Here is a 111896-nt window from a genome sequence, read left to right as displayed (position 1 = left end):
TTTCTGACAGTTACATTTGGTTGTATGAATATTTTGTGTGTTGTACTCAAATAGGCTCAGGCTATGTAGAGCACCTGAAACATTAAAATGACTGTCTTAGCTTTCTCTGTGTTTTTTTTTTATTAATTCACCCTTGAAACTTTCACGTACAGGCATATGGTATGTGACAGGATTCCACTTGCAAGAGTACTGGAGTGTATGCTGCTATTACCTCTCCTCACACAGGCAAGAAGAGCGTAGAAACTTTTGAAATGTGGTGCTACAGAAGAAGGCTGAAGATTATATGGATATGTTGAAAACTAATGAAAAGCTACCAAATCAGATTTCAGAGAAAAGCAGCATGTTACAAGAGACTAGAATCAAGGATTGATTGATAGGATATATTTTGGGCAACTAAGGGCTAGACAATTTGGTAATAAATAGAGGGACGTTTGCAAGTGGAATCCTGGCACAAACCATATGTCTGTATGTGCCACTGAATAAAGTCCCCATTTAGAAGAGGAATAGAAACAGGACGTACCCCATCAGACTAAAAAGTTTCAAGGGTGAATTAATAAAAAAAAAACATACACAATTCAAGGCAGGGCCACATGTGCAACAACACACCATTTACCAGCTGACATGCCTGCACTGCACAGCCTTTTACATCGGTATGATGACAACTAAACTGGCTGAGCGCATGAGCGGGCACAGACGAACTGTCCGCCTAGGAGATGTCCAATACCCAGTAGCAGAGCATGCCGTCCAGCATAATTCTTGGGACCTAGGAACCTGCTACAACGTACGTGCCATTTGGCTTCTCCCACCCAACACCAGTCCCTCGGAACTGCGGAGATGGGAACTTGCACTCCTACACATACTTTCATCCCGCCATCCCCCTGGACTGAACCTACATCAACCAACCTCACTCCCATTTACTCTTCAGGCTTCTCCTTTTTCCCTCTCCTCTTTAGCCATTCACGCATCTTTTCATCCTACATAGTTGTGTTTATCTTTATACTATATGCCTCTTTACTTCTGTATGCATCCTTTGTGGTTTGAAGTGGCACAGTACTTAACAGTAGAATATCTTTGACTTCCCTCTGACAACCATGCCTCCATCCTTGCTACCATCCCTGTTTACCTTTCCCTGTTGCTTCATAACCTGGGTTGTGAGTAACTGAATCCACTTTCCCTTTTTTCCCCTCTCTCCTCCCTGATGAAGGAACGAAGTTCCGAAAGTTAGGAATGTAAATTTTCTGTTCTGTTTTGTGAATCCATCGGCTGTACTGAGCTGAGGTAAGTACTGGCCAGCCCCTCTATTGTTTCGTTAGTATTTGTTTCACATCTTAATATGAGATTTCCCATTAATCATCTTTAATATGTTTATGTAAGCAAAAGTGATTAAGTTACACAGAGAATTTACAAAGTAAATATGTCTACACATAAAGTGGTGAAAGCCTTTTATTACATACGTTACTGAGGAAATAGGGGCTGGCCAGAATAGACTGGACCACATTACAAAGAAACGGATGTAGCAAATATTCAAGTCAAACACCAAGGTTGAAGCAAAAGGCCACAATGGCTTCTCAGACTAAAAATTTTAGATTCACAGCTATGTTGACATACACTCCCTGAGAGCCACTGTGGAGTGGATGGCAGAGGGTACTTAGCATGGTAGTATATGACAGGATTTCTTTCTGTTCCAGTTGTGTGTGGAAAATGGGAAGAATGATTGGTGAAATGCTTCTGTGCATGCTGTAATTTATCTAGTTTTGTTTTCACTGCTACTAAAAAAGTTAAAGAAGTGACACACGGTGGGCTGAATAATATCTCCAGATTCTTCACTTAATACTGGTTCTCAAAACATAAGTAGGCTTCTGTAGGATAATTTGTCATAGAAATGGCACATTCTGTGATATTTAAACATCGCAGCCTTTATAATAAAATCAAATATAGACACATTTGTTCATTTATAGACAACAAGAATACAGAAAACTTTCCGCATTTAAGTCTTATAGGAAAGATCCCAACTTTATTTCAGCTAAATTCCATTCCCTAACACTTGTCATCCCATACAAAGGAGCAAGCATGTTTTTATTTTCTGAGTATGCCTACTCATGTCTATGATGGCACACTACATTCTTGTTCTTTAAAAATCCCTTGTAGTTAATAAAAAGTTATCTATGTAACATACATAGATATCTAAGTAGCTGTCTCAAAAATAATCATCCTAAAATGTTGCTGTGTCAAAAATGTATTCCATCCAAGTGCACAACCATAGTTTGGAGATCCTGGAGATGCTTCATTATCCAAAATTTTGAAAATTAAGCACAAGATTCTCATGTTAACATTCCTTAATATTTATGTCACATTGTATAATATATTTTATTGGTACATGTATGTCACATTTTGAAATACTGTTAGTCATTATTCATGATGCCAGTGGGGATGTATGCCATTTCTCCGCAGCCTCAGGACATTTATTTATTTATTTATTTATTTATTTCATGTTCTGTAGATCCAGTTAGTGAGTCAATCACAAGGATATGGAACGTGTCAAATTGTACAGGTTTCAATTTAAACTTACAATAAATACAAGGGCGATTCAGTGCCAAATTGTACATAGTTTAAGTAAGACATACTATAAATACAGTAATAGATACAAAGTCAGCTAGATAACATAACAACCATTTAACAGAAAAAGGAGTTTCAAATAAAGGTTAAAGATAAGAGCACAAAGTGAAATCAGATATTAGGCCTACAGGTACAGCCAATTTGTTTACAAGAAGTGTGCTAATGCTCAAATGCACAATAAAATCAATTGAACTACTTCTAGACATAATAAGTTTTTTCTTTCAGATATTCATTCACAGTATAAAAAGATTTCTCTGTCAGGTAATATTTGAGAACTTGTTTAAATTTTGGCAGTTCTGTATGAACACATTTGGTATGTAGTGGTAGAGCATTGAACAGCTAAATGTTGGAGTAATAAACTCCTTTTTGTACCAGAGCGAGACGTTTCACTTCGAAATGTAGATTGTTTTTGTTTCTGGTGTTATAGCCATGGAATTTACTGTTGTCTTGGTAGATAGAATAATTTTTGCACACAAAGGTCAGCAAGGAAAAAATATACTGTGAGGCAGTTGTTAGGATACCTATCTTCCGGAAAAAGTGCATGCAAGAGTGTCTTTGATGGACCCCACACATTATTCTGATTGCTTTTTTTTGGATGGTGAAAACTTTTTTTGCAAGTGGTTGGTTCCCCCAGAATATGATAGCATATGACATCAATGAGTGGAAGTAGCCAAAGTAGGCAATCTTAATGGTGTCAACTTCAGCCACTGAAGAAATTACCCGTAATACAAATGTTGCCGAGCTAAGTTTCTTACATAGATGAAGAATGTGAACTGACCAATTACATTTGCTGTCTATGTAAGCACCCAGGAATTTTGTATCTTCAACTTTCTGTATTGGTTGATCTCTACATTTTATGTTAATTTCATTGAGATTACTTTGTGATGTATGGAACCTCATATAATGAGTTTTATCTGCATTGAGTGAGAGACCATTTGAGGAGAACCAATTTAAGATGTCATTAAAAACAGTATTTGTAGTTTGTTCAAGATCGTGATCTATCAAATTGTCAATTAGAATTGTGGTATCATCAGCAAACAGGGTAAATTTGCTGTTTGTCTCAGAACAAAGAGGAAGATCATTAATAAGGATGAGGAAAAGCAGTGGGCCCAAAACGGAGCCTTGAGACACACCACACGTCATCGTGCCCCATTCAGACGAAGCAGGTTCTCCAGAAGAGCCATTCAGCATTACAGTCTGCTTGCAATCCTGTAGATATGATTGTAGCCACAAGCCAACAGTACCACCTAAACCATAGTATTTTGCCTTTTTCAAAAGAATTTGGTGGTTTACACAGTCAAAGGCTTGCGTAAGATAAAAAAAAAATAGCCACTGGAGACATTTTTTTGTTAATGGCTTCCAAAACTTGGTTGTTGAAAGAGAATATTGCCTGTTCAGTACAAAGACTGGCACGAAAACCAAACTGATTTTTGCTTAAGATATTGTGGAAGTTGAGATGGTCTACAATCCTCCTGTGCACGAGTTTTTCAAGTATTTTCGAGAAGGTAGTTAATAGGGATATTGGGCGATAGTTTGTAACAATGCTTTTATCACCTTTTTTAAAGAGAGGAATCACTACAGCCAATTTTAGTCTGTCAGGGACAATCCATTCTTGTAGGGATGTATTGTATATGTTGCATAAGACGGGACTAACAAATTTATAACAGTGTTTCAGTATTTTACTAGAAATATTGTCCACACCAGCAGAATTGTTTTTTTTTTTTTTTTTTTAATGATCTAATTACTCTTATGACTTCGCTTACAGCTACTGGAGGTAAAGGTAACTGTGGGTTTCTGTTGTTAATAGCTTTCTGTAGGAGGAACAATGATTCTTCCATAGAACTATTACAGCCCGTCTTCTCTGCTGCTCTCAAAAAGTGGTTATTAAATATTTCTGGAACCATCTCAGGTTTCTTTATGATACTGTCCCATATTTTAATCTCTAACTGAGACATGTTCCCTGTTGTCCTGCCAATTTCCATCTTTATTATATTCCATATAGTTTTAATTTTATTTTCTGAACTTTCAATTTCTGATTTCATGCACATACTTTTAGATTTATTTATAACCTTCTTGAGAATGCTACAGTAAAGTTTGTAGTGTTGTCATTTCTTTTGATCATTACAAGTCCTGAGAGGACTGAATAACATCCTCTTCGTTCTACAAGATGTTATTATCCCTGTGGACAAATGTGATCCATAGCCATAAAACTGTAAAGAGCTTCTGGTTTTATTAAATACAATGTAACTACTCTGACTTTGTGTCCTGATCCTTAGGTTCTCAGTATTTTACTTACTATAGGAAACATAATCTTAAAACAGTGATGTTCTTCCATTGTGACAAAAATATTGATCATCTAATTGTATGCTTATCTCTTGTCTGACAAATTCAAAGCTCAGGTAAGATTTAATATATGAGCAGTGTGTAAAAGCACTCTTATTCCCATCCTTATTCAATAAGGTTCCAACCTCAGCTTGTACATCAGTCACAGAAAATGGAAAGTTCTCTATAGTAACGAAAGTGGTAAATTCTCAGCAGTAACAGAAGATACCCCTCCATGAACCATGGACCTTGCCGTTGGTGGGGAGGCTTGCGTGCCTCAGTGATACAGATAGCTGTACCATAGGTGCAACCAAAACAGAGGGGTATCTGTTGAGAGGCCAGACAAACGTGTGGTTCCTGAAGAGGGGCAGCAGCCTTTTCAGTAGTTGCAGGAGCAACAGTCTGTATGATTGACTGATCTGGCCATGTAACACTAACCAAAACGACCTTGCTGTGCTGGTACTGTGAACGGGTGAAAGCAAGGGGAAACTACAGCCGTAATTTTTCCCGAGGGCATGCAGCTTTACTGTATGGTTAAATGATGATGGTGTCGTCTTGGTTAAAATATTCTGGAGGTAAAATAGTCACCCATTCAGATCTCCGGGCGAGGACTACTCAAGAGGACGTTGTTATCAGGAGAAAGAAAACTGGTGTTCTACGGATCGGAGCGTGGAATGTCAGATCCCTTAATCGGGCAAGTAGGTTAGAAAATTTAAAAAGGGAAATTGATAGGTTAAAGTTAGATATAGTGGGAATTAGTGAAGTTCGGTGGCAGGAGGAACAACACTTTTGGTCAGGTGAATACAGGGTTATAAATACAAAATCAAATAGGGGTAATGCAGGAGTAGGTTTAATAATGAATAAAAAAATAGGAGTGCGGGTAAGCTACTACAAACAGCAAAGTGAATGCATTATTGTGTCCAAGATAGAGACGAAGCCCACGCCTACTACAGTAGTACAAGTTTATATGCCAACTAGCTCTGCAGAGGAAGAAGAAATTGATGAAATGTATGATGAGATAAAAGAAATTATTCAGGTAGTGAAGGGAGACGAAAATTTAATAGTGATGGGTGACTGGAATTCGAGAGTAGGAAAAGGGAGAGAAGAAAACATAGTAGGTGAATATGGACTGGGGGAGAGAAATGAAAGAGGAAGCCGTCTGGTAGAATTTTGTGCAGAGCATAACTTAATCATCGCTAACACTTGGTTCAAGAATCATGAAAAAGGGTTGTATACATGGAAGAAGCCTAGAGATACTGACAGGTTTCAGATAAATTATACAATGGTAAAACAGAGATTTTGGAACCAGGTTTTAAATTGTAAGACATTTCCAGGTGCAGATGTGGACTCTGACCACAATCTATTGCTTATGAACTGTAGATTAAAACTGAAGAAACTGCAAAAAGGTGGGAATTTAAGGAGATGGGACCTGGTTAAACTGACTACACCAGAGGTTGTACAGAGTTTCAGGGAGAGCATAAGGGAACAACTGACAGGAATGGGGGAAAGAAGTACAGTAGAAGAAGAATGGGTAGCTCTGAGGGATGAATTAGTGAAGGCAGCAGAGGATGAAGTAGGTAAAAAGACGAGGGCTAGTAGAAATCCTTGGGTAACAGAGGAAATATTGAATTTAATTGATGAAAGGAGAAAATATAAAAATGCAGTAAATGAAGCAGGCAAAAAGGAATACAAACGTCTCAAAAATGAGATCGACAGGAAGTGCAAAATGGCTAAGCTGGGATGGTTAGATGACAAATGTAAGGATGTAGAGGCTTATCTCACTAGGGGTAAGATAGATACTGCCTACAGGAAAATTAACGAGACCTTTGGAGAAAAGAGAACCACTTGTATGAATATCAAGAGCTCAGATGGAAACCCAGTTCTAAGCAAAGAAGGAAAAGCAGAAAGGTGGAAGGAGTATATAGAGGGTCTATACAAAGGCGATATACTTGAGGACAACATTATGGAAATGGAAGAGGATGTAGATGAAGATGAAATGGGAAATACGATACTGCGTGAAGAGTTTAACAGAGCACTAAAACACCTGAGTCGAAACAAGGCCCTGGGAGTAGATAACATTCCATTAGAACTACTGACAGCCTTGGGAGAGCCAACCCCGACAAAACTCCACCATCTGGTGAGCAAGATGTATGAGACAGGCGAAACACACTCAAACTTCAAGAAGAATATAAAAATTCCAACCATAAAGAAAGCAGGTGTTGACAGGTGTGAAAATTACTGAACTATCAGTTTAATAAGTCACAGCTGCAAGATACTAACACGAATTCTTTCCAGACGAATGGAAAAACTGGTAGAAGCTGAACTCGGGGAAGATCAGTTTGGATTACGTAGAAATATTGGAACACGTGAGGCAATACTGACCTTACGACTTATCTTAGAAAATAGATTAAGTAAAGGCAAACCTAGGTTTCTGGCATTTGTAGACTTAGAGAAAGCTTTTGACAATGTTGACTGGAATACTATCTTTCAAATTCTAAAGGTGGCAGGGGTAAAATACAGAGAGCGAAAGGCTATTTACAATTTGTACAGAAACCAGATGGCAGTAATAAGAGTCGAGGGGCATGAAACGGAAGCAGTGGTTGGGAAGGGAGTGAGACAGGGTTGTAGCCTCTCCCTGATGTTATTCAATCTGTATATTGAGCAAGCGGTAAAGGAAACAAAAGAAAAATTTGGAGTAGGTGTTAAAATCCATGGAGAAGAAATAAAAACTTTGAGGTTCGCCGATGACATTGTAATTCTATCAGAGACAGCAAAGGACTTGGAAGAGCAATTGAATGGAATGGACAATGTCCTGAAAGGAGGATATAAGATGAACATCAGCAAAAGCAGAATGAGGATAATGGAATGTAGTCGAATTAAGTTGGGTGATGCTGAGGGAATTAGATTAGGAAATGAGACACTTAAAGTAGTAAAGGAGTTTTGCTATTTGGGGAGCAAAATAACTGATGTAGAGAGGATATAAAATGTAGACTGGCAATGGCAAGGAAAGCGTTTCTGAAGAAGAGAAATTTGTTAACATCGAGTACAGATTTACGTGTCAGGAAGTCGTTTCTGAAAGTATTTGCATGGAGTGTAGCCATGTATGAAAGTGAAATGTGGACGATAAATAGTTTGGACAAGAAGAGAATAGAAGCTTTCAAAATGTGGTGCTACAGAAGAATGTTGAAGATTAGATAAGTAGATCACATAACTAATGATGAAGTATTGAATAGAATTGGGGAGAAGAGGAGTTTGTGGCACAACTTGACAAAATGAAGGGACCGGTTAGTAGGACATGTTCTGAGGCATCAAGGAATCACAGATTTAGCATTGGAAGGCAGCGTGGAGGGTAAAAATCGTAGAGGGAGACCAAGAGATGAATACACTAAGCAGATTCAGAAGGATGTAGGTTGCAGTAAGTACTGGGAGATGAAGAAGCTTGCACAGGATAGGGTAGAATGGAGAGCTGCATCAAACCAGTCTCAGGACTGAAAACCACCACAACAACAACAACAACAACAACAACAACAACAGAAGATAAGCAACTTATCATCTACCAAATCTACACTACCATAGGATTCCACACAAGATTTCCATTTGTGGTTCCAATGTGTGTACCGTAAAGTGTAAGTGATCATCTAAATTGTATTCTTGTTGAAGTCCTAATTCCAGTTCTTTCTAGTTTATCCATCCTTCCATTTAATTGAGAACCAAAATCTGGCAGTTTATCACTTAGGCTAGGAAATATTTTGTGAAATCACTTGCATAATTGTTTCTTAAGGCACATTTTCCTCTATGGGAGCTGCAGTTGTAAATCTACTCACAAATATAAATTTAGGAAGTTACAGAACTGGCACTGAAATAAATTAAGATGGTACTAACAGTAAATGATATGTTTTCTTTTTTCTAACCAGTTCACTCTGCCAGTTGACAGTGTGCTAATTGAAATTAAGAATTCTCTACCCTTTAAATTGTATATTAAATAAACAGAACCCACTGGGTTTTGCTAAAGTGAATCCTGTTGGAGTCCAGTCAATGAAGAAAAATTAGGGGAAAATATTTTTAGTCACAAGATTTTGTATAGAGGTAGGAAGGAGTGTCATGAACAAAATACTAAGAATCCCCACCAGAGGGTGTGAACGTAGGGGGGGGGGGGGGGGGGGGGTTGTTTCAAGGGTCACTTTTTGTGTTTTTCTTGAATAACTTGAAAATATTTTGCAGTACAAAATTAAACTACATTAATTACATTTATTACAAAAAAGGTTCCTATTCATTTTTCCTCTAGGACTAATAGTTTCCACAATTCAGGGCATGCAAAACTCGCGTATTATGAAAATAATGCTATAAAATTACTGTTTACTGTTAAATAAAGTGGATTAAAAATAAATATTAAATGTGTGTACCACGACCAAGTGTAGTAGAACTGTATTAAGGAATAAATTGTGTTATGGCATTGTAAAAAGGTGAAGGTGATGGGAGTGGTGGGTAGACGTGTGAGTGATGGTATTGCGCTGGATTGTGTTCATGTGCTTCCCTCCTACATAGGTCTGCAAACTGAAGAGCAGCAGGTGCTTTCCACTGCATCACAAGGAGCAACTACAGGGTGTTTGACAAAGTTTCACTGACCCTCCACAGTGCATCTTACAAATCACTGACTATGCTGTGCACTGACATGCCCAGGGGGTGTTAGCTTTTCACAAAGTGCAGTAATACTACAGGGAATACAGATATGAGTTACTACTAAGGCTAACACAAGAAATGCATATGGACAGAAACTACATAAATCTGTGGACATTGTTCTAATCTGCAAGAGGGAAACTGTGTAGGCTGCACTGAGTGGAGCCACTTACCATCCATCCACATTATATACTCCACGTTTGGTGTGACTATGTGTGATGGAACGAGACTGACCATGTTCAGTGCTACAACAGTAATCTTCTGTAACTCACTGTTCGATATGTGATGAAATATCTGAAGTTCCATAATACCCAGAAGACCTACTTAGGATGCAGAGGGAGACAATTTAAGACACTGGGCTTGCATCGTCAGGTGTTGGGCAATACGTAACTCGAATTTGTATTGCACTGTGTAGCAAATAAACACCTCTCCCCCCGCTCTCTCGGACATATTTGCACACTTTGTAGCCAGTGATTCATGAGGTGAGCTGTGGGTGGAAGGGTTGGTATAACTTTGTGAAATACCTTGTAGTTGCTTTTTGTGGCACAGTGTGGTAGATAGAGTGGGAAATCACCTGCTCACTGTTCAGTTTGCAGAACTATGGAGAGGGCAGTGCGTGATTACAATCTGGCGATCTGTCTTCCCTCAAGCTTCTACCCTCCATCCCTGCCCCCTCCACCCTTTTACACCCCCAGAACACAATGTATCCCATAATATGGCTGTACTGCACCTAGACATTTAAGAATGTTTAGGTAGACGAAGATTATTAATTAATAATGGTATGATTAATTTGATGCCTAGAATGGCTTTGTGGTGATTTCTTTTGAGATCATCAAATATAGCTGCTCCTCCATTATTAAATTTGGTATGTGAACTTAGATTATTAAATAGAATTATGTCTTGGTCTTCTTTTAGATTTTTTGTTCTAGTTTTTTTTATCTTCTTTTTAGATCTGTTTATATATATCACAATAAAAAACACACACACAAATTTCAAGCTTTCGCAACCCACAGTTGCTTCATCAGGAAAGAGGGAAGGAGAAGGAGAGACGAAAGGATGTGGGTTTTAAGTCTCTCCCATCTACTCAATCTCCCAACTACCAGCTCCACTCCCCCCCAAAACCTCAAAATTCTAGTCAACACAATCTGGAGCCACAACACCCCAATTCAGTAGTTAACCTTTCCTCCAAACCTCTCTCCCAATCCAAAACCTCTGTCCTATTCAAAGGCCTCACCTTCAGCCTCACTCCCAGATTCAACCAAACAGCCCTCGTCAAAGATTTACTGTCCTACACTCGTAGTCTCTGCTAGAAATATCACTTTGCCATGAAGAAAAATAATCGTAATCCTACTCCTAATGATCCAACTTACCAAGACACTATCCAAATTGAACACTGCCTGGAACAGTTCCATCCTCCATCACAGCGGGACCCACCTCCTCTTCCTCAAAATCACCCTCTCCAAACCTTCCAGGAATTTCTCACTTCCAGCCTTGCCTCTCAATCTTTCTCGAAAAACCTTAACCCTACTCCCAACATCACCACAGCTGAAGCCCAGGCTATCCGTGATCTGAAAGCTGACCGATCCATCGTCATTCTTCCGGCTGACAAGGGTTCCACGACCGTGGTACTTGATCATCGGGAGTATGTGGCTGAGGGACTGTGTCAGCTTTCAGACAACACTACATACAAAGTTTGCCACGGTAGTCCCATTCCTGATGTCCAGGCAGAGCTTCAAGGAATCCTCAGAACTTTAGGTACCCTAAGAAACCTTTCACCTGACTCCATCAACCTCCTAACCCCACCGAAACCCCGCACCCCTACCTTCTACCTTCTACCAAACATACCGGCCGCCCCATTGTAGCTGGCTACCAAGCCCCCACAGAACGTATCTCTGCCTACGTAGATCAACGTCTTCAACCCATTACATGCAGTCTCCCATCCTTCATCAAAGACACCAACCACTTTCTCGAACGTCTGGAATCCTTACCCAGTCTGTTACCCCCGGAAACCAGCCTTGTAACCATTGATGCCACTTCCCTATACACAAATATCCCGCACATCCAGGGCCTCGCTGCGATGGAGCAGTTCCTTTCACGCCGATCACCTACCACCCTACCTAAAACCTCTTTCCTCATTACCTTAGCCAGCTTCATCCTAACTCACAACTTCTTCACTTTTGAAGGCCAGACATGCCAACAATTAAAGGGAATAGCCATGGGTACCAGGATGGCCCCCTCGTACGCCAAACTATTTATGGGTCGCTTAGAGGAAGCCTTCTTGGTTACCCAGGCTTGCCAACCCAAAGTTTGGTACAGATTTATTGATGACGTCTTCATGATCTGGACTCACAGTGAAGAAGAACTCCAGAATTTCCTCTCCAACCTCAACTCCTTTGGTTCCATCAGATTCACCTGGTCCGACTCCAAATCCCATGCCACTTTCCTCGACGTTGACCTTCATCTGTCCAATGGCCAGCTTCACACATCCGTCCACATCAAAGCCACCAAGAAGCAACAGTACCTCCATTATGACAGCTGCCATCCATTCCATGTCAAACGGACCCTTCCGTACAGCTTAGGTCTTCGTGGCAAACGAATCTGCTCCAGTCCTGAATCGCTGAACCATTACACCAGCAACCTGAAAACAGCTTTTGCATCCCGCAACTACCCTCCCGACCTGGTACAGAAGCAAATAACCAGAGCCGCTTCCTCATCCCCTCAAACTCAGAACCTCTCACACAAGAACCCCAAAAGTGCCCCACTTGTGACAGGATACTTTCCGGGACTGGATCAGACTCTGAATGTGGCTCTCCAGCAGCGATACGACTTCCTCAAATCCTGCCCTGAAATGAGATCCAACCTTCATGAAATCCTCCCCACTCCACCAAGAGTGTCTTTCCGCCGTCCACCTAACCTTCGTAACCTCTTAGTTCATCCCTATGAAATCCCCAAACCACCTTCCCTACCCTCTGGCTCCTACCCTTGTAACCGACCCCGGTGTAAAACCTGTCCCATGCACCCTCCCACCACCACCTACTCCAGTCCTGTAACCCGGAAGGTGTACACGATCAGAAGCAGAGCCACGTGTGAAAGCACTCACATGATTTACCAATTGACCTGCCTACACTGTAAAGCCTTCTATGTGAGAATGACCAGCAACAAACTGAGGCAGACAGTGTTTGTTGGTAATGAGGATCACCCTGTGGCTAAACATGCCTTGGTGCACAGCCAGCACATCTTGGCACAGGTTCAATTGTTAATTTTATGCCTTTAACTTCTGTTTGTTTTAATGTTTCCAGTTTATCTTTATGTGGTATACCTTTTTAGCTGGTTTTTATTCAAAGGATTTAATTCTTGAAACGGTTTGCTTGAGATGAATTAATTGTTTAAATTTTTTCTTTATTTTTTTTTCTACTGGTTTAATTGCTTCTTATTCTTTTTGTTTATTTTATTATTCCATATCTGGAGATAATAATTTTTACTCAAGATTTTCTTTTGATGATAGGGGTTATTATATTTCATTTTGTATAATTGGTTTATTGTTTGTTGCTGTTTCTGGTGGTAGTTTTTTATCTTGATTGATTTTCACTATTCCTCATGTGATTGCTTTGCCTTATTATTTAAAGTTTTTGACAATTACAGCTGTTATTTTGGGTGCTTATTTGGGTTATCTTATTTCTAAGTTAGATTTTTCTCATAATCTGTTTTCTTTAAGTATACTTTCTTTTGCAAGATTTGCTGATTCTATGTGATTTATATCTTTCCTTTCAACTAAGTTTGTTAGATATATTTCTTTGAAGTTGGGTTATTATTCGTCAAAATCATTTGATTATGGTTGGGGTGAGTTATTTGGGGTCAGGGTTTGGTTATATTCAAGGTTGATATGATTCGAATTTTAAGATTTATCTTTTAAATTTTTTCTATCTTCTGGATATTTATATTAGTAATGTTATTTTTCTTATACCTACATAGCTTATAATTAGAGCATGACACCGAAGATGTTAAGGAGGTATTTTTACTTTTAGGTATTTATAAATATAATTATACTATTTTTACAGTGAAAATGTAATGTTTTATTTAAACTATATAAGTTTTAGAAATGTTAACGGAGTTTAACCGCTACTATAAAAAGTTAGCAGCTTTCATATTGGTTTTACATTTCCTTAATTGGAACTTTATAGTTCAATTATATTATTAACAGTAATACGCCTCTTTTTTGGCTTCAATTAATTAATAAGAATAAGAGTATATTATTTACCAATCTTTTAGGTTGAAACTGACTGCAATATTTCCCTTCTATCTTATTATATTCAAGGTTGATTGATTATATCAATACTTTTTTAATGCAACCCAAAAGTTATAGTTAACTACAACCCTCTATTCTGCTCATTGTAAGGCTCCTTGATTTCATTCATGATATAGTCCTCCTAATAGGACTAGAATGAAGAATATTGTTGATGCTGTTCAGATTATAATGTCTGATGTTTTAAAAATAATTACGATTGGTAGAATTAGTGCGACCTCTATGTCAAAGATTAGAAAGATTATGGCAATTACGAAGAATCAAAGGGAGAATGGTATTTGTGCTGATCTTTTTGGATTGAACCCGCATTCAAATGGTCATCTTTTTTCCCGGTCATTAATTAATTTTTTTGATAGTGCTGCTGCAAGGATTATAACGATTATTGGGATAATAAACCTAATGAAAACTTGCAGATAGAACTAGGATTATTTTCCTTGATTTATATCAGTCTTTCTGATTGGAAATCAAATGTACTAGTTATACTAGAATAACAATTATCTACCTCATCAATAAATTGTCATATATAGGAATAATCATACTACATCTACTAAGTGTCAATATCATGCTGGTGCTTCAAATCCAAAGTGATGTCTTGGTGAGGATTGATTTATTGAGTGTCAAAGTAAGCATGTTAGATTAGAGATTACATTTTTTTTTAAAGTTGAAATAACAATATGAATAGTATGAATATATACAATACATCATTTGTTTCTATTAAAAAATTTGTCTATGAAGGAGAAGGAGTTGGCCACTAGTAAGTCTTTCAGGCTCCTTTTAAACTGATCTTTATTTGTAACTAAATTTTTTATGTTTGCTGGCAAATTATTGAAGATGAGTGTTACTGATTAGTGGATCCCTTTTTGAACTAAAGTAAGTGCTTTTAAGTCCTTGTGCAGATCATTTTTGTTCCTGGTATTGTATGTATGAACTGAGCTGTTTGTTGGAAAAAAGAGATATATTATTTAGGACAAATTTCATTAAGGAGTACATATACTGAGAGGCAGTAGTTAGTATACCCAGTTCTTTGAAGAGGTTTCTACAGGACGTCTGTGAATTTACTCCACAAATAACACGTATTACACACTTTTGGACTCTGAAAACTTTTGTTTGACTTGAAGAGTTACCATATGACATTATGGAATGAAAGTATGCAAGCTTTTTCATTGTTATGTCGCCTGTCTGCTAACACTCGAATTGCAAATACAGATTTGTTAAGGCGTTTCTGCAGTTCTGTGGTGTGCTCCTCCCAACTGAATTTATTATCAAATTGTAATCCCAGGAATTTAAGACTGTCAGCCTCTTCTATCTGCTCTTCTTCATACTTTATGCATATGCTGGGTGGAAACCTCTTACAGGTTCTGAATTGCTTATAGTGAGTCTTTTCCAAGTTTAATGTCAGTGAGTTGGCTTTAAACCATTTATTAATATCCATGAAAATATCATTAGCAGATCTTTCTAGAACTACACTTGACATACTATTTATTGCAATACTTGTGTCATCTGCAAACAAAACAAACTCTGCTTCTGGCAGTGTAACTGATGAGAGATCATTAATGTACACAAGAAAAAGCAATGATCCTAAGATGGATCCTTGTGGGACACCACATGTAATTTCTTCCCACTCTGATGACTTAATTCACTAGTCCCTTGCACTGACACCCTTTATTTCCTGTTGGCGAGGTATGACTTGAACCATTTTGCTGCACTGCCCGTAACACCATAGAATTCCAATTTATTTAAAAGGATGTTGTGGTTCACACAATCAAATGCCTTTGACAAATCACAGAAAATACCTGCTGCTTGTAATTTGTTATTTAATGAATGAAGTACATTTTCACTGTAGGTGTAAATAGCCTTCTCAATATCAGAACCATGTTATTTGTGGTCAGATGGTTGAGAATCTGCCTGTTCATTACTTTTTCTAAAATTTTTGAGAGTGCTGGCAAAAGTGAAATCGGTCAGTAGTTTGATGGTATCTCTGTATCCCCTTTCTTGAATAGAGTGTAGTGCCCCCAGAATTTTATGAAAGTCTGGAGATACTTGTGTTCCAGCCGTTTCGAACACCCGTTAGTTTAAAGCAAGGCATAAGGATGAGCATGGGATACTGCACCCATTTATTGTTTGTGCAGGTGAAACTGGAAGGGAGATAATTTGTCGGCACTGGCAAGTGTTCAGCACAACCTGCCAAGAATAATCAAATACGGCCTGGAAGCTCCGTTGCCGGCTGCAAAGAGTAATGTAGTTTTGTATTGTTGAAAAACAAATGGAGAGACTTGAGATAGTGACTGTTCATTAGACGTTGAACTGCTGTTGAGAGTATGTGGATTGGACATGGATAGTCAGCCACAATAAAAGCTTATGTATTAATTGTGTTCAAAATTGTGTAATTAACTGGTTCTGGGTGCCCAGTAATGTGTGGGCTTATGTCATAAAGTTTAGTTGTTTTTTTGTAGAAAGTGGAAATAAATATGTTCTGTTGCATTGAATGATATTCCAAGAGTAGCGTATTTTTTAAATAAGAAGAGAGCGAGAGAGTGAAAATTTCCCCTTCCTAGCAGTGAAATCTTTGGAGAAGCGTCTGGTGCTAGCAGAAGACATCGGTGCTGCAAGAAAGCAGAACCAGCATTCTTCAACAAGTAAGTCCACGAAAACGCTTAACATTACACCGGGCCACTGCAAGAGGCTTAACATCTGCATATTTTAGCCAGTCAGGAAATGTCCCAGTTATAATTGACTGGTTACACAAGTAACTTAGAATTGTACTAAACTCACAAGAACATGTCTTAATTAACTTTGTTGATATTTCATCGTAACCACTAGAATGCTTTGTTTTTAAAGCTTTTATTATGGAAGTTATTTCTTTTGGTGAAGGGAGTGACATATTCATGTACATGAAGCTACTTGTAAAGGCTAGTTTCAGATATTCTAGGGCATTATTTACTGATCCTGACAATCCCATTCTATCAGTAATGGATATAACGCACTAATTAAATAGTTTTGCCACACTATGCCCATCGGTTGCTAATGTGTCATCTACCCTTAATGCTATTTGCTCCTGTTCCTTTCTGGTTCTACCAGTCTCCTCTTTCACTATACCCCATATCATTTTTATTTTGTTCCCTGACATTGCTATCTTCTTCTCGTAGTGCATTTGTTTGGATGTCTGAATTACTTTTTTAAATATTTTACAGTATTCCTTGTATTTAGCTAAGTCATCAGCATTGGAGCTATTCTTGGTCGACAGATACATTTTCCTTTATGTCTTACAGGAAATCTTTATTCCTTGTGTAATCCATGGTTTTATTATAGACTTCTGTTTAATTTGAGTAACTTTTAGAGGAAAACAGTTTTCAAACACGGTACTGACATTGTCCATGAATGTGTCATATTTTTCATTCATGTCATGAACACTATAAACATCTTTCCAGTTCATATCTTTGAACAGTTTTCTAAAACACTCAATTTTTGGTTGATTGACTACTCTGCTGTACTCAGATTTAGCAGTCTTGATAATCTGCTTAGAATTTACATCTAAAACAAGGTGCTGCATGTCATGATTTTGTTCCTTTGATTTGTCTATAAAAATGTTATCAATGGCTGTCCTTGAGGATTTAGTGATCCTAGTTGGAAAGTTTACAGTGTGAGTTAGATTGAAAGACAACAGTACTAACTGCAGTAAATGTTTACTGGAAGATTGCATTAGAAAATGTGTATTAAAGTCACCAGCAATCATAAATTCTTTGTTTCTTCCTGTTAAATAACCCAAAAGAGCTTCTAGATGATTTGCGAATAGATTATAATTTCCTGCAGGTGCTTGGTAAATAGTTACTATTATATAGGATCTGTTATGGAACTCTACTTCTGTTGCACATGCTTCTAGATGCTGCTCTAAACAGAATTTATTAATGTCAATGTTCTTGAATTTATGGCAGTTTTTAATAAATGTGGCAACTCCTCCTCCATCCATATCTACTCTGCAGAAGTAGGAAGCTAGCTTAAATCCTGAAATGTCTAACATATTTATACTAGTGGCCACTTGATGTTCAGAGAGGCATATTATGTCAATTTGGTTAGATGAATTCATTTCATCAATACAAATGAGTAGTTCATCAACTTTCTTTCTGAGTCCCAGAAGAAGATTATTGGAATAATTACATGAAGTCCATGGAAACCTGTTGCAACAAAGAATGTTGATCCATATACTGCGTCTGCGATAGTGAAAGGTGTTTCCCAATATTCGTATGCTTGAAGTATTGTGAAATATAATCCTAATCGTACTGTGAAGAATAGGACTTGTAGTGCTTGAGTGTGATTAGATTGTATAAGACTGTGGTGTGCTCATGTTATGATTACTCCTGAGGCTAAAAGAATAGCTGTATTAAGTAATGGAATTTGTATAGGATTGAAAGGTTGAATTCCTATTGGAGGTCATAATATTCCTAGTTTAACTGTTGGTGCTAGTCTTCTGCTAAAGAAGGCTCGAAAGAATGATACAAAGAGCAAGACATCTGATGCAATAAATAAAATTATTCATCATAATCCAATTGATACAAATCCTGTATGTAATCCTTGATATGTTCCTTCCCGTACTACATCTCGTCATCATTGAATTATGGTTAATAAGGTAATTCCAAATCCAATTATGAATAAATTAATGTTAAATAGGTGAAATCATTTTGCTAATCCTGGTACTACGACTATTGCTCCTGTTAATGGTCAAGGTCTATAGTCTACTAAGTGGAATGGGTGGTTATAGGTGTCTAGCGATTATGTTTGTTGCTAGTCGTACTGCTAATGTACCTGGTTGGATAATGTTACTAATTGTTTCAATTAATACTATAAATGATATTAATGCAGGTGGTGTTCCTTGGGGTAAAAGGTGTGTAAATATGTGACTGATTCATCCAAATAATATAAATCTTAATCATATAGGTAGAGCAATTGCAAATGTTAATGCTAAGTGGCTTGTTCTAGTAAAAATGTAAGGGAATAGTCCTACGAAATTATTGAATAATATTACAATGAAAATTGAGATAAAGATGAATGTTGTCCCATTAAATGATTTTGGTCCTAATAATGTTTTAAATTCATTATGCAGGGTTAAGTTTAGTTTATTCCACATAATATTAATTCGTGATAGTGTAAGTCAAAATATTGATGGGATTAATAGTAATCCTAGAAATGTTCTAGTTCAGTTTTATGATAAGTTGATGGATCAAATGTTGAGAATAAGTTTGTTATCATTTTCAGGTTAGATTTTTTTATCTCAATTGTTCTTTTTTCTGCTCTTGTAACAAGATTAGGTTTAAATGAGAAAAAGTTTATTTGATTAAATAGAATTAAAGTGGCTGAAAATATAATGAATAGAGAGAATCATATGAGAGGAGATATTTGAGGGATTTGGATTTAAACTTCCACATCAGAAGTAGTCATTAATTTACTATTTGGTTTAAGAGACCATTACTTACTTGCAGTCATCTGATGTTTCAAGGTGTACTAATTATTTAGTTATTTTAGACTGACACTCTAATGTTATATATTTTAACTAACTCCTTAAAATATCTTAGATAATCACTTGATGAATAAATTTACTGAAGTTCTTTCAATTACAATTGGTATGAATGTGTGGTTTGCTCCACAACTTTCTGAGCATTGGCCGAAGAATAGTCCATGTCAGTTTATTGCGAATGTTCCTCGATTTAGTCAACCTGGTATGGCATCAATTTTAACTCCTTGAGCAGGATGTGAGGTCCGTCAGTTATTGCTCATGAGTGAAGGCTCTTGTTAATACTTGTACTTCTGTATTTATTGGAAGAATTGTCCGGTTATCTATGTCTAGAAGTTGAAAACCATTGTTTTCTAAATCCTGCTCGTGTTATGTACATATCAAATTCTACGTCTATAAAGTCTGAATATTCATATTTTCAGTATCATTGTCGTCCAATTGTTTTGATTGTAATTATTGCGTCTACTGAATCATCAAGTAAATATAATAGTCGTCGTGATGGGAGTGCAATAAAAATTAAGGTAATTGCTGGTATTGCTATTCAAATAGTTTCAATTAAATGTCCACGAAGTATATTCTGGTTTGTGTAGGCAATAAATAGTACATATCTTAGGGTGTAGCATACAATTACTGTAATTAATAATAATACGACCATAGTATGGTCATGGAAGAATGATAGTTGCTCCATTAATGGTGAAGCTCCATCTTGAAGTGGTAAATTTGATCATGTTGCCATTATTGGGTTTCTAATAAAAGGTCAAACCTTTATTTTTAGGGCTTAAATCTACTGCACTAATCTGCCATATCAGAATCTAGAAATTAATGGTAATTCTGAGTAACTATGTTCTGCAGGTGGGTTATTTTGTAATCATTCTGTTGATCATCTTATATTCGCTCTAAATATGATTGCTCGGTTTGTAATTATCCTTTCTCATATGATTACAATAAATATAATGATTCCTACAATAGAAATTGTAGATCCAATTGTTAAAACTACATTTCATGATGTATATGCATCTGGGTAGTCTGAACATCATCGTGGTATTGCTGCTAATCCTAAGAAGTGTTGAGGGAAGAATGTCAAGTTTACTCCAATGAATATAATCGTAACTGAAGTTTTAATCATGTGTTACTTATGTTTAACCCTGTGAATAGTGGGTATCATTGAATAACACCTCCTATCATTTCAAATACTGCTCCTATAGATAATATATAATGGAAGTGGGCTACCAGTCACACCCATAACATGGGTAGTCATGCACCAGTTCCCCGTAAGCAGTATATGTTACCAAAACATCTCCAGCCATTCAGAGAATAGTCTGTGGACAATTTAAAGGAGGCATAACAGAGCACAGTGGTAGTTCTTGGTCAACAAGTACACTAATTGTGCTGAAAAAGTCACCTGATGGAACAAAAAAATATAAATTCTGTTGTGATAAAAGGTACAGTAATCAATGCACATCCGATTCTAAGTATAGCTGAAACTTCGGATAACCTGAGGCAATGTAACGTCTTTTCTGCAATATATATAACAATAGGTATTGCCAGATTGAAGTTTGTCCAGCAGACAAGCTGAAAACAGTTTTTAGAAGACAGGCTGAAAACAGTTTTTACAGCATCATACAGTCACTACCAGTATTACAGAATGCCTTTTGGGTTGAAAACCGCACCTGCAACATTTAAGTGGTTGTTGGATGTAGTCCTTCAAGGGTTAAAACCAAAAAGATGCATGGTCTATTTGGATGACATCACTGTTTTATATAAGATCTAAATGAAAGTGCAGAGTGTGTAAGTGAAGTATTTGGTAGACTGCAAACAGCTCGTCTCATATTCAGCATTGATAAATGCCTTTTTGCCCAGCCACAAATTATAGCCAAGATGGAATGAGGACATATCCTTGTTTCACTGCAGATTTTCAGTTCCACAAACAGTTAAGCAATTGCATTAATTTTTGGATTGGCAAATTATTACCAAAAATTCATGAAAAGCTCTGCAGAAATTGCACAATCATTCACTAGATTACTGAAAAACAGAGGTTATATTTCAGTCAACACCAAAATGTCAGTAAGTGTTTCAAAAATTTGAAAGAGATAATTATTTCTGATTTTACAAAATAATTTATATTATCATGTGGTGGAAGCAGTACAGCTTTGGGCATCATTTTAATTCAAACTGTAGATGGACAAAAGCATCCAGTAGCTTATGCATGTCACCATCTGAATATGGCTGATTGCAATTATTATTACAGAAAAGATGTAAGTTTTGACACAAGATATTTAGTATTTCTGTTGTTATTTCTATGTTAATAAATTTAGTTACAGATCATGCATCCTTGAAATGGTTATTAGGACTAAAAGACCCTTCAAAACTGGTTAACAAGATGGGCATTTCAGTATGAAATAGTTTGTAAGCCTGGTGTCAGCCACACAAACACGGATACACTCACAAGGGAACCTCCCCATCGCACCCCCCTCAGATTTAGTTATAAGTTGGCACAGTGGATAGGCCTTGAAAAACTGAACACAGATCAATCAAGAAAACGGGAAGAAGTTGTGTGGAACTATGAAAAAATAAGCAAAATATACAAACTGAGTAGTCCATGCGAACATAGGCAACATCATGGATGATCTGAGGTCGGGAGCGCCGTGGTCCCATGGTTAGCTGCGGAACGAGAGGTCCTTGGTTCAAGTCTTCCTTCGAGTGTAAAATTTTATTTTTCAGACAATTATCAAAGTTCAGGCACTCACACATAATCAACTTCTCTCTCCAAAATTCCAGGACATGTTCAGATTTGCTTGGACATATGCAGGATTTGATGGTCTACACACGGAAAAATTTGAAAACGTTAAAAACATATTTTTTGACAGAGCACAGGGAAAAGTGTGCGACTGTGAAACTGTTGGATTCATTTGTTGCAGTTTATGTGACAAACTCTTATGTTTTCATCACTTTTTTGGGAGTAATTCTCACATCCACAAGAAAACCTAAATCGGGCAATGTTGAAGAATCTTTTTACCCATTCGCCAAGTGTACAAGTTAGGTGGGTCGACAACATATTCCTGTCATGTGACGCACATGCCCTCACCAGTCTCGTATAGAATATATCAGACGTGTTTTCCTGTGGAGGAATCGGTTGACCTATGACCTTGCGATCAAATGTTTTCACGATGGGGAGGTTCCCTTGTCAGTAGGAAAACTGCAGTATTGCAAATATCACAACTGAATCTAGTAGATTTGAATAAGGACAAGCAATGGATACAGAATGCCAAGTTTACAGTAAATGATCACAACTTCTGATGTAAGAAGGTTTACTCTGTAGTCTAACGCGGACCATGAATCATTATTCCTATAGCATTACACACCAAAATGTTATGACAAGCACATGACCCTGTACCATCAGGAAGTGTGGGGTAAGAGGGCTACTAACAGATGAGTTGCAGAGAGATTTTGGAGGAGAAACAACACAATGATGTGGAGCACTATGTAAAAAATTGCATTCTATGTCCTCAATTGACGTGATAGGCTCGTTTTATATGCGTTTAGTAGGTAATAAGTATGCACTGATGATGAGCGACCATTTTTCAAGATATCTTCTAATGATAGCAATACCAGATCAGAAAGCAAGCACTTTAGCTCAAGCCATGTTGTAACAATACCAGAAACTATAGCCACATATCAAAGAACTAATTTTGTGAGTGATCTGATGTCGTCTATTGACAGTGCAGAAAATGCGGACTAGTCCATTCACCCACAAGGTAACGATCATAGGGAACGATTCCACCATACCGTAGTGAAGATGTTAAGTCACTATGTGAATAGTCAACATTTAGAATGGGCTTTCTAGACTATGTAGTGAGGGCGTACAACTCAAAAATCCACAATGGGACAGTTCTTTTACTGCACAAAGTGGTATATGGGCAAAAGATGCCATCACCTTTTGATTTAGAGCAGCCAAAGATAAGAACACACTGGGCAAACATGTGAAGCAATTTGTGAAAGTGTTGAAAGAAGTTTGGCAATGAGTGAAATGTGCAACACAAATGCACTGGAGCATCAGGAATGGATTGTGAGTGGATTACCTCAGCATAGAGTAGTGTTCTACTAAACCGCAGACCCCAAAGCGTTTTGACAAATTACCACTGAAAAGGAATTGCCACATGGAGTGGGAGAACCACAGAGTGTGCCTTACGAGTTTAGGTCTAGAGATAAGTGATAAAATAGCAGTGTATTGTTTTTAATTTTGTGCCTGTTTATGTACATAAATATTTTTTTAGTTGGCTGTAGTAGTAAATGTTCTTGCACATATGTGAAACAGAGGTGAATAAAATCCAGCTATTGGAAAATGGAATCTTGCTCTTACGACAACCAAATGTACTTCTCATGGACCAAAAGTGGCTGCTGAAACTCACATTTGACATATGGGAGTTAAGAAATAAAATTCTACATTTACAGAATATGTTTATTATCTTCAGAAGTGGAAAAGGGGCAGATCGTAACAGATGTACAGAACAAATACCAGGAATTGAAATTTTCTTATGAGACACTTCAGCCTCAGTTACAGCATATGACAGAGGTAATTCCAGAAATGCTAGTACAAAAGAAAAGAGGTTGGTTAGATGCAGATGAGAAGTTATTAAAAATGGTATTGGGGACAGCAGATAAAAATGACATTGCAAATTTAAGTAGTATGATAGGGGAAATACAAGAAATGGCAAAGAACACAGAACCAGCAGTTGTTTGGCATATACAAACCACATTTTTTTTAATTTAATTGTATCAGAAGCACAAACTATACAAAATGTTCCAAAACATGGTACTATAAGCATTACAATTACAATTAAATGCGGCATGACCAGTATGCAGCAACTTCGCATGCTTCCTTGGTGGCATTGATGACATTCTGTAGCATGCATGACATTGGGCATAGGCTGCAGCCAAGATGACTCATTGTCTGTTCTTCACCACATTCACATGCTGTGGAGTCGCATGCAAATCCCCACTTTTTCAAGTTGGTCTTCGTTCTTCCAACTACAGAACGCAGCCTGTTGAGTGTCTTCCATATTGACCAGCTGTGTGTCACCAATGGAACGTCGAATAATTCACAACGAGGTAGAGAAAATGATGAAGAATGCCATCATTCAGTCTTCACAAAGCCCATGGTCATCACCAGTGGTTCTCGTCAGGAAGAAGGATGGCAGCTGGCACTTTTGTGTTAATTACAGGAAGCTTAATAAGATAACTAAAAAGGACGTTCATCCCCTTCCATGAATTGACGATACACTGGACTGTCTGAAGGGAGCTAAGTTTTTCTCAAACATGGACATGTACTCGGGATACTGGCATAACGAAGTAGAGAGGCCGATTGTGAGAAAACTGCATTCATCATGCCTGAGGGCCTGTATGAGTTTACGGTAATGCCGTTTGGTTTGTGTAATGCACGGATGATGGATAATCTTCTAAGTCACCTGAAGTGGATGGTGCGTCTTTGGTATTTAGATGACATTATAGTGTTCTCAGAGACATTTGATGAACACATAAAAAGACTGAGAGCCGTTCACAAGTGTCCTCAAAAAGGTGGACTGAAGCTTAATCCAAGAAAGTGTCTCTCTGGAGCAAAAGAAATCAAAATACTTGGACACATTGTGTCAAATGAAGGTGTGCGGCCAGACCCAGAAAAAGTAATATCCATAAAAGAATTTCCTATTCCTGAAAAAATTAGACACATGAGAAGCTTCCTCGGATTATGTTCTTATTACCGTCATTTTATCAAAGACTTTTGTATCAAAGCCAGGCCACTCCAAGAGTTGTTAAAAGCTGATGTTAAATTTATCTTGGGTGGTGCTCAACAAGATTCTTTCAGTGTCCTGCGAAAAGCTCTGACGACTGACCCTGTACTTGGTCTGTATGATGAGAGAGCACCTACAGAACTACCCGCAGATGCCAGTGGGTATGGGATCAGTGCTGCTCTGGTGCAATTTCGGATGGAAAAGAGAAGGTTATAGCCTATGCCTCTAGGACACTTACAAAAGCCAAGAGAAACTACAGAAAGAGAATGTCTTGCTGTGATCTGGCCCATGTGCAAATTTTGACAGTGTATCTCTGGAAGGCCATTTACAGTTGTTACAGACCATCATTTACTTTGTTAGTTGACAGGTCTTAAGGATCCAACAGGATGACTCGCCAGGTGGGTACTACGTCTTCAAGAGTATGACATTACCATAGTGTACAAAAGTAGAAGAAAACACCAAGATGCTCACTGTCTCTGTGCAAGACCATCAAGACTTTGATGAAGATAGTGACTGTCTCATTGCACTCCAGGATCTCTCTGCTGAGCAGAAGGACTCCAAGATATCTCAAATTATGCTTGCCTTAAATTGGGCAGAGGATGAGAAAGGACAATTTAAGGCAGTTAATGGATTACTTTGCAAGAAAAATTTCGATCCATTTGGAAAGAGGTGGCTACCAGCGATTCCTAAACACGTGCACTTAGATGTTCTACAGAAATGACACACCTAAGGCCGGACATTTAGGATTTATTAAGACATACAATATGATCCGCAAGAGATTTTTCTAGCCAGGCTTATTTAGGAGTGTCCGTCGCTATGTGTCGCACTGTCAAGAGAGTCACAGGAGAAAGGCAGTTCCTCAGAAACCACCTAGCCGACTCATACCAATTACACCAGCTGAAACGCCTTTCCAGCGTGTTGGGATTGACCTTCTTGGATGATTCCCAATGTCTGCTAGTGGCAGTAGATGGATTATTGTTCACTGAATATCTGACACGCTATGCCATTACGATTGACCTTCTTGGATGATTCCCAATGTCTGCTAGTGGCAGTAGATGGATTATTGTTCACTGAATATCTGACACGCTATGCCATTACAAAAGCCATGAAAACAGCCGAAGCATTCGAGGTAGCCAAATTCATCGTGGAAGACATTGTATTAAAACACGGTGCCCCAAGGTCGTTAATTACAGATTGAGGGAAAGTTTTTCAATTAAATCTTGTGACAGAGATAAAACCGTTGGTGCAACATTACTCATCACATGACAACTGCCTACCATCTGCAAACTAATGGGCTTACTGAACGCCTTAATAAGACCTTGGCTGACATTCTATCAATGTTCGTCAATGTTGAGCAGAGCAACTGGGATGAGGTGCTACCTTTGCCTTCAACACCGCCAAACAAGACACCACAGGATTTACGCCACTTTTCCTGGTGCATGGGCGTGAGGCGACTACGACTACTGTTTCTGTTACATCCTGATGGTGTGGACGACGACCACATCAGCCAGGTGTTAACCAGAGCTGAGGAAGCTCGGCAGTTAGCTCGACTCGGCATGCTGCAGGCTCAAGAAAACGATTATGGTGTGAGTCACCACCGTGTTGTCTACCAGCCTGGTGACCTCGTCTGGATCTTCACTCCTGTTCGGAAGGTTGGTCACTCTGAGAAGCTCCTCGGGCACTACTTTGGACCTTACAAGGTTGTAAAACAGTTGTTTGATGTTACTTATGAAGTTGAAGATTTCGATCCCAACACAAGACGATGAAAGATCAGAGATATGGTCCGTGTCCTTCGAATGAAGCCCTATAAGGATCCTGCAACCCAGGGTAAATTCGAAGCTCCAGCGACGGGCAACGAGCGGAAAGGTGATGAAGAGGATAGCAGCAAAGGAAGTTCTAAGAAGATCACCGCCAGGGCAAACATCAGTCATCGGGAGTCAGAGTATGCAGGACCGATGACTCATTCCCGGACTAGGAGGACATAACACCGAGACACTGTTCTCTTAAGGAGGGAGCAGTATCGCAGAAGAAGCTGAGTAGCACAGTCACCGTGGCGTAGTGGTTATGATACTAGACTGTTGCATAGAGGGTTGTGAGTTCAGACCTCAACTGAACTGTAAAATTTTAATTTCTATATTCAGTTCGAGTACATTCTAGAAGTATCCACAAATGTCAAGAATCATTGTACTGGAATGTTCTGTAACTGTATATATACCATGTGTTCTGGCCGGAGGCAGTTCGCTCCGTGCTCTTGTATGTCCAAGTGCTGAATAAACCTTCATTAAGTGAAATTAGTGTTTGTCATTCATTTAATTACACTTTCTTCTGTGTGAGAGGATGGTATACAGTGAGAAAATGGATAAAGTTAATTCAAACTGCCAAAAGGAGTGAAGTCCTGCACATGTGGGTTTCTGAGCTGTATTGATCTTTTTGTCTGGTTTTATGAAGGTTCCATTGTTGACATTGTTATGCAGTGTCACTGTTGATTTTTCTTTTCGTGCTGTCAAAGTGCGTGATTATTGTTTTCGTGTGATATCCAGTAGCATTCTGTTTTCACTGATAGTGGAATATCCAGAATCATGCAACAGTGGTAAGTCTAGAAAAAACTAAGAACAATGTCACATGAAATAGGAGAGCACTGCAACTGTATGAAGATTTGTACTGATACGCTAAATGATGCAGCAAAGTCTTTAATTTGTACCTAATTTCAGTCTACTGAAGGACTGGAATGAGCAAAGTTGTCACGTGTCAAGACTGATTTCTACTGATATTATTTAATGCTGAAGGCCTTGCAGAGATGAGACAGTAGCAACTTTACATTATTATACGTTTCATTATAAGAACAATGAGAGAGAAAGCTATGAAGGAACTGACTGTTAGTCAACAGGCCTTTATATCACTGCATGGGATTTTTTTTATAAAAAAAAGATTAAAAACTAGTAGGATTTCTTTAAAAAATGATGTTTCAGTTGACAAATGAGGCAAACACAGAATCAAGCTCATAAACTTTCAGCAGAAACAGAGTAAAGCACCTGCATTCACATCATGTAGTTTAAAGGGGGGTTCAGTCATTACAGCATACATAAAGCATGAAAACTGTATTTGCCTGAAGAACTAATGATCAACAAGACATTTAAAGAGCTTTCAAGAGGCACATCCTAACTGTTCAGCGTGATATGAAACCTGTCATAAAATATTTAATATTAAATTTTATATCTCGTTCGGTTTACCTTGAAGTGATATATGCAGTACTTGCAATAAGTTTTCTGCAACTTTCAAAGCTCCAGAGGCCCAGATTACATGTGTAACACATGGAAAGAAAAGATTAGACATTCAAAATAATATTAAGAGAGATATGACTGAATGTGAACTACACCGCAACTGACACTTTTTATCAGCGTAAAAGATAATCTCAACAGAGAAGCATAGTAAATTTATAAGCACTGAATCGATAAGTATAGATTTACCATGGAATTTTCTGTCTCCAACATCAGCACCAATGTTGTCTATTATTTAAGTGCCAGCTTTATAGCTATTTATATACATCAACTCTCCGACAAACAGGCAGTATTTTATATTTACCCTGAAACACTACAGAAGAAAGGTTCAAATGAAAAAATAAATAAAAATAAGACTACAATTCTAGATTCAGAGGTTAAAACTTTGGAAATCTTCTGTGACATGTGTGGGGGTTTAAAACAAAAACTATCCTCTTTTCAGGTTCATTCACTATCTCGTCCATTATGCAAAGTGTTTTGAAACTATTTGTGTGATATACCCAGTTAGAGGAAATTCATATTTGGAAAGTGACAAAGACATGGGCCTTATCAGGCATAAAACAAAAGCAGAGTTTCTGAAGCACAGAATGGACATAATTAATGATGCACATGTCAAACCCACTCCTTTTAACATTGTTGAAGTTGATGACCTTAATGATACATGAGAGATCTGATTTCTTGCAACCAAGACACTTACCAAATTGCTCAATTCCATCTTAAATTATTAAGGAGATGGAGGTAGAACGTCATCATCTAAGGCTTGGCAAATAGGCGACACTAACAGTGGACCTTGAATCACATCAGTTATGACTGTTCCTGCTGCACAAATGGTAGAGGAAACAGAATTTGCAGGAGGAGATTTTTGTTCCCTTTGTCCTGTTATGAAGGTAAGCTATTAACCCTAGAAACACCAAGCACGGAAAAAATTGCCCGTACATTTTTATTTTTTCAAAATGTCATGGCAAATATCCTTCTATGTTTTTGGGTTTTTTTCTATTTGTCTGTTGCCTTGTAATACACTATGCTGTATGTTTCTATGGTTAAATTTTTATAATTGCAAGTACAAAAAAGGAATTTTATGCCCAAGGGCACATTTTGCCCGGGGCTGGTACTCCACGCGACCGTAATTCTTATTATCTTCCCCACAACGACCAAGTATGGGCAAAATTTGCCAGTACGTTTTTCTTTCTTTTATTCAATTGGCAATCTTGAACATGAGTTTTACTGTGGTTTGTTGAGTGTCTAATAGTTGAGTTTCACTTTCATTGTTGATTTTAGACTTGCCATTATTACTATTAGCAGTTTGTCTCAGTAGAGCGACGCCTTTATTGTAAAGTAGATTTTGTAAGATGAGTTATAGAGGCTTGAACAACGCAGAAGTTCTTGCAGAACTTTTACTCGACAACGAATTATCAGATTTAAGTGATTTTGAGTCAGATCATACAGAAGTAGAAAAGGATTCCAGTGAAGAAGCGGAGGACAATGAAGAAGAAACAAACCATGCAGGTAACGCTCCAAATAAATATGTTACACGTTCTGGCAGAGTGTATCTTGCAGAAGCTCCGAGACATAGTAAAAGGGATTTTGGTAATATAGTCCATGAATGTCAAGGAATAACCAGTACTGGGAAAGTAACAAGCATATGTGAATCATTTAAAAAACTGTTCACTCCTGAATTACTATGGAAAATACTCGACCATACAAATGAAGCTGAAAGAGAAAACGTATCTCCCGTTAGCGATTCTGAAATATATGCATTGATGGGAATTTTAATTCTAATGGGAGTTTACCAGGACTCCAATATTTCTTTATCTGATTTATGGTCAAATTTATTGGGAAGAGCGATTTATAGAGGAGCTATGGGTAAGACAAGAGCATATCAGCTATTGAAAATTCTTCACTTTGCTGATAAAGGCACCAGGTCAGAAAGAAGTGTACGCGACAAATTTGCACTGCTGCGTGAAGTATTGAATGAAATATTCCCACGGTACTTCAGAAGTGGACCTGACAATACAATTGACGAAATGTTGTGTCTTTTCAGAGGTTGTTGTCCTTTCAAAGTTTTCCTCAGTGACAAAACTGGAAAATATGGAATATTGGTCAGAATGCTTTGTAGTGCAACTGAACGATTCATAATAAAAATTAAGTGTATGCTGGAAAAGACAGTAGACCTGCCAGTGAATGAGGTCCTCTTGAGATTGTGAAGAGACTGGTGGGGCCAATAAAGAATACAGGCTACAATGTCACAACTGACCGCTTCTACACTTCTGTGGAGTTGGCCGACATTCTCTATACAGACTACAAACTTACATTGGTTGGGACACTCAAATCAAACAGAAAACATGTACCGCAGGAACTTAAGACGACAGCAGGCAGCACAGCATTCACAGACCCATCTTCTAAGAAGCCGCCAGTAACAATTGTCTCTTACATCACAAAGGAAAAACCAAAGAAAAATCTGTTGATGTTGTCTACACAACATCGGAATGTAGGAGCAGAAGTTGATACACCAAAAACACACACATAAACCTGTACTATAATCCCACTAAGGGAGGAGTGGATGCCATAGATCAAATGGTTAGGACATACTCTACAAACAGGGGTACGAGAAGATGGCCACTGTCAACATTCTACAGCCTACTTGATATAGCTGCAGTTAACTCATACATACTATTAAAGATGAATGCGCCTAAATGGAATGAAGGGAAACCAAACGACAGAAAACTGTATCTCCATGAATTAGGCCACGAACTTTTGAAACTATACGTACAGGAGTGAGCCATGGATTTGAAAGGACTCCAGTTGCCTATTATTTGTGCGATGGGAGAGATCCTAGGAAAGAAACTAGAGGGAAACAAAATTGCTGCAAATGAAGAACCAACTAGGAAACCAAGGTGCTACATATGCTTCAAGAATGCAAGTAACCAGAGAGCAAGAGACAACATCACAAAAACCAAGTGAACATGTGGAAGCTGTGGGCGCCATCTGTGTGACTCATTCAGAATCAACAATTTTGTGTGCAGGAGGTAAATGTCATCTATGAGTGAAAAAATTTTTTTCTCCAAGTGAAAAGTGTTTTCCGAGAGTTTTCAGTGTACAATACCATGTATTTTAGCAAGTGTTTTCATTTCTGTTTTTAAAACTTTCTCTCAATGACAAAGCTGTATTATTCAGTTAATAGATCAAAGAGTGCATAGAAACTTCAGACAGCCTTTGCATTCGATTACGAACCTTCTTATCTTGTCTACAAAAACTTTCATAGACCAAGATTTGACCATTCTTGGTTTTTATATTCACCCTATGAGTGTTAAAAAATTAAGCTTTCAATTGTGTTGTCACTATTTCCTGTTAAACTAATATCTCAATGGAAACAGAATTACATAAAATAAATACATATTACAACAAATTACAAGATTTACAACTTGTTGTAATATGGGCAAAATTTGTCCTTGGTTGGTGCTCCGTGTAACCAAAAATACCTTGGTGTTTCTAGGGTTTAAGAATTATCCATATAATATACTAAAACTAGATTATATCATTATCTGAAATAGTAATTCTTATTTTATAACATAAGTCTATTGAGGTATCCTGCTAACAGGAGATCACATGGACAATGTTTCAGGACTGTTACACATTACCTAAGAAACATATTGTGATCTACTAGAACTGGTGGTGTTCTGTGACCTTCTTTACAGACTCTCTCTTCTGGCAGCGAATTTATTGTTTTGTCAATCCCATTTGTGTTTTGTACAAGTAAAAAGAAAAACATGATCACTATGAGATATAAAAAAAAAAAAAAAAAAAAAAAAAAACCCAGGATTTATTTTTAATAACTGCACTTACGTGTATGTTCCATTAACTATATTTTTGTTGACTGAATGATTGTTGGAAGTAATACACAAGGCGATTTAATAAGGATACAAAAGTTGAAACAATAAAGTATTTGAGTGGTAAAAAATATCTCAGGGTGTTCTACCAGGCTCCATATTAGGCCCAGTCCTGAAGATCAGGATTCGGAAAAAATTCCCAAATCTGTGATCAGTACCCTCAGTAACTTAGAAACTTGGTTTCAGCTAAATCAGTTGAATCTACACATGTCTAAGACTCACGTGATGCAGTTCAAAACCAAACAGCCAAAATGTGAGCAAATTGTACATAACAACCAAGATATAGAAGAAGCTGACTCAATCCAATTCTTAGGTTTAAATGTATATAAAAATTGTACTGGCAGGCACACACTGAATACCTGGCAAACAAACTGAACAGCTTTGCATTTGCAATGCAAATATTATCAACACAACTGACATGGACACACGAAAAGTAGCATATAAAATCTACTTCAAATCCATTATTAGGTATGGTATTGTTTTTTGGGGTAACTTGACAAACATAGTGCGGATACTAAAAATACAGAAAAAAATCATTCGAAATATGTGCACTGCAAATCACAAAGAACCATGTCGACCATTATTTAGAAAACTTAAAATACTAACTCTGCCATCTTATTATATTTTTGTACACCAGACATGAATTATTTGAGGAAACAATTTTGTCCATTCACATGATACTAGAAACAAAGAAAATTTTAGCTCCCCACCCACTGCCTCAAACTATATGCGTAGGGACCTCAAGACATGGGAATGAAAATTTGTAATAAATTAAAAGGGAATAAGTTGATGCAGATGAATTTAGGTTTACTTAACAGAAAGCTATATGAGGTACTGACATTGAAGTGTTATTACTCAGTGGATGAGTTCATGCAAGACAAACTGGAAATTTGAGCTGGATACAATATGTTACATATTCCAAGAAATATCGTTGTAATGTTATTATTTATTGTAGTGCTATTATTTATTAATGTAAAAATCACTGTAACTGTATTATAAATTTTTGACATATCTCCTGTACACAAACCAAATGTACGTCATGAGATGAATAAAACACAATTCACACTGACTTATTAATCTTTATAATTTACTCAAGTTCAATCAAAATAAAAACAGAAAATCTATAAACAATATTATTCCTAAAACCCTGTGTGACAGATGACTAGAATCATAGATGAATAGAATTTTGTCGTGGGAGTTACATAGAGGTTATATAGTGAAAAATGATCTTAATATCCCATTAGTTTCTAAATTTCATAATCTGATTTGACAACTATACTAAGAAACTGAAAAATAGCATTCAAACAAATAAGACACATACGGTCAAATTTTTAAAAATATTTTTTAATTCTTTTATGGAAAACTAAAGAACGGTCATTCAATGCACCTTATAAATTACAAAAGCATATTTCAATAAACACCGAAACTGTGAAGTTTCAAACTTTAAAACTGCTCCCCTGAAAAAAATCTAGAAAATGGAGTTAATCCCTCCTTTCCCAGTAGTCTTCAAATGAAATACCAAAAACTTTGTGCTCAGTAATATGAAAGCTGCAATGCCTGTAAGGCATATTTATAAGCCCAAGTTCAAGATTCTGCTCATCTGTAAATATAAAATTCAACTCTGATGATTGTACCACACAGTAAACATGCCAAGGTCTCTCAGGATACTGGCAAGAATGTTGGTCCCTTATTATCTGTAAGGTACGTGTCAACTGAAAGTAAATCAATATTTATGGAATAAAAAGTGAGAATTACAATGAAAGGTTACAAGAACAAGCTAATACTTGTCTGTCTTTCTTGGTTCTACTACATAAAAAATTTTCACGTTACACTAGAAGCATGTACAGGTGTATCTCACACATGTCCTTAAAAGTAAGTATCCCTCACAGACTCCAGAAATGACATATCCCTTGCCACCGAACTTATATTTTCATGAGACACAGCACTTCTTTCCGTTGGAGTTGAAGTGATGATGTTGTCCTCATGGTTGGACCTTTGTATTTCTTCTGTCATCCAAGCACCAGATGTTGACTGTTGCTGATGTGTCTTAAGGTGCTGCTTGAGACTTTCTCTCCATCGAAAACTTCGACCACAGGTAGTGCATGACAAGTTCCTCTCATCTAAGTGAATCTTCATGTGCTTCTTTACACTGTCTGGGTATGCATAGGATTTACCACACAGCTGACACAAATACGGCCGTTCTCCAGTGTGCTGGCGCATGTGAACTCTCAAGTGACCTGCGTGATAGAAACATTTTCCACAAGTGGGACATTTCAGCATCCGTTCACCACTATGTAAAGTTTTCTGATGCTTGTTGAATGTAGAAGCATCACTGAATGACTTTCCACAGGTAGCACATAAGAATGGTTTCTCACCTGCAATAAAAAAAATGTTTAAAGTAGCAGACACTAATTGGAAGAAGAAACTAAAAAACATAACTTCACATTATTTGATACTGTAGTCTACAAATGAACTGGCAAAAGGAAAGCAATAAACAGTGTTAAGCGATACTCTTTTCTCTGCAGCTTCCCCCATGCATGTATTTGACACGTGTATTGCACACATCTCCTCCTCCCCAGTTCTCAGGTCAACTCCCCTCCTCTCCCTCTCTCTGTCCATCTCTTCCTACCACCTCCTACTCCCCATCTCTGTCCATCTGCTCATCCTTCTTCCCCTCTGTACCCAACTCCTCTCCCCCTCATGTCTCTGCCAATCTCCTCCTTCCCCCCACTCCCTGTTCATCACCTCCTCTGTCCCTCTCAACCCCCCCCTCCCCCCCACCAACGTGTAGCCCCTGCAACACAGGCTGATAAAGCTGGTGATAAAAGCTGGCCTATACTACTCCAACAAATCAAATCTGCCATGCAGGGCAGCCTACGCAAGAGGGGGTTGAAAACTGTGCCCCTGATACGTAGGATGTCCTACAAAGCAGGTTGAAAAGGAAGACCAATACTATTCCCAAATAACATGCTTGTCGTGCAGGATGCTTAAACAACAAGGGCTGAAAAAACACTTATTTGCCTGTATTTCTGCTTCTATTGAAACCAAAAAATGCTGATAATAACGAAGTTTGCTGTCTGGGTGTAGAATTTGGCTGAAACCGATAAGCTCAGTTAAAAGAGAGATAAAAACAATAACTTCACATTTTCAAAAATGGCAGCAGAAGCTTGGGAGACCAGAGATTTTTCCAATGGACACAAAAATAGAAATGAGAACATACTGAAAATTTCTGCAAAACATGAAAACCCACTGGTCAAGATAGTTACGTTGACATCACTTCAACACATCCTATTTCAATATGTGCCAGACGTTCCTCAGACTGATAAATTAAGTTTCTACCTGTTTGTCCACTGTAAAATTTAATACTATCATCACATGAGATTTTATATATTCCTGAAGTCGAGGAAACAAGAGTACAAGAAGAAGAAACTAGAAACCCAATTTTCTCAAATTCAAGAATACACAAAATCTCATGCAATGGACAAACAGATAGGGACTTCCCAATTATGTTCAAAGAACACACTCTAAATTGTGAAAGTAACCAATCTATCTTTTACCTGCACTTATGCAACCATAAACACAAACCAGAATGAATACAAAATGCAATGAAAATGCTACAGTTTACCCAAAGGGACTATAATGAAACTCCTGAAATAACTTGAGATTCATACCCACACAGACACTTATCCAGACGAAATTATTGGTGAAAAATGGAACTAAAACACAAACAATATTTAGAAAACTTTACTGACTTCCTAAAGGAGAAAGGGTGATTTTCAGTGGTTCATGACACCAGGAAATAAATAAAAAACAGCAGAACTCTCAACACAAATTATATACGTATATGATACATGAAAACATATAGTGATACAATCTATGTAATTTAAACTTATTGTAAACACATACACATCAGTGGAGTGGATCGTGAGTGAAGTTAGCTTTCCTATCAAACAAATGTAGGTACAAATAAAAAGTGAGGACCATACATAAAGTTCTGACAAATTTCAACACTCAGGACACTAAATGATGACATCTCAAATGTAAAGCTAATTGTTGCTAACATACATGTAAGCCATACTTAATAATTTTAAACAAAAAACTGTACCATTATTAATATTGGTAGGATTACTTGAAAATGGCATAATAGCCGAAACCACTTGTCTTATGTACATAATGAGCTAATAAAATCAGTGTGCAGCACAAAATGGAAAATTCATACTAAATCATTCATCTTTGGTTACCTGGACAACTACAGTTTTACAAACTTCCAATGTGCTGGAATAGCTGTGGGTCAGCAACCTCTGTTAATCATTACAACAACAAAAAACAGTTTAAAGTTGCAAATTTTACTTTTTTTTATTCACTTGATGACTAATTTTGGGCTGAGACCCAATTTCACATCATCGTAACATAGTCAAAAACGGTATTTCCGAAGATGTGAAAACCATGTCAAAAATGTGCAACAAACAGTTATCTGTACGGGCTGTAACTGTTCATTGCACATTTCGGACATGGTTTTCACGTCTTTGGAAATACCATTTTTGACTATGTTACAATGATTTGACTATCGGTCTCAGCCTGAAACTAGTCATGGAGTGAATAAAAAAGTAAAAATTGCAACGCTGGACTGGTTTTTTGTTGTACAAACTATAATTTTAATTTGAAAGAATTTATCTTTGCTGAATTTGTTAGTTAGAAGACTGGAGTTAAGGCAGTTAAAGTTGTGATAAGTTCTGGCCGAGAGAACAGGAAGGAAAGGTTTAGCTCCCTAATTGGAAAGATTTTCTTTCCTTGTGCACTATGGCATCTTTCCTTTGCAAATGTGTATCAGTTGAAACGATTGTGATGAGTATATCATGGAAGAATAGCAATCTCCATAAGTCGAATACAATTGCCCAAGCACAAATTTAGTTTTTATGACTGACTTTGAAGTGGTGAAAAATGATTCCATGGAACAACTTCCAGTTCATTTCTAATAAATATATGCACTCCAAGGACTTTTTGGTAGGGAGGATGTGGCATGTTAACTTGGATGGAGAGTCACTGTCAGATGTAGAAGTAACTTCAGGTGTGCTGCAGGGAAGTGAGTTGCAGACAATACTAATAGTAATCTCAGACTTTTTGCAGATGATGCAACTGAACTGGTAGACTCTTGAAGATGGATGTAAGCTGTATAAATATACAGTCAATCTTGATAGGATTTCAAAGTGCTGCAAAGATTGGCAACTTGGTTTACATGTTAAGAAATGTAAAACTATGCACTTCACAAAACAAAAAATGTAATATCCTATAACATCAATGAGTCACTGCTGGAATCAGCCAAGTCATACAATTACCTTGGTGTAACACTTTGAAGGGATATGAAATGAAATGAACACTCATGCTCAGTCATGGGTAAACCTGGTGGTAGTCTTTGGTTTATTCGCAGAATACTGGGGAAGTGCAATCAAGTCTACAAAGGAGATTCCTCACAAATCACTTGTATGACCAGTTCTAGAATATTGCTCAAGTGTTTGGGATCTGTACCAAATAGGACTAACAGGGGAAATTGAATGCATATAGACAATGGCAGCAGGAATTGTCACAGGTTTGTTTGATACACTGGAGAGTGTCACAAAGGTACTGAAGGAACTGAACTGGTAGACTCTTGAAGGTGGATGTAAACTATCCCAAGAAAGCTTAGTTTCAAGACCCGGCTTTAAATGATGACTCTACGAATATACTACAATCCCTTACATAATCACTCCCACAGGGTTTGTGAGGATAAGATTAGAATAATTACTGCATGCACAGAGGCATTCATACACAATTCTTCCCACACTCCACATGTGAATGGAACGGGAAAGAAACCTAACAATTGTGCAATGGAATGTACGTTCTGCCATGCACCTCATGGTGGTTTGCAGAGTGTAGACACAGGCAAGGGCAACTATCAACAATGGAGTTAAAGAATGGACCAGAACTGTGTTATTCTTAAAGCCTTCATCAGTGTTACCCTTATACTACAGTTGAGTCTCATATAATGTAAGACACAAGATGGCATCTTACTAGAAATGCCTGTTACAACAACACGACATCAAACTTAGTCAAATGAACTGCAGATTCTATGAGGAGGAAAGAATCAGAAGTGCTGCATGTTATAACTTAGGAAACCAAAAGGAGGATTCTTTGGGACAAAAAGTAAAATATCTAATGTGCATCTTTCCAGGCATCCAAATTTTGGTTTCCATTAAAATATAAAAATTAATAGGCTCTATGAATATCAGAAATTATTAAATGCTAAGCACAAGTGTACATGTGGGTTCGAGGACCAATTCATCAATCTTCAACAAATTTTTACTTCAATCTAACCATAGTAAAACATTGTTGAAATACTCCATAATAAAGAATTTTCCTATGTGACATGAGGCCACCTGAGGATTACATATTAATGGGCCAAAGTTGATATCGTGAATAAATAAATTTAATAACAGTGCAAGCAAAAAGATGTTGTAACTTCTAAAATATTGTGTGACTGTGGGCAAGAACAGAAACAGTATTTACCATTTAATGTTCTCCTTTCCCACACAACACTCATAGCCTCTCGGTCAGCAACAACTTTTGGAATGTCCAGAAACACTCCCAAAAGCTTGTCAACATGTAATGGGCTGCTTAGCAATAAATTAAAAAGAGAGAGATGACTATCAATAAAAATGGACACTGTGAACTGACCTCACTAGTACAGGTCTAGCTTACAGTTGCTGACCACACATTCAGGTAGGTAATGTAAACTGCTTTCCAACAAACTGACCAGGCCTGGCAAGCTGTGTGTAAGTAATATTTTGATTTACACATAAAAACATTTAGACAAATCCTGATTAACCTGACTGTAATCAAGAATCAACAAAACCAAAAGACAGAAGGAAATACAAGTAAGAGAGGGGTGAGAGTGAGTAAGATGGGCAAAATGCTCTACTCAGAAAGCAGCTGGAGGCCCCGTGGGCATGTTATGCAGTGGACCTGTGTTTCCTCCGTTACTACAAGAAAACTAGCCAAGTGGCCAAACTGATAAAATCTCAGGAAAGATAACTACAATGGCTAGGCATTAAAACACTGACAAATTAAAAAGAATAAAAAGATGGTAAGGGCAAGAACTATGCTGCCCCACTGAGAATGAGCAGGCATGTGCCCCCGGGGTAAGAGCCGGTGAAACGGCACGCCTCCAATCCCTCAAACAGCTGACGAGGCTAAATCACCCTACCTCAGAGAAAGGAATAGGTACTGTCTTCATGAACAAAATGTAAAACCAAATCAGCCACTTTCGTGTCATCCACAAACACCAAAGGCAGTGAGTTTAACATTTTACCATAAGGTAGCCAAATTAGGGCACTCCAGTAGAATGTGTTCATCATCAGACAGGCATCCTACCGACAGTGGGGTGGATTCTCATGTCATAAAGGGTCACCATGGGAAAGCCAAATGGGGCCAATGCGAAGCCGACAGAGAACGATGGATTCCCTGCGAGAAACATGAAGGGAAGACTGCCGCGTGATCTTGGTCCCCTGATTAAGAATACTTGGCTGGTGCAAGAATGAACATAACTAAAGGTTTGACTGATGACCACCAATTCTGCAATGAATACACAGCATTGATTCTTCAGGCATCATAGTTCACTGCACCTCGATTGTCTGTAGGCAAAAGCAGTTGTTCTGTCAAGCGATCAGTGTATACCTTTTCTGAACCTCGAAAAGCATCAATGACAGTCGGGAACAGGTGGCAAAAAACCATGGGGCCAACAGTCTTTCTGTCCAAACGATACGTTGAAACATATCCAAGGATATGGTACACACAAGGGGGGATCGGTGATTGTTCTCTGACAAGAGGCAACAGTGGAGGGAGGTGGAGTTCAGAGCAGAGACAATATGCGAACAGCAATTTTGACTCAAGTTCTGGGTCTCTGTTGTGGAAGGTGGAACACAGTACCAGCAAACAGATCATAATAATTTGAATGCTAAAGGGAGCAGCTACTGTGTATTGAATAACTGAGCAGTGGTTGTTGGCACCTGGTCTGTAGTGGTGTGGTGTGCGTACTGTAAGACCTTCGGTACACACACCATCAGATTATTTGACTTGTCGTTCTAACGAAGTAGGCGAGTGTCAGCAATATGTCTTGTGGTCTTATCATGGCGTGTTTATCTTCTGCCGTTAGGTCAGACGATATGCCACTTGCATGCTTAGAGTAGCACATTGACGGTGACCAACTTTAAACAGAACTTGATTAATTTTCACACACATTTATTAAAATAATAACAAGCATAAAAATAACTTAACTTGGTTCTGGATGCTATTTACAATTGACAATCTGAAGTTCCTTTGGTCTTGGTACGTTAATCTTATTCTCACATATCTCTGATACTTGACAAAGTGTCTATAGATTTCTCTTCATGACTATGTACAGGAATATGATAATCTTATTAGGCGCAGACTGAAACTTGACTATAGACTAATGCAGACTGACTAATCGGAGGTCTGTACACTCGTTATAATACCTCACGCGTTCAGGTATCACTGTGCGAGTGTGATCCGCGAGGAGAAAAGGTTCTACGTTAGCAGCAATCTCATTGGCTGCGTTACATATTAATACGCGGATCAGCGGAAGCAGAATTTGGTCCGTCTTTATGGCAGCGCCATCTCGTAGAGCGGAGACGGACGGGCGTTGCGCATGCGCTGTTGTGCTTAGAGGGGCACGCTCTAATGGGAAAGTTGTGTACGCGCTGACTACGTGGAACTATGTACACAACAAGTGGGTAGACCCAAGCATCCACGAGTAGGCTGTTCGCAGGGCTAGTCCGAAAGGCACCTGCTGCAAGTTGGACCCACAACAGTTTATCAGGTCCACCATCCCCAATGTCAATGGCTATGCCAAGCCAAGAGCCAGTCTTCCATAATCAAGACAGGACAGGATCAGAGCTTTGTAAAGCTGCAGAAGTGTAGAGCGATCTGTGTCCCAACTGGTGTTACTGAGGCAGCGAAGGGTATTAAGGTGTGACCAACACTTTTGCTTAAATTGGCGAAGATGGGGAAACCACATCAACCATGCATCAAAGACAAGTCCCCTAAAACCTCCACCACTTTGAGCAACTGACCATTGATGTAAGAGTTCTGTTTGTGGATGGACAGTATGACGGAGGCATAAGTGTGTGACGTGTCTTGGCGGCCAGAAACTGAAATCCATATGTGAGAGCCCAGGACTGCTTCTCTTGTATGCCATCCTGCAGTAGGGATTCAGCAACACCCACAGTGAGGAGCAATAGTACAAGCAAAAACTGTCGGAATACATGGAGGGTGACACTCTAGACCCCACACCTGTAGCTAGATCATTGATACTAGTAGAAAAAGGGGAATACTCAATATAGAGCCCTGCAGGACCCCATTCTCTTGTGAGTGGGGAATGCTGTGGGAAGCATCAACTTCAACCTGGAAAGTACAGTATGATAAGTGCTGGACAAAAATTGGAAGCACACCCTGGAGACCCCACTCATGTAGGGTAAGGAGTATGTGGTGATACCTTTGTAAGTCTAAGACGATAGCAATAAGAAGCAGTCTGGATAGCAGACTCCAGGCAGACCAAATTGTCAGCAACAGAATGGCCTCGACAAAAACTGCCCTGCGATGGAGCCAAAAGGACCTGAGACTCAAGGTACCAACACAGCTGCCGGTGCACCATAAGCTCGCGAAACTTGCAGAGAACATTTGTGAGACTAACTGGGCTGTCCACCTCAAAGGTGCTGGAGAACCAATATGCAATCTCTTAATGATCACAGTGATTTCAGAGGTCCACCAAGGTATGGTCTTCAGACAGTTGGAGTCTGAGGAACAGTGTATCACTAAGTCAGCTGCCAACAGAATGGCTGCGGCTGTACTCTGGATGGCCACACTGATACCTTCATGTGGCGGGCCACTAAGAACGACAGCGGAAGTGAAGATATCCCTGTCAGCACAGTTGAGAGGCCATGTGACTGATGCTGAGGGAAGGAAGGACAATCAGCAAGTAGCCACTGTCACATAGTTCATCACAGACACTCCAATGGACAGAGGGGAGAAGACCAGTGCTGCAAGTGGTAAGATCAATGGCCAAATAAGAGCCATATGCCACACTGAAGTATGCAGAGGCATCACTATTCAAGAAACAAAAATCTAGCTTGAAACATAACCACCTTTCGTAGCTAACAAACTCGATACTCAACTTGCAGTTTCTCAGAGTTCTTCGCTGCAATTATCTCAACCTGAAAGAAAGTGTTGGGCTCCTTGTAATGTCACGATCGATTAGTCAGGTTAATCAAATCTAGTGAATGATGTGGCTAAAATGAAAATATACTTAATAAATTGTTTATTCACAACACAAAGATGACTTAACGCTGATCCAACAAAATATGAAGCAATACTAGCCACTCCACAGCTGCTGCCATTGATCCTTATACTTCTAATGATAAGCGCATATAAATATAGACATTGTTTGAAACAGTAATTCTGTAGTTTACAATTAAAAGTAGATTGGTTTTATTAAACAAGTTACATAATTTGTATTTACAATCTGTAACAATCTTTTCAGAAAATGTAAGCAATATGCCAAAGATCATTGCCAAAATACACGAAATACCTTTCCACAGTAAGTTTTGGTTTAGAAATGTTTATAATATTCTAAATATTGGTTTGAGTCTGATACTAACATAAATCCTGGATCCTTACACACAGTTAAACACGATTACTATCAGGTTTCTTCGTATGAATTTTGCCAATACAAGTTTTATCATTTGTTTACATTTTTAAACATATTTTTCGATTGAAACCATATTTCATCATAATTTTAATACATTTCATCATTTTTATGTTCCGTGTATCTCCATTCAGTCAAATAATATTGTTCCAATGTGTGCTAATTTAGTTATATAGCTTTGTGTACACATCGCGAGATAGTATCAGGTAGTTCGATATTTTCTATACTGCACTCTTCATTGTGTGTCATCCCATTCTGTAACCCACCAAAGTACTGCACATAAGAACTATGGATGAGACTTTGCCGTAGTATGCATGAACCCCAACAGGAGTACGTTATACAATAAACTTGATATTGGTGTCTGTTTGTATTGCGAATTGATGGTTAGTATTACTGTAGTATCGTAGTCGATTGGTACTGCTAAAGCTGTTGCCTCAACATTCCTGTGGGCACCACGAGTGGGGCTTTGAACATCGTCGCCACTGAAGAACCTCCAGGCCGTTGACCAATGAAAAATGCCAGGATGGCGTTATAAGTGGCAGGTGCCAGAGCGCATCTGCTAGTCAAGATCACTTCCATGTTGCTAGTTTGTGCCAAATGTTACATCAGGTTGTTGATAGCTAGCTCTACCGGCAAACATTCAGCGTACTTCTGTGCCAGGCCTCTGCCTGTAACTAGCCATGTCTGCTACATGTCGTCAACACTGCAGCATTTCTTCATCCGCAACCCGAGTATAATATATTTATTTAAAGTGCACTTGTGTCTACTAATCTTTTGCTTGTCTATCCAGATTTCTATCGTGACAGATCCTTTGGTCATCTTCCACCCATTTAACTTAGGCAGCAAGGTCACCTTCCACCCATTTATCTTCAGCAGTGAGGATACACAACTGTTACTGACTTGCAGCATAACAGTTCTCAACCAAGCATAAAACATAAACATATTAAGCAAAGAACAATTTAAACAAGTATATACACAATGTTTTTACATAAATAATTAAACATAACTTAATTTTACAAATGTGTTTCTTCCATGTCTTTTCTCTCCTCCATAGAATCATTAGTAGAATGGAAATTTGTATTCAATACGCTATCAGCAGGCACCTACTTCTTCTTGAACCTCTTCACAGTATTTTGTTTTCTCTGAAACAACACACATATCTATTACCAATCGATACAACTACAGATTAAAGAATTTTTTAGGTAATTATACAATGTAATCCTACCTAAACTCAATTCTGGTATTTTGTCTACTTATCCAGTAGTAAGCTAAGTATAGTACTCCAGGTAAATTTATATTATTATTTTCTGCATCACCTGTCTTCCATATCTGTGATATGGTAATGTCTTCCACACGAAAATCATCAGGAAAACCATGTACTCATATTTTTAATAGTTATTTTGTCATCTTGAAAAGATGTAAATTGCATTTCCTCTTAATGACATGTACGAAACTTAAGTTATAGGCAATGATTTGCAAAACAGTATTTTATAACAAATATGGTTCACTCAGAATAGTGTTACAGTATAATCATCATAACTATTGTTTTAAATTCATTGTTTACAGATAAGATACATAACATTTCATACATATGGTCAAAGGTGTACACACATAACTCATGAGTATCAGTGTAAAATTCTACCAATTTCAACAAGTGTTAACTTATGTTAGCACTACTTTCACACAGGTGTAGCTCATTTGTCATATCCTCCGTACAGCTTCACAATTGTAATGAAACTGCTGTGTCCAAGTTTAAAGCGCTTCATATTTCTTTCATTTATTTTTATCTGACGATGAACTACTATTTCAATTTTTGAAATTTATTTCTGAAACTAGCTGACAAAGCCAGCATTGCCCGTGTTTCCATTTTGCCAATTTTCACTGGAAATGAAAACAAAAAATGAACTGTGTTTGTAGTGTAGAACTGAAAAAAATTAATTTCCACGTATTCATGAAAACACCTTTGAAATTATTGTGGTTCATCTGTCTACAATGTGATTTTGTTAACATCATTATGGCCATGCCTGTTCATAGCTCTTTTAACAGCTATTGCTTTTGCCTACTGAAAGTTGTTAAAAGTTCTGCCAGGTTCAGGGACTTCCTTAAGTTGATTTGACTGTAGGATTGTCATAATAAATTGTCTTAGGATTGTCTTAATAAATGTATTAAAACAGTAAGCATGATGCACCAGTTTTTCATGCATCTCAGTGTTTATGAGATCATATCTCCTGATGTATAATTGATAGGCGGTTCTTACTCCCACAGTGACTGTTGCCTGACAGTAAGGGACAAGTGTACCACATTTGATTGAAATTGGTCCAGTGGTTTAGGAGGAGATGTGGAACTTACACACACCCATTTTTATAATCCCATGGATCCAACCTAACTGTAATAGGTACAAATGCACTACCTAAAGAACATACAAAAATTTGCGCTGGACTGGGACTTCAAGTCAGACATTCCACTTATCGCAAGTGGTTGCCTTATGACTTGGGCTATCCGAGCATGCTGCCCAGACCAACTCAAACTTCCACATGTCACATACCTATCTATTTCTACTCACAGATTATTAATTCATTTACCTATACTCATACATATTGTGATTCCTGTGCAGATTTTTAGAATCAAGACCATGGGAGGTCATAGTGTTTCGTTGCCATTTTCATCACAGGTCCATCTTCACATTAGTATGTAATGTAACAAATTACAGTTTCAAATACTGAAATTTATCCCTGAAATTCAACTTAACTGTAATAGGTATAGATGAACTACCTAAACGGATATATGAAAATTAGTGCTGGACCAGGACTTGAACATGGATTTCACAAAAATGATAACTACAGTCTATGACCTTTCATTGCCTTGATTCTAAAACCATGCACAGGTATCAGGAGATAAGGGAGTATGGGTAAATGAATTAATAATCTATGAGAAGAAATAGAAGAATAGAACTCTGACATACAGAAGTTTGGGTAGGTGTGAGGAGTGTGTTCATAGCATAATTGATTAGGTGACTGGTTGCAGTAAGCGGATGAAACCCAGGTTCGAGTCCAAGGCTGGCACAAATTTTCATATGCTGTTGATGGTACTATGTCTATACCAATGAAAAGAATAAATTTCTTTCAGTTGTTTGAAATTGGAATTAGTGAGGCTGAGTGAGAACTAATAAGAGAAAAACTTTCACAAAATCTTTGACACATATGAATGTATTATTCATTTGCAGATTGATGTATTTCACTTCAAGACATACTTACCATAAGTTTCACAATAAGTAATAACATGTGTATTCTTATAGCTTTATGATTATGTAGTCAACTGTGTTTTGTAAAATAAGTAAATCATTATTTATATTACGGTATCAACAGTGAGAAAGGCCAAAAGTAACAAGGACTGACCTCAGCCCAGATAAGACAATCATTCTAGTTGATGGACCACCATGTGTATAAAGAAAGTTCATACACATACTTGTTCTTACTATGTAATATTTACGATTCTATAATCCTCCTCCATTCAGTATAAGTATGTTCTCATGCAAATTGTAAACCAACAGGGTATTAGTGTATTTTCACTGTGTATCAGTGGTATAGCAGTTTCAAAGCATACAACACTTACAACATGAGCAATAACTGTAGTATGTTCATACAGTACGTTCCATGATTTTATGTAAGTATATAAGTATCTGTGTTTGATTAATGTGTAATTTGTGTAGGTGTACAATCATAAGCATCAAAGTGTTAACAGCACTGAGCACTTCTTACAAAATGTGTTTAGAAGTAATGAAGATATTAGTTGAATAAACGTCAAATTAATTCTCAAGTTCTTTCTTTGTGTACAATCCATGAAGATAGTGAGTATGTATAATATATTTCAATGTGTTTTTTAATCAATCAATGTATACACAAGATACACTACAATCTGTTGAATGTAGAAAGCTACATATCAAGTTTTGATGCTGTCGGGTGTCCTAAGATTTCAATGTTGTTGTTGTTGTTGTTGTGGTCTTCAGTCCTGAGACTGGTTTGATGCAGCTCTCCATGCTACCCTATCCTGTGAAAGTTTCTTCATCTCCCAGTACTTACGGCAACCTACACCCGTCTGAATCTGCTTAGTGTATTCATCTCTTGGTCTCCCTACACGATTTTTTACCCTCCATGCTGCCTTCCAATGCTAAATTTGTGATCCCTTGATGCCTCAGGACATGTCCTACCAACTGGTCCCTTCTTCTTGTCAAGTTGTGCCACAAACTCCTCTTCTCCCCAATTCTATTCAATACCTCCTCATCAGTTATGTGATCTAACCATCTAATCTTCAGCATTCTCCTGTAGCACCACATTTCAAAAGCTTCTATTCTCTATTTGTCTAAACTATTTATCATCCATGTTTCACTTCCATACATGGCTACACTCCATACAAATACTTTCAGAAACGACTTCCTGACACTTAAATCTATACTCGATGTTAACAAATTTCTCTTCTTAAGAAACGCTTTCCTTGCCATTGCCAGTCTACATTTTATATCTTCTCTACTTCGACCATCATCAGCTATTTTGCTCCCCAAATAGCAAAACTCCTTTACTACTTTAAGTATCTCATTTCCTAATCTAATTCCCTCAGCATCACTCGACTTAATTTGACTACATTCCATTATCCTCATTTTGCTTTTGTTGATGTTCATCTTATATCCTTCTTTCAAGACACTGTCCATTCCGTTCAACTCCTCTTCCAAGTCCATTGCTGTCACTGACAGAATTACAATGTCATCGGCGAACCTCAAAGTTTTTATTTCTTCTCCATGGGCTTTAATACCTAATCCGAATTTTTCTTTTGTTTTCTTTACTGCTTGCTCAATATACAGATTGAATAACATCGGGGAGAGGCTACAACCCTGTCTCACTCCCTTCCCCACCACTGCTTCCCTTTCATGCCAATCGACTCTTATAACTGCCAACTGGTTTCTGTACAAACTGTAAATAGCCTTTCACTCCCTGTATTTTACCCCTGCCACCTTTAGAATTTGAAAGAGAGTATTCCAGTCAACATTGTCAAAAGCTTTCTCTAAGTCTACAAATGCTAGAAACATAGGTTTGCCTTTCCTTAATCTTTCTTCTAAGATAAATCATAAGGTCAGTATTGCCTCACGTGTTCCAATATTTCTACGGAATCCAAACTGATCTTCCCTGAGGTCAGCTTCTACCAGTTTTTCCATTCGTCTGTAAAGAAATCGTGTTAGTATTTTGCAGCTGTGACTTATTAAACTGATAGTTCGGTAATTTTCACATCTGTCAACACTTGCTTTCTTTGGGATTGGAATTATTATATTCTTCTTGAAGTCTGAGGGTATTTCGACGGTCTCATTCATCTAGTTCACCAGATGGCAGAGTTTTGTCAGGACTGACTTTCCCAGGGCCGTCAGTAGTTCTAATGGAATGTTGTCTACTCCCGGGGCCTTGTTTCGACTCAGGTCTTTCAGTGCTCTGTCAAACTCTTCACCCAGTATCGTATCTCCCACTTCATCTTCATCTACATTCTCTTCCATTTCCATAATACTGCCCTCAAGTACATTGCCCTTGTATAGACCCTCTATATACTCCTTCCACCTTTCTGCTTTTCCTTCTTTGCTTAGAACTGGGTTTCCATCTGAGCTCTTGATATTCATACAAGTGGTTCTCTTTTCTTCAAAGGTCTCTTTAATTTTCCTGTAGGCAGTATCTATCTTACCCCTAGTGAGATAAGCCTCTACATCCTTACATTTGTCCTCTAGCCATCCCTGCTTAGCCATTTTGCACTTCCTGTTGATCTCATTTTTGAGACGTTTGTATTCCTTTTTGCCTGCTTCATTTACTGCATTTTTATATTTTCTCCTTTCAACAATTAAATTCAATATTTTTTCTGTTACCCAAGGATTTCTACTAGCCCACGTCTTTTTACCTAATTGATCCTCTGCTGCCTTCACTACTTCATCCCTCAGAGCTACTCAATCTTCTTCTACTGTATTTCTTTCCCCCATTCCTGTCAATTGTTCCCTTATGCTCTCCCTGAAACTCTGTACAACCTCTGGTTCTTTCAGTTTATCCAGTTCCCATCTCCTTAAATTCCAACCTTTTTTCAGTTCCTTCACTTTTAATGTACAGTTCATAACCAATAGATTGTGGTCAGACTCCACATCTGCCCCTGGAAATGTCTTACAATTTAAAACCTGCTTCCTAAATCTCTGTCTTACCATCATATAAACTGTCTAATACCTTCTAGTATCTCCAGGATTCTTCCATGTATATAAACCCTCTTTCATGATTCTTGAACCAAGTGTTAGCTATGATTAAGTTATGCTCTGTGCAAAATTCTACCAGGCAGCTTCCTCTTTCATTTCTTAGCCCCAATCCATATTCACCTACTATGTTTCCTTTTCTCCCTTTTCCTACTCTCGAATTCCAGTCACCCATGACTTTTAAATTTTCATCTCCCTTCACTACCTGAATAATTTCTCGAGGGCTTAGTGTCTATCTTGGCCACAATAATGCGTTCACTATGCTGTTCATAGTAGCTTACCCGCACTCCTATTTTTTTATTCATTATTAAACCTACTCCTGCATTACCCCTATTTAATTTTGTATTTATAACCCTGTATTCACCTGACCAAAAGTCTTGTTCCTCCTGCCACCAAACTTCACTAATTCCCACTATATCTAACTTTAACCTATCAATTTCCCTTTTTAAATTTTCTAACCTACCTGCCCGATTAAGGGATCTGACATTCCACGCTCCGATCCGTAGAACACCAGTTTTCTTTCTCCTGATAACGACACCTTCCTGGGTAGTCCCCGCCCGGAGATCCGAATGGGGGACTATTTTACCTCCGGAATATTTTACCCAAGAGGACGCCATCATCATTTAACCATACAGTAAAGCTGCATGCCCTCGGGAAAAATTACGGCTGTAGTTTCCCCTTGCTTTCAGCTGTTCGCAGTACCAGCACAGCAAGGCCGTTTTGGTTAGTGTTACAAGGCTAGATCAGTCGATCATCCAGACTGTTGCCCCTTCAACTACTGAAAAGGCTGCTGCCCCTCTTCAGGAACCACGTTTGTCTGGCCTCTCAACAGATACCCCTCCGTTGCGGTTCCACCTACGGTACGGCCATCTGTATCGCTGATGCACGCAAGCCTCCCCACCAACGGCAAGGTCCATGGTTCAAGGGGGAAGGATGTCCTATTAAGATGTGAAAACGTATACTAACAACATTTAATGAGTTTATAGTGTCCTATTATAAACTCATTAAATGTTAATATACGTTTTCACATTCCTATCAGACACACAGTACAAACCTACATATTATTACCTTGCACAAATATTTACTATATAACATAACTGATCATCACACACCACAGTGCAGAATAAAATTCCATAACACACAGCAACCTCATCATAATTATTATCTTCAAAATACTATAATACATCCTATATTTCATCAATATCTTATCAAATAGTGAAGAAAATCTCTACATATCATCATCACAGCATATACATAATCCTATCTCATCATGCCATCTTAATACACCTAAACAACTTCCCATATTTCACCATAAATGTAAAACGTACTGTCTCCACATTATAAAATACACCACAGTGTATCAATTCTCAAATCACTACATCATCCATCACTTGTTCGCCACTTACAAAAATGACAACTTCATACACTGAGGTCATAAAGTTATGGGTTAGCGATATGCACATATACAAATGGCAGTATCGTATACACAAGTTATAACATGGCAGTGCATTGGTGGAGCTGTTATTTGTACTTGGGTGATTCATGTGGTAATGTTTCCGACTTGACTATGGCCGCACTATGGAAATTAACAGACTTTGAATGTGGAATGATAGCTGGAGCTAGACGCATGGTACATTCCATTTCAGAAATTGTTAAGGAATTCAGAATTCTTAGCTCCACAATGTCAGCGGTGTGTTATTACCTCTCACCATGGACAATGCAGTGGCTGATGGCCTTAGCTTAAGGACTGAGATCAGTGATGTTTGCTATGGGCTATGGCAGAAGACGACCAACGTGAGTGCCTTTGCTAACAGCACAACATCGCTGAAGTGTCTCTCCTGGGCTCGTGATCATACCAGTTGGACTCTAGACGACTGAAAAACGAGGGTGGCACAGATCTCACAAAGCCATGGGCCCAGGTTGTCAACAAGGCACTTGGCAAGGTGGTGGTGGCTCTGTAATGGAGTGTGCTGTGTTTACATGAAATAGACTGGGTCCTCTGGTCCATCTGAGACGATCAATGACTGAAAATGATTATGTCTGGCCACTTGGAGACCATTTGTAGCCATTCACTGATGGAATTTTTATGGATGACAATGCGCCATGTCACAAGTTACAACAGTTCACAAACGGTCTCAAGAACATTCTGGACAATTTGCATGAATGATTTGGCCACACATCGAACATTTATGGAACATATTCCAGAGGTCAGTTCATGCACAAAATCCTGCACTGGCAATACTTTTGCAATTATGGACGGCTGTACAGACTACTGTCTGGTGCTGTCTGCAGGGAACTTGCAATGACATATTGAGTCCATGACACTGAGATGCTGCACTACACTTGGAAAAGGAGGTGTGACATGATATTAAGAGGTATCCCATGATTTTTGTTACCTCAGTGTAATTCTCACCTGTTTTAGCTTTCAAATATTACATATGTGATCTAACAAATAATCTCCTTACTCTACTCCTCTTTTATAGTTGAAAGTACTTGATATACCAAACAGGTGTTCTGTAGGTTTGAAATTTTCAGCTTAATATTTACTCCTCATAACAAATCATTATCAATGTTCTCACTATATTCAACTGCTGACCATAGATCTTGAAAGAGATAATAGAAAACTTACAAGCCTGACTTCCTTCATTTTCAGTTACAAATAAAGTACAAATCTTCCCCAAGTAATTCCAAATTTTGTGTTTTTGGAACTTCTTTGGGACCAAACAGCACAGTAAAAACTTCTTCTCAAACACAGCCAAAATGTGCCCTCTGAAAATCCAAGACAACTCCTCCACTACACAAGCATATCAGTATGAAATAGCTGTAGCGTAACCATGGTTCAAAATTTCTCTGCCTTAACCAACTGAATCCAATTTTTTTTTTTTTTTTTTTTTTTTTTTTTTTTTTTTTTTTTTTTTTGATGCCTCACTTCTACTAGTGAAACTATTACTTACACTAGACAGCATTCCATTCATTTTGTTATCTAATTGTACAAAATTGTTTTCTTGATTTTAAACTGTTACTGCATAAATGACATTATCTGTTTAAAAGTGTTATTGTAATATTGTCTAGCTCCCTCTTCCTGCTTTTTTTATTATGAAAATTTTTGCCTAACACACATGAGAAATATTGTTTCACAGGTCACATGACCTTAACATACTGCCTATCATTATGGCACAAAACAGAAAAAAATTTGAAAATACTTAACTTTGTTTGTAGTCCACCAAGTAGATATTACACATAATTAATTGCCACCCACTCTGTTCGTCATCCTCCTTGTTTGCCCCTCTGTTTCACTTCTGGCCCCTATTGTTGTCAGTGCTGTACACATTTGCAATTTGGAGTCGTTTTAATTTTCAATATAGTTTTTGTGATGTGATGGCACCTGAAACTTAGAATTTATTAACAAGACTGACCTGACAGTTTTCAACATATTCCAGCTAAATCCACCAAATTAAAATGTAACCACTTTTCATGATTACTCAACTCGGTACTTAACTTGTAGTTTCTCGAAGTCTGTAAACTGAGGTGTGTATCTCTTCGCTCCTATTATCTCCACCTGAAAGAAAGTCTTGGGCTCCTCGTAATGCCAGGATTGTCTCGTCAGGTTAATTAAATCTAGTGAATGTGTCGCCAAAATAAAACAGTACTCAATAAATTGTTTGTTCGCACAACAAAAATGACATAACACTGACCCAACAAAAAATGAGACAATACTAGCCATCTCAGAGCTGCTGTCACTGGTCTTTATATTTCTAACAATAATTGGAAATACAAATACATTCATTGTTTGAAGCAGTAATTTTGAAATTTACAGTTAAAAGTTGATTGGTTTACTTACACAATTTATGAACTTTGGATTTACAATTTGTTGCAGCATTTTCAGAATAATTAACATATCAAAATAATACAGTTATCGTCACCAAAGTACATGAAATACCTTTCCACAACAATGTTTCACTGAGAAATGTTTATGACGTTTTAAATACAGATTTGATACTAACATATATACTGGATCTTTACAAATAGTTGAACAATAATTACTATCAGGTTTTCCTGTATGAATTTTGCAAATTCAAGTTTTAATGTTTGTTTACATTTTTTATACCAATTTTGGGACTGAAACAATATTTCATCATTATATTCTGGGTACCTGAATTTCATTACTTCAGTTAACTAATACCATTAAAATGTGTGCTAATTCACTTGCAAAGCTTCGTCTATACATTGCGAGATTCCACCAGGTATTTCGATATGGTCTGTATTGTATTCTTCATTATGTGTCAACCGATTCTGTTACTTAAGCTTTATGAGCAAATTTTTTATAAATGGCCAATGGTTGTGGTTCAATCCCACAAAAGGTTATATGGATACTGAACTCATCCAGCATTAGGAAGGTTGGGGGTAGCTGTGAAATCAGTGCAGAAAATGTGATCTGACACAATTCACTATGGGTTGGGAGATAAACATTACAGGCAGTAAAATCCAGAGACGTCTTCACACGAACAGTAACAGCTTCCAGAGATGTATCAAGTGGCACGTGTTTGCTGTACAGTTCAGAATGTACATGCAAGCTCTGTGCAACATTCTTTCATAGTCACTGTGATTCTTAAAATAGCCATGGAGGGAAGCAGTTCGCATTGCTGGGAACCAAGTTTCCTGGAGGGCAATACAAAAAGCACAGGAAATGCATAATAAATGTTGAAGCTCAGCCAGGTGGTGGAGGAGAACCACTACAGTTCCACTAGAACAGTGGTTCTCAACCTAAAGGTAATTACCATTTGTGGAGTAAAATTAAGTTTTCTGAGGGGTAAAATGAAATTTTTTGAGGGTTGAAAACTAAGCAATCCTATTACATTTCTATCAATTGTTCTCAAAAGATCATTATTACGAGGTGCATTCAAGTTCTAAGGCCTCCGATTTTTTTCTCTGGACTGGAAAGAGATAGAAACATGCGCATTATTTTAAAATGAGGCCGCGTTCATTGTCAATACGTCCCAGAGATGGCAGCACCATACGGCAGATGGAATTTTACCGCCAGCGACGAGAATGAGAACTGTTTTAAATACTTAAAATGGCGACGTTTTCCTTACTTGAACAGCGTGCAATCATTCGTTTTCTGAATTTGCGTGGTGTGAAACCAATTGAAATTCATCTACAGTTGAAGGAGACATGTGGTGATGGAGTTATGGATGTGTCGAAAGTGCGTTCGTGGGTGCGACAGTTTAATGAAGGCAGAACATCGTGTGACAACAAACCGAAACAACCTCGGGCTTGCACAAGCCGGTCTGACGACATGATCGAGAAAGTGGAGAGAATTGTTTTGGGGGATCGCCGAATGACTGTTGAACAGATCGCCTCCAGAGTTGGCATTTCTGTGGGTTCTGTGCATACAATCCTGCATGACAACCTGAAAATGCGAAAAGTGTCATCCAGGTGGGTGCCACGAATGCTGACGGATGACCACATGGCTGCTCGTGTGGCATGTAGCCAAGCAATGTTGACGCACGACGACGGCATGAATGGGACTTTCTTTTCGTCGGTTGTGACAATGGATAAGACGTGGATGCCATTTTTCAATCCAGAAACAAAGCGCCAGTCAGCTCAATGGAAGCACACAGATTCACCGCCACCAAAAAAATTTCGGGTAACCGCCAGTGCTGAAAAAATGATGGTGTCCATGTTCTGTGACAGTGAGGGAGTAATCCTTACCCATTGCAGTCCAAAGGGCACTACAGTAACAGGTGCATCCTACAAAAATGTTTTGAAGAACAAATTCCTTCCTGCACTGCAACAAAAACGTCCGGGAAGGGCTGCGCGTGTGCTGTTTCACCAAGACAACGCACCCGCACATCGAGCTAACGTTACACAACAGTTTCTTCGTGATAACAACTTTGAAGTGATTCCTCATGCTCCCTACTCACCTGACCTGGCTCCTAGTGACTTTTGGCTTTTTCCAACAATGAAAGACACTCTTCATGGCCGCACATTCACCAGCGGTGCTGCTATTGCCTCAGCGATTTTCCAGTGGTCAAAACAGACTCCTAAAGAAGCCTTCTCCACTGCCATGGAATCATGGCGTCAGTGTTGTGAAAAATGTGTATGTCTGCAGGGCGATTACGTCGAGAAGTAACGCCAGTTTCATCGATTTCGGGTGAGTAGTTAATTAGAAAAAAAATCGGAGGCCTTAGGACTTGAATGCACCTCGTACTACCACTATTGCGTACGACTCCTGTGCCTAATCTTTCCAGTATCCCACTACCTCCCAAAGTCCCACCGTCTGGCCACAGAGGAGCATTCCCCTTGTAACTCATACCACACAGGACTGGAGCAACTGAATTACATTCTCTGCCAGGATTTTGACTACCTTTCAGCGTGCCCTGAAATGAGAAATGTCCTGCCCACTATCCTTCCCACCCCTCCCACGGTGTATTCCGCCATCCACTGAACCTACACAGTATACTCGTCCATCCCTACCCAACCCCTATCTCATGACTCATAGCCCTGTAATAGACCTTGACGCAAGACCTGTCCCATACATCCTCCCACCACCATCAACTACTCCAGTCCGGTCACGAATATCACCTATCCCATCAAAGGCAGGACTACCTGTGAAACCAGTCACGTTATCTACAAGCTAAACTGCAACCACTGTGCTGCATTCTATGTGGGCAAGACAACCAACAAGCTGCCTGTTCACATGAATGGGCACCGACAAACTGTGGTCAAGAAACAAGTGGACCACCCTGTTGCTGAACACTCTGCCAAGCATGACTTCCTTCATTTCAATGACTGCTTCACAACCTGTGCGATATAGATCCTTCCCACCAACACCAGCTTTTCTGAATAGCGCAGGTGGGAGAACGTTCCTGTAACCCTCTTGGCCTCAACCTTTGTTAGTCATTGTCCTCACCCATCAAGCCCCTTCCCTGTTCCCATTCCAGCACTACACAGCCGTCTTTCCAATATCACACTCAATCTTTTTACGTCTCTCCTTTTCTGCTACTCCCTCCTCCCTCCCCTGTACTCTGTCTAACTTGCAGCACTTCACTGTTCGCCAGCCCCACCATACTATCACTGTCCCTCCCCCTCCCCACCCCAGCCTCCTCCTTACCCCCACCCAGTTGCCACTCCCATCATGCACGGGTGTTGCTGCTCACAGTGTGGTTTCAGTTGCCTGCATGTCTACTTCTATTGTTGACGAAGGCCTTAATGGCTGAAAGTTTTATTTGAGACAGTCTTTTTGTTGTGCCTATCTGCAACTCAGCATCTCCGCTATACAGTGAGTAGCAACTTTCCTTTTCATAATATTATTACATTCCACCCTGGATTTTCCATTGTTTGAGTGACTTTAATATTGATTATGTAAGTTATCAATAACAACTTTTTCTCAATTACTAGCATTAATGTAGTGGACATTACAGGTTCCTCACACAGTCCACCCACTACTCACATATCTTGTGCTTTGTCCAGTACATTTCTGATGATAAAAGTGAGACATATATGTAACAAATGCTAAATATCTCAAGGAAATGTCTTCTTCAAGTTGTAGATAGTACCTGCAGTAGTCCAGAAATTGCCTCATTACTTGATTCGAAACAGATATGTGAATTAATTGACAGCACAACACAGCATTAACTACACAAGGGCTACTTCAGTGCCAGACAAGTATTTTTATTGTTGTTATTATGAGAGTAGTTAGACACAAAGCATTAACAGAAGTAAGAAATGCAGTAATCAAGTGATTTACAAACAATCACATTTGAACTGGGTTGATTTTAAATGGAGTTGCAGCGTGCAGGTCAAGCAAGTGCCACAATGGAGATGAGTAATAAAGGATAAGTACGTTTTGTAACAAGTGTCCACCCTCACTGTGGATAGTTAGCTTTCTTATCTGAGAAAGAATTATAGCTACCATTTGCAATGCACCTTGAATTCCTTCATCGTTAATTCTGACACACACACACACACACACACACACACACACACACAGAGGAACTAAATATAATTCATCTTTCATCATTTTAGAAATAAAAGTGTGTCACTCTACAGTTTTGTTAAGTGCTAAAGTTGGTCATAATGTAGGGGAGACGACGGGAGGGGGGTAGGGGCAACAGACGGCTGGGGGTTGGTGGGGACACTAGCTAATGTTTGACTGCACTCAAGGGTAATTGTCTAAGAAAGGTTGGAACCACTGCACTAGAGAATCACACTAACCGTATCCTTTTGGTGCATGAAGGGACTAAGGAAGCAGGTCATGCCCCAGGGTCACTTACTGAAACCAGATGCGAGATATAGCATCAATATACACTGGTTCTGAATCACATTGTGTGGGTGAATCTGGTGACACAGGGGCTACCTGGAACTCTGCCTAAGATACAAAGGTGGAACACGTGGAGTCCAGTGAAATGGGGGTAACTGGAGTCTCCTCCTCCTTGTAGGACATCTTCTTATCCTCCTCCTCAGACAATTTAGATGCCTGTGAAGGCTTGTCTACCTTAATTTCAGGGACAGAGAAGTGCCACGACTGACTGGCCACAGCCCAATTCCACAGTAGCTTGAAGAATAGCAACTAGATAGAAGCATCAAAGCTTCTTCGTACATTCTATGTAGCTCAATCTTGGAATTGTTATACTGAAGAACATTGATTATTTTGCATGTCGCCCTTTGCTTACGACACATCTATGTATATCTCAAAGTTAAGTATTATCACTTACTTTTTGTAATAAAACTCATTAATAAAATTTGTTTAAATGTTGTCTAGCAATCCGAGAAAGCTGGTTTCCCAGACATCCCACTATTGACAACTAGGCAGGATTCAACATCTGGCGAGAGTTATAAGAATAACCCAGTGTCTGGGGGGCCACGGATTTTCTTTTGTGTTCTTGCTGGTGTCGTAAGTCTACCTTGTCTTTTCTTTGTAGGGGTGTGTTTACTTGCTTTAATAGTGTCTCTTATCGTGTTTTTGCTTATCAGTGTTTTCAGGTGGGTTTGCAGAAATCTTCTTCACTTGTGTGCTTCTATTTACTGCTTGCCTTGTCTGTTTATTGCATTTATCTCTTCCAATATGAGAAACCCATCTCTCCTGCCCATGCTCAGGCGCCTTAGCTGCAAGTGATAGATGCAATGCAGCTAACACAGATGTTTCAGTTTCAGACCAACACACTGCCTCGCTGCTAAACACGGTACAGCAGCTCCTGACAACTCAAGCCACCAATACAGTGCAAAACACAACAACTTGTAGCTCCGAGTGCCATACTGCCTTTTTGCCAGTTTAACAAAAAAGACGAGGAGTGGCTTGAGTGGCTGCAACAGTCTGAAGCCCACATAATTTCTCACAATGTACCATGTACTGTGAAACTACATTATTTTTTTGTCAACGGTGGGAAGTGCAGTGTTTTACTCATTCAGAAATTGTTCCCTAATGTAACTCTGAGTGAACTTTCCTATGATCAGGTTGTTGATTCACTATCTAACTATTATGACCAACAAGTGAATGTGGTAGCAGCTAGGTACCAATTCCTTCATTGCAATAAATGGTCAGAACAAACTTATTGCTAGTGGGTAACAGATTAGCATGGCATTCGAGGAAATGCAAATTCAAATGTGCTTTATATTCGGATGCTATGTTGCCTGATGCAATCATGTACAATGTAACAGATGTCAAACTTCGATAATAGATTTTGAAACAATCAGATCCATCATTTCAGCACATAGTACAAATATTAGATCAGTATTGTTCAGGTGCCATGTCGACCGATAAATTTGAGCAGCCACTGATTTGTCGGGTTGTCGTCCCTTGCTTACGACCGGCCCAGGAGGCACCGGCAGCTACCACGCGACGTAAACAGTTCTCCACGGCGTGTAAACAGCTCTCTAAACAGGCAAATGGAATTAAGTCAGCCCTCAGTGCTATTCATGGCACAAACACCAAGACCGCCCATCTAGACACACACAGTTTTACGCTTGTGGCAAGAAAGGTCACATTCAATCCGTAAGTTTGCAATGGAACAAACATACGAATACTAACCACTCACAAAAATCTAGTCACAAGGGCCATATAATCAATGCAGTGTATTCAAAGCCTGCTGTGGGCATTAACAAAACTAACAGGTGAACAGTTTCTTCAGTGCTATGCCAGACCAACAAACGTTTTGTTCATTTGCACATTAGTGGAAAATGTGAAATTTCAGTTGGACACAGGTGCCTCTGTTACATTGTTGAATCATAACACATATGAACTGTCAGACTCTCCACACCTGTCAAAAACTAGCAAGCACCTGACAGCTTATAATGGACACGACATTCCTATTCTTGGCAAATGTACTTTGCCTGCCATGTATCGCTCACGTACGCGAAATGTGACTTACTGTGCTACAATCACGCGATTGTGAGAACATATTTAGCCTTGATTCATTTGAGTTGTTTGGTTTTAAAATTCAGGACAATGTGTTGTCAATGACTTAAATCAATGCAAAAGGCAATGTAGCTGAAAGACAATGTTGCTGAAAGAATTCCCTGAACTTTTTCCTGAAGGTTTAGGCAAGGCTAAAAATTTTGATGCACATATTACTATGAACAACAGTGCTCAGCCGAAATTTTTCCAGCCCAGAACTGTTCCCATTGCATTATGGAACAAAGTGGCTGCTGAACTTAAGGAATTGCAAGATATCGGAGCTATTGAGCCTATACAAGCTAGTCAATGGGAAAGTCCATTGGTTTTGCTCCTCAAATCTTCAGGTCACATTCGCCTCTGTGTTGACTTTAAATCTACAGACAACTCACAAACTGTGATTGATACTTATCCATCGCCACGCCCAGAGGATCTCACAGACAGATTAAGCGCTGGTTGCTACTTTTTAAAAACAGATTTGCGTGACGCACATCTTCAAATACCACAAGATGAAGAATCTCAAAAAGTGTGTGCTGTGAATACTCATTTGGGCTTGTTTAAATATTTGCGTTTGCCTTTTGGCAGTGCTTCCGCACCCATCATTTTCCAATGGTACTTGGAACAGTTGACTGCTCAAGTACCAAACTGTTCAAACTATTTGGACAATATTGTCACAGCAGGTCGTAGACTTGAAAATCACATTAAAAATTTGTGTGCTTTGTTTCGTGTTATCTGATGCAAGACTAAAGTGTAGACTGGAAAAGTGTGATTTTTTAAACCTGAGTTGCAGTATCTTGGTCATGTCATAAACAGTCAAGGTGTACACCCTCTTCAGTCAGATTTTTTACCCATACGGGACCTGCCAGTTCCTCACAATGTCACAGAATTGCAGTCAGTCTTAGGGAAAAATGAACTATTATATTCGGTTCACGCCGAATGCTGCGCAAATAATGGCTCCATTGTATTGCAAGAATGTCCCCTTTGTTTGGACAGATGAGTGCCTAGTAGCTTTACAAAAACTTAAAGATGCATTGCTCAGTGATCGATGCTTAGTTCACTTTGATCCAGACAAACCAGTTGTACTGCAAGTTGAGGCATCCTCTTACGGAATCGGTGCAGTGCTTTCAACAGAATTGGTGATAAAGACAGGCCTATTGCTTTTGCATCAAAAGTGTTGTCCAAAGCTCAAAGTAACTATTCAGAAATAGAGAAAGAGGCATTGGCTATTGTGTAAGGTGTCACCAAATTCCACCACCACTTGTTTGGCAGAAAATTCTACTTAGTAATGGATCACAAGCCACTGCAGTTCTTGTTTCATCCAACGAAGCTGGTTCCTGTACGAACTGCCCAAAAATTGCAAAGATGGGTTTTGTTGTTGTCTCAATACCAATACGAGATTGTGTATTGTCCAACAGTTCACCTTGGTAATGTAGACGCACTTTCATGTCTTCCGATTGGCCTTTGATGCTTCTGCTGCATCTTGTTGTCACATCGATGCTCACGATTCTCAATTTCTTCAATCCTTTCCTCTGAACTACAGGAAAATTGCACAGCCAATGGAAGCCGATTCTGATTTGAACATTTTGATAAAGTACATTCGCACATCTTGGCCTTGTCCCCTGCTCAGCATAAAGAACTCTGTAGGGCGCCGATACTTTGCACACTGGCGTAGCCTCACTATACAGCAAGGTGTGATTCTTGTTCAAAATGACAGCGGAAAGTCACTTATGTTGATCCCTTAAGCTTTGCAAAAAGCAGTGTTTCTGTTACTGCACCAAGGACACTGGGAGGTTGTTCATATGAAACAGTTAGCATGTCGACACTGTACTTGGCTGGGTATGGACACCCAAATAGAACAGGTGCCGTCACAGTGTCACACATGTGGGGAAAATCAGTCCGCTCTGTCACAAAAATTCTCTGCTTGGCCGAAGTCGCAATTCCCATGGCAATGTGTGCACATAGGCTTTGCGGGACCTTTCTGGAACGCTCATGGGTTGATTGTGGTGGACTCTTATCGCAAGTATCCTTTTGCTATGCCAATGAACTCGACAACGTCACGAAGCGCAGTTCAGGCACTGTCCTCTATTTTTTTGCCTCGAAGGCTTGTCTGAAGTCATAGTGTCCCAAAGGCCCTCAGTTCACATTAAATGAATTTGAAACATTCTGTGAACGCAATGGCATACAGCATCTAACTAATGCACCGTTCCATTCACAGTCAAACGGCGAAGCGGAATGTTTTGTCAGAACCTTCAAGCAGCAGATGGCCAAACTTGGCACCGCACACACCAGGGATTACATTGTAACTGTTTCTCACCTCCTATCCTTTGCATCCACGAGGTGGACCATCGCAGGCAGAATTGCTTCAGGGTCCGAAGGAAGGTCGCAAGTATCGCTTCATGCCGCATGATATTGTCTTTTACAGGATTTTTAGAGGCAGCAGATGCTGGACACGAGGCGAGATCCTTTGTTGCCTTGGCACATGCATGTATCTCATTTCAGGCCCAGACGGATTGCAGCACCAACATCACAATCAAATCCGTCACTGACAGTACACAGTGATCCTTCTATGTCTCTTCCCTCAGATTCACGGATTCCAAGGACAGCACGGCCACAGCAGCCGGCAGAGGGTGTCATCATGATGCTGCGGGATGACCCCACGGAGACGGCGCCTTCGCCTCCCCTCGTCCTATCGATGGAGCTGGACCCGCTCACACCACAGCAGCCCATGCCTTCTACATCTTGTTATGGGCCTCAGGAGGTGGACGCACACCCTTCTGGTCGTTTTCTGGGCGACATTTCTGGCAGAGTGAAGGCCAGATGGCAGGGTACAGTCCATCGCAGCATCCACTCTCCTGCCGTTGTTGTGCTCCCTATACAATGATGGTCCGTTGCTTTGGTGGTGGTGGTGGTGTGTGTGTGTGTGTGTGTGTGTGGGGGGGGGGGGGGGGGGATGTTACGGCATAAAGTCAAGTGCCGGCACACCAGTCAGGAGTGAGAGTGCACAGAGGGCTGTGAAGAAGACGTCAGCCAACTGAACACTGACTGACTGTCCAGGATGACAACATGACAGCAGTGGCCTCTATGCGAAGAGGACATAAGTGCCGTGCCCCAGTTCTATAGCAGCTTGAAGACTAGCAATTAGATAGAAGCATCAAAGCTCATTACTTTCCTCGTACATTCTATGTAGCTCAATCTTGGAATTTTCATACTGAAGAACATTGATTATTTTGCATGTTGCCCTTTCCTTGTGACATATATATATATTTCTTAAAGTATTATCATTTACTTTTTATAATAAAACTCATTAATATGATTTGTTTTATTGTTGTCTGGTGATTTGAGAAAGCAGGTTTCATAGACACCCCTCAATTGACGACTAGGCAGGATTCAACAATCCTGTTCCAGATCAACAGTAACCTGGGAGGGGAGCATCCTGAGAGACCCCTTTCTGGTGAGAGATGCCGCAGGAGGGTAGTGCTGCTCTTCGGCAGATGCATAGTCAATGCTCCCAAATGTGGTTTGGGGGAAGCAGTATGTGGTGAGGCTCCAACCATCAGCAGAGAGAGTGTAGTCGAGCAGTTCCAAGGACCCGACATAGAAAGCACTAAGGGTGAGGATACTGTTGCTACAGAGGATGATGACGTCATAGTCATAGCATGTCGTCGTCATCATATGTACAGGATGCATACTTGGCCCATCAATACTTCAGTTGGCCAAGAGTCTTGTATTCTTGGATTTTCCTTTTTTGTTAGAAGATGGTGCAGTTCGGTGAGTAGGGAAATGGCCCTCTCAGCAGTTGGCATACTTGGGGGAGGGGGGGGGGGGGGGGGGGGAGGCCCAAGGAATGTCTGTATGCAACTGATGTCCACAATCCCAACAGATTGGGCTAGCTTTACAATGTGAACGCATGCCTGACTCTCGTGCATTTAAGGTGTGGCATAAGGTAGTAGAAGGATAGGTTTACAGCGTGGAAAGAGAAGTAGCACTGTGCAGGGACTGGGGGCCCATGTTAGCCAAGCACAGACTCACAAAAGAATGAAATGTGTAGGCACATGGTTGACAAACAGATATTGATGCCATGAAAGTTTGGGTCTGGCTGTGGGTCATGCTTGGACAGCCAAATGGTAAGGCGACTGCTCATGATAAGTGGGGAATCTGGGTTCAAGTCCTGGTCCGGCACAATTTTTCCTTGTCATTCCGTTATACACTCATGGTTTTTCACACTGTAACTGCAAATACATTTAATGTATTTCATATCAGTTGTAATCATCACAGTGCTTCTTCCTTCGGACGTGCATGCACTGCAATATTGCATTCGTAAAAGAGTTGCGAGTCACTTGGGGAGGGCAAGAGGGATCAGTGGCAAATAAATTAAAAATTTTATGGAAATGTGTTAGAAACAAGAAACTGGAACACATATAATCTGTCAAGTCTTTTGGAATGTCATCTTCAGTGTTACAAGGCGTTATCAGCAAATGAAACATCTTCAAACAAATTGACCTGGACACGATTTACGGAAATACTTATGTTTCTAATGACATTAACTGTACCTTCGTTACATAATTTCTGTGCTTCCAAAAGTGATGTTTTTCTTTTATTATATGAATTAAATAAATTTTAGTTCTAATTAAACATTTAATACATTTGTGGTGTATGATATGCTTTATGTAGCATACTTATCTTACTTATAACATAAGTATTACTACATCAACAAAAATAATCAATTTTTGAAAATATAGTGTCATTGGATAAGTAAAAAAATCTATTCACCAAGAGGTGGCTGAGGAATACACATATAAAGGTATTTAAATTTGCTAATTTTCAGAGACAGCAGCTCCCTCTTCTGACGAAAAGCTTGCAGGGGAGGGAAGAGGGGTGACGAAAAAGGACTGGTGATGTTTAGGAAACGAGGAGAGTTGGAAAAGTCACCCTGAACCCCAAGTCAAGGGAGACTTACCAAAGAGGATGAGAAGGAAAGACTGAATGTTGGGAACTCCGCTGGATGAGACTCGGAAACCTGACAGCTTAAAGGTGGAAGATAAGATCATACACTTGAGCTAACAAGGGAGGAAAGCTAAGTGCATTGTTTGTGATAGAGGTGGGACGGGGGATTGATAGGTCAGAAAATGAAAGAAATAAAAAACTAAAAGTGAATGAAGAAAGGAACAGTTGCTGTGAAGAAAAGCTGAGACCGAAGAAACTAACACAAATTAAGGCCAGGTGGGTGGTGAGAACCAAGAACATGTTATAACACAGGTTACCACCTGCAGAGTCCTGAGAAACTGGTGTCTTGGAGAATAATACAGATGGCACACATGGTGAAACAGGCACCTAGGTGACGACTGTCATGTTGTAGACGATGCTCTGTAATAGGATATTCTGTGTTGCCAGTATACAACCTCTTCCTATGCCCATTCATCCTAACTGATAACTTGGTGGTAGTCATGTCGATGTAAAAGTCAAACAGTGTTTACATAACAGCTGGTATGCAACACATGTCGTTTTACAGGTGGTTCACCTTTGATAGAATGTGTTTTACCAGTTACAGGACTGGTATAGGTGGTGGTAGGAGAGTGCATAAGGCAAGTCTTACAGAGGGGATAGTCACAGGGGTAGGAAGGAGCATAGGGTCTGACAAGGATATTGTGGAGACTGGGAGGGTAATGAAAAGCTATTCTATTTGTGAAGGGCAAAATGTCAGACACAATGGACCTCATTTCAGGGCACCATTTTAGGAAGTCATAGCCTTTTTGAATTAGCTGATTAATATTTTCAAGACCAGAATAATACTGAGTGACAAGATGTGTACTCCTAAGTTACTTTAAATCTCTGTCTCGCGTATTACCCCATTTTCCACCTTTAACCTCTGAAGTTTTCAAATCTCATCTGCAGTCCTCAACAATCCAGTCTGGTAAGACTTCCCTGACTGCGGGTGCTGAATGACTTTTCCAAACTCTCTCCATTTCATAAACCTCATAAGCCCTTTTCCTTCGGTCCTCTTATTTTCCCTTCAACCCTTCTGCCAGGAGCCACTGGCTCTGAAAGCTTTCTGATTTAAATACCGTTGTACGTGAATTCTCTTGCAGTCACTTGGTGAGTAAATTTTTTTATCTATCCAATTAGAAGTATTACTGTGACACCTAAATCGGCTTCTGCTGAAAACATTTCCCCACCTTAATATGTGTACCATCTCAAAAGAGTACCTTAATAATGCTGTACTGAATTTCTTTTACATGCACTAATTCTGGGAAGGTAGGACTTCTCACAAATTTTAATACTTGCCCTTACATTTTTCCTTGTCATATACTTATGCAGGCTGCTACGGTTATGAACGCAATTAGAATATCACAAAAAATATGCAATGCGGAGAAAAGAAACACAGCATTTGCAATGTTGTGAGTAAAACTTCAATATAAATTTGAAATTTAGTGGCACTTTTGTAGAAACCATGCAATATATCTTCTCTCAGCTTTACTTATGTTATAAATTCTTTTCCTAATAAAAGAGAGAGAGAAAATTGGAAAATATGATCTGAAATAGCTATTACCAAGAACCATATTCGTGCAATTCCCACTGCATTTGCATTATAGTGACTGGATACTTTTGAATGTTGCTCAGTTTAGTTACTCCACGAGCTCAACTAACAGTACCCATTGACTCCACTGAACAATGGTCAACACATTTCTCACAATGATTGTTAATACATCCAATAACATTTCTAATTTTCCAATGCAAAACAGCCAAAAAATAAATTCTTTTCCTAATAAAAGAGAGAGAGAAAATTGGAAAATATGATCTGAAATAGCTATTACCAAGAACCATATTCGTGCAATTCCCACTGCATTTGCATTATAGTGACTGGATACTTTTGAATGTTGCTCAGTTTAGTTACTCCACGAGCTCAACTAACAGTACCCATTGACTCCACTGAACAATGGTCAACACATTTCTCACAATGACTGTTAATACGTCCAATAACATTTCTAATTTTCCAATGCAAAACAGCCAAAAACAAGCCTTGGAGTATATAAAATATAGATTATATATAAAAACAAAGATGAGGTGACTTACCGAACAAAAGCGCTGGCAGGTCGATAGACACACAAACAAACACAAACATACACACAAAATTCAAGCTTTCGCAACAAACTGTTGCCTCATCAGGAAAGAGGGAAGGAGAGGGGAAGACGAAAGGAAGTGGGTTTTAAAGGAGAGGGTAAGGAGTCATTCCAATCCCGGGAGCGGAAAGACTTACCTTAGGGGGAAAAAAGGACAGGTATACACTCGCACACACGCACATATCCATCCACACATACAGCTGTATGTGTGGATGGATATGTGCGTGTGTGCGAGTGTATACCTGTCCTTTTTTCCCCCTAAGGTAAGTCTTTCCGCTCCCGGGATTGGAATGACTCCTTACCCTCTCCTTTAAAACCCACTTCCTTTCGTCTTCCCCTCTCCTTCCCTCTTTCCTGATGAGGCAACAGTTTGTTGCGAAAGCTTGAATTTTGTGTGTATGTTTGTGTTTGTTTGTGTGTCTATCGACCTGCCAGCGCTTTTGTTCGGTAAGTCACCTCATCTTTGTTTTTATATATAATTTTTCCCACGTGGAATGTTTCCTTCCATTATATTGATATCATAAAATATAGATTTATATACAACAAATAGCTGAGCAGAGATTCTTCCACAAAAGGTACTGACACTAAAAAACACTCTTGCATTTAAATGTTGGCAGTCCAAAAGTAATGCAGCAAAGACAGGCCAACCCAAACATATCCAAAATGAATAAATGTATCAAGGGGCAGCTTACATGAAGTTATAGAGGATAATATTGTGAATCTCTTTATGTTTGCAAGTAATTTTTATCGTTTACAGTCACTGAATTATGACACAGATTTGTTTTCTTTTATTTCCTAATGGAACTAAATACTTTTTTTGTGGCATCTGAAATAAGCTTCTAAGAAAACTTCAACGATATAACATGTACTTTAACAACTTAACATGTATGGTACTTGATCAAATACTATAAAGATAACAGCACCACAAACCACTGTCCCAACATCAGGAGAACAGATTCCACAAATGCCTGCCCTATTGTACCAAATGAAAGCAAACACAGGTATGTTTCTTGTGGTTTTCTGTCTGCTTAAAGCCCACCAGTTTGTGTTCTGATGTTGTAGCAATTAGATATGAATATTGTTAAGGGAAATGTTGCCAAATTATTAGAGCAGCATCCAGTCATGTTAAGCAATTACAAGCTGTCATTGCAAACATTATAAAAAAGTTCTACAAACTGGATGTGTAGAGAATAAAATACGCAAAGGAAAAAGCAGCACAGCTGATGAAAGAAATGAAATTAACACTTAAGCAGCAGTAGCACAGAATGCAAATGTCACTAAGAGGCATCTAAGAAATACGAGAGGGATCAAACAAATTAGTGTCCTAAAACATTACCCAAAATTTGTTACAGTTCTTTGAATGTTACCTATGAAAAGTGCAAAGTGATGCAGCATGTCTATGCAAAATTTTGTTTAAGGAAAGAGTATCATTTACAACAAATTGTATGCAAGTCAATCTTTGCAATATGCACGAATTGTCAGCTGAAAATCTACGCTGACTAAAAGAAGTGGATTAAAACAACACTTTTGTTCTATCAAGGTTTGACACGTTTTTGATGACCCTTATCGTTGGTCCCTGTTTTATTGATGAGAAGCTGAATACACTCAATTATCTTGAGTTCCTAAGATATGCTGCCACCACAGTTATTTGAAAACATCGCACTGGACATAAGACAGTCAAGTGTGGTATGAAAATGACAGACACTCTAAAGAAAACATTTGGAGAACAATGGGAGGGCCATTCAGGAAACGCAAAATTGTCTGCACATTCACTGAGCTTAACACTTTTATATTTTTAACTGTAGCAAAAATTAGAACAAGACGTCTATTAGGAAACTACTTCCAAAGGCATGAAAAGACTTACGACAATGGCCTGTGATGCCGTAACTCCAGATAAAATTAATGTGTAGTACTGTCTCTCCAGAATCACTTAACAGCATGTCGCAATGCTCAAGGTCAACATTTTAAGCTCTTGGTATGACAGCCGGGATGGTAAATACACAAATAGCATCTGAGTTACATGTTTGCTTACATTTGGTATAATACAGCAGACATTTGTGGAACCTCTTCACCTGATGCTGGGACAGCAGTTTGCAGCACTGTTACTTTGATACTACTTGATCAAGTCCCAAACATGTTACGCCTTTTAAGTGCTCTTAGAAGCTCCTTTCAAATGCCACAGAAAAAAGTACATAATTCTGTTCATCATATTTGATGTTTTAGGAAAGCCTGCAACTCATTCATGATTTAAATAATGAAAAATTGCATGAGTTACATGTTTTTCATGCTTAGCATAATGTGTTTTGAGAATTTATCTCGTTTTCAAGTGCATTTGATAACACCAATATTTTGGTGATGTTCGTATGTTTGATTTTCTGCCTCTCTTGCAATGTGGTTGTCCTTTTTAGATTATACTGCAATCAGAAAATCAGACAAAATGAATCTTGGAGTGTTTTTATATACTAATATTAGAAACAGTATTTTTGTCTGCCTGCTTAAAGGTTATGTGCCTCCTCTGTTACACAATGCGCATGTGTGCACACATACACAGGAGTGAGCGCACGAGCGCCCCCCCCCCCCCCCCCCCCCCCTCAATATTGTCTCTATTGAGGTCGAAGACGAGTGTGACAGTGAAGTTAACTGGTTGCATATAACAGGAGTAGGTGAAACCAAGTTAACTGATGGATGTTTTTACTGGTCACCTGACTCCTTTGTGACAGTTTTAGAGTCATTCAAAGAAAGCCTATGGATAGGGTAGTGTGGAAATACCCAGACCGTGCAATACTAGTTGGTGGTGGCTTTAACCTACTAAGTATAGACTTGGATGTCTATGGACTCAGTGCAGGAGGTACAGACAGACAGACAGTCATGCGAAATACTTTTGTACACTTTTTCCGAAGAAGTGTCTTGAGCACCTAGCTCGGCAGTCCACACGTAATGAAAATATGTTAGATCTTGTAGCTACAAATTGGTTGTACCTTACTGACAATGTCAACATAGAAATGGGGATTAGAAATCATGATGTGATTATGGCTAAGAAAGTTGACAAATCAGTCAAGGAGGATAGGAGACTGTTTCTGCTAGACAGAGCCAATAAGCAGTTGTTAGCATCTCACTTAAGACAGTGAACTGAGACCACTTAGTTCCAGTAAGATGGACATAGAGGAATTATGGGCAAAGTTTAAGCAGATTGTAAATCGTGGTCTGGAGAATTATGTGCCTAGTAGTTGGATAAAGAATGGAAGAGACCCACCATGGGTTAATAACGAAATTCAGAAGATGCTGATAAAGCAAAGGTTGTTGCACTCTTTGTTCAAAAGACGATGCACAAATGACAATAAGCAAAGGTTAGTGGAGATTTGTGCATTTGCAAAAAGATCTGTGTGCAAAGCATACCACAGTTACCATTGTCACAAAAGATCTGGCAGAGACCCCCAGAAATTTCTGGTCCTATGTAAAATCGCTGAGTGAGCCTACACCTTCCATTCAGTACCTTGTTGACCAATCTGGCATGGCAAATGAAGATAGCAAAACGTAAGCCAAAGTTTCCAATTTCACAATGAAGAAATCTTTCACTCATGAGAAACATGCAAACATACCATCATTTGAACATCGGACAACATAGTAATAAGCACTCCTGGTGCAGAGAAACAGCTGAAAGATCTGAAAGCAAATAAATCACAAGGTCCGGATGAAATCCTAATTCAGTTTTACAAAGAGTACTCTACCTATTATCAGTTCGAATATCACAAATTTTCTTGAGAGCGAGTAGCTTATATCCACAATTCATCGTGGTTTTAGAAAGCATTGCTCGTGTGAAACTCAGCTAGCCCTTTTCTCACATGATATACTGCGAACTATGTATGAACAGCAGCAGCTAGATCCCATATTTCTAGATTTCCGGGAAGTATTTGACATGGTTCCCCATTTCAGGCTCTTAACGAAGGTATGAGCATGTGGAAAAGTTCACAGATATGTAATTGGTTTGAAGACTTCTTAAGTAATAAAGCCCAGTATGTTGTCTTCAACGGCGAATGTCCATCAGAGATAAGGGCATCGTCAGGAGTGCCCCAGGGAAGTGTGATAGGACTGCTGTTGCTCTCTATATACATGAGTGATATGGCAGATATTGCGAGCAGCAATCTGCAGTTGTTTGCTGATGACACTGTGGTGTATGTTAAGGTGTTGAAGTTGAGTGCCTGTAGGAAGATACAAGATAACTTACACAAAATTTCTATTTGGTGTGGTGAACGGCAGCTAGCTCTAAATGTGGAAAAATGTTAAGTTAATGCGCATGAGTGAGATGAAAAAACCTGCAATGTTCAGATACAGTATTACCAGTGTCCTGCTTGACACAGTCAAAGTGTTTAAACATCTCGGCATAACACTGCAAAACAATATGAAATGGAATGAGCATGTTAGAACTGTGGTAGGGAAGACAAATAGCCACCTTTGGTTTATTGTGAGAACTTTAGGAAAGAGTGGTTCACCTGTAAAAGAGACCACATATAGGACCCTGGTGTAACCAATGGTTGAGCATTGTTCGATTGTTTGGGATCCAAAAAAGGTAGGATTGCAGGAAGACATTGAAGCAATTCAAAGATGGGCTGCTAGGTCTATTACCGGTAGGTTCGAACAACACATGGTTCGAAGAACACGTAAGTGTTACGAAAATGCTTCGGGAACTCAAATTGGAATCCCGGTGGGGTGGGGCAACGTTGTTTCCGAGAAACACTATTGAGAAAATTTAGAGAACCGAAATCTGAAGCTGACTGCCTAACGACTCTGCTGCCATCAACAAACACTGTGTGTAAGAGCCACAATAATAGGATTTGAGAAATTAGGACTAATATGGTGGCATGAGAATTAGGGCCCATATGAAGGCATATACACAGACATTTTTCTCTTGCTCTATCTGTGAGTGGAACAGGAAGGGAAATAATTAGTAGTGGTAAACAGTACCCTCTGTCATGCACCGTACAGTGGCTTGCAGAGTATCTATGTAGACGTAGATACTATGAAGATATTATAACACTACAGTTTCACAAAAAGTTTGGTCAGTCAAAAGCGTTGTAGTGTTATGGATTACATTATATATATGTAGCTGTCAATTATAAAATGTATTTTTACTAATACTGATATTGAATTATTGATTACATTTTTTAAATATCACATACAATGGATTTAAAGGAGGAACTTGAAATTTCTGTACAACACAAAAAGCAAGAAGGAAAACTGCTTAATGACAAATTAGATAGTGAATCAGTTAACTTTTTCAAATGTTACTCCTGCATATGATAACTGTAGCAATTTTTCATAAATAAGCATATTTCATTTCCTTGCTCGTGGGTGTGTGTGTGTGTGTGTGTGTGTGTGTGTGTGTGTGTGTGTGTGTGTAATGGAGGAGGCAAATCAAAATACTATTTCTAACATTAGCATGTAAAAACACTCCAAGCCAGAAGGTTTTTGATACGTACCTCACAAGTGGCTTGTAAACAAATTGCCTTCATATGGGATATTGTCTCAGTTATGTGACTGGATTCCCGATTTCCTATCAAAGGGCGTCACTGTTTGTAGTAACTGACAGAAAGTCATCTAGTAAAACAGAATTGATTGCTGAGGCCCTCGGTACTTCTTTATCTATATAAGCGATTTCAGAGACAATCTGAGCAAGTTGTTTGCAGATGATGCTGTCATTTATCATCTAATAAAGTCATCAGATCAAAACTGATTGCAAAATAATTCAGACATCTGTATGGTGTGAAAACTGGCAACAGACCCTAAATAATGAGAAGTGTGAGGTCATACACACGAGCTCTAAAAAGGAATCTGTTAAACTTCGGTTATACGATAAATCAATCGAATCTAAAGGCCATAAATTTAACTAAACACCAAGGAATTACATTTACGATCAACTTAAATTGAAAAGAACACATAGAAAATGTTGTGGGGATAGCAAACCAAAGACCATGTTTTATTGGCAAAACAGAAGCTGAATGGATCTACTAAAGAGCCTGCTCACACTACGCTTGTCTGTCCTCTTCTGGAGTACTGCTGCATGGTGTGGGATCCTTACGGTATCGGATTAACAGAGTACATCAAGAAAGTTCAAAGAAGGGCAGCACATTATGTATTATTGAGAAATAAGGGAAAGACTGTCAAGGACATGATACAGGATTTGGGGTGGAAATCATTAAACTTTCTCCTCCAAATGCGAAAATATTTTGTTGACACCAACCTACAAAAGGAGAAACAATCATTGTAAAAAAATAGGGAAATCACAGCTCACACGGAAAGATATAGGTGTTTGTTTTTTATTCAGGCTGTTTGAGCCTGAAACAACAGAGAACTATTGTGAAGGTGCTTCTGCAGGTACTTAAGTGTGATTTGCAGAGTAGCCATGTAGGTGTACAATGCAAGAGGGGCAGAAAATCACACATGCACACCACAAATATTAATGTAAACAAATGCACTCAATTTTAAGAATAAATTCTCAAAATATATTGCGAAATGCATGAAAAAATAAGCAACTGGTGCAGATTTTCATTATTTAAATCCAAAAAGTTTAGGCTTCCATTGAACAAAATAACACTAGTGTCATAATTTGGCAACTTGTAACAATAAAAATTACTTGCAAACTTCAGAAAATTTGCCATATTGTCTGCTATAACTTGGCGAAAACAGCATCTCAATATATTTATTAATTCTGGATGCATTTGTGGTGGCCTGTCTTAGCTGTCTCATCCTGTATTTACACTTTAAGGAAATAGATAATGTTAGTGTAGTGTCTTGCATTATTTATTGTTTAATTGTGTCAGCACCATTTATTATTATGTTTTATTGTTTACCTCTGTGTAATCCATCAGTTTCCCGGAGATTTGAAATACAGTTATTGCATGAACAGATATTTAATTTTCCATCTCAACATTATTGCAGTTTTTTTGCACACTATACATCACTGCAGACTTCAAATATTTGCTGCTTATACCTAATATAAGTTTGGTGAATTTTTGTTATTTTATACCGTTTGCTGCTGCTGCCATTATTCTATTCTGTTACAGTCTGTTTGTCTATGCTATGCATGGGTAAGTGATTCTGCATCTATATCTACACTCTGCAAACCACTGTGAGGTGCATGGCAGAGGGTACATCTCAATGTACCAGTTATAAGGGTTTCTTCCTGTACCATTCAGGTATGGAATGTGGGAAGAATGACTGTTTGAATGTGAGTGATACGCAAGGGGTTGTAGTATATTCCTAGAGTAATCATTTAAAGCCGGTTCTTGAAACTCTGCTAATTGACTTTCTTGGGACAGTTTATGTCTGTCTTCAAAAGTCTGCCTGTTCACTTCCTTCAGTATCTCTGTGACACTCTCCCACAGATTAAACAAACCTGTGACCACTTGTGCTGCTCTTCTCTGTACACGTTCAATATCCCACGTTAGTTGTATCTGGTACACACTTGAGCCGTATTCTAGGATGGGACGCAAGAGTGATCTGCAAGGAATTCTTTTCTACACTGATTGAACTTCTCCAGTATTCTACCAATACACCGAAATCTACCACCTGCTTTACCCAGGACTGAACCTATGTGATCACTCCATTTCATATCCTGCGGAGTTAAACCCAGGTATTTGTATGAGTTGGTTGATTCCAACAGTGGCTCACAGATATTATAGTCATAGGATACTATGTTTTTTTTCCATTTTGTGAAGTGCAAAATTTTACATTTTTGAACATTTAGAGAAAGTTGCAAGATCATTAATATACAACATGAACAGCAAGGGTCCCAACACACTTCCCTGGGGCACACCCAAAGTTACTTCTACATCTGGCGATGATTCTCCATCGAAGATAACATGCTGTGTCCTCCCTACCAAAAAGTCTTCAATCCAACCACAAATTTCACTTGATACCCCATATGATCGTACTTTTGACAATAAGTGTATTGTGGTACTGAGTCAAATGCTTTTTGGAAATAAAGAAATACTGCATCTACCTGACTGCCTTGATCCAAAGCTTTCAGTACGTCATGTGAGAAATGTGCGAGTTGGGTTTCACATGATCTATGTTTATAAGACCCACGCTGGTTGGCACTGAGGAGGTCATTCTGCTCAAGATATCTCATTATGTTTGAGGTCTTTCTTCCGAGAACTGGGCATGATTTATTGCCCAAGGGATCCACGATAGATGTATCAGGGACCCTATATTGCCCCAACTGCACACTCCCCACACCATTACAGAGCCTCTGCTTGAACAGTCTCCCACTGATATGCAGGATTCATGAAGTTTTCTCCATACCCGTACATGTCCATCCACTCAATACAATTTGAAACGAGACTCATCCAACCAGGCAACATGTTTCCAGTCATCAACGGTCCAAAGTCGGTGCTGACAGGCCCAGGCGAGGTGTAAAGCTCTGTATCCTGCAGTCATCAAGGGTACACGAATGGGCCCTCAGCTCTGAAAACCCATATAGATGATGTTTTGTTGAATGGTTCGCACGCTGACACTTGTTGATGGTCCAGCATTAAAATCTGCAGCAAAAGATTTGTATCGTGCAGTCAACAAGGGTACACGAGTGGGCCTTCAGCTCTGAAAGCCCATATCGGTGATGTTTCATTGAATAGTTCACATGCTGACACTTTTTGATGGCCCAGCATTGAAATCTGCAGCAATTTGCTGAAGGGCTGCATTTCTGTCACATTGAATGATTCTCTTCAGTCATCGCTGATCCTGTTCTTGCAGGATCTTTTTCTGGCCTCAGCGATGTCAGAGATATGATGTTTTACTGGATTCCTGATATTCACAGTACACTCGTGAAATGATAGTACTTAAATCTTGATAGTGTGCCATTGTAGCAGCAGGCAGCAGTAACTGATCTAACAACTACACCAGACACTTGTTGTCTTATATAGGTTTTTCCGGCTGCAGTGCCGTATTCAGCCTGTTTACATACCTCTGTATTTGAATGTGCATGCCTATACTAATTTCTTTGGCACTTCAGTGTTTTAGTTGTCTTTTGTATTTTGGCAATCACTGTTGCCACTGTGTCATTGTCACTGATACTAGTTTCAATGTGGACATCATCAAACACGTCAGGTCTATTTGTTGCCATCAGACTCAATATATTTCCATCATAAGTAGGGTTCCTAACTATCTGTTCTCGGTAGTTTTCAGATGAGGCATTTAGTAAAGATTCACAGGATCTTATCATGCCCACCACTAACAAAACTGTAATTACTGTTGGATGATTAAAGTCTCCACTGATGATAACAGTATGACTGGGGAATATGCAAGTGAACTGAGGTTTTCTCTGAAGTTTTTGGTTACATCAGGAGATGAGTCGGGTGGGCAATAGAAGGGTCCAATTATCATTTTATGCCCACCCCTGATACTGCATCTTGGCCAAACAATTTCACAAGCAGCTTCATTTTCTATCACGGTGGATTTGAGTTTCTTGTCTACTGCGACAAATACACCACCTCCATTTCCCATTTGCCTATCCTTTCGATATACACTTAAAATTTCCTCCAAAAATCTCACTGCTATCAATTTCAGGCTTCAACAGGTGAACGTGTGGCTCGCACCTCATTGCATGTATTCTTATGTATATGGTCACATAGTGACAACACTTTCATATATGGTCATGTAGTGACAACACGTACAGAAAAATTACTAAGTCATTTGTTATGTGTGATTAATAGTATGATGCAGTTACTGGAATATCCATACATTTATACGGTGAAAATTCTTCATTAATCAAAGGTATTCATGGGGGGAAAAAAAAAAAAAAAAAAAAAAAAAAAAAAAAAAAAAAAAAAAAAAAAAAGAATACTGCATACACAAACAAAATTTCAATTATGTTGAGGGAAGTTAAATGATCTATAAATATAATACGTAAGTACACTCATGAGTTAATGAATCAGACAGAGCTGGTGTGTGTGTGTGTGTGTGTGTGTGTGTGAGAGAGAGAGAGAGAGAGAGAGAGAGAGAGAGAGAGAGAGAGAGAGAGAATATGCCTCTCATCATGGAGAATGGAATAGTTCAAGGTGTCACATAATTGGGATGTTATCATACCATGCTGTTGGTGTGACACTTGGGAACTTGATTGAAGCTAAATTGTTTGTGACCAATACTTTAATAACTCACCCTTCAAAATCAGCCAGGCACTAGAGTATTCAAATACTATAGTGTCAAGGGAGTATCATGAGAACTTTTAGGCCTGAAAAACTGCAACTGCCTGAGTCAATGGCTGCCGGTAGCAACTTAATGACAGGCTGTATTTGACTATCATGGATTATAACAGCAGACAGGTGGATTGCAGCAAATCCTATCTACCGGTAATTCAACGTTGGGCAACAACAATTCGTTGTAACAGTGCACACAGGAACACATTCTCAGAGTATAGACAAATACTGCCTGGACTCTGAATTGTGGTACATGTTGGTACACACTGATTGCTGAGTAATATTACACAGAAATTATATGAGACAATGCTTTTCACATGCCATATTTCAGCCAGACATGAAAACAAGGCTGTGTGAAAGAAGTTTACATAGGATTGTGTCAGAATGGTTTGAATGTACAGAGTGCACACATTAGGTGCTTATATGGTCCCCCAAGTCATCTGACCTCTATCATGTAGAGCACATCTGTACTCCACTGTGTGAGTTGTATTTACTGAACACTCCAACCTTTCTCTGTGAGTTGTGGGTAACAGTTGGTCTACCGTGTTAAGGGTAGTTTTCCAGTGCTTTTGTTGTCCCATCGAGTCAGTGGTGTAAAGCGTCTTCACTATTACCAGGTCAGGAGGGGATGCTACTACAGGCTACTATGCATGTTATGTCGTGTATAATTGCTTATGGTCATATAACTGGAAATCTTTTACAGGCCACAGCAGGTGCTTTCTAAAACTAAGCACTATGATATGACTAAAACAAACTAAGCACTATGATATAGCTAAAACAAACTAAGTCCTCTTTTTAAGGTATGACATACTTGCAATAACATGTAGGTATTAATGCTCTGAATACCAATGCTAATACTGCAGTTAGTGCACCACATACTTTTTCTGAACTTGTGCACCTAACTGAAACCAATGAAACTATCATCACATAAATAATATCTCAGACAAATGTATCATTATTAAATGAAAGTGATCATAAACAGCCTTTATTTCAGAATAATTTTTATTTTGCTGTCTGCTTGTGAAAACCCAGCAGAGGAGACAGAAGAGGACAACAATGAATTACTACATAAAATGTATTCACAGTAGTGAATATGGACAATCATCAGCTGTATAATGGCATGACGATGATGAAAATTTATGCTGGTTTGGGACTCAAACTGGATTTCCTGGTTGTTTTGGGCGGTGCATACACGCATGCCTGGAGAAATATTGCATCACACTTCTGAACAACACAGGCCCTGTAATGTTGTAAGAATTACTACAGTCTTTATTCTGGCAAACACATGGAATATTTTGTTGTGTTTTGTTCACACTGAAAATGACTTCCGTTGTCAAGTGGAATATTTTACTTGTGCACAAGTCATAACCGTAAAAAGTTGCTGACATGTATGTACATTGAATGACTGATAGGATGAATAAAGATACAATAAAGATATGTCACTGTCACATCATGTGTTGGGTATTTAATCTTATTGTTATCATATTTTACTCAAATCACTTTAAATCACTGCTTGTGCACACTGTTGTCATTTGTATAATCTATACCAGTAGCAGTTTGCTGTGATTTATGTAAAAGATGATAAGAACGTTAACATTAAATATCCAAAAATGGATGTGACGATGACATATATACACGTCGGGTATTTTTTAAGATTTTAACATGAGCTGAAGCAAAACTTTTCAGTATTTCTCTTGATAATGGCCATATGGCTGGAACTGCAATAGTAGGTTTTGTGAATAAATAATTTTACAGTCAAAGGTGAACGTAAAGTAATTTGGAAAATGTTATGTAACTGTGAACCCCAACTATGAGAAGTTAATCAACAGAGACACTGTCAACATTTTGGTAGCATACTAACTAACATGCTAACGTGTGGTGAAACAGTGTTTGCCACATTCAATCCGCAGACATGCTGAAGCATGTTCACTAATCAAAATTGGAAACTGTGAGCTGTAGCGCAGGAGATTCCTGCTGTGACAAACACGCCAATGGTGACATTTGTCGTTTCCTTCTTTTTTAAAAATAACATTTTACACTACAGTACGTTTCACAACAGACACTGTGTGGAATATTCATAACCAGCAAAGTGCGATGCCACCACCAGCAAAGATACATACCCTTGTGTGCTGCCTCAGAATTCTGGGCCTAAAGGTTGTCCTTTATTGTCACGACTAGTTATAAGTTTTCTAGATCCTCATAAAACACGATATGTGCAGTCAATTTTTTAAAATCTTAATTTCTGTCACTGCTATTTATTTGCCACTTTTATCCACTAAAATACACAGCTTTTTCTCTCTCTGACAACATGTGTAATAAAATCTTTGGAAGCTTTGTTATCCCAGAACATGAATTGTAATTCAATACAAAGAATACAGAAACAGCCACACATAAGATAATGATAATAAAGACATATTCAATACCCACACTCTGCTTAAAACTTGGCAAAAGTGTTTTTGAAGTACACAAACATATAGAAACAGCAACAAATTAGGAACAGTTCTGATAACTATGAAATAAATGCAAATCTGAAAATTAGCAGACTACATCGCATTTGCACTTAAGACAAAATATGCTTGGTCCAAGTAGGAAGACAGCCATACAAACAACAATTCATATGGTTAAGTAAATAAAACACACCCAATAATGATGGTGAAACAGAGCCAAAACACATCTAGGTGAAAGTGAACAGGAACAAACTTTTGTTTTGTTCAAGGTGACGTCATCAAAGTACTTTATGTTAGGAACATTTAGTAAGCTTCATAAAAGTTCAAGAGTATAGTGTACAACCAGTCTTCAATGTGCATTCAATTAAAATAGTTAACAAGGAGCCAAAAACTAAGTAAGGTGTAAGGCAGGTTTGCTAATTGCCACTAATGATATTTAATTTTCATGTTCAAGAGACAATGAGGAATGTAAAAAGATTAATTGATGTGTGTGTGTATGTGAGATCTGGGGACTGGAGGAGGTGTCATGCACAGAAAATCAGCACAATCTTCTTTGCTGACAACACACAACATGGCTGCAAACGTCAACAGGAATTGAGTTGAGTGCATAATGAAATCTAATGTGCGCTAGCTGAAAGCTATAATATGTGCATAATGAAAATGAAAACTAATGCAACAGTATGCCAAGCTGATGGATATGGTGGATGGTCTAGTTAAACCTGTGCAAGATACACTTGAGGAGGTGAATGAGTTTTATTTTCTCAGAAGCAGAGCATGCAAAGAAGGAAAACTGTAGGAAAAGCATAGTAGCACAGATTGGATAAGGAAAAAGCCTTTCAATAAAAAAATAATCTACTCACATAAAAAATTATCACCCTTAAACCAGAAGAATACTGATGAGAAGCTATGTTTAGAGCACAATTCTGCATGGATGTGAAACATGCACTACAGAGAATGCTGAAAAGCTGCATCAAACATCAAACCAACCTTAAGGTTGATTGGGGGAGGGGAGGAATAAAAAATATATAAAAACAATAGGAAACTAGAAACACATTTAATTTTCAATAACAGTTAATTTTTCATTGTTAAATCCAGCAAAGGATGAAATCATTTCATTTTCTTAACTATATGGACTTCACCATACCTGTATGGGTTCTTGCATGCTGCACAAGGTTGAAGGCTTTTTTGAAGATTTTCCCACAAACTGAACAACTGTATTTACTTTTGGCATGGACTTCACCTACATGTTTTTTTAATTGAATGTCATCACCAAAAGTAGAAGAACATTCACTACACACATATCTTCCACCACTATCATGTTGTACCATGTGTTGCTTCAGTGCACCCACACGTTTAAATGTCTGACCACATATTTTACACGTAAAATCCGTAATGCTGCAGTTGTCTAAACCACCTTTGTCAGTCTCTGTTGGTGAGACTCCCAGTTTATCAGTTAAGGAACTAAATTCAACTGCTCGAGTTTCAACTTTGACTGAACTGTCGATAGAGATATTAACTGTTTCAACCATTCCACTATTTAAACCATGTCCATTATCCAAACTTGAGAACGCATTGCTGTTGCTGTTATTGCAATCACTGTTTTTTAAAGTATTTATAGTAGACAATTGTAGCTCAGAAGAATCTGACGTATTATTTTGGGTATGTTTATTTAACATACCATTATTTTCAATAGTTGAGGTCTGAAATTGTAGAGCTGTGTTTATTACAATTGCATCTATATTATTTTCCAGGGCAGTTTTCTCTTCCTGCTCAGAACTGTGGTTTGTCTTTGCTAAATGTAAAGAATTCACATCAACACATGGGATCTTCTGCTCTATGTGTGACACGGACTGTTGTTCCAGCACAGAGCATGTAAGCTTTTGGCTAGCTGAGACAGCTGAACTACTGTTAGGTGATGAATTACAAGAAAGGTATTTGCTCCCCGAAATGTCTGGTCTGGAACTATTTTGTGCAAGTTCACTTTTTACTGGCTGGCTAAGTGATTCTGAGAAATTACTTGTTGCTTCCTCAAAACTCTCTGTGTACTCAAAAGTACTATGCAGACTATCCCCATTAAGGTTTTGTTCAAGCAAATCTAACCCCTCAAACCTCTGATTACATGCTGACGATGTGAATACTTCTTCCTTTGGTGAAAGTTGCAAGGTTTTTTCTACATCTGGGCTTGGAAAATTGAGGGCTGCTTCAGTTACAATTGATTCGATCGGCACATGCAGAGCGTCTTCCTGTTGATTACTTGATCGGTCTAGAGAGCCCATCATGTTGACACTATCTAAACATTCTATACTGTGCACAGTATGTAAACCCATGTGTTGTTTCAACATTCTTACACATTCAAAAGTCTGATCACAGAGAGAGCACACAAAGCTTCTAAAAGCATCACCTCTATCGAGGAAGCAGTCAAGCAGTGCATCAGTATCACCTGAAGAACAGTCTTCAGACGCATTTCGTGCTCGATACGGTATCTGATAAATGCGAAAGAGATCGCGTAACATATCTTCACCGAGTCCAAGCTGAGCCTTAACCTGTTGTGTGTACACATTAACCTGCCAGCCCTGCGAACCTGAACGACATGAAGAATGCAAAGGGAGACGATGATGACATGCCTGGCATGCAAAACACAATGCTGAATACAGTCCACTGGACCGCCGAACATCTTCGTGCAGCTGCAGCTGCCCAGAGCAACAACAAGGGCATCCCAATAATGGTCCTAAGGCTTCCTGCAGACATGTGAGCTCCAGCAGACGTACTCCTTCCGCCCGTACCATACCTGCAGATATGCAATGGTCACAATTAAATGAAAATAACAGGCTGTTTGAAGGGGTTTGAAAGACGACATAAAAATGCAAGTACATAGCTGGAAATGATATGAATTTTAAAAAAAGAAAAATTGCAAGCAAATAGCTGGAAATATCAATTGCAGCAACATAATTACATAGTTACAATAATTTAAGATCTGTACCCACAGCCGATTTAAGGCCCAGGCAACACAAGCAGCTGCTTGGGGTGTCAAGCTGAGAAGGGCACCAAAGGTGCCCCCTTATGCAAAATGTTTGCAGCAGGTGTAGCAAAAACAATATTTATGAGGAAACGACAGATGGAAATGGGAGCAACAAATGACATGTTGCTCGTGTGGAAAATGGAAGGGACGGAGGTGTGTGTGTATGTATGTGTGTGTGTGTGTGTGTGTCTCCAGACGAATCTGTTCTGGTTATACTCTACATAGAAAAAATTGTCTCACTGTGCAGCCTTTTGTGGTCACAATGATTTTTCTTTTTTCACTTCACATACGAATCAACAACACAGCCAGTCATATCTGTCTAACGAATATATCAAACAATGGAATTTTTTTTTTTTTTTTTTTTTTTTTTTTTTTTTTTTTTTTTTTTTTTTTTTTTTTTTTTTTTTTTTTTGGTTTTAGGGCGCAAAACGTCTATGGTCATTAGTGCCCAGCCCGTGACGTAGGAAACAGGAAAAAAAACGAAATTTAAAACCAGCAGCAATGGGAACAAAGTCATAAAATTTGAGAAACTAAAGGCAGAAGGAATGCTTAAAAATCCACTATAGAAAGGGGTTGGTTGTCCCCAAAAAAGCTGCAAATGACTGACGTCATTTCACTGTCACTAATAAACTGGAGAACGCGGTCGGCTGAGCGCGTGTCATCTGCTAAAATCGACGATAGATCAGGCGATAGCTGTAGACGGGAGCGTAACGGATTAAAATAGGGGCATTCAATTAAAAGGTGTCTGACCGTCCACAGCTGAGAGTAGTGGGGACAGAGTGGGGGAGGATCACCGCTTAAAAGATGTCGATGGCTAAAAAGACAGTGCCCTATCTGGAGTCTAGCTAAAATTACCTCCTCCCGACGACGCGTTCGGGAGGAAGAGGTCCAAGCGCAAGGAAGGGCTTTCACTTCCCGCAATTTATTATGGGGAAGTGTTGACCAATGCGCATGCCATAAATGAGCAACTTGGCGACATAAACCGCTCCGTAGATCGGTAATGGGAAGCGACTGAATAGCTGGCCGAGGAAGAGAGACTGCAGCCTTGGCCGCTATATCGGCCGCCTCATTCCCACAGATACCAGCGTGTCCCGGGAGCCAGAGGAACGCCACCGAGACGCCCCCCAGGCGGAGCAAGCGCAGACAGTCCTGAATCCGGTGGACCAGAGGGTGCACAGGGTAAAGAGCTTGGAGACTTAGGAGAGAGCTGAGAGAATCTGAGCAGATTACGTACTGTATCCGCTGATGGCGGCGGATGTAGTGGACAGCCTGGAGAACAGCGTAAAGCTCCGCAGTATAAACAGAACACTGGTCGGGAAGCCGAAAGTGATTTGGGGTGTCGCCAACAATATAGGCACTCCCTACACCTAACGATGTTTTCGAGCCGTCGGTGTAAATAAATGTGGCGTCCGTCATTTGTGCACATAGAGCAGCAAATGCCCGACGGTAAACAAGTGTAGGGGTACCATCCTTGGGAAATTGACATAGGTCTCGGAGCAAGTCGATCCGGGGACGGAGCCAAGGCGGTGCTGTACCCCAAGTTGTCAAGAAGGTTTTAGGAAAGCGGAAGGAAAGAGAATGGAGCAGTTGACGGAAGCGGACTCCCGGGGGTAGTAGGGAGGAGGAGCGGCCTGCATACCCTACATCAAAGGAGGCGTCGAAAAAAAGGTCATGGGCTGGATTACCAGGCATGGAAGACAGATGGCTAGCATACCGACTCAGAAGGACTGCCCGCCGATTGGACAGCGGAGGTTCAGCAGTCTCAGCATAAAGGCTTTCCACAGGGCTGGTGTAAAAAGCTCCAGACACTAAACGTAATCCACGGTGGTGGATTGAGTCGAGACGCCGAAGAATAGACGGCCGAGCAGAGGAGTAGACTATGCTTCCATAATCCAATTTCGAGCGCACTAAGGCGCGATAGAGGCGGAGAAGGACCACTCGGTCCGCTCCCCAGGAGGTACCATTCAGGACACGGAGGGTGTTAAGGGAACGCAGACAGCGAGCCGAAAGATAGGAAACGTGGGAGGACCAGCACAGTTTTCTGTCAAACATAAGACCCAAGAATTTAGCGACGTCGGAAAACGGAAGGTTGACAGGACCTAGATGTAAGGAGGGCGGAAGAAACTCCTTACGTCGCCAAAAATTAACACAAACGGTCTTACTGGGTGAGAAACGGAAGCCGGTTTCGATGCTCCACGAGTGGAGGCGATCGAGACATCCTTGAAGACGTCTTTCAAGAAGGCTGGTCCGTTGAGAGCTGTAGTAGATCACAAAATCGTCCACAAAGAGGGAGCCCGAGACATCAGGAAGGAGACAATCCATAATTGGATTAATGGCGATGGCAAACAGTACAACACTCAGCACGGAGCCCTGGGGTACCCCGTTTTCTTGGGAGAAAGTATGGGAGAGAGTAGTGTTCACCCGCACCCTAAATGTGCGCTCTGCCATAAATTCGCGAAGAAAAGGGGGCAGCCGGCCCCAAAAGCCCCAAGAGAACAGTGTGCGGAGGATGCCTGTCCTCCAACAGGTATCGTATGCTCTCTCCAGATCAAAAAATATTTTTACCGTTTGGCGTTTCCGGAGAAAGTTCATGATATAAGTGGAGAGAGCAACAAGATGGTCAACTGCAGAACGATGCTTTCGGAATCCGCATTGGGCTGGTGTTAAAAGACTGTGGGATTCCAGCTACCAAGCTAAACGGTAATTCACCATACGCTCCAAAACCTTACAGACACTACTCGTGAGAGAAATGGGGTGATAACTAGAGGGGAGATGTTTGTCCTTTCCAGGTTTCGGAACGGGAACGACAATGGCTTCCCGCCATCGCCTGGGAAAGGTACTGTCGGTCCAAATGCGATTATAAAGGCGAAGGAGGTAACGCAGACTATGGGTTGATAAATGCAGCAACATTTGGATATGGATACCATCCGGTCCTGGGGCGGAGGAGCGAGAAGAAGAGAGGGCATGTTGGAGTTCCCGCATGGAGAAAACAGTATTGTAGCTTTCGTGATTTTGAGAGGAGAAAGCAAGATGTTGCACTTCCGCTGCACGTTTCTTCGGGAGAAACGCTGGCGGGTAATTTGAAGAGCTCGAAATCTCAGCAAAGTGCTGACCCAATGAGTTAGAAATTGCGACGGGGTCCACTAAGGTATCATGCGCGACAGTGAGCCCAGAGACCGGGGAGAAACTAAGCGCGCCTGAGAACCGTCGAAGCCGACTCCAAACTTCCGAGGAGGGAGTGAAGGTGTTAAATGAGCTAATAAAGAATTTCCAGCTTGCCTTCTTGCTATCGCGGATGACGCGACGGCATCGCGCACGGAGCTGCTTATATCGGATACAGTTGGCCACAGTTGGATGGTGACGGAAAATGCGAAGAGCACGTCGCCGCTCACGTATTGCGTCACGGCATGCCTCGTTCCACCAAGGAACTGGGGGGCGCCAGGGCAATTCGGAGGTGCGTGGTATTGAACGTTCCGCAGCTGTGAGAATAACGTTGGTAACATGTGTGACCACATCGTCGACGCTGGGAAAGCGACGGTCATCGAATGTCGCTAGAGACGAAAAAAGTGTCCAATCGGCTTGGGCAAACTTCCAGCGTCGCGAGCGCATATATGGCAGGTGAGGCTGCAGTCTAAGAACACATGGAAAGTGGTCACTCGAGTGTGTATCATCAAGGGCGAACCATTCGAAGCGCTGAGCTAGCGGAACAGTACCGACCGCAAGGTCCAAATGAGATAAATTTGTCGTGGAGGCAGACAAAAATGTGGGGACCCCAGTGTTGAGGCAGACTAGATCCGCTTGGTGGAAGACGTCTAGCAATAGGGAGCCACGTGGACAAGGATGCGGAGATCCCCAAAGCGGGTGGTGGGCATTGAAGTCCCCAACCAGCAAATAGGGGGGTGGAAGCTGATCAAGAAGATGAAGGAGATCAGCTCGTGCCATTGGTGTGGACGATGGAATGTATACCGTACATAGAGAGAACGTGTATCCAGAAAGGGAAAGACGGACGGCGACAGCTTGGAAGGAACTGTTTAAGGGGATTGGGTGATAATGGAGAGTATCATGGAGCAGAATCATGAGTCCTCCATGGGCTGGAGTGCCTTCAACAGAGGGGAGGTCATATCGGACGGACTGAAAATGAGGGAGAACAAAGCGGTCATGGGAACGCAGCTTTGTTTCCTGAAGACAGAAGATGACTGGCGAGTAGGATCGTAAGAGGATTGACAATTCATCCCGATTGGCTCGAATGCCGCGGATATTCCAGTGGATAATGGACATAGGGTGAACAGAAAATGGAGGAACGTGACCAAGGGTGCTGTCAACTCAACAACTGCTCAGAGCTTGCGACCGACAGCATGGAATGGCATTCAGTCGAAGGCAGAAGATACTGATCCATAGGTTGGTCAGGAGCAGCTCCTGCCACCAGCGATCGGCCGGTTGACCGGCCACCAGCAGTGCGCCTCGGCGACACAGAAGACGGCCGAGGGCGATTTCCGCCAGGTGGTGCTGTATATGGGACACGCCTTGGCGGAGAAGGAGAGGAACAGTGTTTCTTTGTAGCCTTCTTGGAAGTATGATGTTTAGATGAAGGAGGAACCGATGGTTGTGAAGTTGCGGTACGTAAAAACTCTTCACGAGAATGCTCTTTTTTCGAAGACTTGGCGTCTGACTTTTGGGCTCGAGATTTAGCAGAACCCGACGAAGGGTGAGCCATTGACTGGGCAGGCGAAAGTGGTGAGGTTGAACGGGCGATCTTTGCACTGGCCGATCTGACGACCGCAAGTCTGTGTGGCCGCCTCCTTTGTTGGCCGAGGAGAAGCAAGGACAGTGCTGTATTTTCCTTTCTGAGGCACGGTGGGCTGTCGACTGGCGAATAATTTTCGAGCAGCAAAGGTCGACACCTTTTCCTTCACTCTTATTTCCTGGATGAGCTTTTCGTCCTTATAAACGGGGCAATCTCGAGAGGAAGCAGCGTGGTCACCCATACAGTTGATGCAGCGAGGGGATGGAGGTGGACAAGCACCCTCATGGGCATCCTTGCCACACGTAACACATTTGGCCGGATTGGAACAGGACTGGCTGGTGTGATTGAACCGCTGACATCGATAGCAACGCGTAGGGTTTGGGACATAAGGGCGAACGGAAGTGATCTCATAGCCTGCTTTGATTTTTGATGGGAGTTGAACTTTGTCAAATGTCAAGAAGACAGTGCGGGTTGGAATGATGTTCGAGTCAACCCTTTTCATAACCCGATGAACAGCCGTGACGCCCTGGTCAGACAGGTAGTGCTGAATTTCTTCGTCAGACAATCCATCGAGGGAGCGTGTATAAACGACTCCACGCGAGGAATTTAACGTATGGTGCGGTTCCACCCGGACAGGGAAGGTGTGGAGCAGAGAAGTACGCAGCAATTTTTGAGCCTGGAGGGCACTGTGTGTTTCTAACAACAGGGTGCCATTCCGTAATCTGGAACAAGACTTTACAGGACCCGCAATTGCGTCGACACCTTTCTGAATAATGAAAGGGTTGACCGTGGAAAAGTCGTGACCTTCGTCAGACCGAGAAACAACAAGGAACTGAGGCAACGATGGAAGAACCGTCTGTGGCTGAGACTCAGTGAACTTACGTTTGTGAGCAGACATAGTGGAAGGTGAGGAAACCATTGCGGAAGAATCCCCCATGATTACCGGCGTCTCCGATGGCGCGCTCCTCCCTTGTGGGGGCCCTCACCGAGGGCACACCCGCCTTAGGTGATTGTTCACACCTCAGGTCACACCTCCCGACAAACGGACAGAGGGACCAATCGGCACTTTCGGAAGGTATCAGCTCGGGTAATCACCCCTCCCTGGGCCTGGCCGTTACCAGGGGGTACGTACGTGTCCTACCTGTCTACCCGGGGCGGGGAATTACGCGTTACCCCGTCACCGGCTACGCATGGAAGTGCGTGGGTCGGCCTTCAGACATGCACAGGGAGGAAAAAAGAGAAAGGGAAAGGAAAGAAGAGGGGGTCTCAAACGCCGCAGTGGAGAAAAGGGCAAGGAGAAGAGGGAAGGAAAAGAGAAGGACAGAGGAAGGACGAGGACTTGTAAGTGTAGAAAGCAAGGAATTTGGAACAGTTTCGAGCGTCCGTCTCCGGACGTAGGCACAAACCATACTCCCAGAGGGGGAGAAAGGGAAGGAAAGAGCCAGAGGTGAGGGGGGGGGGGGGGCGAAGATGGGGGATGGGGAGGGATGCGGAAAGGGAAGGGAAGGTATGCAGCCCGGAAAGGAAGGAGGGCCACATTAGCTCGGGGTCCCGTGCTCGCTACGCACGTGTCCACAAAAGAGTTGTGGACCCCCTGGGGGGGCAATGGAAAAATGACAATATTATGAAAAGGATAGACTGCAACTCACTGTATACGTAGATATTGAGTTACATACAGGCACAACAAAAGGACTGTGAAGAAGTAAGGTTTTGACCAAAAAAGGCCTTCATCAGAATTAGACCCCACACACACACACACACACACACACACACACACACAGTCTCTGGCTGCTAAGGCCAGTCTGCATCTATCTGCGACTCAACAATTTTATGATGTGGTGAGGTGAGAAGCAATCCATCCTTTTCATAATACTACAAATATATGCTTATGACAATTGCGATTAGGATACAGAAAGCAACAAGACTATTGCAAAGTCAACATATGTAATACTGTGAACACAGTCCACTGGACAGATCATCAGATCATAGACAATACCTATTTTCTTTGATTTAACAAAAGCATCTGACTGTGTCGACTATGTTCAACATTGGTTCACTTCATACCTGGAAAGTAGGAAGCAGAAGGTTCTCCTCCTGTATGAACAAACAAGTAAGAGAGTTGAGTACGGATGGGATCATACAAAGTTGGTGTGCCCACAGGGTCAACAACTAAACATGACAGACGACTTAAAAAAAAATTGTCTTTGAAGATGATAATTGTTATTGTGAAAGACAATGAATGTAATGTAAATGATGCAGTTTATAGGATAGTTGGTAATATCAGCATGTGGCTTTGAAAGAAAATTAACACTTAACTGCAACAAAATGCAATAAGCACATATTTTCTGACATGGAACCCTTAATGATAAGATTTTCCCACATGATGTGTTCACTGTCAGTGAAGTTGAGTGTTTTAAATTCTTAGGATTGAGCTGGAAAGCAATCTTGGAAGGGTCACCTTCACGATCTTATGAAAAAACTCAATCATGTTAATTTCACTGTAAGAATAATTTCCACTGCCTCTTACACTGAAACACAAAGGCTTCTTTACTTTGCTACTTCAATTCTATTATCTCATATGGTGTTAAATTTCGGGGCAACTCTGTGCACTCTTCAAGAATATGCTTAACCTAAAAAAAGGACAGTCAGACTGATCTACAGTATCACCCACAGACTTCATTTAGGCCCTTTTTACATTTTTTATTAATATTTTGTTTATAAAATTTCTAATCAGCATTCTGTAAACTATGAACTGACTTGTTCCATGACTTTGGCTTGCATGGTCTCATCGAACATGATAAATAAAAATTTCTCTCTGAAATGCAAGGATCATCACTTTTAATAAGAAACTTCTTGGAATATTAAAACTGTACGGTGGACTGACTCGAACTCGGGACTTTGCCTTTCGCAGGCAAATACTCTACCGACTGAGTGCTCAAGCATGATTCACGACACATCCTCACATCTTTACTTCTGCCAGTACCTCATCTCCTATCCTTCAGATATCATAGAAGCACTCATCCGAAACTTGCAGGACTAGAACTTCTGGAAAAAAGGATATTGCAGTTTCATGCCATATCCTTTCTTCCAGAAGTGCTAGTACTGCTTTTAGTTAGCTTTCAGACAATATTTGCTGTGGCCTTGTAATGATTTAATTGGTTTCTCTCGAAGTCAGCTTGGCTGATGAACATTTTTACTTCTCTCCAAATGTGTTCTTATTTATTTTATTTAAATTATATACTCTAATCTCTTAACATCTTTTGCCAAAAGTTTAGAAATTACTGCTGTTCTGTGCATGTGTTTGATAAATTACTTAAACACTATGCCTCAAGGGCTAAAATGGTGTTTATTTCACTCTCACTCCAACATTTACTTGAGGAACAACTCTCTTAATAGCAATATGACATTCTGGCTATAGCGCAACAATCCTACTGCTATTGCAAATAAGGGTATACAAATTGCCAATTGTCCAACTGTATTAAAATATTTTGAGTTCAATAGTTTGGGGCTATTTTCTTGTGCAGGATACCTGCAAGTGATGTTGCTTAATGGTAGTGCTGGTGGAGTTTGAGCTGGCAATAGCACATCTGAGTGTTAAGCCCTTTTGTAACCCATTATGAACAGATGACGATTATTTAACAGACTGGTTACATCTCAGTGAAGACTGCAATATTTATCAACATATGAAGCTAAAAAGAATGAAGACTTTTTCATTTTAAAAGACTCTTCATCTCTGCATTTGAACTTATCTACTGTATTCAAGCCTTGGTCATCTTCTACAACTCTTAACTCTCACACTTCCTTCCATTACCAAAATGACAATTCCGTGATGCATTATGGATGTGTCCTAGATTCTTTCTTTCAGTCAAGTTGTGCCACAAATTTCTTGTTTCATCAGTTTCATTCATTACGTCCCCATGTATTATTCGATCTAACCATCTGATCTTGAGCATTCTTCTATAGCACCACAATCAAAAGTTTCCAGTTTTTATAGTGTCTGGGATGCCTTTCATCCATTTTTTCACTGGCATGCAAGGCCACAGTCCAGACAAATATCTTCAGAAAAGACTTCCTAACATTTAAATATAAATTACATGTTTCTCATTTTCAGAAACAGTTTTCTTGGTATTGCTGGTCTGCATTTTATCTCTTCCTTTCCTTAGCCATAATCAGTTATTTTGCCATCAAACAACAATACTCATCTACCACTCTCAATGTCTCATTTCCTAATCTAATTCCCTCATAACTGCCTGATTTATTTTGATATTATTCCATTACCCTGATTTTACTTTCATTCAGGTTCATCATATAAACTCTTTTCAAGATACTATTCATCCCATTCAACTGCTCTACAAAGTCCTTAGCTGGCTCTGACACAATTACAATGCCATCGGCAAACTTATTTCTTCTCCTTAAACTTTAATTCCTTTTCCAAATTTCTCCTTGGTTTCCTTCAAGCTTGCTCAATACAAATTATATAAGTATAGGTTTAACTTTCTTCAACCTGTCTTCCAAGATAAGTTGTAGGGTCAATATTGCCCCGAGTTTTCCTGCATTTCTCCGGACCCCAAACTGATCTTCCCTAACATTGACCTCTATCAGTTGTTCCATTCTTCTGTAAATAATTAGTGTCGATATTTTGCAACCAGCACTTTTTAAACTGATGATTCTATAGTAATCGTACCTGTGAGCACCTGCCTTCTTTGGAACTGGAATTACTATATTCTTCTTGAAGTCTGAGGGTATTTCACCTGTCTCATATATCTTGCACACCACGTGGGGCAATTCTGCTATGGGTGGCTCTCCCAAAGTTCTCAATATTTCTGAGGGAGTGTCGTCTACTCGAAATGCCTCGTTTCCATTTAGGTCTTTCACTGAGGCACAAGCTGCCCCCACCTTGGCAAGGCCAGTTGTCTGTGGGAGGATCTGTAACCTAGGTGAGGTTACATTACCCTTACGGCATTCCAATGATTTTTTATTGCCTTAAAAGAGTAAACTACAGTGGGCACATGTGATTATTTTTAAAAATAATTGTTTGCATTTTACTGCGTAGATACTGTTCTTTAGCAATAACATCATCCAAAATAACAACACAGTAACATATTACACCCAGAGCTTTTCAGCTTTGTCTCTCGCAACATGAATTACAATGTCAATGACAGTTGAAATTTCTAAGCTGCATGTAAATGTTGGTTCGAGGCATCTCCAATACGCCCTAAAAGACTGATTGAAACACTTTGTAAAAATTGGTACAGAATTCCATTCAAGACTATTTATAGACAACATGCACAAATTCTAATGCAAATGATGATAAAAATTACAGACATTACAGCAATCTTAGATTTTTTCTTCAACCTTTTAGTACACTCCTGGACCCGCCTTGAATTATAGTGTCTAAGTAAGGAATGAAGAAGTATTAAGAAGAGTTGGAGAAGAAAGAAACATGCTGAAAGTCATCAGAAAGAGAAAATGGAACTGGATTGGACATTATTTGAGGAGGGACTGTTTACTGAAGAAAGGAATAGAAGGAATAGTGGACAGAAAAATGGGAAGAGGAAAAAGAAGATATCAAATGCTGAACAATATCAAAGGAAGCAAATATTCAGAAATGAAAAGACCTTAAGGCAGAATACCATACTACTACTACTACTACTACTACTACTACTACTAAGAGCATAGATATTGTTTGAGTTGAATGTGGAACTAGGTTTCAAATTTGTACGCATATGCACATATGAGACGTTTCATTGTACGCAGTAACATCATATTTCCGAAACTTCCTGAAAAATTAAACTGTGAGATAGACTGGGACTCAAACCCAGAACTTTGCCTTTCATGGACAATGTTGTTACTAGCTGAGCTATCCAGGTATGTCTTGCAACTTGTTGCCACTGCTATACTGTCAATACATCTCTCTTGCTTTCCAAACTTCAGAGTAGTTCATCAGCATACACTGTGGGACTAGCACCCCTGGAAGAAAGTATACTGTGGAGAAATGGCTTATCCACACCCTTTGGGATTCTTTCGGAATGAAAACAGGAGACTGGTACTGGCACAAGTGAAGCTGTGCACCCATGAGTTGCACCAGGATAGAACAGTCAGTACGACACTGCCTATGAAGCACAGTCTGGGACTGCTAAGATCTTAGCTCTGCCGCAGTTTAGCACCATCTACATACCTCTCCAAACTCTTTGGGCACTAACAAGCCAGACAACATAATAATTGACAACATAAAAACATAGAAGCATTCAGAAATTTCTTAAAAAATTGTATACACCCGGATCGCTATAACAAAGTGACTGATAGCTAGCTAGCTGTTTATAGGACAACTACCAGAGCAAGAACAAATCAGAAAACAACCTCAATGTGCCTTTGTTCTGCTCACCCTTTTCATAATGCACTGCTATCTGAAGGACTGGTTGTCACAGTCAGATGCGAATTACACTTCTAATGGATAATGTAATGGTGTGTGTTTTGGTCCTTTGTCTGACATTTTAGTTTACAGAAAAGACTGGCTGAAGCTAGCAGTGAAAATTCTATCATACTCTAAAAATGCAAAGTCAATACTGCATGTTAATGTATACAGCACAGAATTGCACAGCTATTGCTGCCACAGCAATGTATAGTAACTGTGAATCAGCATCATCTTCTACACCCAAATGTGCTCGTGTGTCACTCACTTTATTCTGGTCGAGGTGTAGTTCAAAAGATGACTCAAACAAACACACAATTAAAAGAAATGATATGCCAGATAAAGTGTACAAAGGCATACAAGGTATGATGAAAATAAGATAACATGGCAATGATGCTAGTCAATGAGAAATCACTAAAGCAGAGGAAGAGTAATGTCTATACAGGCAGACAATTCCACAAAACATAATTATCACCAACTAAAAAAAAAAAAAAAAAAAAGTTTTTCACAAAGGAAGAAGTGGGCTTTAGAAGTTCCAAAAATATAAAAGTTAATTCAGCTGGGTATGAGAAACGATCTTGTAATTTTTGAATAATGGTGTGCTGCTTGGGTATAATACAGCCAAGTGATATGAAATGGAACAAGTATGTAGATGTAGAATTTTCACTGCTAGCTTCAGCCAGTCTTGATGTGCAACCCACTCTTTGAGTGCTACTCGAGTATTTGGGATCCCAACAGGTCAGGTTAAAGGCTGACATCGAAGTAATTCTGAGGCATACTGGTAGATTCGAAATACAAACTTTGATCATCACAGAAATGTTTCGTGAACTCAAATGTGGTTCCCTGAACAGAAGACAAAGTTCTTATCACAAACCATTGTTGAGAAAATTTAGAGAACTGGCAATTGCTGCTGACTGCACAACAATTCTACTACTGCTAATACATGTCTAGCATAAGGACCATGAACACAAGTTAACATAAATTAGCCGTCATACGGGCATGCATAGACAGTGGTTTTTCCTTTGTTTCATTAGTGAGTGGAATCGGAAAGGGAATGATTAGTAGTGCTACAAGATACTCTCCACCATACACTGTACAGTGGGTTGCTGAGTATGTATGTAGATGTAGATGTTGATACAACAGAATGCGCCCTTTTGCAGATTGTAAATGGAATTATAGATCTACACAGTGAGTAAGAATGACAAATTTAGCAGCTACAGCTGGATGATGTGTTCCATTGATCCTCCACAATTTTCAAAGTTTTGACCGTGATAAACTGATGCTGCAGTGTTCATCTTTGGTATGGTAGTGTAAAAGGTGTCACATATTCAGCTAAATAAAAAATCTACACAATTTGAATGTTTATTTACACATACAAACCGACTTACATTTTTTTGTATGCACCCATGTGTGGCATATACACTCCTCGAAATGGAAAAAAGAACACATTGACACCGGTGTGTCAGACCCACCATACTTGCTCCGGACACTGCGAGAGGGCTGTACAAGCAATGATCACACGCACGGCACAGCGGACACACCAGGAACCGCGGTGTTGGCCGTCGAATGGCGCTAGCTGCGCAGCATTTGTGCACCGCCGCCGTCAGTGTCAGCCAGTTTGCCGTGGCATACGGAGCTCCATCGCAGTCTTTAACACTGGTAGCATGCCGCGACAGCATGGACGTGAACCGTATGTGCAGTTGACGGACTTTGAGCGAGGGTGTATAGTGGGCATGCGGGAGGCCGGGTGGACATACCGCCGAATTGCTCAACACGTGGGGCGTGAGGTCTCCACAGTACATCGATGTTGTTGCCAGTGGTCGGCGGAAGGTGCACGTGCCTGTCGACCTGGGACCGGACCGCAGCGACGCACGGATGCATGCCAAGACCGTAGGATCCTACGCAGTGCCGTAGGGGACCGCACCGCCACTTCCCAGCAAATTAGGGACACTGTTGCTCCTGGGGTATCGGCGAGGACCATTCGCAACCGTCTCCATGAAGCTGGGCTACGGTCCCGCACACCGTTAGGCCGTCTTCTGCTCACGCCCCAACATCGTGCAGCCCGCCTCCAGTGGTGTCGCGACAGGCGTGAATGGAGGGACGAATGGAGACGTGTCGTCTTCAGCGATGAGAGTCGCTCCTGCCTTGGTGCCAATGATGGTCGTATGCATGTTTGGCGCCGTGCAGGTGAGCGCCACAATCAGGACTGCATACGACCGAGGCACACAGGGCCAACACCCGGCATCATGGTGTGGGGAGCGATCTCCTACACTGGCCGTACACCACTGGTGATCGTCGAGGGGACACTGAATAGTGCACGGTACATCCAAACCGTCATCGAACCCATCGTTCTACCAGTCCTAGACCGGCAAGGGAACTTGCTGTTCCAACAGGACAATGCACGTCCGCATGTATCCCGTGCCACCCAACGTGCTCTAGAAGGTGTAAGTCAACTACCCTGGCCAGCAAGATCTCCGGATCTGTCCCCCATTGAGCATGTTTGGGACTGGATGAAGCGTCGTCTCACGCGGTCTGCACGTCCAGCACGAACGCTGGTCCAACTGAGGCGCCAGGTGGAAATGGCATGGCAAGCCGTTCCACAGGACTACATCCAGCATCTCTACGATCGTCTCCATGGGAGAACAGCAGCCTGCATTGCTGCGAAAGGTGGATATACACTGTACTAGTGCCGACATTGTGCATGCTCTGTTGCCTGTGTCTATGTGCCTGTGGTTCTGTCAGTGTGATCATGTGATGTATCTGACCCCAGGAATGTGTCAATCAAGTTTCCCCTTCCTGGGACAATGAATTCACGGTGTTCTTATTTCAATTTCCAGGAGTGTAGGTCCAATTCAAAATTCTAGATTCTAATGTTTATGTTGTTTCTGCATCACCTTTCTGTGAATGTATTAATATTCATATGTAACACAATATACTGCTTATTTTTTTCTTCAATTGCCATAAAAAAAACTTTTACCATATCATCAACTGTAAACTTACAATAGGCCACATCTAATACCATTGCATATTAACATGGGGAGGGGGAGGGGGGGGGGGGGAAACAAGTTATTTAGGATATTTTTCAGAATTTTTGGACACTTACAAATTTATATTTCCAAGAATTTTCAAAAGTTGTGAGTGTTGCACATAACCTATTATGTAGTCAATCAGCATTTGAGATTTACAAGTTGCCGTAAATACTTAACATTATAAGTTATATTATTTTTCTCTTTTAACAGGAGTGTATACTGCCTGCATTTATTGTAAACTGATGATATTGTTGAATTTGTTACTGGCTTTCGGCTGAAGAATATTTCACAGAAATAGTAAATTTTGTACCATGTTTTTCTGTTGTTGTAACAGATATGTCATTTTGACTCTAAAAGGTTACCAGACCCACTAAAGGGAATCAGCAATCTTACTTGAAAGCTATTCATTACTGTAATTGCACTAGGCACAATGCAGCCACACTGTTTATACTGTTCTCAGGCACAGGATGAGATGGTTGGTGTTCGTAAGCAACTAGGAATCATCGTGACTACTGTACGGCAATTGGAAGCTGCTGTGAGGGCTACTGAGAGCCATTTCCCACAGTTATTACAGGTGCACTGAGAGCCACTTAGCAGAGATACTAAAGGTCTGTCCTCTTCTGTGGATACTGTCTCTTTTGCAGGAAATACAGGATGTGTCACTCAACATCCACTTCAGTGTGTGTGACTTATCAATGGCAGGTCTAGGCGTCCTGTGTAGGAGAGACAAGGACCAGGGACAGGATGATCCAGCTACCCCTTAACCAACAAGTTCGAGGTGCTATCTTCCACTGTAACCAAACTGAGCCAGGGAGACTTCACTTACCAGAAAAACGTGCACAGTCCAGTGTGAAGGGAGGTAAAAACAAAGGGGGAAGGAGGTCTATCAATTATCTGCAAGTCAAACATACAGCTAATAATGGTCCCCCTTATGGAAATGCCAACAGTGGACTGGAAAAACACCACCCACATTCAGTGTGTATGCCTGGGGGTCTCATTCCACATTTATCAATGGGGCTATTCCAATAGTCACTGAGGAAAAAGGGTGTAACCAACTGCAAAGTGAGGCTCATGTTGGGAAAAATGTTGTTTTTCATCTGGGATCCAGAGCTGTACTTATATCATTCCAGTGACTGGCAGAAAAGGTTGACATTATTAGCCTCACTCATATTGTTTCAACAAAGCTCACAATCTGCAGCATGGTCCCCATAACAGAACGTGGCCTCCTGGTTCTCAATCAGGTGGAAGGTTTGAACCTTAGACAAAAGATATGCTAAGCTGCAACTTCCTTGACTTGTACCATAGTGCTGAGAACTAGAGGGTCCCCCAAAATGAATAAATTCTGCACTACACAACAGAGGCTGTTACCCAGGTATCAGAGGGTTTTTTAGACTGGGCCAAAATACTAATCAGAAAAAATATTATGTAAAAGTATAGTGTGCTTGCCTGTTTCAAAATTTGTTCAAATGGCTCTGAGCACTATGGGACTTAACTTCTGAGGTCATCAGTCCCGTAGAACTTAGAACTACTTAAACCTAACCAACCTAAGGACATCACACACGTCCATGCCTGAGGCAGGATTCGAACCTGCAACCGTAGCGGTCTTGCGGTTCCAGACTGTAGCACCTAGAACTGCTCGGCCACTCCGGCAAACAGTTACCCTTACTTCTTCCATTATTTACATTTGACCAAGTGAGATGAGGTCTAGATTTCAAAAGAAAAATAATATATAATAAGAACAATGAAAGCTACTTTGGGAAGAGGATACTGAGGGGTGTGAACTATTAATAATTAAAAGCTATTATTGGATTTGGCATACAATCACCTTCCACATCCCTCTGGCATAGCTGAGAAGCTGTAGTTGTGAGTATATGGGATGAACATAAGACTGAAAAGTGTGCCCCAAATAAGGTGCATCAGACTGAACTATTTACCATGAATTATATAGTTTTGACTGTTTGGCCACTTAAGTTTTCACGTAGCGATACCCTGAGGAATTTTTTGAGCATGCTCGGTAGTAAAGGCCTCTGTGCAATAGATGGTACAGGACTTTCGGACATGTGTGCAACTCTTTTGTCAGTATGGTTTAACGAAATCAGGATGGCTAATCAAACTAGAAAGAAAAAGTTCCTGAGAATTCCAGGTATGGGGAGGAAAATGGTGTCATTTGTTAGAAGCTACTGATAAATTAATTGTGAGTGGGGGTAGGGGAGCATACAGTAATAACAACTTTTCTTTCATCACAGCTGAGATACACTAGCCATAAGTAAGAGTTTAATCACAGTTTTTAAACACTGATAATTTTTATGGAATAATGTTCATATAATTAACAGATTTTGAAATATTAAGTATTTTAATATTTGTGATTTTTAAAACTCAATAAAATTAAATTACGAGATTTTATGAAATTCCTGAAGTTCCCTGAGATTTCCCCTGATTTTTCCAGTAAAATGTAATTTCCTGAGAATTCCAGGTTTTCAAGAAGAATTGCCACCCTGGGGTCCTCAGGTTACTTGTGAAGTTTGTTTCAGAAATTACTCTTGGTCAGTAATAACATACCAAGTAAAACAACACAAAAATTGTGGACGTGAAGTTTCAGCTAAAATAATTTATTCATTGACGAACGCAAACATTTAATTTTATTTGTGAAATATGTGCCCTATGGAAAGCAGAAGAAAAAACTTTCAGTACTTTGCCGTGAATTTTAAAGGAATCTCAAATTAAGCTAGAAACAGACAGGGTAGATGGGAGGTGCAACGGAAATCCAGTTTGCCATGCAGACAGGAGTTAGTGCAAAGGGCATATCAACAAGTTCACTCTTCCAGACTCACCAAGTGCCCTTGATGTGTGCAGTGAAAAAGACTAAAACTGTGTTTCTTATCAAAGAATGTTATATGATATGGATCGACCAAAGGAGGCAGTTGTTTAAGACACTGACATCATGTTTAAGAGGATGGAGTTGGTTCTATCTGACCATCCTGATTTAGATTTGTCCTAAATAACTTCAGGCAAATACCGGCATTGTTTCTTCATTAAGACCATGGCCAACAACCTGTCCTATTCTCAGAAAGCTATTTGTTTTACGTGCATTATGATGACAAACCCAACACTGTTCTAATAATAATAATAATAACAACAACAATACATGGCAGCTAGAATGGAGAACAATCTCCAATACATTGGGATGGGTAACGGCTGTTGTGGGACACAATCAGTAGGGAAAGGCTGAGGGCAAAGGGGTCAAATGGGGATGGTCAAAGACGGAAGCCTTTAGAGGATGACGGCAAGGCAAATATGGCCTTATGGCATATGCTGGAGGGGGATTTCTTAGCAGAGAATGAGTTGACACTCAGAAGAGGATCAGAGTGGTATAGACATTGAACCAGGTATTCAAATCATCATGTAATATGGTGATGACTGCATAATATGTAAAACACACAACAATAATAAAGTAACTGAATGCTACTTATTACGGGATATGAAATTCTTGACTGGCCTGTGGAAGCAGATGGGTGAGAGTATGGTACAGGTTTTAGCAAAGGTTGTGAAAGTTTTTCTCAGGACACTGGTGATATTGGGAATACTGCTCAGTGGTTATATAGGCTGTGGTAATGGAGTCTGTATTTTGCGATTTACATTCATTGATTTTGCTAACTTACAACCAATATTATCAGCTTCCTAACTAACCTGGACCTCAGGCTATGCTACAGGCCAGTCTCTTACCACAATTAATGTTACATTCCATCCAAGAGCTTGCATCACCATATCAATTTTCACTCACTGTTATACTAGGGTCAAGGTTGTAACATGGGTGACAACAATGAAGTAAAATGAGATTTTCACTCTGCAGCGGAGTGTGCGCTGATATGAAACTTCCTGGCAGATTAAAACTGTGTGCCAGACCGAGACTCGAACTCGGGACCTTTGCCTTTCGCGGGCAAGTGCTCTACCAACTGAGCCACCCAAGCTCGACTCACGCCCTGTCCTCACAGCTTTACTTCTGCCAGTGCCTCGTCTCCTACCTTCCAAACTTTACAGAAGCTCTCCTGCGAACCTTGCAGGACTAGCACTCCTGAAAGAAAGGATATTGCAGAGACATGGCCTGGCCACAGCCTGGGGGATGTTTCCAGAATGAGATTTTCACTCTGCAGCGGAGTGTGTGTTGATATGAAACTTTCTGGCAGATTAAAACTGTGTGCCGGACCAAGACTTGAACTTGGGACCTTCGCCTTTCGCGGGCAAGTGCTCTACCGACTGAGCCACCCAAGCTCACAGGAGAGCTTCTGTAAAGTTTGGAAGGTAGGAAACGAGGTACTGGCGGAGGTAAAGCTGTGAGGACGGGGCGTGAGTCGTGCTTGGGTGGCTCAGTCGGTAGAGCACTTGCCCGCGAAAGGCAAAGGTCCCGAGTTCGAGTCTTGGTCCGGCACACAGTTTTAATCTACCAGGAAGTTTCATGTCAGCGCACACTCCGCTGCAGAGTGAAAATCTCATTCTACTTCATTGTTTCAACAATGAAGTAGTCATTGTTTCAACAATGAAATAGTCTGCAATAAAACACACTAATTTCTAGTTCAAAAACCAAGTGAAACAGGTAGGATTATTTAGAATAGTAAGGGTCTGGAAAGGGGGAGTAAAAAAAAAAAAAATGAATACTAGACAACAGGAAAACATTAGGATTTGAAGCATGGAATGTCAGAAACTTGAAAGTGGTATGAAAACTAGAAAATCAGAAAATTGAAATGTAAAGGCTAAGTCTAGATACAGTGAGGATCAGTGAAGCAAAATGGAAGAAGGTAAGAATTTCTGGTTTGATGAATATAGGATAATATCAGCAGTAGCAGCAAATGGTATAAGGGTTGGTTGGTTGGTTTGTGGGGGTCGAAAGGAACAGACTACAAAGGTCATCAGTCCCATGCTCCACGACAATAAAAACTCACAAGGTGCAAAAACAAGTAAAAGAGGTAACAAGGGATGACACAGAACAAGAAAGACACAGAACTAGAAAGATACAGACAAAGACCAGAAAACAAGGAAATAATAGCACATAGAGATTTACAGTGGTTGGCCGACCATGGCAACAAAAAAGGAAAAGCCAACCACCAAGAAACACACTAAAAACCACAATGTAAAACTGTAGGGCAAAGGCCAGACTCAAAACAGAAAAGGACACAAACCCTTCGATCGAGCCCCCTGCATGAATAAAACTCAAAACTAGGTCTGCCACTGCAGTGTCATCCGATAAAAGTGCAGGGAGTGTATCAACAGGATGTGGACCACTGTCAACATTGATCCACAGCAGCAGAGAGGTGGGTCCTCACGGCGCAAGAGATGACCATGCGTCATCCAGGTGTGGCCAATGCGGAGCTGGCAGAGAACGACTGAGTCCTAGCGGGAGGCTCGTAAGGAGGAGCACCACATGTCAGTAGTCTCCTTGACGGCCCGAAGTTTGTTGGGTGAAGGCAGGGTGTGCCATTCTTCACCCCAGGTGCGAAGTACCTTCTGCCGCAAAACCGGCCTGAGGTCACTCTCCGAAAGGCCAACCTCCAAGGCTGGAGAACCGACAGCCTGTTTGGTCAGCATGTCAATACGTTCATTTTCCAGGATGCCGACATGATCCTGGGTCCACACAAAGACCACAGAGTGGTCGCAACGGGCAAGAGTATGGAGGGCCTCCTGGATAGCCATCACCAGATGAGAGCGAGGTAAACACCGGTCGACAGCTTGTAAACCACTCAGGGAGTCACTACAGATAACGAAGGACTCACCTGAGCAGCAGCTGATATACTCTAGGGCGCGAGAGATGGCGACCAGCTCACCAGTGAAAACACTGGAGCAATGAGTGTTGTTTATAATGATCCCCTAGGGTAAGAGCATAACCGACACGACCAGCAACCATCGAACAACGTCAGAGTCTTGAAATGCGGCAAGGATTGAAAGAAAGCGGCGGCGGAGAGCCTCAGGAGAGACTCAGTCCTTCAGGCCCTGTGACAAATCGAGCCGAAGGTATGGGCGGGGCATGCACCACAGGGGGGTAGATGTATATGGGCCTGGAAAACAGGAGGGAGTGGGAAAAACTCAATCCCAGAGAGAAGAGCCCGGACATGAACTGAGATCGTACACCCTGATTGGGGCCGCCACTCTGGCAGGTGGACGGTAACTGGGATGTGTGGGCGAGCTACAAAAGTGGGCAGCGTAAGCAGCCAGTAATCATTGGCGCTGGATCCGCAATGGAGAGACACCAACCTCCACAAGTATGCTAGTGACAGGGCTTGTGCGGGAAGCTCCAGTGGCACGTCGGATTCCGCTATGAAGGCTGGGGTCAAGCAACCGTAACACGGAAGGGGATGCCGAACCGTAAGCCAGGCTCCCATAATCCAGATGGGACTGGATTAATACCTGGTACAGCTGTAAAAGGGTAGTCCGATCAGCACCCCAGCTGGTGTGACTCAAGCAACGAAGAGTATTAAGATGCCACCAGCACGTTTGTTTAAGCTGCCGATATGATGGAGCCAAGTCAAGCGGGTATCAAAAACCAATCCCAAAAACCGATGCGTCTCTACCCCCGAAAGAGGTTCGCCATCAAGATAAAGCCGTGGCTCAGGGTGAACAGTGCGACACTGGCAGAAATGCATAACACAGGTCTTGCCAGCCGAAAACTGGAAGGCAGTTGCCTGCTGCGCCTTGCGGAGAGCGCTCTGCAGCTCTCCTTCAGCAGCTGCAATGCCAGTGGAGCTATAGTATAAGCAGAAGTCATCAGCATACAAGGAAGGTGAGACAGACATTCCCACCACCACAGTGAGCCCATTAATTACAACTGAAAAGAGGCAGACACTCAAGACGTATCCTTGTGGGACCCCATTCTCCTGAACTCAGGAGGAACTATGGAAGGCCACAACTTGCACGCAGAAAGAACGAAGCGACAGAAAATTTTGTATGAAAATCGGGAGCAGACCCCGAAGACCCCACCTATGAAGTGTGGTGAGGATGTGATGTCGCCATGTCGTATCATACGCCTTCCGCATGTCAAAAAAGACGGCAACCAGATGCAGATGGGGGGCAAATGCCGTATGGATGGCAGACTCCAGGCTCACCAGATTATCAGTGGCAGAGTGGCCCTTACGGAACCCACCCTGGGACGGAGCCATAAGGCTAGGGACTCAAGCAGCCAACTCAACCTCCGGCTCACCATGCGTTCGAGCATCTTGCAAGGAACGTTGGCGAGGCTAATGGGGCGGTAGCTGTCCACCTCCAATGGGTTCTTGCCAGGTTTCAACACAGGGATTATGATGCTTTCCCGTAATTGCAACGGGAACTCACCCTCAACCCAAATGCGGTTGAAAAGGTCTAGGAGGCGTCGCTACCAGTCCACCAAGAGGTGTCTGAGCACCTGACAGTGGATGCAATCTGGCCCGGGAGCCGTATCAGGGCAAGCAGCTAGGGCACCTTGGAATTCCCATTCACTGAATGGTACATTGTACGAGTCAGGGTGATGCGTGTGAAATGAAAGGCTCCGACGTTCCAACTGCTCTTTCACGGAGTGGAAGGCCTGCGGGTAATTCGCAGAAATGGAACTGTGAGCAAAATGCTCTGCTAAGTGGTTCGCAATCGTGTCAGAGTCAGTACAGATTGCTCCACTCAGTGAAAGCGCAGGTACGCTGATGGGGGTCCAATAGCCATAGAGTCGCCTAATCTTGGCCCAAACCTGCAATGGAGAGGTACGAAGACCAATGGTGGAGACATACCTTTCCCAGCACTCCTGTTTGCGCCGGCAAATGCGGCGGCAGGCTCGCACGTGGAGCCGTTTAAAGGCGATGAGGTGTTCCAATGAGGGATGCTGCTTGTGACGCTGGAGGGCTCGCCTGCGATCTTTAATCACCTCAGCAATCTCGGGGAACCACCAAGACACAGTCCTCCGCCAAGAGGACCCAGAACAACAGGGAATGGCGGCAGATTCTGCAGCAGTAACGATGCCGGTGGTGTCCGAGTGAACCACAGGATCAATGGCATCATTGGAAAGAGGCTCAATAGTGGCAATGGAGGTGAACAAGTCCCAGTCAGAGTTATTCATAGCGCATCTGCAGGGGCGCCCAGAAGAGTGACGCTGTGGCAGTGACAGAAAGATCGGAACATGGTCACTACTGCACAAGTCATCATGCACACTCCAATGGACACACAGTAATAGGCTAGGGCTGCCGATCGAAAGGTCGATGGCTGAGTACACATGTGCCACACTGAAATGTGTAAAGGCATCATTATTTAAAAGAGAAAGGTCGAGCTGTGCCAACACTTGCTCAACGACGCTGCCTCGGCCTGTTGTCACTGATCCACCCCACAGAGAGTTATGAGTGTTGAAGTCGCCCAGTAACAGAAAAGGTGGTGGCAATTGGACTATCAGTGCGCCCAGGACATGCAGCGGGACAACACCATCCGGTGACGATAGAGACTGCAGACAGTAACAGGCTGAGGCGTCCACACCCGAACAGCGACAGCCTCTAAAGGTGTTTGTAGAGGGCTACACTCGCTGTAAAGAGAGTGAAGGACATAGATACAGACGCCACCAGATACCCTCTCATAAGCTGACCGGTTCTTATAATAACCCCGATAGCCACAGAGAGTGGGGTTTCGCATAACCGGAAACCAAGTTTCCTGAGGAGCAATGCAGAGGAAAGGGTGAAGGCTGAGAGGTTGTCAGAGCTCAGCAAGATGGTGGAAAAAACTGCTGCAGTTCCACTGGAGGGTGACATTGTCCATGGCCGCGAAAGGCACGAAGGGACCAAGGAAGCAGATTACGCTGCTGGGTCACCTGCTGCCACCGATGGAGTACCTGTGCGAAAGACATCAATTGTGTCTGAGGGTCTGGCTAGATCTAGGTCCTCAGCGGACAACAGAATCTCTACCTCGTCCGCAGACGCAGAGGTTGTGGTGGGGTGGGTGCCACCACAAGTTCCTTGGTCGAAGAGGTCTTCTTCTTGAAATTTTTTCGCTGCTCCTTGGGTTTCACTGGCTGGAAGGGCTTCACTGATTCAGTCTGCGGGACGGAGGAGGATCGTGAAGCCCTACGACCAGCTGCTTCTGGGCACTTATGCCACTGCCAGGCATCATCTTTCCCACTTGTGGAAACCTGGGAAGGAAGGGACCTAAGGGACCCCTGGCGAGTGAGAGGAACCGAAAAAGTTGGACGCTTCTCCGGCTTAGATGCGCGGATGGACGTCCCCGATCGGTGGGGGGTGTTGCTCCTGAGGTAGGTGGCGCAGGAGCAACAGGGTGGGTAGTGCCCCCCCCCACGGTCAAGGGGGCATGTGGAGTCGTACAACTCGGGGAGCCGACTGGAATTCGCTGAACTGATGGGGCTATCAAGGTTGTTGTAGTGGCGGCATATGAGGAAGTCATTCGCACAGGATGGATTCATTCATATTTCTTCTTAGCCTCAGTACAGGGCAGTTGGTCCACGGTCTTATATTCCATGATTTTCCGCTCTTTCTGTAAGATCCTGAAGTCTGGCGAGCAAGGTGAATGATGCTCTCTGCAGTTGACACAAATGGAAGGCGGGGCACATGGAGTGATGGGTGTCCGCAATCTCGACAAGTGAGGCTGGAAGTATAGTGGGAAGACATATGGCCGAACTTCCAGCACTTAAAGCACCGGATCGGGGGAGGGATATAGGGCTTGACATCACAACGGTAGACCATCACCTGTAATGTATCACCCTCGAAAGCCAAGTGAAGGTATCAGTAGCAATCTGATTATCCTTTGCATCCCGACGAACACACCGGACGAAATGTACGCCTCGCCACTCTAAATTGGAGCGCAGCTCGTCATCAGACTGCAAAAGAAGGTCCTCATGGAAAATAATACCCTGGATCATATTTAAACTCTTATGGGGTGTGATGGTGACTGAAACATCCCCCAGCTTGTCACAAGCAAGTAACCTTCGTGACTGGGCAGAGGATGCCAGTTATCAATACTGACCCAGAGCGCATTTTGGACAAGCCCTCCACCTCCCTAAACTTGTCCTCTAAATGCTCTACAAAGAATTGAGGCTTCGTTGACATGAAAAACTTCCCATCAGCTCTCGTACAAACTAGGAACCGAGGCGAATAAGTGTCGCTGCCACCCTGAGCCTTTCGCTCCTCCCACGGTGTGGCCAGGGAGGGGAACAATTTGGGATTGTATTTCTGAGCGCTGAATTGAGCCCGAGAACGCTTAGAGACTGCTGGCCAACAGCAAGAGATGATGTACCACGCTTCATTGAGTGTCATCCGCCCTGATGCCACCCACTTCGACCAAGGGCCCTCCTCACGGACGCCACCCAGCCTCAGTAAGGGCCACCTGGCAGGATGGCCACTGCTGGGAGTCCCGATGCCCTATGGACATAGGCATCTACTCCTTGGCATACGTGGGGAGTTAATGGCACAGGCATCCCTATGTTGTCAGGGGCTACAACCAACAGGGAACATGGCGGCCCCACCACAACGGACTGGCTACTGTGCTGGATATTAGGTGCAAGGAAGTCCACAGTCGTCGTCTCCGCAGAAAGCAACACTGCACAGCGCATGGTGGAAATCACACCCAGGAATGTATCCTCGCCCAAGAGATGGAGAACGAGCGGGACTGCAATGCGACAATGAGAAAGCTGGCTAAAGGTCTCAATGAACAATGGACACAATGTACCATGTACCATGTAAGGCATCCTTCCCCAATTGACTCGTTCTTCGGAAGAATTATGAAAGATGGAGGTAAAACCCGAGAGGGGACCATCACATAAAAACCAAAACTTGTGAGAATCCTTTTAGTCGCCTCTTACGACAGGCAGGAATACCGTGGGCCTATTCTTACCCCCAAACTCGCAGGGGGGTGGTAAAAGGGAGTAGGATTTGTTATGAATGGGAAAGCAGGGCAGACAATTACTACGAGTAGTTTAGTGATAGGGTTGTTCTGATCAGAACTGTCAGCAAAACAATGCCTACAACAATAGTTCAGGTATACATCCCAATATCACAAGCACAACCTGAAAAGTTTGAGAAAAAATAAGAGGATATCGAATGGGAAGTTCAATACGTGCAAGCAGATGAAATGCAGTTGTAGGGGAAAGAACAGAAGAATAAGTTACAAGAAAAAAATGGTTCAAAAGGGTCTGAGCACTATGGGACTTAACATCTTAGGTCATCAGTCCCCTAGAACTTAGAACTACTTAAACTTAACTAACCTAAAGACATCACACACATCCATGCCCGAGGCAGGATTCGAACCTGCGACCGCAGCAGTCCCGCGGTTCCGGACTGAAGCGCCTAGAACCGCACGGCCACCGCAGCGGCTGTTACAAGAGACTATGGACTTTGTAGAGGAATGAGAGAGGAGAAAGATTGAGTTCTGTAATAAATTACAGCTAGTAATAGTGAATACACTGTTCAAAATTCACAAGAGGGCACAGAATACTTGGGAAAGGCCTGGAGACATGGAAAGATTCCAAATGCATTACATCCTGCTCAGACAAAGCTTCCAAAATAAGATATTGGATTGTAAGGCGTATTCATGAGCACATATAGACTTGGATCACAATTTAATAATGATGAGGAGTAAGCTGAAGTTTGAGAGGCTTGTCCAGAAGAATCATTGTGCAAAGAAGTGGGATACTTAAGTACTGAGGAATGATGAGGGGTGTCACCTCTCATAAACTAAAATATTTTACTTTTCTGATGATTTGTTAAAACATTATGGACCTCTCTACATGAGAGTATTTGTGAAAATTCATAACGAAAGGGAAAATAATAAAAAAACTGTAGTAAATTATTACTAGTGACAGAGATCGGAAATAATTAAAAAAAAGTTGAAGAAGAATTAGACTGTGAGATACATTGAATGGAATGAATAGTCTAATCAGTACAGGATATAGATTGAGAGTAAACTGAAGAAAGTAATGACAAGCAGCAGAAATGCGATTAATGATACACTTCACTTCACAATTGAGGACCAAGATGTAGAATACGTTAAAGAATTCTGTTACACTGGAAGCAGAAAAATATGGAGGACAAAGCATGAAGGACATAGAAAGCAAATTAGTATAGGTAAACAGGGCATTCCTGGCCAAGGGCAGCTGCTAGTAACAAACATTGACCTTAATCAGACGAAAAAATTTCTGAAAATGTACATTTGGAGCACTGCATTGTACGTCAGTTATTCATGGACTACGGAAAAACCAGAAAAGACGACACACAAAGCATTTAAGATGTGGTGCTAGTAGCATTTTGATATTTAGGTGGACTGAGAAGTTAAGAAATTAAGAGATTCTCTGCAGAAACAGCAAAGAATGGAACATATGGAGATCACATTTAAAGTGTGATACTGAACCCTTTCCCCTCCTCCTCTGAGCTCTTGGTTGTGGTAACAGACTGATCTGTGATGCAACCCGAAGTCTAGGTTAGGTTGGAAGGTAAAAATTGGGTTAGAGTTAGCGAAGCCAACAAATGTAAACTAAGAAAATCTAGTTGTGGAAACAAATTTATCTATAGAAAAGCCTAATATTTACACCTGAACCATAATGAAAAACGCTATGTAGGTCCAATACATGAACTTTTACCTACTTCACTGGCAAGAAGGGGGCAGGCTGATTACGAATGTGTTAACGTATCAGGAAATAACTTTCATGGTACTAGAGGGAGCTGTTGAGAGTAAAAAACAGTATGACAAGACAGAGTTTGTGAAACATCCAACAAATAATTGAGGATTAATGGTGAAAGATATTGGCACAAGAGAGGAATTCGTGGTATGCTGTACCAAACCAGAAGACTGATGAAAAATTAATATTACAAACAATATACTGTGACAATCAAAAACTGGATTCGAACACGAATTGTTGCATTTGATGTATACTAATATTTCTATGGAAATCCAAGTTGGAGTCCTGGATTGGCGCAAATTTTCAAATGTAAGAACATAATTACTACAACGCAAATTCATCATTTCTGAACGGCTTTTGGTGACATTACTTCGTATCACAGCATCTTTTTTATTTAATCCTAATTCGTCATATTTCAATGAGTTTAATTCCATTAATAATACAAACTTAAACTTGACGAGAAAAAATTTGGCAAACCGCATTTGTTAATTAAAAATGAGTGTTCTCTGTCAGCTACATTGTGATGAACATATGTATAGCAGCTGTCTTCACATACTAGCTGTACGTAAAATGAATTCTTGGGTTTTCTTGGGCCAATACCCCCGAACAATGAAAAACGTGTCTCTTACATGAACAATGTTAGTATAGGCACCAAACTGTACTGAACATTAAGTAAAATGGCGATAATTACAAAGCAATTATGGCGATAATTACAAAGCAAAAAGCCTAATCAATAACAGCGTAATGAAGAATTTTATTACAGCGACAAAATCACAATAAAAATTTAATTATGAATGTAATGTTAAGAAAGAAAATTGAGTAATTTTTGTGTGGTCTATCTACAGCATCCAATTGCTATAAATAGGCTACATAAGGCAGAAATAAACAGAATTATGGACGTATCAATGGTGTACTTCTGCTGCTGTCTTTTTCATTATTACTTAAAGCAACTGATCAAAGCACCTGTTAAATGCAACTGTCCAATGCTTTCGGCTAAGAAATTCCTTAATCTCTCAAGACTTCACTGTAGCATGTAATGATCTGCGTTACGACAAAAACAATTTAGCTTTTCAATAGTGGATATAGCCAACAATTGAGGGAATTAAGCCACAAATAAAGAGTTCAAGCGTCTTTAATTCTCCTGAGTCTAATATTCTATGGTCCGTGCTCGAAGGACGAAGCAGTGTCAATTCTCACAATTTACAAAGCTTGCATGCTGATACCAAACAGCATAATTGAAAATTCCTTCTACATGCGACATGATGCTCAACGTCACAACCGCTGCTATTTACATCGCAATAAATATTATTAGCACTTGAGAAGCGTATGAATTTTAACACAATTTTAGTGTTGTGTCACATATCACAGGAAACGAAACAATCAAGTAAACGAAAAAAAGAGAGAATAATTTTTACACAAATGTTTACGAAAGAAAGCGAAACTTGTTTGTTTTCAACTGCATCACTGGTGTATCTACTCAAATTACACAGCAAACGCACATGAGAACATCCAAAACTTCAAATTTTCTTACTAACCGCCCATTTCCGTTTGTTACGCCAACTGCGTAAGAAAAACATACATTAAACCCTTTAAATACAACAATAAGTTAAAATTCCCACTCGATACAACTCCTTCACAGCTAAAAATCGATACCACTATCGACAATCTATTGTCATTCGTATATGCGCGAGAGTATTCTAGTAGGTCGATATCTCTGACGCATTGCCATCGAAATCCTTGCTTTTACTCATATCGCATTGACAGTGTTTGTACTTAGATCCACGCTAATAGGTACAAAAACTACAGGGTGACAAAACAAGACTGCTCTCTAAACAGTAAACTCAAAAACGTGTTTCCATAGCGAATGAGAACTTCTACATGTACACACCAACCAATGCGTTCTTCCCATTTTTCGCCCTTGAAACACCGGTCTGACACACTGGCATGACAGCCAGAAATGTTACATATCGCAACAAAATTGTGTTTTTTTATCGAGTAATCTTTATTGAGGCTACACTTCAAGGCCAGCTTACTCTTGTCGTCAGGGCTCCTTCACGTTACGGGACTGTCACGTCAAGGTGTGTTCCCATTGTTCGTCACGTCAAGACATTTTGAACGGGGTTTACACGGGCATGTTTGGTGCACGTTGACTTGCGCGTGTCAAGATGAGTGTATGAACACCCAAAATCGCACGTCGTCGCAACTGGCGCACTTAGAAATGAAAGTTGAAGCCGGATCTACTGACTTGCCCACTTTGGCTCCCCCTCTACTTTTTCATCGTCTTCGCGGAATGACTCTTCTTACCGAGTGACATTCAATCTGTTTTTTCCCGTTCTAGAGGTGACATCGTACAAATTTTATTTTGTTTCCGAGGTCTGAAATACAAGGGTAACGGCCGTTACAGTAACTATACAATTTCTGCAACTCTACAAAGAACATCCGTGTTTCTGGAAGTATGGAAGTAGAGAAGGAAGAAGCGATAAGAGACATTATAAACGGAATGAGGAAAAATGTATCACATATTAATGAAAA

At 40.4% G+C, this 111896-nt stretch overlaps 1 protein-coding gene across 1 annotated transcript; it reads right to left on the bottom strand.

Moving 5' to 3' along the window:
- Positions 1 to 33388: 33388 nt before the first annotated feature.
- LOC124595955 (zinc finger protein 37-like) lies at positions 33389 to 111012 on the bottom strand. The gene is made up of 3 exons (XM_047134878.1): positions 110900 to 111012; positions 80689 to 82332; positions 33389 to 34750 (listed from the first exon to the last, which is right to left on the bottom strand). The coding sequence occupies exons 1-3, from the start codon at positions 110904 to 110906 to the stop codon at positions 34242 to 34244; spliced, it is 2160 nt and encodes a 719-aa protein (XP_046990834.1). The 5' UTR covers positions 110907 to 111012; the 3' UTR covers positions 33389 to 34241.
- Positions 111013 to 111896: the final 884 nt, after the last annotated feature.

Source organism: Schistocerca americana, chromosome 2, assembly GCF_021461395.2.
Source record: "Schistocerca americana isolate TAMUIC-IGC-003095 chromosome 2, iqSchAmer2.1, whole genome shotgun sequence".
Lineage (NCBI taxonomy): Eukaryota > Metazoa > Arthropoda > Insecta > Orthoptera > Acrididae > Schistocerca > Schistocerca americana.
This window is presented reverse-complemented; position numbering and strand designations above follow the sequence as displayed.

Coding starts and splice junctions, on each gene's coding strand:
- LOC124595955 (XM_047134878.1), bottom strand. Junction 34,751..80,688: donor GCATGCAAGAACCCATACAG/GTATGGTGAAGT, acceptor TTTTTATTGCAG/GTGAGAAACCATTCTTATGT.